This window comes from Episyrphus balteatus, chromosome 2, assembly GCF_945859705.1.
Source record: "Episyrphus balteatus chromosome 2, idEpiBalt1.1, whole genome shotgun sequence".
NCBI classification, from domain to species: domain Eukaryota; kingdom Metazoa; phylum Arthropoda; class Insecta; order Diptera; family Syrphidae; genus Episyrphus; species Episyrphus balteatus.
Window position 1 is genome coordinate 40,761,669 of NC_079135.1, and position 142,774 is coordinate 40,904,442.

The following is a 142,774-nucleotide window of genomic DNA, read 5'->3' on the forward strand; positions in this document are numbered from 1 at the left end:
ATTTGTGTAAAAACTACGAAATTCAGAAAAAAAAGTTTTCATTAGTTTATTTTATTTTATTTTTGGATTTTAGGAAAGTGCCTAAAAATTAATATTAGATAGTTTTTTGCCTGAATTTTTGCATTTTTATATAAAAATAAATTATTTAAACTTTTTTTTACTCCCTAAATATCAAAATAACTAAGTAAATAATGACTTTATTGAATTTTAAAAAAATACGTGTTTTATTAAAGATAAAGGCCATTACTTATTAATTTTTAAATTTACGACCTTGGGTTACAAAAGGTTAATGCAAATAAAAAAAAAAACAAAACTGGGTTTCCCAGCAAAAAAGTATGATTCAGTTTTTTTGTTATTCTTAGGAACTTTAATATTTATTAGATTGAAGTCTTTAGTATTTGACTAAAAACTACTAGATCATTAACTAATATTATAATTATTGCAAAATAATATTGCAAAATTTTATACAAAATCAATTAAAAAACATCAACAATTTTTTTTTTCAAAATTTCATCTTTAAAACTTAATTTCTCAAAAACTATTTGATGAAACAACTTAAGTCAAAAAATAAAATAAAGAATAGATTACTAACTTTAATATAGCACAGGATTGTAAGTGCATTTTCAGATTTTTTATATTTTTTTTTCTCCCGGCTAATCCAGGGGTAAGTGGGTAAGCACTTAAGTGGTTTTTACTGTAACAAGAAAATGAAAATTTTTCCTTCCGAATAACTTTTTGGTCATTTGGTACCTATTTGATGTGGGAAATGTGCCTAAATATTTTTGGCCAGGTTTTAGACCACTGTGGGTCGTTAAAATTTTCTGCTTGTTAGTCAGTCGTATGATACTTCACTTTATTTCTAACTGTTATTGCTGTTTTTTTGCCAATCCATCCCTTGTGCCCCCCCCAGAAAAAAATCCTGGATCCGCCCCTGTGGACTTTCAACTCAATATTGGAGAATTTATTAGCGACCAAAGTTTTAAGTATACCTACAAACCAGCGGATTTCTGCATGGTTTTTTACCAAGATGATTGAGTGGGATCCACTTAATTTAAGATGAAAATCTTCTGATTATCATAAAAATAAGAAGATTTTCATCTTAAATTAAGTCGATTTCCGGTTAATTAAAGGCGCAAAACATGTTGTCAAAAAAAACGTACAGAATCCGCTTGTTTTTAGTCGTCTTTTTATCCGTATAAGAACACAAACATTAAATTAATTACAATACTAGATCAAATAATAAAGTATTAACAAAAAAAATTGAATTTTTCGCCTCTATATATAACAAAAATATGTATATTAAACTCAAAGCTTTATAATCGAAGTCGTTTTTAAAAGCTCCGCGAGCTTAGGCCCCAGGAAATAAGGCCCCAATAAAAAAATGAAATAAGACCCCAAACAAATACTAACAAAAAAACAACAACGAAATTTCTCAAATTTTGGGATGTGGTTTTATTTTCTTATTCCTTTTTTCTTTTAGTTTTTTGGGCATAGTTTCGTTATGAAATAAGGACCCCATGAAATAAGACCCCAACACCAATTTTGGGGCTTATTTTCATTTTATTTTAAAAATAATTTAGGGCCTAAATTCATTTTTCATAATTAAAATGAAAATCCTAAACTTAATAAATTTATTGTCTTTCAAAAAAACTTTTGTGAAATTCCACTTATCAAGGATCCAAAATTGGAAATACTCCGTGCTGCAAACCATTAGGGCAGAGTAGCTGAAAAAATCACATGTTTTTCAGTTTTTACGCCTTTCAAATTTTAAATATTTATGTACTATATAATTAATCATCACATTTGATCTTGTCGAAAAAGGTTTTAAATATCCTTTTACTGGTAGAAGATGTTTAATCAAGTAAATAATGGTTAGCGACTCTGTCTTTGAATATTAGGTACTTGTACTTGTGTAAAGTATAATCGAAACCGTTAACGCCGTTTTTGAGAAAATGGCAATACCTTGAAAAATTTGTAAGAGACGTACACGTTCTAGCCGCGGCACAAAATAATAAAAATTAAAAAGCTTTCACAGTTCTATACAAATTATCTGTACCAAATTTGAAAAAATTCTTCCAGCCGTTTAGACTGTGAAAATTGAATACATGGACGCACAGATTTAAAAAAAAAACAACTTCTTCATCATGAAAATGGTGTTTTGCAATAAAATCTTTTATCAAAAAAAAAGTTCGAAAATATAACCAAACTACCCCAAAATTTCTCTCGCAAAAAAATGACATGCAAACATCTATTTTAATTAATAGTCCGGTCAAATTAGACTAAAATAACAAACAAAATTTCTTGGAGTTGTACCTTCAATAAAAAACAGCATTACATTTGTATTTGTAAAAATAAGAAAAAAGAAGAATAAAAAAACGTTTGCAAATCATTAAACATTAGCCCCGTTCCATTGGAGGTGGTAGTTTACTCATGAGTTGATCTAGTACTATAATTACCACATGATCTTCTACTTCTACCACTGATCTTCTATTTATTTTTTTTTTTTATAATGAGCGCGCACTAAAGGGGTTTTGGGTACCCTTAATATACATGTGTTTATAATGAATTATGACTCCCATCCCATCCTGAAGGGCCCAACCCAGCGATGCCAGATTGAGGGATTTTTTCCTGTTTTTTTTTCGTAATTTTTGATTAGGGAAAAATGGAAAATCAACCCAGAACAGTCAGCTCAAAATATATCACGTTTAAATACCAAGACAAATACTGGTCTATTCGAATATTAGTCCAACGACATCGAACCAGAGTTTAGTAACGAGATGGTGCCATTAAAGCTCTTCATGTTGCAATCAGATAATATGTCAGAAAAATCTGAGATTGTGCATGCAGAGAAGTTAGAAGTTAATATAGGCACCGTTACAAATTTATTCATAATGAATTACCCCAAATAAAAACATAACTTCGAAAACAGCCAAAATGACGTTTTTTGGCATTTTCTAACGGTAATATTTCAAAAACGATTCAAGTTCAACACATCCAACACTACTAGGAAAGTATATTTTGATTCTTGTGGCAAAAACTTTGTTGACCAGTGTTATCAATTAAAAAAAAAACTAAACCACCCACACGCGTTTTGAACGCGTTTCAAACGCGTTTAGGACGCGTTTTGGATGCGTTTTGGACACGTTTCGGACGCGTTTCAGATGTGTTTTCCCAGCAAACGCAGAACTACAGAAAAAACCGGTGAAATATGTACGTAAAAGAAGTACTTCTTTTCCACTGAAAAAAGATAGGAGCTCGGGAAAAAAATCAGTTGTATACTTTTTGTATATAAGAATACGTGAAGCAGCTATCTCTTTCTTGCATGCAAGATGAAATAAATTTCCTATCCATTAATAGTACAGACAAATGTACTTCAAAAGTGCATCAGCGAAGCACTTCTGGAAATGGTCCTGATGTACATTTTCCAGTACTTTTTTACCTACAGAAAAAGCACTGAAACTTGTACTTTTAAAGTACTTATTTGGAGCACTTTCATGGGTTTATATCCGTACTGCTAAAATCCATATTTTAATTTCATCTGAAAATAAAAAAATCTTCAAAACAAACAAACAATTCTTTTAAACTATTATTTAATATTTTATTGGAAAAACACAAAATAGTTTTTTTTTTTTTGAAAACAAAATACACTTAAAAAAAAGATCCTTGGGCACGCGACTGTGGCCTGGCCAGTTGAAAAAAATGAAAAAGAAAAAAATACTCTGCGTCTGCAGTCTGCACTTTGGTGGTAGTTTTTGTATCTTGTTTTGATTTTTTTTTTCTAAATGCTCAAGGCTGAAGCTGCTGTAAACTCAGTCAATGATGTCTGGAATTGATCGCCACTAAAAGACAGAAAAATCAACAACTTTATAATTTATCAATTTTATAATCAGCATACCTTTATTTTCCAAATCAATTGGTGGTTGTTTTTGTATCATTTTTGTATTACTTTTTTTTCTAAATGCACAAGGCTGAGCTGTGCATTTTGATGGTGGAAATAAATTTTTGTGGCGTGCCGAAGAATTTGTGTGGTAGATATTGTTTAGAGAAAATAGTTTTCACAAATAACAAATAGCGTTTCGGACGCGTTTCAGATGTGTTTTGCAAGCGTTTCGGACGCGTTTCAGACGCGTTTTGGACGCGTTTTGGACGCGTTTCAGACGCGTTTTGGACGCGTTTCGGACGCGTTTCAGACGCGTTTTGGACGCGTTTTGGGCGCTTTTTGGGCGCGTTTCAGACGCGTTTCATACGCGTTTTGGACGCGTTTTGGACGCGTTTCAGACGCGTTTTGGATGCGTTTCGGACCCGTTTCAGACGCGTTTTGGACGCGTTTCAGACGCAATTTGGACGCGTTTCGGACCCGTTTCAGACGCGTTTTGGACGCGTTTCAGACGCAATTTGGACGCGTTTCAGACGCGTTTTGGACGCGTTTCAGTTGCGTTTTGGACGCGTTTCAGATGCGTTTTGGGCGCGTTTCAGATGCGTTTTGGACGCGTTTCAGACGCGTTTTGGACGCGTTTCAGACGTGTTTCAGACGCGTTTCAAACGCGTTTTGTACGCGTTTCAGACGCGTTTTGGACGCGTTTCAGATGCGTTTCAGACGCGTTTTGGACGCGTTTCAGACGCGTTTTAGACGCGTTTCGGACGAGATTAACACGCGTTTCAGATGCGTTTTGGCGTTTCAGACGCGTTTTGGACGCGTTTCAGTCGCGTTTCAAACGCGTTTCGTACGCGTTTCAGACGCGTTTTGGACGCGTTTCAGATGCGTTTCAGACGCGTTTTGGACGCGTTTCAGACGCGTTTTAGACGCGTTTCGGACGAGATTAACACGCGTTTCAGATGCGTTTTGGCGTTTCAGACGCGTTTTGGACGCGTTTCAGTCGCGTTTTGGACACGTTTCAGATGCGTTTCAGACGCGTTTTGGACGCGTTTCAGACGCATTTTGGACGCGTTTCAGACGCGTTTTGGACGCGTTTCAGACGCGTTTTGGACGCGTTTCAGACGCGTTTTGGACGCGTTTCAGACGCGTTTTGAACGTGTTTCAGATGCGTTTCAGACGCGTTTTGGACGCGTTTCGGACGCGTTTCAGAAGCGTTTTGGATGCGTTTCGGACTCGTTTCAGACACGTTTTGGACGCGTTTATGACGCGTTTTGGACGCGTTTCAGACGCGTTTTGGACGCGTTTCAGACGCGTTTTGGACGCGTTTCAGACGCGTTTTGGGCGCGTTTCGGACGCGATTCACACGCGTTTTTTACGCGTTTCGGACGCGTTTTAGACGCGTTTTGGACGCGTTTCAGACGCGTTTTGGACGCGTTTCAGATGTGTTTCAGACGCGTTTTGGACGCGTTTCAGACGCGTTTTAGACGCGTTTCGGACGCGATTAACACGCGTTTTAGATGCGTTTTGGCGTTTCAGACGCGTTTTGGACGCGTTTCAGTCGCGTTTTGGACACGTTTCAGATGCGTTTTGGACGCGTTTCGGACGCGATTCACACGCGTTTTGGACACGTTTTGGGCGCGTTTCAGATGCGTTTTGGACGCGTTTCAGACGCGTTTTGGACGCGTTTCAGACGCGTTTTGGACGCGTTTCGGACGCGTTTCAGACGCGTTTTGGATGCGTATTAGATGCGTTTCAGACGCGTTTTGGACGCGTTTCGGACGCGTTTCAGAAGCGTTTTGGATGCGTTTCGGACTCGTTTCAGACACGTTTTGGACGCGTTTATGACGCGTTTTGGACGCGTTTCAGACGCGTTTTGGACGCGTTTCAGATGCGTTTTGGCGTTTCAGACGCGTTTTGGACGCGTTTCAGTCGCGTTTTGGACACGTTTCAGATGCGTTTCAGACGCGTTTTGGACGCGTTTCAGACGCATTTTGGACGCGTTTCGGACGCGTTTTAGACGCGTTTTGGACGCGTTTCAGACGCGTTTTGGACGCGTTTCAGATGCGTTTCAGACGCGTTTTGGACGCGTTTCAGACGCGTTTTAGACGCGTTTCGGACGCGATTAACACGCGTTTCAGATGCGTTTTGGCGTTTCAGACGCGTTTTGGACGCGTTTCAGTCGCGTTTTGGACACGTTTCAGAGACGTTTTGGACGCGTTTCGGACGCGTTTCAGATGCGTTTTGGACGCGTTTCGGACGCGATTCACATGCGTTTTGGACACGTTTTGGGCGCGTTTCAGATGCGTTTTGGACGCTTTTCGGACGCGATTCACACGCGTTTTGGACACGTTTTGGGCGCGTTTCAGATGCGTTTTGGACGCGTTTCAGACGCGTTTTGGACGCGTTTCAGACGCGTTTTGGACGCGTTTTTGACGCGTTTCAGACGCGTTTTGGACGCGTTTCGGACGCGTTTCAGACGCGTTTTGGATGCGTATTAGATGCGTTTCAGACGCGTTTTGGACGCGTTTCGGACGCGTTTCAGAAGCGTTTTGGATGCGTTTTGGACTCGTTTCAGACGCGTTTTGGACGCGTTTCAGAGACGTTTTGGACGCGTTTCGGACGCGTTTCAGATGCGTTTTGGACGCGTTTCGGACGCGATTCACACGCGTTTTGGACACGTTTTGGGCGCGTTTCAGATGCGTTTTGGACGCGTTTCAGACGCGTTTTGGATGCGTTTCAGACGCGTTTTGGACGCGTTTCGGACGCGTTTCAGACGCGTTTTGGACGCGTATTAGATGCGTTTCAGACGCGTTTTGGACGCGTTTCGGACGCGTTTTGGACGCGTTTCAGAGACGTTTTGGACGCGTTTCGGACGCGTTTCAGATGCGTTTTGGACGCGTATTAGATGCGTTTCAGACGCGTTTTGGACGCGTTTCGGACGCGATTCGGACGCGTTTTAGACGCGTTTTGGACGCGTTTCAGGCGCGTTTTGGACGCGTTTCAGAGACGTTTTGGACGCGTTTCGGACGCGTTTCAGATGCGTTTTGGACGCGTTTCGGACGCGATTCACACGCGTTTTGGACACGTTTTGGGCGCGTTTCAGATGCGTTTTGGACGCGTTTCAGACGCGTTTTGGACGCGTTTCAGACGCGTTTTGGACGCGTTTCGGACGCGTTTCAGACGCGTTTTGGACGCGTATTAGATGCGTTTCAGACGCGTTTTGGACGCGTTTCGGACGCGTTTCAGAAGCGTTTTGGATGCGTTTCGGACTCGTTTCAGACACGTTTTGGACGCGTTTATGACGCGTTTTGGACGCGTTTCAGACGCGTTTTGTACGCGTTTCAGACGCGTTTTGGACGCGTTTCAGATGCGTTTCAGACGCGTTTTGGACGCGTTTCAGACGCGTTTTAGACGCGTTTCGGACGCGATTCAGAAGCGTTTTGGATGCGTTTCGGACTCGTTTCAGACACGTTTTGGACGCGTTTATGACGCGTTTTGGACGCGTTTCAGACGCGTTTTGGACGCGTTTCAGACGCGTTTTGGACGCGTTTCAGACGCGTTTTGAACGTGTTTCAGATGCGTTTTGGACGCGTTTCAGATGCGTTTTGGAAGCGTTTCAGATGCGTTTTGGACGCGTTTCAGACGCGTTTTTGGCTCGTTTCAGGCTTGTTTTAGGCGCGTTTCAGATGCGTTTTGGACGCGTTTAGACGCGTTTCAAACGCGTTTCGGACGCGTTTCAGAAGCGTTTCAGACTAGTGATGGATAGTTCCGGAGCCATATAGTTCCTGGAACTAGTTCCTCAATCGGAACTAGTTCCACTAGTTCCCCAAAATTTATTTAAACAGTTCCATCGTTCAGACACAGCCACACACAAAAGAAAGAAAGAAGAAGAGGAACAAGAAACAAAACGAATGCGAATATATCTCTGTCTCTGTTTGAAATACACAATACACACACGCATGTCATAGAATTCTCATCCAAAGCCAACACACATGGATGCGAACGAGTTGAGCGCCAAAAATTCAAAACCAAAACCACAACTACTTTCTTATGAATCATGCTCACGGACATGGAACTACATTAATAGTTCCAGTTCCAGGATCAGGAAAAAATATTCAAATTCATACTATTTCTTATTTTGATGCATTTTATTAAAAAAAAAACTTAAATTCTAGATAGTTCCGCGGAACTAGTTCCAGGAACTAGTAGGTGGATTAAGTTTGTGTCAACCGACATACGTTTTTCTGGCCGCTTTAAAAGGTAGATTAAGTTTGTTTCAACTGACATAAGTTTTTCTGGCCGCTTTAAACGGCCATCAGGAAAAAATATTCAATATCATACTATTTCTTTTTTTGATGCATTTTCCTGAAAAAAAAAACTAAAATTCTAGATAGTTCCGCGGAACTAGTTCCAGGAACTTGTTCCGACCGAAAAAAGAACCGTTCCATGTTCGTTCCGGCTTTGGAACTGTTTTGCGGATCTCTGTTTTGTGTAATTTGCCTTGTCTATAATAATAATAAAATCAAAATTGAAACTTTTCGTATGATTTCTCTTTCCAGTTTTATAATGAAACCGTAATGCCGACTTATAACGAGTCGATTTTCGCCGTGCGGCGAAGCTTTTTGGCGTCAGTCGAGTCGTGTGAACGTAAGCCGCACGCGACTAAAGTGACAATCCCCATACTAGAGTCCTAGTCGACTTAAGCCGTGAGACATATCATGTGGTTAAAATCGACTCGTGAAAAGTCGGGATAGGTATACCTACTTATACCTTTTGAATCTAATATATTTTCTAATAACTTATCGTTAATAAAAATTATCTGTGAACCATCAAGTTGCTTAAATTTTTTTGTTGAGATATCACTACAATATTTATTATAGTTATTTCAAAACTTTTAGTTTACATTTATAAAATGACATGATAGGACACCAGATTATATCCGATTAGTCTCTAGTAAGTTACCTGCACAAATTTCTAACCTAACTTAAAAATAGCTTATGATATCGAAAAAGCATAGGAAAAGGGCCCAAGAATTATTTTGCCTAGAGGCCCATGACATGGTTAATCCGGCACTGGGGGTGGTTACATTAATTCCCAGCGAGCTGAAAATTGGTAGGATTGTTGGAAACACCATCATAAATTAAATCTAAAAAGTCATCGATCCGAGGCCTGGAAAAATATTCCCCTTAGACCAGAATATTTTTAAGAAAGTTGGCCACTTAGGTTTCCATAGATTTATGTTATACCACAGGTGTTTAAAATTTTTCATAAAATACTTTTTTTACATTTTGCATCAAAAAACAGATTTCAAAATTTTTTTTACGAAAATGTGCAATAGCTATGCAGTTTTTAAAGCATTCATGTACTCATACAATATTATTGTAGAAAATGATAAAAAAAAGAAATAAATAAAATTCATTCATTCGTGGTTGTATTGAACAAAAAAACATAAGATGATAAAATTTAAAATACACTGAACGAAAAAAAGCCAATATTTTATGAACTGGTTGCGATAGAACTTTTTTCTATCTGTTTTTAGAACAGTCATAAGTGTAGCTATCAGCCGTTTTAGGGTTGTCTATTCTCTATTGCACACCCTGTATATATTCAGACATATTTTAAACAAAAATTCCCAGGGAAATGGTTTCGCGGGAAGGGCAGCAATCGGAAAAATGGCGAAAATTTCCATTTTTTTTTGCTTTCCCATATTCTTAACCATTAAAGAACGAAATTCAAGCTAAAAAAATAATGAAATTTCAGGAACTTTTCAGTTAGGAGTTTATTTTACAGAATAGGCCTGATTATGACGATTACAACTGAACTTCAACTTTTTGAATCGTTATACCTAAGAAACGGTGGGTCTTAGGAAAAAAAGTGTCATGACACTTTTTATATATAATAATCTGGTCTACAATTCTTGCATTGAAAATTTTTTGATAAGACTTACCGTTTTGCTTTAAATCGTGAAAAACCAGTTTTTGTGACCTTTGACCCCCCGTAAATTTTTTTCCAGGCCTCGGATCGATGAGGACTTTTTAGATTTAATTTATGATGGTGTTTCCAACAATCCTACCAATTTTCAGCTTGCTGGGAATTAATGTAACCTCGGATGTCTAAATTGACCCAAGTTTTGCTTTTATATTCCATAGGGTAAACGACAAACGTCCCAAACGTAACCTGAATATGCACCGAATGCCTCCCGAACATTCCCCGAACCAATGCCGTCTTTACCATAAGGGCACACGGGGCCCGTGCCCAGGGCCCCCTTTCTCAGGGGGGCCCCGAAGGAACGAAAATTTCTCTCACACATTTATTCTCAAAACATTTTTGTCGGGTAGACCATCTACCAAAAAAGTTTTAGTTTTTATATGGCAACCAAACAATCAAATAAAGTTTTTTCTACACCTATACGGAAAATATGTGTTTTCAAAATGAAAACAAATTATGTGGCGTTGTATGCGGACAAAATTTTAAATCTAAACGACCAAACCCAAATTCAATTTTCCAAAAAATAAGACAATAATATTTTCAAAAAAACAAGAAAAATATCTTTTTTTTCCACTGCAGGTAGGTAAGATTTATTTATTAATAAAAACAACGAATTCTCTTCCATTATCTTTTTCCTTAAATAATAATTTCGTTTGAAGTTTACAAAACTGTCAAAGTTTACAAAAAAACATCAATACTTTTTCCGTTGGAAAACGTTTAAGAAAAAACTATTGCCGGCTCGTCGACGCACGGTACATCAATGTTTTGGTTCAATGGAAAACGCCATGGTATTTTTCTTAATTTAAGTGCGGCTTATTTGCAGCATTACATGTTTTTTTTTTTAAAGCAAAATTGTTATCCGCCCCCTGCCAATAATAAAGACACTAGGTACTTTATATGGAACGATATATTGGCACCCCTTTTTCACCAACCATTGCTTTTAAGCCAACCATTGTACTTATTTTACTTTCCAAAAGGGCCCCAAATTCTTGTGTGCCCAAGGGCCCCAGGATAGTTAAAGACGGCCCTGCCCCGAACGTGACCCAAATGGGTCTCGAACGTGTCCCGAATGTGTCTTGAACGTGTCCCGAATGTGTCCCAAACGTGTCCCGGGCGTGTCCCGAACGTGACCCGAACGTGTCCCGAATGTGTCCCGAACGTGTCCCAAACGTGTCCCAAACGTGACCCGAACTTGTCCCGAACGTGTCCCCTGTCATTTAAAAATCAACCTTAGCTTATGGCACATGATCTTAGAGCATTTTTCGATGCTACATCTCCATGAGACTGAAACCAAAGCAATCGGACTTCTCTGCAAAAAATTTTTACCAACAAAACACTTTATATCTTGTAAATAAGAATCGAATGGTTTTTTGAAAAAAAAAAAAAATATATCATATTTGTTATCTATTCTATTGATGCCCTTTCAAGCCATAGGTAGGTCTCATTCGTATCGATGCTGGGTTTTTTTGGCATTCTCCTTTGTGAACTAAAATTCTTTGTTTTGCAGAATTAATTTCCCATACAAATTGTTACAGCTCATTTCAACCGATAGAAAGTTTTAAGGTTTATATGGGTTTTAGACGTTTGCATGAATACCTCTAATAGTAATACAATATAATTTTTTGATAAAAAATTTTCAAATTTATAAAAAATATTGTTTATAAGTTTATTTTAAAAAAGGAGAACCAACCTAAAAATAATTGATTTAAATGAGTTTTTAAACCATTTGAATTTCAGTTTTTAAGTTATGTAATATAAAGTGCCCCGGGAACGCTTTTTAAGTATATTATTAAAGGGAATAGAATATAAATGAAAATTTTTCTTACTCTACAAATATATTGCTAAATACGTACATATCTATTATTTTAATCAGTAAACGAGAAAAAAAACTTTGTATTAGTTTTGTTTTGATTTAAAACAAATTCAAATCTAACATGTTAAGAAAAAATTACCAAAATTAGTCATAATTGGAATGGAAAAAAAATTGGAACAAAAGAGAATGCCCGACGCACGTTTGTCGATTTTAAAGAAGCTATCCTAGTTTGCCGTTAACGAGGTAGATAAGTGTAATTTTGTAAACATGTATAAGTCTTTAAAGAAATGTGAAACAATTATTCTAACCGCAATGGAGTGACTTTTGAAAATAAATAGACACTCTGGCGTATACGTACTTTTTTTTAAATTAATTAAAATAAAGTAAGTTTAACATGTAAATGAAATCATCAGTTAGATCTGTCGTACCCTTACTAAGACGCCCTATTTTGGTCGATGTTTACCGACACTATATAAAACTCACAGCATGAATATACTGTGAATTTTAATATTCTAAGGGAATTTGATCAAATTCAGACACTTCTTAGAAAATGTATGCCCGTGGTCGGGCTGATATAACTGATGAGCCCACTGTCGTGCCTGGGCGAAACGCTTTATAAATTTGGATGTAAATGCAACTAAATAAAAATAAATTCACGAACTTTAGTGTACAGTACACTAAACCAAATTAATGTAGTAGCTTGCTTGGAAACTGGCCATTAGTGATGCAAATGAAAAAAAAAACATTTCACAAATCATCACAGTTTAAATTGTCGCATTTGCATGCTAAGTAAAGATAAATCAACAATTTAGTGCTAATACGAATTCAACATTATATTTGTATGAATGAATGTAATAGATAAATCTACTAAATTTAAAGAATCTCAGATTCACAAAAAAAAAACGTCTATAAGTTTTAACTTATAGACGTGCAGATATGTGTATATCTATAAATCTATCAGCCTTACGCAAATGAATTACGTTAATATTGCTTAAAAACCGATTGCACATACGTACTACCTACATTCATCAACCGATTCTCTGCCAATACAAAACAAAAAAAAACTAATTCTTTTAAAAGTTCAATGCCATTTGGCAAACATTAACTTTTGACATTGATCTTGCTCAATAGTTGTTTAGTGATCTAGTTGCGCTAATGAATGGTAAAATTAAAAGAATAAGAGAAGAAAAAATAAACAAATTTAGAAATTTATTCGTTAGTCATTGAATATACACAACCTTCAATTTTCCTTCGAAAACAAACGTGTATTCGACATGGTCTGGCTTGGCTTTGGATGAGAGGGGATCTTAACTTAAATCTTAAAATAGGAACGCTCGAACGACGCAATTGGCTTAATGTCATATAATAAATTTGGATTATCCTTAACATAGTTTAGATGCTTTATCATCAAATAAGCTTGCAAGTAAAATCATCTCAATATAGATTCTTCTGATGATTCTATTGCTGCAACATCGATAAATACCTTTGGTTTTTGTTACACCTTGATTACATAGTTGAAACATGTATAGGTTCATTCAATGCCGAGTTTCTAAGAGATGATTCAATTCATTTCTATACAGATGGTTCTAAAACCAATGACGGAGTGGGTGGCGGGGTTTACTCCGATAGACTTAATGTTAGTCTCTCCTTCCGTCTCCCTAATCACTGCAGCGTGTTCCAAGCGGAAATAATGGCGATTAAAGAAGTACTGACTTGGCTCAAAGAAAACGTGATATCTACATCGGATATCCGCATCTTCTCTGATAGCCAGGCCGCCCTTAAATCGTTAGCTTCGGTTTCCACAAACTCCGTTACTGCCCGCGACTGTCGATCATCTCTCATGGAGATGTCAGAACAGTTTAACATTCACCTTTTCTGGGTGCCGGGTCACAGAGATATTCTGGGAAACTGTGAAGCAGACGAACTCGCCAGAAATGGAACTCTAATACCAATTTTACCCAATAAGGCAAATATTGGTATACCAATCGCAACGTGCAAACTCATGCTGAAGCAAGAAGCTATAGAGGCAACAAACATACGATGGTCAAACATTATAACTTGCCAAACGACCAAGCAGATCTGGCCTAGGCTAGATCCAAAACGTTCAAAAAATTTGTTGTCTCTAAGCAGATTGCATATCAGCTCTGTAATAGGTGTCTTAACAGGACACTGTCTCATAGGTAGACACGCCATAAGACTTGGCGTAATCTCTAACGACTTCTGTAGAAGTTGCCTTGATGAGGAAGAAGAAGAAACAATCCAACATCTTCTCTGCTCATGTCCTGCCCTTTCCAGTAGACGTAAAAAATACCTGGAAAAATATTTCTTAGAAGATACCAGTGAGCTAATCAATACTGACATCTTCAACCTTCACCGCTTTATTAAAAGCTCCAACTGGTTTAATTAGTGAGGAATTTCCTCACAAAATCATGGTATCACAACGGACCAATAAATGGTCTAAGTGTGTCAGTTGTTTTCCTGACAGCCATTTCTACCTAACCTAACCTATAGGTGCATACTTATCGACTTCTGAAACATTGCGAGATAGGTAGGTACTTTTTATTTGAATTGATTCCTTTCACTGAGAGACAGTTTTATTTGTAGGAATTTAGGTCAGTACAGTAGTGATGGGTATATATAGCCTCCAACTTAGATTGAAGTTTATTGAAAACGTCAGTTTTTAAATTTTATTCTTTTTGATTGGGTTTGCTTCGAGAATAGAATACAATCTGAAATCGAATTATAAAAATGCGACCATTTTTTTTTCTAATAAGTTTCTTTAAAAAAATAACAAAAACAAATTAAAGAATAAAAATGTATATTGATTATTCATTGTATACCTCTATCTCATCTCATATCATTACATTTTTCAACATTATTAAAAAAGATATCAGAAAGCTTTTAATTCGAATCAATAAATCAAACAAGTTTTTGCAATCTTGTTTTAAGTACAAGTAGTATCCAGTGGAGAATTTTGCCCTACAGAAGGTTAATTCTTTCCAATGGATCTGAAAAAAAGAGAATAATATAACAGATCTCGATAACAGAACAGAAAAATTAACTTTAAGATCATAAAATTATTAATTTAAAACTAAAACAAAACTTGGCATGATGGTTTAATTTTTAACGAAAATCAAGAATTAAAAGTGTTCATAGTTCATGTCAATTTCTATCACTGCAATATGGTTTTGTGCAATTATAAAAATATTTTGTGGTGTTCGAACGATGAACTTTTCCGAAAAAAATTAAAATGCCTATAGTAGATGCAACACATTTGTATGTAGAATCCTTGAATAGAATATTTTATTTAAATAAATTTATAAATAAAGGTTCCAATAAAAAATATTATAAAAAAATAAATATTTCCACCAAAAATTTTCGAAAAATTTAGTATTATTAAATACAAAAATAATCATTCCTGGTTATTGGGTGGTAGTCCTCATCATCACGTTTTTCTATATCTCGACTTCTCGACTATGTGTTGCTTGCAAAAAAAAAAATTAACTTGGTAGGTACTTGAAGGTCAAAGGAATATATCATATAGGTAGCTACAATTGTTGGCACTCTTAAGGGAATGTCAACTTTGATCCACAATTATATTTGTATTTTTAGGAGTAGTTAATTATTTTGTGTATCAGAGTATAAATAAAATAAATGTTTATTATTCAATTACATTAAACATTTATTTAAAAAAGCTTGCATACTCAAAACTGCAATTATTGGCAATCTTAAGCAGAGAAAACGTGATGTACCTATAATTCAATGTTTTATTATTTTATTACTAAAAAAACTTTAATTTACTTTAGATTAGGAATATAGAATGAAATAACTAATTTCGTTGTTGTTGATCCTGTAAGTTTGCATGCTTACTTACTTTTCTAATGCAAAAAAAAAACATTGCATGTCAACATAGTTAAAGTGGATTGCCATGGCAATGAAATTAGTTAAAAATATTAAATAACTAATGAAATAGTTATAATTATGATAGAACAATAATAATTGTAAAAATGGATCGAACAATAATTTCAAAATTCATCGATATTAGTAATTAAAAATACGGGTTTCTATTTAAAAAAAACTAACTTCAGGATATTATTTAATTTGTTACTAATAAACAAGTAAGGAACAAAAAATCTTAAAGCGAACGATGAAGAACAAACTAGTAGGAACAATGAATTAGAATTAAAAAAAAGTTTGAAAACACAAAATATTAGTTGTAAAAAGTACAAACTTCAGCCCTTTTTATCAGAGGCGGCGGAAGGGGTGTGCGGAGTGTGCCCCCGCACACGGCCCCGCGCTTAGAGGGGCCCCGCGGTCGCTAAATGAAAATGTCTCAGAAATAATAAATCCGAAAAACCATGTCTCTTCTCTCTATTCAAAACAATCAAATAATTGAAATTGGCTTGTTTCCACTCGATTTCCATAATTCCATCGAGATGAGTCGAAGCATACATTGGCCACTTTTTGCAAAAGTAGGAAAGAAAAAATAAATTAAACAATTTAAGATTATTGTTTGTTTTTTTTTCTCAAGTGAAGCAGATAATTAGTTTGCCAAGCAACTTGGATTATCTAAAATTTTGCTTTTAAAATTCCCAATTAAATTTAAAATACAAAATCTCAGTGATAAAAACAGTTTTTTTTCTTTTTTCTATTTTTCAATTTTGTATAAGTATTTAAAATTGTATGAAATAAGTTTTTGTAAAGGTTAAGAATGGGTAAACTTTACTTCCCTTAAAAAAAATTCTTTGCTCGCTTACGCTCGCAATTTATATACCTAAACTGATTTTTTTTACACTTTCTAGCAATTTAAACACTTTGTTACTTAGGACTTAAGAACATTTCTGTTTTCCGCCGCCAATTTAATGATTAAAAAGGACCATTTTGTTCAGTGGAATTTTTGAATTTTCGCTGTTCGAAATTCCGTATTCGAACACATTTTGCGGATTCATTGATGTTTCAAAATACGGACGGATTTACAATCCACCAAACTTTAAAAACCCGTTTTAAATCAAAAATTTTGCTCAAACAAACACGCGAATAATTTATCAGTTTTTTCGTAAAAAAAAATCAAATGATTGATAAGTATCTAACAGAGGTAAGCAAACATCAACAAAAACAATTTCAATTTTTTATATATCTTCCTTGTATTTGGCAGGGGGAGCCCCTTGGTTTTTTTCGGTCTCTTCTTCTTCAACTCAAAAGCAAAATTGAATCACCAATTAAAAGAAGCAATAAGTCCTCAATATTCCTAAAATTACATTTTGATGTAAATCTTGTCTCTATACAAAAGAAAGAAAAAAAAAACGATTTTCTAATAGAAATCATATACATATATAAGTGATTTAAAAAAAACAATAGTTTAAAGAAAGAAACAAATCCCGGCCTTATTTCCTTCTTCCTACTGATAAATTTTATTTTTTTTATTTTAATATAGCAATGGCACTCAGCTATATTATAGGTTGTTTGAAAAGTGTAAATTTTCAAATTTTAAGACTAACGTGAGACTAGCCTAACCACATTCTTAGAACTATAAAAGAAGTTGTGCAGTTATTTGCGTTTTGCCAACAATAAGATGAGATGGATTTATTCCCCTTTTCCAATTGGTAATTGATGCTTTTATATTCTAAAAAAGAAACCGAGAAACTGACGAAAACAAGAATTTCTACATTAAAATAAAAAGCTATATTATATTGTACCAATTTTAGAAAAGTACAATTTAATCAAAAAAGCAATCAAGTGTTAGTTTTTATTTTGATGAAGAAAGTTTGATTTTTATTTGAATTGTCAAATTTGGAATGTAGATTAAAAATTTCTGCAAAATTTCATATCAATTTTACTTAAAACAGTTTTTTTCCGAAAAATGTTTATAGCGATTTCTAACGATTTTGATTTTTTCTAAAAACGCTCCCTAATAAAAGAAATCAAATTGCTGAAATTCATTCTAGATGTTGTTTTTTGTTTGATTTGAAGAAAGAATTATTTTTTTTTTTTTTGATATGTACGTTTTAGAACATTTAACAAAAAATCTTATTTATATAAAAAGTTTTAAAAATTAAAGCAATCTGAAACTTAAGAAAAAGTTCGAGAGAATCGTGCATTTTGTTTTTCATCTACAGCCCTGTTCCATTGGAAGTGGTAGTCTTCTAATAGTAGATGTTTTGGTTAATCTAGTTCTATCATCTACTGTCTTGGAAATCGCTAGTAAACTACTAGTAGTACTTTGCCACCTCCCAAAGGAACAGGGCTTACATTGAAATGAAACGTTTTGTCTTAAGTTTGTTGTTAGAGTTTTGAACTTGAACTTGGACGGAAGATTTGATATTTTTTTTTAAAATAATAGTCCAAATTCATTTTCTCAGGGGCCCCGAAAATGTACTCTAGCACACGCCTCATTTTGGTCTAGCGCCGCCTCTGCTTTTTATATATTATCAAGCTGCAATATGTCATACAGAAACCAAATTATAAGTGAAGCTTTCTAAAATTAAATGAAATAATTAAAAAAAAAATATATCTATTTACTTTAAAAATGATAAGTTGTAATTAACTATTAACATACAATTTTAAAATTATGTCAGTCGGACAGATGGCAATGCCAAGCTTTAACGATTTGTATTAAACTTATACTGTAACTGCATATTTTATACAGGGTGATTCAAGAGCAATGTGCCAAAAAGCTAGAGCGTGTAGGTTGGGTCGAGACAAGAAAAAAATCGTATTCGTTTAGCGGAGAGGGGCAATTTAAAAAAAAACATTGACTTAGGCCGTGTGTGAATTGCGTTAAATATGCTGTGCTTTTTTGGCATTTCTATCCGTATCCGCAGTTGCCGTTTAAATGCATTACAAAAACAACACGCAGCTGCCGATAGGAATAGAAACTAAACCAAGCTGCGGATAGAATTTTGACAAGTGGTGTAAGTTTACGTTTTCCTTTCTCTTCGTGCGTGCATATAAATTTTTGTTCAGTGTTGATTTTTTGGAAATCCTACTACGGATAGAAAACAAAACAAAACCATCTGCAAAAAAAAATGTAACTCAAATTTAACCAGGTCCCAGAGCCCAATAAATTTTTAACCGCTGAAAATTTTTTATTCACCTCAATAGTGTCAAACATTTAACACGGATTTAACTATTTAACGCAATTCACACACGGCCTTAATTTTGAAAAAGAATTATTAAAAATCAACAACGTGCTATACCTATACCTTTTTGTAAAGCCAAAACCCTAGGCTTTTACAAAAATTTCAAACAAAGCCATTTTATGGCACAGTTTTTGAAAAATTAATTTTTAAAATCAAAATTTTGAAAAAAAAAAAAATCAATAAATCAAAATTATCTATCTAAGTATCTATTATAACTGCTATTTACTCTGCATCATTAACTCAAGAATCACGTTTTTTGAGTTATCACTGTTTTCAAGTAAATGAGTGATATAATAGCTGTGTTTTTTTGTTTATCTATATAGATTTTGTGCAAAAAAACCATGGTATAAGAAGAGAAGGTATGATCATTAGAAAAAACTCAGTATCGAGAACTGTCAAATGAAAGAAAAAAAGATGGCTACTTAAGGTTTTGACAGCCCAGCCCATTGAAATTGTTGTTGTAAACAAATTTGTCTTGGAAATTGTTGTTGCTTTTGACTTTGCCAAATGCCAAACGTCAAAACACTATTACCCCATTTTGTAAGATGGCGGCTCTAATGATCATACCTTGTCTTTTTATACCATGCAAAAAAACGACATCGAGATTTTTGAAATCCATGCAAACATTTGGCACCACTGTACATATACTTTGGCAGCTGTCTGTCAAAAATGTTGCTTTTGTTTTTTTTTTATTTTAACTCCGAAGTGGGAAGGCCATTACATCCATGTTGGATGCAAACAAAAATTTTCATATGGCCATGGCATCCATGTTGGATTCAAAAAAATTGTTTTTTCACAAAAAACCAAAAATTATCTGTATATTCTTAGCTACATTTTAAGACCATGACCATTAACATTAGTTGCGTCGTTCTTGTGTTATAAGCGTTTGAAGGTAGCCATATTGAATTTTTTTTCGATTTTTTAAAAATCAAATGTGAAAACTTTTTTATTTTTATTTCTAATTTTTCGAAAAAACTTTGGTAATTTTATATACATATCTGTTCAACAATATTATCAGGATCCATTTAAGACTTTTATCTGAAAAGTGCATTGCGTATATCTCGAGATATTAACATTTCAATGCAACCATGTCAAACACATTTTTGATTATTTTTTTCTATGAGAGTTTTTTTCAAACCTCGTTTTTTCCGCTTTTTTTTTTTGTTAATATTTTCAGATATTTCTGTATGAACACAACAATTAAACTACCTTGGCACTACTGTTTATATCGAGAGAAAGTAAAATCTGGATAATTATCTGGATTTTTCAAAAATCTATACAGATAAAGTTTTTGTTGTTTTTAACACGTAAATTGTTTCGATTTCAAAAATCTCGATGTCGTTTTTTTGCACAAAATCTATATAGATAAACAAAAAAACACACCTAATATTGATTCTTTATTTAATTTTTGAAAATTCGTGTGCCTGTGTTTAATTCTTTGAACCTGCGAACTAAAAACTTCTTTTGTATACATATTTTTGGGAATTGGGTACTTTCTTGTCTTTTTTCGCATTAAACAATTTCTTAAACTCGTGAAATATTTAATTTCTGTTTTGGAGGGGTTGTTTGATTGGCAAGTTATTTCACAAATTACAAATTGTCTTTATTTAGATGCAAAAGTCTATAAATAAACCGAAATCTTTATATTTTGGTTATACATATTCTACCCATAATCTCGTAAAGGCCCTAACTACATTTTTCATACTGAGTTATAGAGGGAAACACTAAGGGCCATTTTGCTCAATTGGAAGCAAACTCTCGAGTTTACATACTTGAGAGTTGATAACTCGAGAGTTGAAACGCAAGTTGTAATGGCGCAAATTTTAAACGATTTAGTAAAATGCTTAAGCCGATTTTAGTAATTTACTAAGTTAAAAATCAGTCTGCTTTTGACTTAGTAAATTACTAAAATGGCTTTCTCAACTCTCCAGTTGAAGATCTAAAGTTGACCAACTTCAAATTTGAAAAATATCCCTGAAATATTTATGAAATATGGAATAAAAACTGTCATTTATTTAAATTAAAATTTGAATCTAATGTCGTTTTCGATTGGTTTCACTCAAGGATTAACTCATTCTGAAATCCAATAAAACAGTTTGAATCGTTTCCACTCAATTCTGAAAGTTTGTATCGGTGTTAGTGAATAATCAAATAAAAAAAATTAATTTTGTACGAGAAAATTTTGTTTGACATTTATTTTCTATGTATAAGTAATTTTGAGTCGATTCTGATTTGAAATCGAGAAGAGAATTTTACTTCTGAGAAGCGTTTAAGCTGTCATGTTTTTGTGAATAAAACGCTTTCAGAAGGCTTCTGAATGCTTCCGGACGCTTCCGGACGGCCAATCGAAAACGACATAACTATTATTCTATTTTGTGTTTAATTTGTTAAATTGTGAAAAAAAATATCAAACCATTATGACAAAACTAAAGAAGAGCACAAAATTTTTCTCGTAAAATTTCTAGTTTCCTCAGCCAACTTCTACTTTTTCCAAGAGTTGAGAAATCTGAAGTTTATCAACTCTCGAGTTGAGAATCAAAAGCTGAAAACGTCAACTTGAAGTGAATAAAACTGAATTCGGAAGTTGAAAATAAAATTATTCAAATTATGTTTAACTTCGAGTGAAATAAATGGTCCTAGCCTAAATCCAATACCGCAATTTGCATATAAAAATGAAAAAAATTGAAAAAAATTGAAAAAATATTTGGAATTTTTTGACTCATCTAAAGACCTAGGCTAAAATAATAAGAATAAATCCGAACTTGCAAAAAAATCTAAATCGAAAATATTTTAGTTAGGGCCTTTACGAGATTATGGGCAGTATTCCAAAACCCAAAATTTGTTGTGGGCTCTTAATTTAGTTCCGTGACTTCTTTCTTCAACCAAAAAATTTATTAAACAGTTTTTTTTTTTGTATTCAAGATTTTATTTAAGGAATATCGTAAAAGATTATGAACCTAACTAAAAAAAACACTTGGCTTTTATTTTATCAAACATACACAAAAAGTAAAAATTTACAAATAAGAACCCGCGTGCATTTCTACGAGAATGTTGATTTTTTTTTAGTTAACTTATCTTATTTACAAAACAAGTTTAAAATTAACATTCTGGCTAACATGTTTATTTTATGAGTCTACTAAATTCAGTGCGCTACTAATACTTCCAAAAGTTGGGATTCTGTTCGAGTCTTCTCTGGAAGTTTGTGTACCAAGTTTGCAAAGTTGACAACGGTACCAATGCAGTGGCGTCTCCAACCATATTCGGAATCTGTTGTGGGGTAATGCAAAAGCTTGATGCATAGTTGAAAAAGCTTTCCAACATTTTCTGTCCAAACAGCAGGGTGTTGTTGGCATTTGTCTAAATTGGAAAAAATACGAATAATATATAAATAAGATCACCAGTGTTAATAGATTCACTTACAATTGCAGGAGTAAGTTGACACACTGCAATATCCGGTTCCACGGATATTCCAATTTGTGCTATATGCGATATGGCTTGGCTGCCAAAGACCATTGTATTTTGTTCAATTTCATGGCCCTTTTTTAATTGTGAGATCTTGAAAATTGCTGACGGCTTACTGTTGGATATATGACCTAAATACTGCCAAGTTGGTGCCGAACTGGCGTCAGGCCAGCTAAAGTAGACAGCTGCAGATGTACCATCGGGAAGTGGAGCCGAACCGGTTAGGAAAATAACAATGTAATTGACTTTATCGACTTCAGGAACATTGATCAACAATTTGTTTTCATCGACCCTAACAAAATCAGTCTGAGGCTAGAGAAATGCAGAAATTGTTATTTGAGGGCGGACTCGGTTCAGATAGAGCAATGATAATTTACCAGTCTTCCGGATATGATTAAACCAAACATGATGATTATAATTTGTGGAATTTAAACAATGCTTAATAAGTAACTAAAATATGAGAAGTTTAGAGAAATAAACAAATAATTTTTCAAATCATCCAGAACAATCCAAAATTTTATGATTCTCGGCTTTTTTTTTTTTTTTTTGCTATTTATGGCGATGGCGACGGTTTGACAGGTGATGGTTGACAGATTTTTGACAAGCGCGAGAAGAATATTAAGGTTTAAACGCATGATAATATATTTATGCATGAAACACATTTGAGCAGCAGTAGCGGCCGTTGCGTTGGGAGTGGTTTTTTACTCAAAAATAAAATACGGACTAGTTGTAAAACGTTGGTTCAGCCTCAGTTCACGTTTTCAACTACAACTTTTCGGATAAGTTGTGTTTTAACTTTGGCGCAAGCATATACAGAGGTATATTAACTCCACAGTACACATAATAAGGTAATATATTCCGAACGTTGTCAAAATTTGTTTGTCACAAATGGGCACCAATCTGTCAGGTCGGCCTTTAATTTTTATATTTCAATCGCAGTAAACAGGAAATTTGTTTTTGTTTTAATTTTTAAAATGTCATTTGAAAAAATTATAAATTAAAAAATAACAAATTTTCTTCGTATTTCTTCGCGGAAAATGGTGAATAATTGTTAAAAAATTAGTTGTGTGCGTGGTTTTTCGACTTTTGTACGTTTTTCATCGGTAATTTAAACAATTAAGAATAACTGTAGCTGACGTTGGTCGCCAAATTGTCATGTTTTGACAATTTGGCGACCAATTTCAGTTTGGAAGATATTACCTTTTTATGTGTATTAACTCTAACTCCTCGTATCAGAATTAAATCAGGGGTCGAGATATGGCACACGATTACGATCATACGTTAAAGTTTTGACTATTTCTGTCAATGGAAAATCTGAAATTTTTACACAAAAATCTCAAAAGTCAATAGAAAACGACATAAGAAAAAGAGAATTCAAAATTTAAAAACGGTAGTTGTTGTAAGGCCATCAGGGTTAAAGCCTTAACTACAATAGCTGCGTTCCTTTGGAAATATTTATCTACTTTTTAGTACTTAAAACTACTTTGATCTACTTTGCTATACTGAAAAAGTAGTTAAAAGCAGCTTTAAGTACTAAAAAGTAGATAAATATTTCCAAAGGAACGCAGCTAATGACCTAAAAAGTGAAAAATGGGAAATTAACAAAAAGTTTTTTTTATTTCTCTAGCGCTATTTGTTTTTCGAAAAAAGTACAAAAATTGTTTTTAAACCAAAAAATAAGCTTTTTGCATCATTAGGTGTGTTTTTTTGTTTATCTATATAGATTTTGTGCAAAAAAACGACATCGAGATTTTTGAAAACAAAACAATTTACGTGTTAAAAACAACAAAAACTTTATCTGTATAGATTTTTGAAAAATCCAGATAATTATCCAGATTTTACTTTCTCTCGATAGAAAACAGTACTGCCAAGGTGCATTACACTTATTAAATGTCAGATTCCATTAAACGACAGCTGCAGGTGACAGATATATGACAAAAAAATATAATATTTAAAATTGAATTCAATTAGGAATAACAAACAACACAAATCAATGTAAGTAGGTACAAGCATATATTTGGAAAAAGATAAAAATTGTACCATAAACTTTGTTTTTTAAATTTAATTTAATTATTTTAGGATTCACGTATTTGCAAGAGTGCGATATCTTCCACAAAACCAAAGAAAAAACCTGAAAAGCAGATGGAAAGTATATCAATTTATTCTTACAATGAGATAGCATATTTATCTTTTTTCTAGGAATTATTTCACAAAAGAAGAATTCTGTGTACTGTGCGCTTGTTTCTTATACATGTCGGTACCTTCAAACCTTACAGCCAAATGTAATGTAAATGCTCTCGGAATGCCAGCTCGTTTGCGAAAACATCTATTCTTTGACGATAAACATGGTTAAATGATAACAAAGCTCTTGTTAATCAATCGCCTCATTATGCCCACCACAAAAACTTATAACTTTTTAAAAAGATACACGTCATGTCTGTGCGCTGCGAAGAAAAGCAAATACAAACATACCTCCCGAAAAATATTCCTTCAGGAAATACTTTTCATCCCAAACAGCAGACAGCAACAAGCAAGACAATCCTAACATTGCATTGCAGCTCATTCAATACCCAAATCCTTCAACTCCCTAAAATCTCCCTCACTTTATGTAAATGGTATCAGAACCAAGACCCGTTGATGAGAAAAGCCATCTTAGAAGAAGATCACTTCACTGCCTGTGCAAATGATGGTGTCGACATGTGCATGTAAAGTGAAGTGTAGAAACAATGGCATCTTGAAAGTTGATGTATAAGAAATATTTTAAAGAACGTTATGGTAATTGTTTGAGGGCATCATTTAGGTCCCCAATTGGTTACAGGTAATTTTTTTATTTATTCTCCTTTATTGGTTCGATATATTCCTTATTCCTTCTTCAGATGTACTCTGCCTGCATTGATGTCGTCCTGTTTCTGTACGAAATGTCTTCTACAAATGGCTCTAAGGCCTCCATCGAGATCCCGAGAAAATGATATCTGCATGAATTTTCTTCGCAATTACTTTCCCCTCCTTAACAGCTAGGAAGGAATTAAGGCAATACACATGGATTCCCAACCCAACTCAACCAACCCTACAACTGGACATAATGGGTCTGAACACCCCCGAGCACAACCTATACAGCCGACTTTTTAGATTAAGTTAATCCATGTATTATATTTTATAACTTTGTTCATTATTTAACGTTAGGCTCCCTTTGTGCCAACAAAATTTTGTAACTATCAATGTATCTTAGAAATAAGTTATTTTAAGTCAATTGTAAATAGCAAGTTCAATAAACCAAAATTGAATTCCAATACACATGGATAAACAAAAAAACATATTTGCAAGCTAGCATTCTTGATCCAGCTGTGGGAGTCCTTACAAAGGCGGGAGATTTTGTTTTATATTTTCTTCCCCGAAACGTAATCCGTTTTGCTTTTTCTCATTAAGATTTATTTGACCAGTTTCCAATCCGATATGAAAATTAAATAAACAAATTTGTGCGCGCGTCACTGCATAATCTCAGAACTGTTTCTTTTTTGTTTGTTTTGTTGCTTGCTAGGTATACAACAAAAGTCTCATAACCAACTCCAAGTTGAAGCAGAACTCAAATATTCACTCTGGCGAGTGAATACAAGATTTTACGAATTTCTGCAATAGGTTAAAGTTTATTTAATATTTTGTGTTCTTCTAAAGAGAGCTGGAAAACTTTCAATAAAACTAGATACGAAAGTGTTTTGTTGAAAATGACTCAATTAATATCTGATTAATATGTTTGAAATATAATTCTAGTTTCGCTAGTTAATTCCTTATGTTTGGTTCATTTTAAGAGATGAAAAAAACTGCTTTGCTGATAAACGTGGTTAACGCAGAAAGGGGATGATATGCCTTCCTACTACTTTAAATCTGGAAAGAAATCTACGCCCTTAGATGAAGCTAATGCCGAGGAAAAATCAACAAGAAAGAAGAAGAAAAGCGACACGGAGCAGAATAAAATTGTAACCACATCACAATCCCAGTCACAGTCACATCAACCACCACAACCACTGCTCCTACCAAAGTCTCAATCACCTCCCGCCGTCCAGTTTATGAAACTAAAAGCTAATGCTAATTTTTTTTTATCATTCGCCACAATTAAGATAGAAAATCATTTCATGTGATCACTAAGTAATTTAAGTTTTTATTCTTTTTAGGGATTATAAGTTTGGGTGTAAGGCTTGATTGAAAAAAATTACTGTTAAAACATAATAAGTAAATTGAGTCTATATGAGAGATGATTCAATAGATTAAGTACAATTGAACAAATTTTACTTTATATTCCAACTGTTGTTAAACAAATTCGTTTCACTTTGCATAAATATTTAATATACAATCAAAAAGTTAAAACAATATTGGTTCAATTAAAAACAAAACAAAATTAATAAATTTTATCTCATTCAACTCATTGTGCCACATGCGTATAGATCCTCTAGACAAGAGTTCTTCATTATGCAAATTATGATTAGCCTGGTTATTAATCACAGCATTCCTGAAAGTTTAAATAATAAAAAAAAACATTTTAAACCATTCGAAAATACAAAAAGTTCGCGACTTAGATACCTGAATTGATTTGACTTCGATTCTCCAGATTGTCGATTTCAATAGTAGCTTTTTTATCCAATTAAACATAATGCAGCAAAGCAGAAGTAGATGGATTAATAGACATAAACCTCCATCTTATCTTAAATAAACGTCTTGATGACTGGAAAATGTTTTTGTTTATACAGGGCCAGGGAGCTGTTGTGGGATGAAGTAGGCTTAAAGAACGAGTGGCTTGGTTCTGGAAAGAATCAACAAGTTTTGGATGTTAAATATTACGTATTTAGATAGTTGGTATACAAAAAAGTAACAAAAATCCACTTTGGCACTCATTCACCTTGTGAAAACAATAAAAAGGAGCGCTTTGCATTTTAACCAATATGATTTTTGAGCTTACTGAACATAATTCACCTTAAGATTCCATAACTTAATTGTCCAATCAATGGACGATGTAAGGAACAAATCACCAAAATCTGGTGTAGATTGATTTAGATGAGTTGATATTCCCGTCACTGGACGCAAAATGCTTCTCATAGACTTCAGACACACCCGAACGTATTCCATGTCGATAAGCTTTTAGAAACAACAATTTGTTTTAAGCAAATGGTAAATCACAACAAACTCTTACCAGAATAAACATTGCCATTGCTAGATTGTTAATCTCATTCGATGAAAAGAACATGCAAGTGATAGCAATTGGCTTCGATTGCCGTTGCTGCAATTCCAGTGTATCTTGCGGCATCGACAACATATCCAAACTCCAAGAGCAAAGCTTGCCATCGGATGAGATCGATATCACATTGTGTGTGCCAACCATTTGCAAACAGTACACTGGGTTCGTATCTTGTGGTGTCCTCTGGATGGGGGTGCGCTTTTGCACTCGATTATCCCAAAGCACAATCTGACCGGAAAACGTTCCACCGAGTATAAGATTTCATTGAATTGAATTTAGTAAAGCATGTTGACATAACGGCACTCTGACAATGGAATACATCTTCGGGTGCTTGTTTTTTATATTTTGTGTTCCAGACCATTACAACACCACAACACCATCTGGTTCATTGGGACTCTCCTAGGGAAGTTATTTAATGGGTTTTAGGTAGAATCGTACGATACAATACAAATGCAAACCTCATTTTTGTGATATGAAGCAACAACCAGTTCAGGAAAATGTGTTGACCAATCCATTGAAGTGATGCATCGATTCTTAGACTATGGGTCTTCGTAGAAAGCTCGATTCAACGACAACCTAGCATTTGTCCTCCCATCGTTTGACTCTTCATTATCACCACCTCCAATGTAGTCTGTGTAGATGTCGACATTCTCAGATAGAGCCCTTCTTTTTTGTGTTCAAGTGGTGTTATGGCTGATGCAACTTCCTTTACAATGGGCAAACCATGTGGTAGAATTCCTGGTGGTAGTTTGGAATGGAACCTAACACAGCTAGAGGAACATGACAATCGACAAACCAGGAACAATTCTACGAATTTTTTTGTTTGTTTCTTTCTCTTTGTTTTATTAAATTTTAATTTTTAAAATAAAAAAGCAAAAGCAAACTTTTTGACAGACAGCTGTCTAATTAATGTTCAGTGCTGCCAAAGAGTTGCACGGATTTAAAAAATCTCGATGTCGTTTTTTTGCACAAAATCTATATAGATAAACAAAAAAACACACCTATTATTTCAAATTTTGCGGTTTGAAAAACTATCACAAAATGAGTTTGAAAATGTTCACTTTTTGCAAAACGTGGCCGTTGTAGTTATACCTTAAACCCTTGGATTTCCTTATAACGTGGCACGAATCCGAAATTTAAAACAGTAGTTGTAAAGCTAACAAAGTAAAGAACCAGCTGTAGTCGGAATCTCGAAAGATTTATCAAAGAAATAGCTTGTAACAAGAATTTGTTACAGAAGCTAAACCAAAGTCCAAAATACTTTTCTAAAATTTTTTTAAATATATTTTCAAAAATATAAATTTCGTTAATACAATAATACAACCCTTTTTTGCCTTCTTGAGATTTAGTTAATCACTCATCTGGCGCAGTATCACTGGATTTTGTAATTTCTGATTTTGCGTCTTTTTTTTCTGCAATTTTGAGTTCACCAAATATTTCTGTGAGAAAACTAATATATTCAACCTCATGTTGGTGCTTATTTCCAGTTGATGCAACTGCCGATGGGCATCTACCGACGTAACTGTAAAAATAAAATTCATTTTTTATTCAGGCATAAATAACTTCTATAAATCAATAAACGGGGTTCCACACTGTCATAGACGGAAATAATGGTTTTCTTAAAGCCTTAAGCCTGGTACGCTGCTCGCGCTAAATTTTAGCTCCCATACAAATTATCGATAAATTTTAGCTGAGCTAAAATGGATCCCATACAAATTATCGATAACTTGTATGGGAACTTTTTATCTCGGCTAAAATTTAGCGCGAGCAGCGTACCAGGCTTTAACTACAATGATAAAAAAGTGGAAAATTTACAAAGTAAAAATTTTGCATTTCTTTCTAGAGCTAATTGTTCTAGGAAAAAAACAACATTAATTGTTTTTTAAACCAAAAAACAAGCTTTTTGCATCATTATTTTTAATTTTGTGGTCGGAAAAACTGTCTCAAAATGGGTTTGAAAATGTTCACTTTTTGACTTTTTGCAAAAAGTGGCCGTTGTAGTTATACCTTAAAGATAAAAGTTTGCTGGAACAATGCTTAAATATGTTTACAACTGACCGTAAAAATGTCATTTGTCGTGCTGCTAACAGTAATACGAAAAACATAAAAATAATTTGTACGGTTTCGTAGCACTAGTTTTTTGTTTAAGAATTTTCACTACACTTCGGCAGCTTATAATTTCATTCAATCCATTAATTTTGAAATCAATTTGGCACTTTTATGGCCATATAATTCACAAGTTTAGAAAATACATCTGGATGTAAAATTGTCAAATGTCAAAAATTAATCCAAATCCAAAATAGTTATCCCGATTTTAACTATGCAAATAGTTTAAAAAAATAGTTAAAAATGACTATTTTTTTCTCTGTGTGATAGTGAATATCATGGATATGGATTTATTTTTGACATTTCAATTTCTTTACATCCAGATGTATTTTTTAAACTAGTGAATAATATGGCCATTTACTTTCTCATCAAATCTTCAATAATTCCCTATTTGAAATTCGCTTGGAATCTAGCTTTCAAATGGTGTTGTGCCACGTCACTTTAAATACACAAAACACAACCATTAAGTCAGCTATTACATGAAGCCTCAAGAGGCGCGACTATTTTTAAACACAATGAGTGCAAAAGAGAAAAAAGATGAAAGAAAAAATTATCCGACCGGAGAGTCGTGGGTCGTGAGTCCGAGACTCTTTTTTGACGTTTCTTTTTCTACTTTTTCTTTTTTCAACATTCCCTCTCATTGCTTTTGCTTCTTGGTGCAATACAACAACAACAAATTTTAAATCAAAAGAGAAATGTCAAATTTGAGTCCTGGAATCAAGGGGCATCGTGTAATAGTACGCGCCTCACAGAATGATTATCAAAAGAAAATTAGAAAAAAGAGTCAAGCCTTTTGAGGCTTCATGTAATAGCTGACTAAGTGACATTAAACTTGCAAGCAAGTTATCTGGCAAATAGCAAACCACCACGTCATATCCTAAATATGCAAATCAAAATATACTCCCTAAAACTCACCCATCTAACCGCCTACTTAATTTAAATTTCCACTGAACACACTCATTGCGTGTCATCAAAAGAACTAAAAAAACATCTCGATTTGTGAAAATTTCGTGTCACCAGGAAAAAAAAAACCAAAAAAACCATCTCGAATTGTGAAAATTTTTATAAACTTAATAGTTTTTTGCAACAATGCAAATCTCTACAGTTTATCTATCAACTTTAACACTTGCATTAACAACAATTGTTACCGGAAATGCATTTAATAAAAAGAAACAATTCTATCCATCGGTTGTGTACATCACAAAGTCAAACACTTCCATGGCTGTAATTTATGTTCAATTTTTTGTAATGGTTTTTGTTTTTGGCAAATTACTAAGAAAAATATTCCTCGGTACTTTAAGATCTACAGAATTTGAACATTTGTTGGAAAGATTTTGGTATGCTTTGACAGAAACGTGCTTAGCTTTCACTGTCTTTCGGGATGATTTCAATCCACGATTTGTTGCACTTTTTACCGTGTTGTTATTTCTTAAATCCTTTCATTGGCTAGCCGAGGAACGAGTTGATTTTATGGAACGTAGTCCGGTCTTAGGGTGGCTCTTCCATGCTCGTGTTTTGAGTTTGTTAGTTGTCCTAGGATTCATGGACTATTGGCTTCTCTTGCATGCTTATAATTCCACGATAATTCGTGGACCAACTGTCCAACTTGTGTTTGGATTTGAATATGGCATATTACTGACTGTAATAGCAAGCATAGGCATCAAGTATTTGTTGCACGCTGCTGAGATGCAAACAGAAAATCCATGGGAAAACAAAGCTGTCTTCCTTTTGTATACCGAACTCATAATTGGTCTCATTAAGGTTCTCCTTTACGTTCTATTCGTCGTAATCATGGCCAAGATTTATGCCTTGCCAATGTTTGTGTTCCGGCCAATGTTCTTTACGATTAGAAGCTTTAAGAAAGCTCTTAGCGATGTAATTATGTCGAGAAGAGCTATTCGTAACATGAACACTCTCTATCCAGATGCAACTCCTGAGGAATTGCGACTATCGGATAATATTTGTATTATCTGCAGGGAAGACATGGTTGCCAATTCGAAGAAGTTGCCTTGTGGGCATATTTTCCATACCAGTTGTCTGCGTTCGTGGTTCCAACGTCAGCAGACATGTCCAACTTGTCGACTTAACATTCTTCATACTACCACTGAGAATCCGCCTGCTCCAAGGGAAGAAGGAGCAGCTCTTCCTAACGCACAACCAATCGATCCGGCAGGAAGAAATCGATATGATGAAACAAATCAAAATGCAGGTGGTTTCGCCAATGTTTTTAGAGGCCCAATGCAAATTCCACAATCTCCTCTTGTTGTGCCCAGTCCAATACCTTTTTTGGCACACTTTTCGGTGCCACCTCCAACAATGCCACCAAATTTAAGTATTTTATCTGATGAAGAGTTGCGAGCAATGGAAGGTAATGAGAGACGTAATATTGAAGAGCGTTTGAAAGTTTTGGGAAATATAAAATTACTTCTCGATGCATCAACTGTTTTAATGAATCAATATACTTTGGTAACTGCATATAATAGTACAACAGAGAGAGAAAAAGTTGTAGATCCAAATGCTGCTGCAACAACATCAACTGATAATAATCCAGCTCCGTCTACTACTACTAATATTGAATCAAAACCACCTTTGGAAAGTGAAAAGGATATTGTTATACCGGAAACAAGTATAAGTGATGTTAAAATTGAAGATATTGGTGGAGAAGATGATTTAAATGATGCCAATAAGAATGAAGAAGATGTTGATGATACTGATTCATCGGGTTTGAGTGAATTGCGAAAGAGGAGATTGAAGTATTTGCATGGAACAACAACAACAACACAAAATTTGTAAACTAACTATATTATATTTTAAATTCATTTAAAACAATTTATAATGAAATAAAACTAAATAAAATAATAAAAAAAAAAAAAACAATTTCCAACTCATGTGATGTGAATGAAGAGAAGAAGTTTTTTTGGATGATTATACTTGTATTTGGTTCGAAATTGATTTTAAATAAAATACATTTGAAGAAGCAATATTGGTATTTTTTTTTTTTTTTTGCTAAAGTTATTTACTAAATATTTTTAGGGACCAAAAGATTTCTTAACTTGTTCACTCTTAAATGAAACTTATTTTCATTGAAAGTTAGGGTGGAATCGGCTAAGTTGATAGTTGATTGTCACCTTTTTGATTGTCACTTTTGACAATCAACTATTCTTTGGTCTGAGTAAAGTGATCACCAAAACCCTACAAGTGCAGAGATTTCGATGAGTATTCGACTCATACGGGGAAGAACGAGGTTCGATCCCTACCGGTGCCCAATTTTTTTTTTTTTATTTCTTAATAAATATAATCTTCTTCTTCCTTTTTCTTGGCGCTGTTATGATCTCGATGTCGAGGGGATCATAACCTTCCCACGTTACTGCTTCACACTAGTGATCCGCCTGTGGGGTTCGCCGTTCTTAATAAATATAATATGTGCCCTTTATTATGAAAGTGGACTTAAGTCACTCCTAAAAATGGCATCAAATTAAGCCTAAAATATATTGTTATTTAAGGGGTAAAGTTTATTTGAAAGCGAAATTGCAGTAAATAAACTTCTTTATTGCTCCTCTAGTGATTTCGTAAAAGAAATATAATTAAATCGTTATAAGAAAATTATTATGCAAGTTTTTCTTCAAACAATGCAAAAAGTGACTTAGTCCACTTTCATAATCATGGGCACATATATTTTATATTTTTTCTTCACAAGATACCATATTTTATTCAACGAACTAAAATGTTTGCATTATTTTTTAATATAATGAAGTTCGCCGTTGAAGATGCAATAAAAATATAAAGTGAAAGTGACACATAAATAGTTGTCACCCACAATCCATAAAAAAAAAGTGATCGTCACTTTGATAATCACCTTACGTGGAGCAAAAGTACTTACTGTGATGATCAACAATCACCTTAGCCGATTCCACCGATTCCGATTAGTAATTGAATCGTCAGTTTTAAGAACGGAATAAGTCCACTTTTTTCGAAATTGACTTTTTGATGCAAATGTTATCTTTAGGCGTAGACAAATCTTCTAAAATGAACAAAAAACAACAAAATATTTTGGGTGTCGAAGTTACAGGGCTTGAAAAATTGAAAAACAGAATAAATCCAGGATTGCTACTGATTATGTCTTAACTAAGACGTTCATGGGTTTTAATTGAATAAAACGTTGAATGGGTTATAAGAGAAGATAAAACCGCGGAGTGCTATTGAATGGGAGGGTCGAAATTGAATATAGGGGTACAAGTTTTTGTTTTTTTTCAATAATACATAATATCTCGTAAACAAAGCATAATTTTGATAAATTGATTTTAAAACTTGTGGTAGAGAATCAAATTTAATATCGGAAAAATGTTTTTTTGAAAATTGAAAAAAAAATTCCATACCAAAACAGTACAAAAAAAATCAAGAAAACCGATTTTTTGAGTTTTTTTTGCCTTTTTAACGGTATTTTTTCCGGATTGAGATAGTCATATGCAAATAAAAACAGAAGATTAAATTTCCTTCAAAATGCTGGGTTAAAAAAATTTTTTCCTTGAAAGTTAACCTACCGAACGCGCATTTTTACCTCTATTGAACTGCAGATAAATTATTCAACCGTATCGTGAGTTTCGTGTGAATAAGATTCCACTCGGAACAAGCGATGTAGTTTACAACTCTTTTCCAGTTAAATTTTGTTGAAGAACAGGAAAATAGTTAAGCGAAAACTGTAAATTGCCTTCGGGGGTAAACTCACGATAGCTATTAAAATTTCGGGTGAACAAAAATATTTCGGTGGAAAAATTTCCACGTTTGATAGCCAATAATTGAGCAGGAAATAGGAAATGAATAACGCTCGATGGAATCAAATAAAGTGCTGTCACTGCTCGAATGTGTAGAGTTAACTCCATTATAATTGTGACGTCAGAAAAATATTTGTCAAACTTTTTTCCGAAATTTGTCATATATGTGTTACAATAACTACCAGCCCTAATCTCCTATTCGATTCACGTGAATCATAAGATTTTCAGCCCTATTCTGCTATTCGATTCACGTGAATCTAAAGATTTCATTTCTTTATTACGCCATATTGGCTTTGAAAAACCTCTATCTTTCAAAAGCAAATTGTTGTATTCACCTGTTTTAGAAATTCTAAGGCAAAAAATGTTGCTAAAATTGAATTTTAACACCCATTTAAACGCTTCTTATTTTAGACTTTCACGTGAATCGAATAGCAGAATAGGGCCGTTTGTTCCTTTATCACGTCAAAGTGGCTTTGAAAAACCTCTCACTTTCAAAAGCAAAGTCCATTTTAGAGATTAGCTTAACCCTTAGCACACCTCTTTTTTATAACGTGATAGGCACACGGGTGCGAATTTGGTTTATACTTTTTCATGTCGCTAGAACTTTTTTCGGTCACAATATTTTATAGAGAATCAAATATGAAATTGATGTAGAATATTCCGAGGCATTCGAATATTGTATTCACAATTCCGAAAAAAATATTTTCACCCTTTTAAAGAGCCGTTTTTGTGACCACTTTTTTGAAAAATCGTAATTTTTGTATTTTTGTCCTGCCAAATTCGCACCCGTGTGCCGACAGAGGGTTAATAATCTTAATTTTAACCCCCATTTAAACGCTTCTTATTTTTGACTTTAACGTGAATCGAATAGCGGAATAGGGCCGTATATATTTTTTATTGAGAATTTGTTTTCTTATGCTTTTCAAGATACATTAAAGTGCTAAAAATTTTCATAGGCGGTTACGGGAGCAAAAAGTAAGCAATCGTTTGTCTATTAATAGACGACTTTTGTCGATAGTCGATCATTGAAAATAAATTTTAGTATTGTGAATTTCTGTGAATAGAAATAGTCGATCAGCTAAAAGGTATTTTGGCATTGTGAATCTCTCTTGTGAACGATATTTTTTGTTTAATCGTTCGATCTTTTTCGTTTACACTTTTGCTTTCGACTAAAATCCAAATCATAATTCACATTAGCAAATATCTTCGTGTATCAAGCGATATTTTTTCGAAAATGACTTTTTATGTGAAACTATGAAATGAGGCAAGCGCTAAGTTTTGGTCCGCGTTTCGCTGTCCTACCATGTATGCAAATGAAACTTGAGAGAAAATAAAAAATGTTTTTTTTTTTCGTTTCCTGAACAAGTTTAGAAATGTCACTTAACATATGGCCCTTATTGCGAGTGTCATTTGTCTATCGATAGACGACTTTTTGTCGATCATCAAACATGACTTTTGGTATTGTGAATCTCTGTCGATAGACGACTTTTGTCGAAAATCTATCACCGAAAATGAATTTTCGTGACGTGAAATTCTATTGTGAACGAAATTTTTCGTTTTATCGTTCAATCTTTTTTGGCTACAATTTTGCTATCGAAAAAAATTAGTTCATACTTACAATTTTGGTTGTGGTAATAAACAACAACATTGGTTGAAAAATGAATCCACAAGTATCACCAAAAAGCTTCAACGAAGGGGAATCTAGTACATTTTTCAAAAAAAAACCCGTAGGTAAACTTTTGCTGTCACTTTCGATTCCATAGAGGAAGGAATACCTAGAGACGCGACTTCGGTTGGTTTTTCTCTTCCACCCTACAAGCTGCAATGAGAGGAAAAACTCCACAGTGCTTATATGTGGTAGTTTTCCCGTGCATTTTAAATGGCACCAACACATTCAACTGTGGAGTTGAGCTCAAAACAATTAAAAACAATTTAAGTGCTCAGTAGGAAATAAATTCATAAAAAAATAATAAAATAAATTCAAAACACGAACCTTTTTTTTTTATTTCTGTACATATTTATTGAAAGGTGGGTGTCTGGAGTGAGCTATTTGAGCTATTCAAGTTCATGTACAAACCAAAATCATGTTTAAATTCAAAATTTGTGAGGACATCTACTGTTGAAAGGAAGGTATTAAACGAATTGTACTTTTCACACGTATTCAAAGATAGGAAAACAAGAGAAAAATAAGAGAGATTATCTGAAATTAAATTTGCGGGTGTTTTAGGTAAGGGGGGTACGATTCGGCTCTCTAGGTATTCCTTCCTCTATGTTCGATTCAAGGAAGGCCATTCTAACTTTCTTCTATTTAGAGAAGCATCCCCAGACCATCACAGCTTCAGTTTTGTGGATGTCCAAAATATGTTTTCTCTTTTTTTCGAGCAAGAATCATCCGTTCTCGAACATGCAGCTTAAACTTTAATTCTCGGAGAACATACACAACATTGTTACATGTCTTAAAATCAAATAAAATTCACTTGAGTCCAAAAGAATAACTGACTACTTTTGGAAAATCCGGCTTCAGCATCAGCTTGAGTACTTTAAGTCCAGCTTTAACGGGATTTTTTTCACTGACTAAATTTGACGAAACTTGACAAAGATCGTTTTTAAAATCCACCGAAGTTTTTAACCAATAGCCTTCATTCCTGCTGGTAGTCCCGGTCTTACGACGAACTATTCACTGCGTATCGTGGATCGTTTGATGCATTTTTTGGTCTTCTCACATAATCTCGACGACCCAAGAGGATCCCGTTTTTGAAATATTACCGTTAGAAAATGCAATACTTCGGATTTTATTCTTTTATATAAGGAAAATTGTTTGAGCATATTTAGTAACGGTTTCTATAAGGACTATTTACCATCTTTCAAGACCTTAAATCTAAATCTTTCCAATATCTTTTTTACTGCCTGAGATTACTTTAGTTGTTTGGCATATTATATCTACCATCGACATTTTATATCGTCATTATTTCCTTTATGATATATGAAGCCAAACCTACTTAGTTCATTTTAAGATATCTCGGGCAATAAAAAAGATTGAAAAGATTTAAACAGTTAATGAAAGATAGAAAACAGTTCTTATAGAAACCATTACTAAATATGCTCAAACAATTTTCCTTAAATAAAAGAATAAGCTCCAAAGTACTCAAAAAAACGTTTTTTTGCATTTTCTAACGGTAATATTTCAAAAACGGGAGTTGATTGTTTTTTTCTGACTTCGGATTCGAGTTCAGCATACCGAAAACCTTCGGAAAAATATATTTTTGTTTTGGCAACAAAACCCTTGTAAACCATTGTTATTATTATTATTTGTACATTTGTATTGTATCATTTGAAGAAGCAAAACTGACGACTATTTCTATACAAAGTTTTAGCTTTTAAAATTCGGTTTAACCCTAAAAAGCTAACCTTATTTTGTAGTACGTTTAAGCTAACCATTCGTCGAAACGACGAAGTGATTTTTAACCGCGCTGTTAAGAAAAAGTTATTAACTAATTTCTGTGAAGTTAAATAATTCATGTTAAGTAATTATTTATTTCACAGAAAAAACAAAAAAAGCTCCTTTTTCCGAAAAATCAGAAAAAATAAAATTGGTGTTCGTCAAATCGACGAAGGTTAGCTTTCTAGGGTTAAAGATAAATTAGTTTTTAATATTTTATTCAAACCGATTTTTAAGAGCTAAAAATTTGTTAATAAACAAAATTATATTGTTCAAATTATCAAGCTCATTATTAAATTACTTTTATGCCTTTTTTCGGAAACAGACTTAAAGGCAGTTTCAGATCAACTATATATTGGCACGCCCACTTATCAATCTACCAACTTAAAGAACTAAGAATGACTTCAATGAAAACCAAAACCAACACATTGAACAAAAAAAAAAAATAGTACTTTTACACAATTTGACCACATTTTGACTGAATTCGTTCTCTCCAAACAAACATTCAATTGTATTGATTTTATTTTTATTCATTTTGGTGCAAGTGTAGAATTGTTGGTATCATAATATACTCATTTTTCTAATTAATTTTATTTCAAAAGAAATAAAAAACTAAATGGTATAATATAGAAGGTAAGTGCTTTTTTGTTAATTTCTAATAATAAATAACAATCATTACATTAAAAAAAAATCAATATCGCTCTTTATCACGTTTTAGTTGTGTGTGTATTTGATTACAAATCAAGGCGCTACTCTCTTGTTTAACATTGTTTTTTCTTTTTTTATATATCTCTCTCGTCAATTAGATCGCCAGTTCTTAATTTTTTTTTTCATGTCTAATTTACGAGTAAGTATATTTTTATATTTAAGAATAAAGGTATAGTATTTTATTTTTCGATTGGATTTCTTACAATACTAGCACAAAGAAGCTATATAAACGATAGTATCAATTTTAGTTCTTTTCTTTCTTAAAAAAAAAAAAAAAAATAAGTTTGCGAATTGTTATAGGTGTTTTTTTTTTGTTTTTTTTTTTATTGGTCTAAAATTAATGAAAACAAAATAATCTTTTGACTTTATCAAAAATATCTTCGTAATACGTACAATTAACAACTCTTTTAGAGCATTTCATTTTTTCTTCTTTACATTTAACTCTATTGTTACATAAATCTTAAATATAGATTTTAAAAAATAAAACGCTTATGCAAACACAACTCAATAAGGTATACTCTTTTTTATTTGTTTTTCATCAAAAGATCGATATTAAAATATGTATTTATGTAATATGTATCTACGTCTTATTTAAAAAAAAAAAACTTTCAATCGATTCTTTGTGAACTTGTTGGAAAGTAAGAAAAGATAACAATCTAACCTCAATTGAAATAATAAATTAATAAATAGTTAAAATATATGTAGGTCATACTTGAAATATAATCAAATAAAAAAAAAAAAAAATATGGTCACATCATACACTATATAAATTGTGAGTCTGCGCTTACTAACACCACCACTTCCACTATATTTTTTAGTTCTCAGCTAATGGTGTAATGATCTATAGTGCCATAGCATCAGCTAACATGGCGTTCAGTTCGCGGATGTGCATTGCCTTTGATCCAGTAGCAGTAGAGGCTCCAGTGGGGCGGCCTACATAGCTGTTGTATGTGATGTCATCCGTATAGTTTAGTTATTGGGGATTGTCGTAAAGTCATGAGAAGGAGAAAAAACAGATATTTGTTTTAAATTTGTATTTGGTATAAAATATTCAAGAAAATTGTTTATGAATATGAATTAATTGTGAAAAGTGAAACCAGTATATGATTTTGGATTACTAAATTTTAAAATAGCCAAGAATTCAGAACTATTAATAAAAAAAAATGGAATTCTGGTCTAATTTCTTAAATATACAAAAAACATAATAGGGTGTTTCTTATGTTTAAGGCTTTGAACTTGAGTTCATTATCTGTTTCGATATTGCCTTTTTGATCTCCTTATGATATATAAACAAGACATTTATGAACAAATTATTATGGTTTACAATGATGCACAGATTCAAAATATGACTTAACAACAAATGCATTTTTAAACAGATGTAACGTATATCTACATTACTTTGGACGATCGAAAACTTTTTTTTTATTAAAAACACATTTAATTATCATGTTTTATTTAATGGTCGTGACTGAATGACTGATTTGTTAATTCTTTTGTATTTAATTTGTTTTAATTAAATAGTTAGGTAACTACTTAAGTTTTATTTTCATATCATTAATCTGCAGCGTAATGCTTGAAGTTAATTTTTGATATAATGTACCTATACAATATTTGGAAAGTTTTCATAATCTTTTTTATGATCCAAAGGTGTGTCTTTGAAAAAAATAATTATATATACATATACCTAAAATAATTCCATTTCCATAATATTCAGATTTAGTACCCCATAGCGCGATGATTAATGTAATGCAATATGACGTAAGAGTTCTGGGTTATATTCCCAGCCTCCAGCACTAAAAAATTCAGGGGTATTATTCAAGAGTATTATTGTCATGAAAAAGTGCATCTTTGCAAACTTGCAATGTTTATATACATAGAGCACATTAGATTTTTGTCAAAAAAAAAAAAAATATGTACATACATATGTAGCTCATCTGAATACATATATACAAAATTTACGTACTGACATTTAATTGAGCTCCACCGGAACGAAACGGCAAAAATGTTTGTATGGAATTTCAAACGAGATGTTATGACCTGCCTGATTGTATTGGATTACATGTGGGTGTGGGCTGAAAATTTAGAAGAGAAAGTATTTCCCCTCTAGTTTTCGAGGCAAAAATTCGAATTCTTGAACAATACATGACACGAGAAATAAATAATAAATGAGGAATAAATCTTATTGTAAGATTTCTTCGAAGACTATTCTGTCGTTGGTAAAATATGTTTTATTACATAAATTGTAGGTATAATATATCTTGTATTGCAACATGCACAATCTCCTTACATTTTGTTATTTTAATATAAAATCCGGCCACAAGAGCAGGCTTTGCATTTTTATAACGTCTTATTTATTAGCTCTTGGTAGTCGGACAGATGTTGTGGAGTAATCTTTTGACTTTTAAGTGAAAACCACAAGAATTAAAAATCGGTTCAGTTTTTCTTTGACCAAATAGAACCAATTTAAGGTAAAAACTGATGAAATTCAATTTTATCTCACTATCTCAGATGGAGAAACAAAAGAACACATACACTGCCGGTCATCTGAATACGTCCACATTTTAGTTCATCTTATTTTTAGCCTGGCTTGGTATTTATTGCAATGGTACATATTTTTTACATACGTAACGAGAGAACATCTTTATGCGCTTAGCTTAGGAGAAAAAAAAATTATCTTGGGACCTACCGTTCTTCTCACACGGTAGCTAGACAAAATGTATTCATAAAAACAAGTATATTTTTTGACTCATCTGAATAGACTCAAAAGCAAAAATGTTAATAAATGATGAGTTGCATGGGTCAGTTGGACTCAAAATTGTGTCTGTCAATAAATCTGATTGTCTATAACCTATAAGGACGAAAACGGCTCGAAAAAAATCATTAGGCGCGGGAAAAATGGCGAAAATAAAAGAAGTCTTTGAATTAGGCCGAAATCAACGATGCATTGGGACAAAAATTAACAAAAGCTAAAATTTAGTATGCAGTTATTCGCGCAATATCCAAGAGTATAGAAACAACATTTACAATCGAAGTTGCTTAGCCACAACATTGGCCGATAGATGTGCAATGATCTGAACAGCATGACTTCGCGCTAAAAATTAAGCTGAAAACCGGTATGAAATGCAGTTTAACGACGGCAAAACGGGTTGTCAGAAGTGGTAAACATTTGAGAAGAACAAATCTTCGCAAAAACTACCACTTTACAAACCACGAAAAGAAACTCGCCTCTAATAGTAAAAAAAACTGTGTTAGAAATTGCAGATCGAAAGTTTTGTAGAAAAAAATAGCTTGCACTTAATGACACTCCCTTCACAGTTATGCAGACAACTTAAAATAATCCTTCTCTCTACGAAGTTCATACAAATAGGAATTTAGACCTCAGGGTTAACTTAATTCATTTTTTTCCTTTGTAAAATCACCGGTTGGAAATTCGACTTTCACGACATGTTTTTTTTTTATTATTGGAGGCGAGTTTCTTTTCGTGGTTTGTAAAGTGGTAGTTTTTGTGAAGATTTGTTCTTCTCAAATGTTTACCACTTCTGACAACCCGTTTTGCCGTCGTTAAACTGCATTTCATACCGGTTTTCAGCTTAATTTTTAGCGCGAAGTCATGCTGTTCAGATCATTGCACATCTATCGGCCAATGTTGTGGCTAAGCAACTTCGATTGTAAATGTTGTTTCTATACTCTTGGATATTGCGCGAATAACTGCATACTAAATTTTAGCTTTTGTTAATTTTTGTCCCAATGCATCGTTGATTTCGGCCTAATTCAAAGACTTCTTTTATTTTCGCCATTTTTCCCGCGCCTAATGATTTTTTTCGAGCCGTTTTCGTCCTTATAGGTTATAGACAATCAGATTTATTGACAGACACAATTTTGAGTCCAACTGACCCATGCAACTCATCATTTATTAACATTTTTGCTTTTGAGTCTATTCAGATGAGTCAAAAAATATACTTGTTTTTATGAATATATTTTGTCTAGCTACCGTGTGAGAAGAACGGTAGGTCCCAAGATAATTTTTTTTCTCCTAAGCTAAGCGCATAAAGATGTTCTCTCGTTACGTATGTAAAAAATATGTACCATTGCAATAAATACCAAGCCAGGCTAAAAATAAGATGAACTAAAATGTGGACGTATTCAGATGACCGGCAGTGTAGTTAGTATCGAAGAAGCGATTAGACCTACTTTGGACGAAAAGTTCTGTCCAACTGAACAAAAATTGAATTTCAACTTTTATCATAAGGGTGTTATGTCGAATTCCTTTCAATTTTTAGAATCACCTCAAAAAAATCGAATTTTTGGTGTTAAAAAGGAACATGAAAACAAACCGAATTCTTTTTGCGATTGTGTGTGTGTCATTTGACAAAAGTTTTTACACGAACGTCAAGCTGAAATCAAAACAATCTCTGTAAAATAAAACCAAATGTCGAATTCCTTTCAATTTTTTGAATCGCCTCAAAAAAATCGAATTTTTGGTGTTAAAAAGGAACATGAAAACAGACCGAATTCTTTTTGCGATTGTATGTGTGTCATTTGACAACAATTTTACACGAACGTCAAGCTGAAACCAAAACAATTTCTGCAAAATAAAACCGTATGCTGTGGTTTTACAAAGAAAAAAATTTCTGATGACAATAACGAGAAGAAAAGTCACAGTAATTTGACTTTTTCACAAGAACTATGCCAGGAAAAAATATATTTTGATAGCACATTGTTTGTTTTTTATTCATTTCCTATTTGCCGCAATAAAAATACGATATTCAATGAAAATTTACTCTTTATTTGAAGTTGATGTTCGCTTCGAGATCGCCGAAAATTCGATTTTTGCATTGAAAGGAATTCGACATTAGTCAACTGTTGTTTTCTTTCAAAATGCATTTTACCTCTTCACAATAAAGAATTGCTTTTGTTTTGTTTTGTTTTTTTTTTTTTTAAGACTAAAGTAGCAACACTGATAATTCATACATTTTGTAATTGTGATTAGTTGTGTATCGCCTACAAAAGAAACACCCTGTCTTTCTTGGCGTATTTTTATTTTGTTAAATTAAAATATACTATAAACGATCATGCAAAATCACGATGGAATAAGCATGCATACATACATTGAAATTTAATTAAAAGAAAAATTATGAAAGAATACAGGAATTCAAAATCAATAAGAAAAATAAATCAAACCCACAAAGATTACCACTTCTCTGGTATTCACAAACAACACAAAGAGCCCACAGTATTCCTTCATGATCAATTAGGAAACACAACTTATTAGTAAATTCATGATGTGAAACACAGAAGGGTAACGATGCTTACAGAGACCTGACTCTTAGAAAATCAAGTTTTCCCTAATATGTTTAATGAACAATAAAAAAAAGAATATACTTGAATTCTGCAAGATTTCTCTGATTGATTAACCTAATATACAAATATATAAAACATATATATGACTTTTCCGAAAAACAAAAACTGTACACAAAAAAACAAACAAATAAACAGTTAAATGAAAACAAATATATTGGTCAAAGAAAACATCTTTTCGTTTTCATGACGAGCATATAGGCAACATATGAAATCATATCATTTCTGAAGTATTCTCTTTAATCGCCAAAAAATCTCTTCTGATTTTACAAATGTGGACTGTTTAAATAAAAACTGTTGAGCCGGTAAACTGGCAAAAAACGAAAAATTGTCGTTATTTTAGCAGATGAGTTAAGTGTTGGTTTTACATATTATGTATACCATTCACCTATTCAAAATGGACAGAGAAGGCAGGGTCTAATCTTCATTTCCAATAGTTCCAACAACTACAATTAATAACAACATGGATACATTTTACGTATGTCCTTAAACATTATAGAAATGTTCTTAATCGAAAGTGTGATTCTTTGCTTAATATTTTTGCAATCAACCAAAGTAGATTGGCTAGTACGGTTTTTTTTTCGTAACATTTTCAGCAGGAATTATAACAAACCCTGTTAAAGAGATCTGTAGTCAAAAGTGAGTGAAACCCTATTATCAACAAATTTTTGCCGGCTAGTAAAAATTCTAGAAATATCAAGTAAAGTCGGTAATATAGAACACCTGGAGGCCTATTTGGTTATGTGAGCAAATGAAATGAATAAATAGTTTTCACATTGCACATTATTCGATTCATTTGGTCTGAAAACCGATTCACGCTCTATGAAGAAACATAACATGTTGCATTTTCGATACCTTTATACCCATTTGACATACAACGGTACCGACTATCTAGTTTTCCTATTTGTTTTTGATTTTTAGGTGTGAAAGTGTCCAGTGCCATTTACGCTATTTTCGAACTTTCAAATATAAGTTGATTTTTGGGACTACATCATGTTTTTAAATAATATTAAATATTTAAAAGGCAAAATACTGATTTTATAGCAGCTGAAATTTTAAGATACTTCAATTCAAGTTAACACTATTCAACGTGTTGCACCTATCTGGAGCTCGTTTTTATATATTCCTGCGGTTCTTATATGCATATCACCCTACGTTGCGTAGAAATCAAATATTTAGGGAACAAGCGTGAAAAGTTGGTACATTGATCGATGTCAAAATCGAAAATAAAGACCAGCGACATTCATCATAACCAATTCTAATTCCACCTCTAACTCACAGCTTCTATTTATCAATGAAAACGGTATTTTATGCGGACCTTTCTAAAATATAAATATAAATAATATACGAAAACGCTTTGGAAAAAAGTATTAAAAATTTACAAAAAAAAAGTTGATTAAATTCGGTACAACTTGAAGTCAAAAAAGTGGATTCAATTTCAGTATCCTAGGAAGAAGCTTGCCAATATGCCATTCCCAACATCAATTGCAAAATCTATTGTACTATTCAGTGAATACAGTTCACTTGTCAAATAATTCAAAAATAGTTTGCTGCATATAATCCATATCTCGTGAAAATATTAAGCTGCTCAATTGAATGAATAAACCAAAACCAAAATCAAATAACGGACAATAAAGATAAAGATCAAAAAGGGGGACAAAACTGAACAATCCATTTATATAGCAAAAAACAGTGAAAACAACAAAAATGCAAAACAATGTATGGATTTACAAAAACAGTGAAAACTCCCTCGAGTTATTCAAACGGACTTATGCAAAGGTAATAAAATCAATAAAATTCTATGTAACAAAAAGAACACTTTAGAGATCATAGATTCCGATTTTAGCTAAGCCACTAAGTTAAATCACGACTTTTATATTTTTTGAAATGGAAGAAACGTCTAAAAGCTAAAAAATTAAAATGAATAACTTTGTTAGTTTCAAACTTTGGAGATTTTTTTATGGAAATCATTGTCACGTTTTGGGTAAGATGGACAAAACAACTTTTTTTCTTTAAAAATTCATCAATTTCAAATGAGTACCAAACACCCATAATGTGTAAACGATATCCATATTTTTTTCAAATAAATATTTAAATGCATTTTACAATCGAATGAAAAAATGTACGATTAAAACTACCACAATAAGTTGAAAAATGAAAATTTTTAAAATCTAAAAAAGTTTGAAATGAAAGAAACTAAAAAAACAAAAAAAAAAGAGTAACGTAAGGGGGTTAAATGCGTTAATAAGAATTTGTTTTTTTTTTTTTGTTTAAAGAAGCCAAATGAAATACGCAAGTGTTATCGTATTGTCATTTGCAATTATTTCTAAAAAAATTAACATCCAATTTTAAATCGAAAATTGTTGCGATTTGTATTCTCCCGTCCCTCACCTAATTTTTCTTCCAATTTTTGTGTTACGGTTCTTTGCAGCATTTCCATCTGAGGGTCTATTAAAATCTTTGCGTGAATCAAATTTCAGATCGAAGTGTTTGGCACTATATGAATCATCGGTGTTTTGTGTAGATGATTGGTTTGGGACGAACATTCGACTCAACCATGTTCCACTGTTAGCACTAGGGTTATTATGATTGCTAGAGGTGGTTATGGATGGGGAAACATCTTGGCCATTTGGGCTGGAACACAATAATTTTCAAGTAACATGTCATAGTGGGCTCACAAACAAATTAAAACATATTTTTTTTTTTTTTTTGGTTGGAAAAACAACACATTTTGAGTTCTGTTTTTTTTTATGTTGACTTATTTAGTATATACTTTCAGCAATAAAACTAGAAATTGTTATCAAATCGTCACTCACAAATTAATTAGGTTTAAACAAAAAATGATAGAAAATATTCCTGGTATAAAAAAAAGCCATGCTACCAATGATTGTGCAGCAGTTATTAATTATTGCATACTAACAAAAGAGGAAAAATGGAGGAAAATACGCCAGAAGATATAGCAATAAAAAATTTAAAAAAAGGAAATCAAATATATTCTAATTTAAATGTTAACATGGCGGCGGCGTAGAAGATTTGACAGTTTTCCGAAATTTAATACAATAAATCTACTTTGTTTAGCATTGTTTCTTTTTCAAAATTACGGGATTGTAAAGTAGAAATGAAAGTATTTGAAATTACCTGATGTCCCGACAGGAGTTGAGTGCTGTCAAGAAGCGAGGTTGCACATAGGTCCATGCACCTTGGTTTTTGTGTTCTTCTTGGGCCCAAACAAGCTCAGCGTCTTTGTACTTAGCTGCTTCTTCCTTAACTAAATCGAATGGGAAGGGAGAAATCTGCAAAAGACATAATATTATAGTGAATACATTTTGTTGAGAGAAAAGACAAACACAAACAAACCTGTTCAACTCTAACGATAGCAATTTCGTTTTCAAGCTTCTGATCAGCTCGTGCTTTGGTCAGATCGTAGTATACTCTGCCAGAACAGAACACCACTTTCTTAACACCAGATGGGTTCTGACCAGCTGGGCCATTATCGGGAATAATTCGTTGGAACTCGGTTCCCTTGCTCATTTCGTCGAAAGAGCTCCTAGCTTCTGGGTGTCGCAACAATGATTTAGGGGTCATGAGAATCAATGGTTTGCGGAAAGGCAAAGCAATTTGTCTTCTTAGAATATGGAAATAATTTGCTGGGGTTGTGCAATTTGCGACGATCCAGTTCATGTCGTGAAGTTGCCTAATGGCAAATTCATCAGATTCAGGTGGGAAGTAGTCTGCATCATCCGAAGACATTTGGAGGAAACGTTCCAATCTAGCCGACGAATGTTCAGGTCCCATACCTTCCATACCATGAGGAAGCAACATTACCAATCCAGATTGACGAACCCATTTAGCTTGTCCGCTTGAGATAAATTGATCGATAATACATTGAGCGGTGTTGTTGAAATCACCGAACTGGGCTTCCCACAGAACAAGAGCATTTGGATTGGTCATTGAATAACCATGTTCGAATCCAAGGACAGCGTATTCGGAAAGTGAGCTGTTTGATACTGAGTAAGGAGCTTGATCGGGATACATGTGGCACAATGAATTGTAGGTGGCCTTATCGACTGTCTGATGGTGAAGAACGTGATGACGATGGGAGAATGTACCACGCTCAACGTCTTGACCAGAGAGACGGACATGAATTCCTTCCTTGAGGAGGGAGCCGAAAGCCATAGCTTCTCCGAGAGCCCAGTCAACAGTGCGTTTGTCTACCATGTCTTTGCGAGCAGCCAATACTCTCATCAAACCTCTGCAACCAAATCAATGATTAGTACTGTTATGAGCTTAATACAAATTTTCTGCGGATACTTACTTATGGATCAAAAATTCGGCTGCATTTGGAGGAGGACTTGAAAAACGGTTTCCAATGTGAACAAGAGTTTCCTCTTTAACACCAGTTGGGATCAATTTAAGAGGGTCCTTGCCCTCAAAGAATCCAGACCATGGAGAATCAATCCAATCTTTGTACTGAAATATAACAGTTATATTTAATACACAAGATTAATTAAGTTCAATGTTTATAATTTATTTACCTTGATATGGGTTTCCTTTTTGGCCAATTCAAAAGCTTCTTCGCAAATCTTTTCGTATTTGTCATGAACCGATTTTACTTCTTCTGATGTACAAGTTCCTTCAGCAATCAATTTATCAGCATACAAGTCCAAACCTAGAAAGATTACATGAATCATATTATATCCCTGTACAACTTTAAATCATCAACAACTTACAATTCTTATGATTACGAATCTTTTGGTACATCAAAGGTTGAGTAAACATAGGTTCATCAATTTCATTGTGTCCATTGCGACGATAGCCAACGAGATCAATAACACAATCTTTGTGGAATGTTGCACGCCATTCGGCAGCAACTTTGCAAACATGCATCACAGCTTCTGGGTCATCAGCATTCACATGGAAAATTGGAGCGTTAACAACACGAGCAACATCTGTGCAGTAAGGTGATGAACGCGAGAAACGAGGATCAGTGGTGAAGCCAATTTGATTGTTGGCAACAACATGAATAGTTCCGTGTGTTGTGTAGTCTGGCAAGTCAGACAAGTGCATGGTTTCATAGACAACACCTTGGCCACAGAATGCAGCATCACCGTGAATTAGAATGGACATAACCTTCTTGCCCTCGCTATCACCTCGGTAGAATTGTTCTGCACGAGTTTTTCCTTGAACAACTGGATCAACAGCTTCCAAATGGGATGGGTTAGCAACGACAGCCAAGCGAATATTTTTGTTTGTAACACGGTTCAAACGTTCAATATAGGTACCCAAATGGTATTTTACATCACCGGAACCCTAAAAAAATCAGGAATACTTTTTGTAGTGTGATTTCTAACATTTGCATGTGATTATAATCTTACGTCATCTGCAGCTTCGAGACCAGCGAACTGCGTAAATATTTGATGCAAAGGTTTGCGGCACACATTGGCCAATGTATTCAATCGACCTCTATGAGGCATACCCATAATGACAGATTCAACGCCAAGTTCAGTCGACACGTCGATGATTTCCTTCAATGCAGGGATCATCATTTCACAACCTTCAAGTCCAAAACGTTTTTCAGAAGAATATTTTTTGGCCAAAAACGCTTCAAAACTATAAAATGTAAATAAATACGAAATCATTAAGTTAAGGTGAGTTTAGAAAAAGGTTTAGTTTTTTTTTTATATTTACCCAGTAGCACGTGTAAGACGAGCAAGAATCAAACGTTTTTGTTCGGGAGAGAAGCTTAACACACCAGGGCTCTCAAACCTCTTTCGGATCCAGTTACATTGTTCCAATGAGTTGATGAACATGAATTCAACACCAATTTTGTTACAGTAGACATTTTCAAGTCTGTTCAAAATTTCCCTATAAATCAAATAAAAATACATTTGTGTTAAGAAAAATTGAAAAAGAAACAAAATTTCAGAAAAAAGAAACTTACTTAAGCGATAAAGCTGTTTCATCACCACCAATAAATGTTGTGCTAGGAAGTTTGAATTTCCTGTCCATGTCATTTTGACCTTAATTGTATCAATAAATAAATTTAAATTAATATCTATGTTTTCTTAGAAGAAAAAAAGTGAAACCACAAAATAAAAACATTGAGCTTTGAAATTCGGAGGACGGTTCATGCGAGGTCGAAAATTTATTTTATTTTAAGACAAAATTAACTGAACACTATTTTTATACATACATAAATATGCATTTTTTTATATTTATATATGTCGCATAAAATACATTTACATCCAAAGAAATCAAGAAATAATAAAAAAAAAAAATGAAAGAAATAAAAATGTTTTACAAAGAAGTTTGCGAAGCTTTAAAACCAAATGAATAATACACAAATCACCTTAAAAATTTATTTGATTAATCTGAGTAATAATATTATTTTAAATTGTAGATAGTATACCCTCTATGGTTCTAAAGTAAAAGCATCTAACTACAAGTTTGACAAAAGTAAGACCTTACCAAAGAAAAGGCTATTCAAATATCTAAAAGATTTACAAATTGTAATAAATGAAATACGTAGATGGCTTTGGTATATCAAAGATAAGCTCTAAGTTTGCCTGATAAACTGTATCTTTACTGTCATCATTTACAGAAGTATTTTTTATTTGTATGCTTACAAGTTGCGGTGTTGATTTAATAATGGTGGCTTAATTTGGGTTTAACTAACAGGAACATGTATTGGCCAAGCAAAAACAAAATTGGAAAATAAAATAAAAAGACATGTTTCATATGTTGATGAATATTATGAATGTCTTGAAAGGAGAAAAGTAAACTTAAAAATTACTTCTCATTACATTAGATAGAGTATCTAATTTGGGAAACCACAAGTTCAGGTTATAAATAACCAATGGAATGTTACACTTTTGTCGTCTGATAACGATTTTTTTTTATTTGCATTTGCTTAAATCAATTTGAATAAATAAAATTTGAAGAGGCACTATAAAACTCATTTAGCAACAAATTTTTTTTTGTTCGTTTTTTTTTTATCTAAGAAATCTAAAAATAGCAACAATATTGAATGTTTTTAAAATAAATATCTCAATGTTTGTTTTTTTTTTTTCTATTGTTTAAAAGCCAGTATTACGTTTTAATAATTTGGTTTGATGTATTTTTAAAAATTATAAATTCAGAAACAAATTCTTTACCATCAATAAGTACATTTAGTTTGAAATTGGTAGTCTAATTTTTAGGGAAAAATTGTGTCGATGCACATACAGTACTGGACAAAATAAAGTTCGCACTATTCAAACATTTACATTTATGCTGTTCGCGTTCTTTAGTAGTGACTAAGAAAGTCTATTACTACCCTTATATGCTGCTGTCGAAATAATGAAAAAAAAAAAAAATGCTTGAAACGAGAAAAAAAATAATTTAAGTTCTTAATAGTCCATTTTAGACAAAAAAGAGCACTCAATGATATATTCATTGGAGCTGAGAAGTTAGCCATAAGACGGTTTATTTTTTTCAATTATCATATTTTACTGAAAGACTTTAGCCCAAAAAAAATACGCAGTGACAAAAATTTCATTTTAAGTGAGAAAACTAAAGCTTAAAAATAAAAATTATAGTTTATCGAAAAGGAAAATCATTAAAGAGCATTTAATAAATCAAACTGCATTAAAATAAATTCATAAGAAGTTTAAAACATTGAGTATAACTCAATATGGTCGAGGGAGAAAACGAAAAACAAATTAATTTAATGATCGTCGAATTATCAAAGAAGTTTAGAAAAATCCGATTATTACGAGTCTCAAAGTAGTAGAGAATATAAGATTAAACATTTGTAAAAGACTTGAAGGAGGATGCTTAGAAAGCAGTTTCACATACCGACGACGCGCGAAAGTCCAATAAAATCAAACATCTCGAATTTCCAAAAAATATGTAGATTTGGAAAACGGTAAAGGAAACAGCTCAATATAACTGGTATTTAAGAATAACTTGTTTTTCAAAAGGAAAAAGGTAGTTAAAACAACACGTTAAATTCTATGAGATCGGTCTTAGGCTCAAGGCATGTTCTATCAGATATTATATTAAGTTCGTGTACACTCCGCGAAATAATTATAAGGACAAATTTATTTGATTCGTCTTAAGATATGTAAAGGATATTATTTTTTATTTCTTTTATGAATAAGGAGATATGTATATGGGGGATTGTTTCCCACCATTTGTTTTAATTTAATTCATTAGAATACAATAATACAGTTATTTTTTCCGGGTCTGGAGCGAAATAATTATAGGGACACATCTGATTTTTGCACTAAAAGTGAGGTTTAGCGAGATCAAATGTAAACAAAAGTATGCAAAACAGTTAGAAAATGAATTTAAACCCATTATGACCATTTCATAAGTAAAATTTTTCGGTTATTTTAAAATAAGGCGTGAAAAATCCTTGATCCAGGCAGAAATGGGCAAAATCGAGGCCTAGCATGAATAGGGCTTGTGTAAATGGGAAAAACTGGAGGATTAGAAACGTCCGATTTTGTAATTGATAATTTAATTTACAAAGGTGACATGTATGTTTAACTAAAACGATCAGGGAGGAAGCCTTTGGTCGAAGAGAGAGCCAAAAGTGACAAAAAATTAAGTATTTTTCGTAAGAATTTGACAGTAAGAGAAATTTTCGAGAAAATGAAATTGGAAGTGAGAGTATGTTGAGTGCACTAAATAATGGAGGTGGACTAAGCCCATTCCTGTGAAGGTAAATGGTGAAAAACGGCGCTCTTACCGAGACATAAACTTGCCCGCCTTCGCCTCGGCAAAAAGCATAGGTTCTGGGATGAAAAATGGAAAAACCGTTAGGTACACCATCTAGGCTATCCAAATTAAACTTTCTCTCATTGATGAACTTAAAAGTTTTTCCATTTTTCATCCCAGAACCTATGCTTTTTGCCGAGGCGAAGGCGGGCAAGTTTATGTCTCGGTAAGAGCGCCGTTTTTCACCATTTACCTTCACAGGAATGGGTTTAGTCCACCTCCATTATTTAGTGCACTCAACATACTCTCACTTCCAATTTCATTTTCTCGAAAATTTCTCTTACTGTCAAATTCTTACGAAAAATACTTAATTTTTTGTCACTTTTGGCTCTCTCTTCGACCAAAGGCTTCCTCCCTGATCGTTTTAGTTAAACATACATGTCACCTTTGTAAATTAAATTATCAATTACACAATCGGACGTTTCTAATCCTCCAGTTTTTCCCATTTACACAAGCCCTATTCATGCTAGGCCTCGATTTTGCCCATTTCTGCCTGGATCAAGGATTTTTCACGCCTTATTTTAAAATAACCGAAAAATTTTACTTATGAAATGGTCATAATGGGTTTAAATTCATTTTCTAACTGTTTTGCATACTTTTGTTTACATTTGATCTCGCTAAACCTCACTTTTAGTGCAAAAATCAGATGTGTCCCTATAATTATTTCGCTCCAGACCCGGAAAAAATAACTGTATTATTGTATTCTAATGAATTAAATTAAAACAAATGGTGGGAAACAATCCCCCATATACATATCTCCTTATTCATAAAAGAAATAAAAAATAATATAATTTACATATCTTAAGACGAATCAAATAAATTTGTCCTTATAATTATTTCGCGGAGTGTATCTGATTCACAAAAAAGTAATTTGTTCAAACAATTAACCGCATTACTTTAACCTTAAAGAAACAATCTAAAACTGAAAAAAAAAAAATCCGTTGGAAAAAATCATACATCATATACAAATATTTGGATTTTATAGTTAAATATTCTATGCAACTTCTAGGGGTACAAATCTACGATAAATCATATATATTATTACGGTTGTCGAACACCCTTTACCGGGACTTACACCGAACAGATTTTAATAAATTATATCTTAAAAAAAGGCGAATTTCTGCCGCCAGAATCTGGCAAAATATAAATATTTAAATGTTTATAATTTTTAAGAAATCTTAATTTGTTTAAAAAATAATATTCCAGCCAAAATGAATTTTAAAATGACTTTTTACCACTTTCCAATGAATTTGGAAATGTTTGACATGGCGTGTTCCTGTTCATATTAGGGGTGTTCGTATATCATTAGTTCGTATCATCAGGGGCGTTCATTAGGCGAGTAAATTCTCCGATTTGCTTAAAAATTCTGATGGTTAACATTTTAAGCATTATTATACAAACAAATTGCAGATAAGTTTGGACAAAAATATGAAACCTGTCAAATTTTAGAAGTGGGGATGAAATCCTCTCAGAGAAAGAAAAAATTGTGCAAAAGTACGCAAACTCTTTTTGGACAAAATTATCATTTATTAAAAGAAAAAAAGAAGGCACTAGCTTTTGAAAGATTTCAGACTTTTGTCCGAAGAAATTTTTGGGCAGAAATTTGCAAGAAGAGGGGCTCTCTTTTTTGTAAAAAAAAACTACACAGTTTCAGTCTAATCAAACAGGAATTGGGTTAAAAAAGTTGAAAAAAGGAGAATTATTTCTGTTTTAGGCAGTACCTAAACAGCCCTGTTACATGTAACATTAGTTATACATTTTTATTTCATTTTTGGCACACAAATTGAAAATGCCAACTTTTGAGATTCTGGGTAGTCAACCTCCGTAAAAAAAAGATCACTCAAAAGTTTTATTTTGTATTTAAGTGCCTTATATCATGTTTTCACTAAAATCCAAATAAGATATTTTCGTAAACTATTTCATTTTGAATGTCAAATGGTTAATGGTAAATTGCTAATCCTCATCGAGGTAAAATGGATCGAAAGATTAATTTGAAATTAAAGGCCCCAACCCATAGAATCCGTTCCACCCGTTGTGTCAATTAATCCGTTGAAATTGAAGGATGGGACAGAAAGGGGTGACCCAAAGAAAACGTTGCATGACGGATTGCTTTTTGACAGCTCACTTTAAATTCCAAGGTGTGTTCGATATTTTCTCGATGAATGTGCACTAAGGAAGTTCTGATGCAAGAAATTGTTAACTATTATCGTTGTTCTTTTTTTTTTAATAAAATACGCTACTAGACTTTATGTATGTACTTGCTCTTCAGTTAAAAACAATTTTTAATAACAGATTATCATTTGTACATATGACTTTGGCATAGTAAAATTGAACTCTACAACAGAATTTTAGTATTTAATTGATATAATTTATTAGATATATCATTAAATGTTACTTTTATTACATTTTCTTCACAAATAAACAACTAAAGTTCACAATTCATAAAATCAGAAAAGAAAAGAACACAGTTCTTAGTTCTGAAATTCCCCGGTGTGCACTCCGAAACAGAAAATTGAACTGATCTATTGTTGACAACCAATGTCAAAGGATACGACAGATGAAAAAGTAGAAAGTTGGGCTATTTCTTCCGTCGAATTCGTCAAATACAAATAATTGATTTATTTTATTCATTTATCACATAATACGATATTTTGATAGGAATAATTATATTCCACATAGTGTAGTTCCGATAACCAATGAAAGATACAAAATATTTTGCTTATTTTTTACTTTGGTGTACTTAGCGTAGTTCCTTCAACATCAAGTGCGGTCCTACCTTTATTTTAATTATTCTTTCAGATCATTGAACACTTCTACATAAGATGTTTCCAAAATGATTGGAAAGTGGAAGTGTTCATCGCTTTTGACAGGATCTTTGGAATAAGTTCAGTGGGGAACTTCCAACGATTGTCAGTATAAGAAAATAGTCAAAAGAAAACAGAAAAAAAAGAAAAAAAAAATGTACAGCTATAGCTGGGATGGTGATGGTGAAGACATAAACAAACAAAAGGAGGCGCGAATTGTGATAGAGTTTTGTGAATTTAGTTCGTGTTTTCCAAAATAAATATGTAAAATTAATTAATTTTTTTTAATTAATCGGAAATAAAAACTTTAAATTTGAAAACAATAGTTTTTGTGGTTAAATGATTTCGAACACACAGTGTTTGTTGTAAGTGTGTGTGACAATATGTTTTTTGTTTACATTTTCCCTGCCGAGATATGTCAAATTAGAAAAGGAAAAGACAAAGATAGTTTTTGGAATTTCCCTTTATGAAAAAAAAACACCGCCAGAAACAAAACAATAACAAACGTTTAATGGCGTTTTTAATTGGCAACCCGGAATTGTTCTTCGATTCAGAATCCCAATTGAACAGTTTTTTTTTATTCCGAAGAATCTGAAGTTTAACATGTGCCACATATATGTGTAATCGCACCAAACTTCATTTGTTTTTGTGCTGCAAACATTTTGTACTGCTAACATTTAAATCTATGAATGTGTGAGTGATTCTGCTTCTGATTCTGTTTTTAAAACCAGAAGAGAAATTCTGTTTTTTTCAGAATCAGAACTGTCAGTTTTGATTTTTGGTTTTTTGTGAAATTTTTTGAATCCAAAATGGATGCCATGCTATGGTTTTTGTTTTTTTTTTTTGTGAAAAAATTTGTTTGCATCCATCATGGATGTAATGGCCTTCCACTGCGGAGTTAATATTAAAAAAACAAAAGCAACTTTTCTGACAGACAGCTGCCAAAGTTTATGTACAGTCGTGCCAAATATTTGCATGGATTTCAAAAATCAACATAGATAAACAAAAAAACACACCTATGGTTTTTTTTCAAGATTTTTTGTAAGTAGGTACATATATGTATGAACATATTCCGTAGGAACATTTCATCTTCCATTTGCCAGGAAAAGTCTGGGAAGTGTACCTTTGTATGTACATATATAGTATATACATAATGTACATAAGAAAAAGGCCGTAATATTTGAAGGCTCCAGGGGAAAAACAGCACAAGTCCATTCCAAGTCATTTCAAGAAAAATGCATTTTTAAATTTTGTTCTCCATACAACTTAGTACTTAAAGCACACAATTTATTTATTTTTTCAGCAAGGCTTAAATTTGTTTTATAAAAGTAAGGATGCCATCAGATAGTGGTCAGTAAATACTACAAAGACCTCATCATTCGTTTATTTTTGACAAAAAGTGGACATGTGCCGTTTTTCCCCTGGACCCTTCATTTGCTCTTTGCGTGCTATAGGGGCGTAAGTGTTGCACCCCTATTACGATTGTCAACTATCAATTCTTTGCCCCTGGGTAAAAAGGACTTACATAAATGATAGTTTACCAGAAAATCCGATTGAAGTTGAAAATCGATGAATTTTTGAGCATTGATCCTCTTATTTTTATAAGAAAGAGTTACTCTAAATTTATGTTTTTGATTCTCTTTTCATCAAAACCCGAAAGTGCAATTTTGTGACTTAACCTCTTTGTAGTCGGAAGCAAAGAATTTATAGTTGTTAAAAAAAAATCGATCTCTTATTTGCTTTGAAAAAAATTTGAAAACGAAGAATGATGCTAACCGTGAAATGTAACTGAAAAGATCCATTAAAAAAATGACCAGTTTTCCCCCATTTCGATTTTAAAACATCAAATTTCAGTATTTATCAACTATCAATTGATAGTTGACAATCGTAATAGGGGTGTTAGGTCCGTTAAGGTACTTCCTAGGCTAAAATATGATAAGTGGCTATTAAAAATGAAAAACAATTAAATCACGTAGGTAGATGCGAATTTTAAAATTTCCACTTTTGAATAGCGACATAAAATTTAATGGAGTGTGAATTAAATGGGTCTAAGATAATTTTTGGAAAAGCCCAATACAACAGCAAAGAAAAATCGTCAAAGGAAAAATTGTCGGATGTAAGAATCAGACAGAAACCTTACGTTCAACAATTTTTTTATTGACGATTTAAGGTGGTGAATGCATGATTCAACATCGGTTCAAGTTCTTCAAATTGACCATAGAGGAAGGAATACCTAGAGACGCGACTTCGGTTGGTTTTTCTCTTCCACCCTACAAGCTGCAATGAGAGGAAAAACTCCACAGTGCTTATATGTGGTAGTTTTCCCGTGCATTTTAAATGGCACCAACACATTCAACTGTGGAGTTGAGCTCAAAACAATTAAAAACAATTTAAGTGCTCAGTAGGAAATAAATTTATAAAAAAATAATATAATAAATTCAAAACACGAACCTTTTTTTTTTATTTCTGTACATATTTATTGAAAGGTGGGTGTCTGGAGTGAGCTATTTGAGCTATTCAAGTTCATGTACAAACCAAAATCATGTTTAAATTCAAAATTTGTGAGGACATCTACTGGTGAAATCAACATTATAGCTTTCACACGTATTCACAGATAGGAAAACAAGAGAAAAATAAGAGAGATTATCTGAAATTAAATTTGCGGGTGTTTTAGGTAAGGGGGGTACGAGTCGGCTCTCTAGGTATTCCTTCCTCTATGAAATTGACCAAGTTTGAGATATTAGTTGCGGCAACCTGTTTGAAATAGAGTTAATTATAAAATGTATGTACAACTTAGGGAACCTAGAATTGCTAAATTTAATGTGCCATATTCATAGCTGTTTAACTTAAACTGGGGCTAATCCAATGTATTTTAAATGGGATAAACACGAGTTTTTTAGTAATTCTCGACTTTTTAAAAAACACACTCTGCATTTACATTTGTACCTACCTACCTATACTTTCTTTTTATTTAAGCATGCGAGAAGTCTCGCACGGGTAAGCTAGTATTATTAAATTGGGTTAGTTGCTATTCTAAGTACCTACAAGTTAATAAAATTAATATATTAATTTCTGAAAGCCATGCACAGACGAATCATTTCATTTCTACAAATGGATACAACACAGGCCGTATGATTGATAAATTATTATCATATTGGATCAGCTCTTACTTACCAAAACTGAAATTAGCATAAATAGCCCGCGTTGTTGAGTTTTCTGGCAATTCAGCGATATTTATTTCAAGAGGATCGAGGTGAGCAATGTTATGTCCTCGAATCTATATTATGTTTTACAGACAATTAAATGAATTACAAAAGCAGAAATTTAATTTGGAAGAAATAAAATATAAATAAATGTATTAATCTTAAGATAGCGCTATAATAGGATGTTTAATTTTTTTTTTTGTATTAATAACATTTAGAGGTTTTTTATTTGCATGTTTTTTTTTTTATTTTTATATTTATTAATTTTGTACCTAAACAACACATATTTGTTTACAATTTATAAAAGTTATCATATAGAGAGGAATGAGCGATAGTTACACTACATGCTCTAGAAAACGTGAATTTTATTACATAACAACATATAACGAAATAAGATAATGTGAGGGGAAAGAGAGAGAATGAGATTAATGTTAGGAAGAGGTTACAAAATGTTTGTGTATGACGACTGACTGGCTAGCCAATTAGGATGTTTGTATTTATATGCTGAGTGTTAATGACAAAATGCTGAAGATTAGCAGTTTTTTTTGTGACATTTTTACCTTTATAAAGACAAAATTTTAATTTCTTTTTTTGTTTTGACTCCGAATTTCAAATTTTTGTTTGATTTTTTTTTATTACAAAAAAAAGCAAATTTTATATTTTGAATAAAAAAAATTGCATTTGTTTTTGAAATATTTATACTCTTAGGAAATTACCAGTCATGAACCAATTATGTTGCCTTAGGACGTTTTCGTTAGCACGACGCCTTACACCATCCTTACTAACTGATATTTCTTGATTTAGGATTCCCAGTGGGTCCAGATCCGAGGCCAAATGCCCACGAGACTAGTAATTTATTCAATTTTAATATTATTTTATTGTTCTTAATTATATTTTCGGATATAAAAATGTCAAATAAGTATTTAAGTGGAGTTTTAAATAAGAATACGTCAAAAATAAAAAAAAAATAACTTAGAACCATGATTTACGTAACGCACTTTTTGAGAAAGGTTCCTGAAAAAGAATTTTGGTTTTCATAAAGAACCATTACTTGAAAAAGAAAGGACTTTCAAAACACATAATTTTTTTTACAAGACAATAAAAACGCTGTTTTTCATTCTCTTAAAAGTGTAATCAGTTAAGAACTGAAATATTTAAATAGGGGACACAACAAAAGAATACGTTATAAATAGTATTTGATATAGTTTTAATATAAATATAATAGTTAAACATTTAAGAAATCTGTGCATCATAGGAGAATTTTGTAAATACAAAAGCTAAACACATTGCAAAATAGAAGTAAGGAATAAGCGTACTCAACTTAAAGCAAAATGTATGAAGAGAAAGCATCGCGAGCTGAAAGAAATATAAGTGGCTAATGAAAACCAAGACTTTCAGGGACTGCAGCTGGCAAACATATGTATTTCAATTGTGAGAGAAGAGAGACTCATTCACAGGTGTCACGTTATTTTGAGGAACTTCGGATCTAGATGACTCACCATTCTCATCAGCGATGATTAGATGAGTAATTGGTGAAATAAAATTAAAATGAGATGCAATCAAAAGAAAATGTATTAAAAATATGGAGTTGGAGATTAATTGATCCAAAGAAAATGTATTAAAAATATGGAGCTGGGTTAATTGATTTTGAAGCTTTCAATCAATAGAAATTCTAGAAATCTAATTTAGGTAACACCCTAAGGTAAATTTGTGTGGATGATGATGGACATGCATGAGCAATCATGAAAAGGTTAACGTATTAATCACCGAAGAGTTTCAAATTACACCAGTGAAGTGTTTTGAGCCCTTTGCTCTTTATGGCAGTCCTCGACTTACGCAAACTAAAAAAATATCAGTTTTACTTTGTTTATCAAAAAACGAGACACCACATCTTCGAAACGAGCAATTGGCTGGTGTAGCATCTGGTGGATATCAGGGAGGGATACCCTATTTTTGAAGCTTCAGAAAGAAGATTTTTAAAATTATAAAAAATAGAAAGAGAATCGGACATGGAACTTCACTCTGGACATAGCAGAATTGAGATAACGTGAATTAATCGATTCAAAAGTTAATTTTTAATCAAATGAAGAAGAAATTTTTCGATAGCAAATGCACGCAGCGTCAATATTTTAATCGATTGTGTATACCACGGTTCTAAGTTTAAAACTTTCACTGATTCCACTTTATATTTACTAAATAACTTCCACACAAAAGGACTTATAGGAAGGCCTTATCGCGATATATAGTGTTTGAAATATCGTGTATAAATACATAGCATAAATTTAATTTAAAAAAAAAGTTTGGCAACTCAAATAATTTAGGTGTATTGTTGTTTTTTTTATATTATTGGGCAAGTTCAGAAACGTTAGGGACTAAATATTTAGGTAGTTTCTCGTTCTCTGATTGGTCAACTGTCAAAAAAAATCCTTCCAATTTAGGTAATTTTATTGGAACGCTGACTGGAAAGTTAGGCAAGAAAATTCTCCCTAAAAATTTAGGAAAGTTTTTTTTGTCAACATGACAGCTGATTGTTTTTAATTATAGAATTATGTTAGCAAAATTAAATCTATTTATGTGAAAAACGAGTAAAAAGTGCATTATCGGTTATAATTAATAATATTAATTTATTAAAGTTAAGTGAAATTTGGTTTCTGCCCCATGCGATCTGTAAAATTATTCAATAATTTTCGAAGTTTGACAATAACATCAGATCCAAAAAAATTTAGTCAATTTATTTAAATCTTCGTTCAGAAGATGACGTTACCTAAATATCTAGTCCCTAATATTTCCTGAACGTGCCCATTTTATGTTCACTTGTCATTTCATGTTTAAATACAAAAAATAATAAATGATTTTTATGATACATGGAATTGTGAGAGTAATTATGTTGAATAGTGCAAAACAAACTGGAGGGTATAATTTTTTGTTGGAATTTTTAATTATTTGCAACTATGTATAATCTGTTATAATAGTATTTTCTTGATTGCATTATAATTCTTACCTGATAACTTCTTATGATAGCCTGAACAGCCAAATGGTCATCAATCATTTTAGCATCTGGACGACCACCTTCTAACGATGATTGAATCGCAGATAGTGGAAGGGTATTCCTTTCCATTGGAGCATGATTGGGTGGTGCGGAATAGGTGTTATTCCTGAAATAAGCATCCCAGGACTAGAAGACAACACATAATTTTTGTAAAATTTTCATAAATTTATCGAATATATTATCTTACGATGTGAACTGATGCTGGATCACGCAGCCATGCATTATACATATCTTCTACATAGCTGGATGTTGTGCCATTCAAAAACGGTTCAGAAGCTGCTGAAGAACTGTATAATCTTACTGATGCAGCTGATGCAGCCGGTAGGATATCTTTCACGATCTGAGAAGAATATGTATATTGCATTTAAAAATTTTGATTTGAGGAACTAGAAAATAATTAATACTCACTTTGCTTTTGTTTGATCCACGTAGAAGCCATGCTGCAAAATGTTGATTTCCAGCTGGCGCTATGGCCAAACTAAACGCTGAACTTGCTCTATGCATTCTTTATTTTCTGAAAATAAAAAAAAAAAAAAACATTGAAAAAAGAACGAATAGAAACAAAGATCTAAATCAAGTTGAGGAGTGTTTTTTCAAAACTCCATAAGTGCTTTTTTCAAATTTTTCAGGAGAAGGTTTTTTCTGTCCCATTTGAATACAAAGCCGAATTTTCAAAAAGTAGAAATGAGGGGTTGTTCTTTCTTGAATAGCTAATCGATAGGCTTATTTGCTATTTCAATATTTGGAAAGATTCGTCCTTTTTGCTATCCTTTAAAAAACTATTTCTCTAACTTAGGAACTTTTGTCGAAATACACTTTTTTTCAACACAATTTCTTTCCTCGAAAATGGTGTTAGCATTATATGTTATCAATTTTGGAAGGAAGGGTTGAAAACAAAATAAACAAACATGCTAATAAAACCTGCACATTTGAAAATACCGGTCGACAATTTACATAAAGAACTGTTAGATATTTTTCGAATTAGAGTAACTTACTTTTGAGTAGTTTACCAACTTTATTACTATTTATGACTATTTTACGACTATTACCTCACAAATCATATTTCAGGACATAATAGTTATTTAATAGAAAGTAAATCATTATCTTTTTTTAACTTAATTATTTTCAATAACGTTAATAATTCTAATTGAAAAAATAATCATTATCTTTTTTTAACTTAATTATTTTCAATAACGTTAATAATTCTATATTTTGAATAACCGTAATTTTATTAACCTACACTCAAGATAAACAATAATTGTAAACTGTACCTTAGGTTAACTGTTATTAAATCAACCAATTGATGAACAAAAGCGGTGTTTACAAGTTTACTTTGATCAAAAAATAGTTTATTTACTGTTATCTATTAAAGAAATTATTTGCAATATAAAATGTTGGTGTGATAAAAGGCCAATTGTGCAGTGGTAAACTGTTATAATTAATTGGTTATTCATGAAGAAGTGCATATTTCTATTGATTAGCCCGATCAAACAAGGAATTGTCAATTTAATTTCTCAGTTAAATAAAGTATGAATTTTTTATAATAAAATTATTACGCATACGCCATAGTGTACCATCAAGTTAAATCTTGTTCATTTAATGCAGTTTTCTTTATTTGTGTCTTTAATCAAATTATTGAAACCAATAAACATTCTTTGAATTGAGTTGTTCTTAAAGATTCTTGAATAATAAATCACATAAGAAATCCTAGTTAAAAAGTTATCCAAATGTTTGTTGCTGGGGCCCCGCAACATAACTCGATTCTATTTTTGGATTTTTACAATGTTAAAAATACCTCAATACAGAACGTTGTTTATATCGATATATGGAAATGTAAATTCATCAATGAACATAAGGTAACACTGAAACACATATTAGGCAAATGTGATACACATCATAAAATTGTCTTTTTATTCAAAATAGCGCCTAAACGACCTTTGATCTAGACTAAAAGAAAATAATAATATATTCGATATAAAAAATTCATAAAACGAAACAAATATAAATAAAAACAGGTTATCCAATATATAATATAATTTTAATAATTTTTTATTATTTTTGTTATTTTTTTCTTCGTTAAAAACAGGTTATTCATTCGGCAAATGTTTTGTTTTTGTTTGATTTACTTAATTTTTTTTGTTTTTAATTTGGCAAATTCTTGCAATTTATTACTTTTAATTTGTTTTGTTTAAGCATATTGATACAAGAAAGAAATGATGAATAGCAATGCAAAAAAAAACTTTCTATTTTGTTTATTTATTTTTGAAAAAATCAAGTTTAAAAAATCGAAGTTAAACTTTTGGACTTAAGTCCAAAAGGGCAATGTTTCAAAATTAGATTTATTTTGGTTGTCGACCTGATATTTTCAGATATGTATCTATCTGTTGCTATATAACAGAAAATAATAGAATACAAAATGTTCAACTAACAGAAACTGTATTTAACATTTTCTATTTCTTACCAATACAATTTGCAATAATACTATTATATCCGGTTATGATTAAAGTAGAATCTGATATAAGTTATCAATCACTAAGGCTAACAACATTAAAAAATTGTGAAATTGCGGCAACGTAATGGTTGAATGGAAGGGTTATTTCTGAACAATATGAAGGCAACATGCATTGTACTTTTAATTCAATTTTGATATTTAGTATAAATTTGAGCGGCAAGCTAATATTATGTATAAACAGAATGTGAAAACTTGTTTACTGTTTTATGAACTAATTCATATATTCGAAAAAAAAATATCAAGCCATGTGACTACTGCAATTTAGGTTCAAAGAAGTTCAAGACGGCTGGCTGTAGACTGAGCTAGCTAAAGGAGGCAATTGAATGTTGCCTTGACGCCTGCAAGTCTATGATGCCGTCATAAATAAAGTCAGATTACTGTAATTATTATAATGCTGGTCTCGGTCTGTTTACTAAGATGTATACGTTATGAGTTGTGATCAATAGCAAATATTTGTTTCTTTCAATTACATTAACCTTCTTTTTTTTATTAAATTTAATTTAATAAGAGCATGTTTAAATAATATTTTGGTTATCATAAATTAGAAGTATGTATATTTGCTTGACAAATAAGCGTTTTCTAGACACAAGTTACAAAATTCAACTGTTTATAAGTTATGTTGACTCTGTTTATTATTGAGGTATATTTAAATTGTTTTTTTTTGCCTTTGTATCAATGCCAAGACAAAAGACCTTGTTGGCACGTGATTTAGTCGAAACGGTTTTTAAGTTTGCACATATGGATACATTTCGTTCGTCAATAATTTATTATTGAAATTCTTCAAAAAAAAAACTAATAAAACAACAGATAAATTCTATATTGATATACATTCAGGAAACTGCGTATTCATGCTAATATACACCTGATTAAATAATATGTACGTAAGTTTAAGGAAAAAAGCTTTTCTTTTCGTATAAACAGAGGCATGTACATTATGTGGTTTTCAGGAGTAGAAAAAACCACACAAACGGTTGATTGACATTATCTTATTGGATAAGAATTAAACCACTCCCCTCAGCAACAAACCAACTAACCAAGCAAAAAAAAAAACAAAAAAAAGATAAATATTAATAAATAATAATTAAACTTTCAACCCCAAATTTGATTGTGACATTCATGTTGTCTTTAATTATATAAATATTAATTTAATGAGGTTGTTAAGTTTGCAAAAGCTTTTCTAAATGAAAATGAAGTCAGATTTGAATGCAACTTAAAAAAACAAATCCAATTCTTCAGATGGTAGACAAAATTGCATCACATTTGCCATTTGTTTTGGCTGTATATTCATAAATTAAAGTTTTTAAAACACAAACATTTTTATCAACATGAAAAAAACACTTAATTGAATAAAACAATATCGGTAAAAATAAACAAATAAAATCATATAGCAACAGGTGGTTTTAACTGTTCAAAGTTAAAGTCTGCCATTTTTTGATCGGCATTTTACAATTTGTCACTTTTTAAGCGGATAATGGGCAGGTTGAATTTATGTAATTTCATTTTAAGTTGACAGGAATTTTAGTCATGAAAAATCTTCCTAACTCATTTTACTCCTGTAACTAAATTTATGTTCGGAAAATGAAGGAAGACTAAAAATCTATTACACGCTAAATACGCGTGTAGTACTCCCTGGCTCAATAGTGTGGCTGAAGACTGCAAGAATGCTTGTGTGCTATTAGTTACTAGGCCTTGCTCCTCCATGCAGTGTCTTGCCTCAAATTCATACATAAATATTTAATTAAAATAGTTAAAAATTTTGTTCATCTTTGAAAATGAAATCTTTTCATTTGAGAAAACCAAATTTTTCATTTTTAATTACAGTTTGTTGTTTGGTAAAATACCTTTTTTTGTTTGTCCCTTTGTTCAATTACACTTGCGTTATAAATTTTAAGAGAAGTTGCCCAAGAAGCATTTAATTTTATTTACACAAGTAAATAAATTTTGTTTTGCGCACATGTTTGTGGTTGTTTGCACTGCGTGCGTGCGTTAATTCACAATAAGTATTGTCTGTCAATGTGCCATGTGTGTCGAAATTTGCTCAGACACGTTAATCAAATAACAAGTTGAATAAACGACTGCGAGAAATCATAAATGATACTTGTGCCGATGCATTTCCATATTAGGCCATGAAATGTTTACATAGATGTCTGGTTAAATAAACCCTAACTTCGAGGTTTATTGACACATTCGTTTAAGCTGGAGCATTATTTGAAATAATAGGCAAGTTCAAGAAGGAGATTTGTGAGATATCAGATATTTTTTTAATATCAGATATTCTTCTCAGAACTCTGTATTTTTTTCTTTTGGAAATTTTTAAGACAAAAATCTATCCATGAACATCGTAACTTTTTTGCTCAAATGTCACTTAAAACACCAAAAAAATATATAACTTAACAAAATGATTGATTTTAAAATTCAATGATGATTGCATTTACAAGTAAAAAATCTGAAAAGAAATCACAATCACATGGGGAAAAAAAAAAGATCGAGCTACATAATATCCAATGTATTCGACAAAAAGAGCAAACAAATGTCATTGCAAATGATTTAATAAATTTGCTGATTTTATTTTACGAAGTAGCAACAGCAAGTCTATAAGCGAACACCGTTTATAAAAAAAACAGGCGCTCTGAAGTGAGGTAAAAAAAGGCATAACAATTTGATTGGTTCTATTAGATTAAGACAATTGGATTTCGTTTTTAATGGGGGTGATTTCTGAGTGCAAATGAAATTAACCCAAGAACTCTATTATTTGCTTATTTTCAGTGAGCGAAATCTTTTTGTGATATAAGAACAGATGAACTTCAAAGCCACGGGGAAAAATTAAATAAAAAAGTTTGTTAAAAAAGGTGATGAATGGTATCAAGCTTTTGCAGCATAATTCAGATACATGCAAGTGTCTTGAGACGAACTACGTAAACTAACTCAATTTTTAGCTTGTTCTCTTCTCTTAAACCCGTTTGCTGAATCGAAACTTAAGCATTTAAGTTCTAAATAAATCCTTATGTGACAGTTTACGCAGAGGAAAAAGTAGGGAATAAGAGTTTATGTTCAACATAAATTATTTAAGTTTCGATTCAGCAAATGGCCCTTAGTTGATTAAGCTGATTAAGATTCATTCATCTACCTTAGTCTGCATCGTTCTTAACAACATCCGCCAAGTATCTTTAGATGAAGTACCTTATAGAAACATGCTACAACTATTAAGGTATATAGTCCGGAAAAGTAAAAAAGAAACGAATTCAACTTCGCATTTCTCTTGCATTTGTGACGACCAACAAATCAAAATACAAATTTGTAATCTAAATATAGAAAAAGAATTTAGAAAACGAAGGTAATTTTACGTGGCATGTCAACGTGTCGTCAATTTATCCGCTGTGTTCCCTCCTGAAACTGAGAACGAAACGATTAATGTCGAATATCGGAATTGCTCTGAATGAAACTTATTCAGCAAATAGTTTTAGAGAAAGTAGTCCAGAAATGCTGTTCGAACAATTTTGATTTTGATAAAGCAAATAATTGCTTGATGTTACGTGAATTAGTTTCATCCCAATGTCCACATTTTATTATTATTTTATATTATTGAATGGAAATCATTTTATCTTAGTAAAAGCTCAATGTTATTCAGCTATTAAGTAAACACAATACTTATTGATTGAGGCAGCAAGCGGAGGAAAGGAGAGGCTGCCGCAATTAAATGGAATTTTACAATTTAGACTTCTGCCAACATAAACGTTTTCTTACTTGTATACATATTACATTTTTTTTATGCAAAATTTCAACCACTTTTTATAATATTCTAGAATAAATAAGCAAATCCTAATAAGATTGGGCTTTTTTAAAAGTTTGCACCACCCTTGCGATAATTAAGTCGTTTACTTAATAAGACTTTAGGTGAATTAATTGAGGTAATAAGATTTATGTACATCCAGCTAAATCGGTGTTATCCTATTACTGTGCATCTATTCAATAATCCAATAAAGCTTGCTTATCCATAGACTTTTATAAGGCCGGTACCGAAATATATAACCTAAACCTAAAAAAAAAACATACTCAAAAAAAACAGTCAAGTATCAAGGCATACTCAGTTTATTTGAGAGCATACTTCCACCTTACAACTAAAATGCCAAGGGTTATGACAAATCGCATAACAGCCATGCTGGGTGAGGTGAACGAATTATTTTGCAGGGATGACAAAATTAGTCTTTTTTTCCAGATACATAGAAGGTATGTGTACGCATAAATTTCTCCCGTCAACGGCCTTGAAATTGATAAAAAGTTGACAGGTATTGATTTAAAGTTCCTGTCTTTTTTATATGATTTTCCTTTGTGAACTTTTTCCGGCCTTAAACTAACACTGAATTCAATTTGTCAGGTGGTCACACAACAAAAAGTATGCATTTGACGGAAACCTAAGCATTGGAATTAACCCTTCAGGTACATCAGCATTAGAAGACATTTTCACTTTTTCCGGAATTATCGATCTAGGTATATCATTCATATGCTGCCTGACTGAAGAATTCAATTCGTCATTGTCTACGTTAATTGACCTGTCATTACTTCAGCCGAACTAACTGCGACATTGGTAATCGCCAAATTTAATGCAAAACAAATCTGTACCTATGTATATCTCCTTAACTCTGTTCATTTTTTGCAAAACACGTAAATCTCAAAAATATATCACAATTACCTATAAACTGTTCAAAGGTAAAAGAGCAGATATATTCTTAGAATAAACTTTCTTCAGTCAAATTAAATGCCAAAATAAATAAGTTCAAAAAAGCACAAAAAAAAGAAGAGAAAAAGCCAACAAACAAAATACAAATTACGAGAATCACAAGCAAAAGTCACAAGCAAACCATTATTAACTCAAACTAAATTTGCACATACAAAAAAAAAATCATGTCCGTTCGGCAAGTATCAACTGAACAATCAATAAAAAACGAAACGACACTAAATTATTGATTATAAATGCAGACTTTTTGGCCTTGGCCTTGAAAATAATGTTTGCTGGAAAACTAACTACATAGTCATGAATTTTCTTTTTTTATAATGAAAAATTGAATACATAATGGACAAGATTAATAAACTTTTCCCTTTATACCAGACCATAGTTCAAAAGTTATGTAAAAAAAAGAAATTAAGAGAACAAAAAAAATAAACTTAAAATACAACCAAAAAGTATTTTTGAATCTCAATCTCGTGAGAACACAAATAAACTTATTTTTTTTGCGATTCAAAAAAGATTCCTTCGAGCAAATCACTTTTTGATTACATAATAACTAAAAATTTCATTTTTTCAGTACAGTTGTTCCACACAAAAAATAAAATAATTAAGAAACCAAAAAAAAACACTTGTACTTGTCTCATGAACTTCAATTATTCAACAATTTAATGAAATTACATATTTCTTTTTTTTTTTTGTTAATCAATGAGAACAAAAATTAACACTAGTTTCCTAAAGAAGGGAAGGGCTTCTCCAAGGCAAGAAAAATCGAGACAAATTCAGTTCAATTTGGGTCACGAGTTTTTTACTTCTAAACGATTTTGTTTTTCTTTTGTTAAATTTTAAAACTTTTATTTCAACGAGATAACTACTAACCAGGTGATTTCAGTGATTGGTTTTTTTAAATATTTTTTTGTTGCAACCGAATAGATTTATTTAGTGAATTTCCAGATGCACGGCAGTCAGAAGTGCATAAGAAAATTTATTTAACGCGACGACGAGAGCTTTTTCGATTCCCCTTCTGGTCGAGGGAAACGTTCTGTAATGACTGAGAACCAAAAAAAAGTTCTGTGTTCGTTTGGTGGTGGTTCAGTGAGTAGCAGCGCAGAGCTTTGAATCACTGGATTTCAATCGAATTGGATTGAAGATGGTGGTAGTGGCGTATTGAAGGGGGGTGCTCAGGGGACTCAAACCCCCTCAAGCGTACAAGTTAAAGTAATTATTTAAGTAATTTCGTCATAATGTACATGATTAACTGTAACTTTTTCGTAAATCTTAGAGATTTAGATGGAGGTCCGATACTCGAGTGTTGGGGTACCTTTTATCAGATTTTTGTATCTATCGACCGTTTTTTGAGTATAATAAATTGTTGGGAATTCTTTACATTAAATTATGTATTCAAAAAAAAAACCTTTGTTAATTAAGTTGTCTTAAAAAAATAACCATAAGATTTATCCAATGCGTGATATTTACTTAAAAATAACATAGCATAAAAAAAGTAACCAACTCGGTTAAATTTAGGTTAAATGTTTTTGGCAGATGGTTTTATTTTGTTTTTTTTTTTTTTTTATTAAAGAGGAGTATCATGGCAAAAAGAGGCAGAGAAAAATATTAAACAATAAGGCATACAGCTGAAAATTATTTTATTCACCTCAATAGTGTCAAACATTTAATAGAGGTAAAATATTTAACCCAATTCACACACGGCCTTTAAATTTGCTGGTATCTAAACCTGAACCTCAAATTGTAACAGAAAATTAATTTAACTAACAATCATTCATAAATCTATTTAAAAAATTAAATGTTGATTAAGTATAAGTAGTTTAAATTTGAATTTGGTAATAACCACAAATTTATCTTATATTTAAGTTTGAATTATTGTAACAAGAATTGTAATACATATTTAAAAAAAATCGAATTTAAAAATCTTTTAATTTTTCTTAAAGTCTGAACTATATCAAAACACAAAGTGAAAAGAGTACAAAAATGTTTAAAATGTTTAAATATTTAAAATTTTTAAATATCACATTAATATAAATTTGTTTTTGTAATTTTTTACTTGTTATACTTTTTGAATAAACCTATTAAAAACAACGCTCTAGACAATAATCAACAAAATAATTAAATGACAGATTACAGAAGCATGATAATAAAAAAAAATCAGGATGAATTTAAGTGGCATTTTATACAAACAGAAAGATCTTAAGTCATCCTAAAAAAAACTTTATTTCTTTTTGCTCCAAAAACTACATTAAATTTCAAATCGAAATAAAGTTTTTTTTAGGACGGCTTTACTTTCTGTTTGTGTAAAATCTTTAGACTTTTAAGAACTCTGAAAAAATAGATATTTCAATGCGAAAGAAGGAGATGGTAGCAGAAGTAGAAGTTTACTGAGAGCAGTAAGATGTTACTAAAGCAGTGCTGGAGATCGTAGGAAAAATTCCCTTTTGTGGGAATATTGACATCAAAAGAGAAAATGGGAAACCCGCCTGGTTTAGTGGGAATTTCTTTTTAAACTGAAAAAATTATAATTTTCACAATGTTTTAATAAGTTTTTGAAAAATAAAAGTGTAAACATATAATTCTTATGTAATTGCTTTAAAAAAGGTCTCCTTTTAAGAATAATTTACTTCATTAACTCGAATTTTTAAATCCTAATTTGGCACTAAACGTAACAGAATAAATTGTAAAAACTTAACAACTCCTATGGCAATTTTTTGAATGTGCCATTTTTGACCCCCTCTAACTTCCACACCAAAAAAGCCAGTAATTAAAAACTCGCTTCATTTGTTGAGCTGGTCAAAACCAAACTGCTCACAAATTTAAGCTTTGTACGATGAGTAGTTTCTGAGATAAAAGTCTTAAAAAATCGCGAAAATCGTAATTGACTCACTGACAGATCATCAAAATTATGAAGTACTTCCCGCTATCGTAGAAACTTGAAATTTTACACTGTGAAATCTCATCATGTGGAAGGAAAAAATCGAAAATTTGAGACTTTCAATTCAGGGGACGTGGTAAACGCCCATTTTCATCGAATTTTCATCAATTTTATTATAGAGCAGAATCTTGAAATTTCGGAGAATGGTAGAGTTGGTAGTTTATACAAAGGAAAAAATTTACAATTTGAGAATTTTAGCCAGAGGACGTGGCAAGCGCCCATTTTCACTGAATTTTCATCAAATTTAATAGAACTTCTGTATATGGTAGATCCTTGAAATTTGGTAGAATGGTAGAGTTGAAAGTTTAATTAAATTTTCATCAAATATTATAGAGCACTTCTGATTATCGTAGAATCTTGAAATTTGGGAGAATGGCAGAATTGGTAGTTTACACAAAGGAAAAAATTAATAATTTGAGAGAGATTAATAATTTCAAGAGAATAATTGACAGGGGCGTGGTAATCGCACATTTCCGCTGAATTTTCATCAAATATAGAGATTTTAAATTCTACAGCAATACCTTGCAAAAATTAGTGAAATCACTACAAAAACATTACTGTTAAAAAAAAGAGCCAAGTGCTCCTATGTTGAAATTATGCTGGCACAAAAAGTACTGAGATGTAAAAGTTTACCAAGTTCTAAAGTTTGGTTTCAAATTTGTATCAATTAAATTTTTATTATTAACTTGGCAATTTTTGAAATAACTTTAAAAATCGGTAATTTAAAGAAAAATTTTCAAGAGAACAATCAAAATTTTGTTGATACAAATTTGACACCAAACTTTAGAACTTGGTATGCTTTTACATTTCAGTATTTTTTGCGTCAGGAGAACTTGGCTCTTTTTTTAACAGTAATGTTTTCGTAGTGATTTTATTTACTTAAAAGGTCTACAAAAAATTAAAAGAGCAACAAAAAATAATTGAAAAATTTTACACGTCAGCCCCCTTCAAATTTTTTTTCTGAATACGCCACTGACATGGTGACAATGGTGGAAATGACTATAGCCGTGTTGTATAGTGAAGAAGAAAAGGAGGCAACTACTGTACATTATCTACATACGTAATCAACTTTTTATTATTTTTTTTCGGGCAATGAGAAGAGAATTTCTTATTTTCTAGAATCAAATCTTATCTTGTTGTTATGACGGCGAGTAGAGGAGGTGTGCAAACAAATAAATTATTTGCGCAATTCAATGACATTTTCTCTTATAGACCAAAAAGCGGAAGGACAAATATTTTTTTCTTTTTCTGATTTGATTATGAAAGACATAAAGTTCTTATAGAAAAAAAGGGAACGTAGTTGTTTTATTTTGGTGTCAGGTAGAGAAGGAGGGAGGTTATACAAAAAATTTAATAAACGAGCCCCCATCAAAGTACTTGAGATTAGAGGAACCCAAAGAACTTTACCAAACAAATTCATACTCAATGAGCACATGTATAATAGCAAGCTCTTGTTTGGTTCATTCTCTCCTGAGAAGCTTTGCTAACTCTGAATTGTTATGATTTGACAGAAGTTATCGAGGGTGATTCACACGCCCTCGATATTGAGCAGGATATTGTCGCTCGCAACGTGTTTCTGGTTGTGGCAAATATTCTATTCACTTGCAAACAAGACGACACACAGTCACTGAACTTGTTAACATAACAAATCCTCGAAATCACTTTTATTTTCGAGATTAACTTTCACCCGAAAGAGTTTAGAGAGGCTAGGCAATATCATCATCATCATAAAATTTTGGTGACGTGAAGACAAAAAATAAAGATTTATCAAATTAAAAATTAAAAATAAAAATATTTTTATCTAATAAATGTTATCATTTACATTTTTTTTGGAATAATTAATAAAATTATTTTGTATGTTACCTTTTTTTCTCCTTATTTTTTAGGTGTCCTCGGGATTATGAGATAATTTTTTTCTTTTGTTTATTTGATCGAAATAATGATTCACTTGGTATTAACTTGAAGACGAAGATTTTGGTTGAATGATAGTTGATTAAGAAATTTAAATTAATTAAACAAAATATATGGGTCGATCCCGATCGGAAATTGTAAAAAATATTATAGTTCTTGAGCCGAAAAGCAAAACCCACTTGATTTTTCGAGTGAATGAAGACAGTGAACGTAAAAATTAAATTTTTTTTTGTGATAAATGAATTTTTTTTTTTTGGTTTGTCAGGTTGGTAAATGTTATGAAGTTGGATAGAGTTGAAATGAAAAGTAAAATGGTTGTTGTCTAGGATTGGAATATATGCTCTTTAGAGCATGCAATGAAACGATGAAATTTGTATGATAAAAATGTTGATTGTGAATTATATTAAGAAAATATAGGGTGATTCAAAATGCATTGGCCTTTAGAAATGGAAAAAGTACAAAAGTGAATATTTTCCAAATTATATTCATGCCTATTATAGAAGACGCAGTGACTCAGTCCCCGGGAATCTACTCGATCCGCAACCGAATCAAATTTCAATCTGTGAACTCCCCGGGATGAACTGTATTATCCATCCACGAAAACACACTAAACTGCTTACCGACATATGTCATTGTTGACACTTACATAGCCAAATGTCTTTCTATCACTTCCGCACCGGCGGCTTCGGTAATACGAAATGTTGTGAAAGTGACTCTCACTCCCGCCGCAGTGCATCTGCGTCTTCGGTAATAGGCATGATTTTGTTAGTTTGCATTTTTTTTCCGACTTATAAAAACTTACAAACCTTTTGCAATGTTTTGATTTTCGTTTTATTTTGGTCATAAACAAAAAAACGGAGAAAACAAAATATTTTTACTTATGTAGGTATCTACTTGTAAATATTGACGAATGTTTAAGGCTTTTATGTACTTTGAAATTTTTGTATTTTGTCAACATTAAAATCGTGTTTCGACTAGAACATAAATAATGATATAATTTCGGAAATTCACCAAAAAGTCTTTTCATTGCAAATTATTTCATTTCGTTTGACAGCTCATTTTTGCTTTTTTTTTTATCCCACTCGCCATGTCATAAATTTAGAGCTGAACCATGTTTTCCATGTTGCCATGGCGACATTGGGACATGGTGACATGGCGACATGGCGAAATTGCGACATGGCAGCATAGCGACATGGCGACATAGCGACATTGCGACATGGCGTCATAGTGACATGGTGACATAGCGACATGGCGACACATAGCGAAATGGCGCAATATAGTGACATGGCGATATAGCCATAAACAAAAAATACCAAGACTGGAAAATTTCGTACGTCTTTCCCCCCAAAACCCTTTTGTGTACAGTGCTGTCTGTGAATATATGTGAAAGCCACCACGTTGGTAAATGACGTTAACACGCACACATTTATAGATTCACGACATTCACCACACATCCAACACGAACACAACGATAGGTTCACGACATTCACCACACCTCCCAGCTTGTAGGCAAACGTCAGTTGACCGCCGAGTTTCCAGTCTTGGTATTTTTTGTTTATGGATATAGCGAGATGATGACATATCGACATGGCGACATAGCGACACGGCAATTGACCCTTAATTAAGCCTTTCTTTCATTGTTAAAGTGGGGTATAGGATTTTCAAATGCACCACATGTGGCATTCCCAAATCTTAACTTCAATATTATTTTAGCCGCATTTTAAATAACAAACAAAAATTGTCGAAGCTGTAAAAATGAAATGATTAATTTTTCATTAAATTGAGATCGAGAATGTTTAGCAATATTGGGACAGTGACGGTGTAGATTTTTTTTTGTTTTAATGCAAAGAATTTTGCTTTCGCTATGATTTTTATTTATTTGTATTCCTTTTTTTTTTGTGCGGTGTTTATTTGTAGAAATTTGAATTTTATTGTAGCTATTGTAAAGAGCCCTTGCTAAGGCCCAGAGCTATATTCCCATTTGTCCTCCCGTTATTTCGGCCCTGGCCATGTCAGTCATACAAAATCAACAAGATTTAAAAAACTACACAACCTATCAACCGTTTTTAAGGTTTTATTACTTTCTTATGAGGTGTTATAAGAAATATTTGATGAAAGGATTTGTATCTACTTTTGAACCACTGTATACATGAGTTTCCCACATTCTTCTTATTTGAGTAGGAAGTGTCAACATTTTGATGGAATAGCGAGCAGAGTCTCCAAAAAAATGGCTAATTGAAGCTCTTTAAAGCTAAATTGATATTACGTGTGAAATTGACGCAACCCGCAAGTTCAATAAACAATATTAATGTTTTATTTATATAAAAATAATACTATGTTTGGAATCTTGATAGAAGCAAAAACTAACTAATACTCTAAAAGGAAAACTATGAGTTGTTACCCGCGCAATGCTTTGGCATTACACTGACTCCATTATCAAACTCAGCAGGGGACAGGTTTCCTATAAGACACAACGACGTAATCCCCCTCAATTATAATAGGAGTGCTTCTCTATGATATCTTGCAACTAGTATTTTCAATAACCAGAACCTATATGAATGAAAGTTACAGAGAAGAAAGTTTTTCTCATCATCTCAAATACTCACAAAAATTTCGATTTCATTTGAAACCAAGTCCTCTCAGAGGTTACAACATTATTTTATTTTTGTCTTTGTTTTCAAGTTCAAGTGGATAAAGTGTTTTGTTTTTTCTAATTTAATATGCGTACCTATTTACTTGCTTTTATAATTGGATTCGTTTTAAACGCAGCTCAAGCTCAAAATTCTAAGGTTGGTTAGTTAAAATTTCAAAGTTATCAAAGTTACCATCGAAAAATGTGACTTGAGGTTTAAAATTAACACTTAATTGCAACAGACCAAAAATTACTCAACTATGCCTTAATTTTAAATTTGCCTTTTTTCCAGAAAACCAAATGCTTAAACCCTCCAAGAACGGCCAAAAGGGTTGAATTATATATAAAAGAATGTCAAGAAGACGTCAAGAATAAATTGATAAAAGGTAATTCCAAAAGTCCTATAAACACCTAAAAATAAGGACCCACAAATAAAATGATAACACCCTTCTACTTTCAGAAGCTTATCAAATTTTGAAAGACGAAGGCAACGATGATGAAAAATTAATTGAAGATGACTATGGTGATGAGAGTTTTGATCCACATTCATATGACTATCCTGATAACCATCACGATAGACTTATGCGAGCCAAAAGAAGAAGCTATAGCCACATTTACCATCCGACATTGGTTCCATATGAAGACAAACGTATTGCTGGGGTATGTATGCATTATAAGTATTCTTTTTTTTTTAAAAAGTGCAATGTCATTTTTGTTTGGCCAAAACAATAACTTTTGATCGTACCGTGTGAATGCAATATAATTAACCCTATTCTTGCAATTTTATTGGCGTCTTCGTCTTGGTCTCGGTCGTGGGCTGCGATTTTGGTTATACACTGTGAGAAAATAAAATTGAAATTTTTAATGGGGACTTTTAATAAAATGGAGAGTGAATAAATTTGGCTTATAAGAGAAGTTAGTGGCTTAGTTGCAAAGTGTGGACAAAAGTGAAAATATTTTTTTTCTCGCTAGCGCAATTTGTTTGGAAAAAAAGTATTCAAATGGTTTTTTAGACCAAAAATAAGCTTTCTGCAGAATTTTTGTAATTTTTTCATTTCGAGAAATCATCAAAAATCCAGTTTTAAATTTTTCACTTTTGTACTTTTTCACTTTTTAGGTCAATGTAATTAAGGCTTAATTAACATACGAAAAAGAGAATCCATTGAAAAATAGTAGTAGGGGTACCCCAAAATAGTGTTTTAGGTCCTATTATTAACACGTAATATACCTCAAATTAATAGAAAACACAATCGCAGCTATATTTTGTTGAAGACACCGCTAAAAAACATAACTTAACCTCAAGGAAAATAAATTGCTAGATAAATTGGTAAAACCTGCATTAAGTTGTAATTGGCAAGAGGAGGAGTCTTTTAATGCGGTAAAAATTCTTACACTTTATTGAGCACGCGTGTTCTAGAATTAATATAAGCTTTTTGATATTTGAATACCTACTTACGGAAAAAACATAGGAACATTTTGGGTACTGACTGCTTTTTGAGGTCAGTTACGGGTGTTATCCAGATTTTCGATTCACCTGTTGCTAACTAGCAACTTGCTTTAAAATTACTCTTGATCACGATGGTACTATATTTATAAACAATCGTTTTGATCTTGGATTTGGTTATCTTGAATTTTTTTTTCTGGAACAAATATTGTAGTTGTGTAGTGTGCACCTACATCTTGGAATTGTTCTCCAAAACATGTAACTAGTTCTGTACCCTTCCAAGTGTTAATTTTGTATGGTCTTTCCTTTTGCAAGTTAAAAAGATTCTTATCTAGAAATATAAATGTAAATCTCATAAATGATAGAATGATTAATGTTTCCAAAATATTAATAGACAACATAAAGTAATGAGCAAACTATAACTACAACACGGAAACTAAGAGAAGAAAACGAAAAATGCATATGAATATAATAAAACAGGGTGGTTTCAGCTAAGTTCGATGGAATTTGCAACTGAAAAGAGTTTTCTTTTTCCACAATTTTTATAAACTTAAAAGGTAATAAAATAGTTTCAAAGGATCGATAAGTTAAATCGAATTTTAAAAGTGAATAATTTTTAAATACAAAAAGTTACACATACACCGTGGTGACTCACTTTAAAAATATTATTTTTTAAGATAAAGGTGTCGAATGGAAAACTAGAAAGCATCAAATATTTAAACACATCACAAATTTTTAGGAAGACTACTACCTTTTGTGGTTAACAGATAGGAGAAAGCAAGAAATTGAATAAATGCGTCGTTATATATGAAAGTGGTATAAGTCCATGTAGAAAAAAACCATTAAGATGACTTTTAAACTAACCGCAATTAAATGCGCCCAACAATTCCTGGTTTTTTTAAGTCCTGTGTTTGAGAAGAAATCATGTGGTGACTTTCCCCATTTTCTTCTGCATTCATCTGCAAATAAGTCGAAGTAAGACCACCTAATTTACCTAATTTTTCAAATGATTGAAAAGTGGAGGCAAAGTTTTTTTAAGTGAGGGGAGGAACAAACGGTCTTAAAAATCCAATAATTTTGTCTTTAAAAAAATTGTATATGTATTTCTTGATCAAACTTTGAAGAACAACTTATTTGTACCAACTACAGATATAACCAGAATTATATATCGTTGTAAATACAATTTATTGTGTCGAGCTTTAATATCCAAAACGCACTGTTCGAGCCGATTTCAATGAAAATTTAAATACAGAAACTTTAATTATCCGTAATATTAACATTTGGCAAAATAAAAACTAAAACTTGGAACATTCCACCTATTAGTTCAATTCTCAAAACTCTAGGTTCAAGCTTCAGTTAATAAATAAATAAGAACTTATAAATTAATAAGAACTTATAAAATAATTTGCGACTTTCTTGCAACTCAATAACTTTGGACACAAATACAACGCAACAAAAGTCCATCTTTTATAACTAGTTTCAGCCAATTACCATGATCTTTTTATTTATCTAACAAATTATCACATCCCGTTTCTTTTTAGATGAGTTTCTTGTTCGTGCCAATGCTAATAGTTATATCAGTGCCAAGAAGTAGAAGAATTAAGATGTTTGAAATAAAAGTGATCAATCAAAGCTATGCTTAAAAACAATATTCTTGTTACTTTTCCATCAGTGTAATTTTTGTTCCTACCAAACAAAAAAAAAAAACATGTAATTGTTCAATGTTAAATGTCTATGCAGAAAGTCATGGCCCTTATCCATAATGTGCATGTTAACGAATTTATATAAGAATGTTTATTTTTGTTAAAATTTCCCATAAATGATCTCTCAACAAGCATCTCTTTTAGCACAAGTGAAGAGTCAATTAAAAACAATACAAAACTAAATAAATCTTCTTTTACAGTGCCTGCTGCATTGCGTGTATGCAAAAAACAATGCTATCGACCAAATGGGATGGCCAACACTAGATGGCCTTGTAGACTTCTATTCGGAGGGTGTCAACGAACATGGATTTTTTATGGCAACTCTGCGAGCTGTTAACCAGTGTTTAAATGTTGTTACTGTTAAATATCATGTTAATCGACGAAAATTACCCGAAAAGGGCCAAAGTTGTGACTTGGCGTTTGATGTTTTCGACTGTATTTCGGATCAAATCACTGGCTATTGTTTGGACCACTTCCGGCAAGCATGATAATATAATAATGATATGGGAATATTTTTTCCCATAAAGGTTTTATGTGTTTTTTATGAATGAAAAACAAAGCACAGTTACCAACAATGCTTTATAATTTTGTATGTTAATACAGTAAAATAAGGAGAAAAAAGGGGTAAATCTCGGAATGAATGTTAGTAGAATTTTTTTTTGCTCAATATCTTCCTTTTGCCATTCTATAACATATCTCAAAAGTCTAGAAAAATCTCATGTCCGCTTGTCGCGATTTCAAGGTCAAATCGCGAAATGGAGATTTTCAAAATTAGCACAAATAGGCTATGGTATTATATACACATATGATACATGATTTCAAGGAATTTTTTAATGCTGATTCCAAAAAATCTAAAATCAAGACAATCTGACGTCTCTGGAAAAAGTTATACCTGTTTTTCATCTGTCAACTCATATTATTATAACAGTTGCAAACTTACTGCCGAAAAACCCTTAAAAGTTATGGTAGATGAACCAAATTTTGCATGAAGATTTTAGAATCCATCATTATTAAAAATCAAAACAATCCATTAGAAAAAATATATATACCTACGAAATAATGGTATTTTTTTATGGAGGGGCAAGTTTTAGGATATGCACTAAAGAAGATTCTTGTTCATCTTAGGAATAAGTGCTAATAGGCTAATTTTTTCATTTTAATCTTTGTTTGGATATTCTTTAACTACCCTCAAAAATCTAAGAAAATCTCATGTCCGCAAGTCCTAATTTTCTTGGTTGAAAGATAAGGTGCAGATTTGAAAAAATTGAAAAACTACTCTTCAGATATTTGTGTCAGATCAACATGAATAAGGTACATTACTTTTCAGGGATGGTCATATTGATTTATTTGTGGGTTTTGTTGGAATCAGGGTTAAAAAATTACTTGAAATGATATGGGTTATGTTGGTGTACATATAAGAATCTAAAGTTTTCTTATTATTTTTTTTTAATCTGCACCTAACTTAGTTTAACCTGGAAAATTAGAACTTGCGGACATGAGATTTTTTTAGATTTTTGACATAAGTTATAGAATATCCAAACAAAGATAGAAACAAAAAAATTAGCCTATTAGCACTAATTCCAAGATTGTACCAGAATGTTTTTAGTGCACATCCCAAAATTTCCCCTTTTCTCAAAAAATACCATTTTGTCATAGATATAAATGTTTTTTTGCATTGCATTGTTTTGATTCTTAATGATAATGGATATGAAAACCCTCATGCAAAATATGATTCCGCTACCATTACTTTTAAGGGTTTTTCGGTAGTAAGTTAGCAACTGTTATAATAATATGGGTTGAAAGATGAAAAACAGGTATAACTTTTTTCAGAGACGTCAGATTGCCTTGATTTTAGATTTTTTGGAATCAGAATTAAAAAATACCTTGGAATCATGTATCATATGTGTATATAATACCATAGCCTATTTTTGCTAATTTTGAAAATCTCCATTTCGCGATTTGACCTTGAAATCGCGACAAGCGGACATGAGATTTTTCTAGACTTTTGAGATATGTTATAGAATGGCAAAAGGAAGATATTGAGCAAAAAAAATTTCTACTAACATTCATTCCGAGGTTAAACCCTTATTTGACTGGATTATGTTCACAAACTAATTTTAATAAATTGTGATGATTGTATTCATTTATATTTTCATTGATAAAAGTTTACTTTTAAAAATTTTCAAGCTTTGGTTTTCAGTGATATTTAGTGAGGTTGGGATATTTAAGAAATCTTAAACAGGACTTTGTAACATACAATTGATAAGGAACTTACATCTTGGAAGGAGTAAAGATAACCAAACTAAATCTTGGTTTATGAAAAAGTTGTCAGACCTGATCGGAGCATTAGACTATAAAGAGATATCATTTGGGTGTGGCTTTTGGCCAGGAAGTTCAACATAAATCAAACACTCACACTACATCTCTGCAAAAAAAACCCAAAACGTCATACATAGTCTTCAATGTTCAAAGTCGCCATTCACCGTCAGTCAGAATTTTTGCTATGAATAATGACAAAACTTTTTGTTTCATTTCACCGACCAACTAATGATCACATTTAAAGAACTTTTACAGACACTTTTTGACTTCACTCATTAACGACTAATGTGCATTATAATGAAAATTATTATAAACATATTTCCGTTATATTAATCTATTTTGAAAATACTCTAATATTTCCAAGTTTGAAATATTATTAACAATTCTTAAGAAAGATTCTTATCTAGAAATCTAATAGCAAATCTCATATAAATGATAGAATGATTAATGTTTCCAAAATATTAATAGACAGTAATAAGTTAACTAAAACTACAACACGGAAACTTAGAGAAGAAAACAAAATATTCATATGAATACCTATAGTAAAACAGGGTGGTTTCAGCTAAGCTCGATATAATTTGCAGATTTTTCTTTTTTTATGATTTTGGCACAGCATGTTTAAAATTTTCAATAACTATTGCTTTTCATAGACTTAATAGGTCATAAAATAGTTTTAAAAGATCGATAAGTTAAATCGAATTTTAAAGTGAATAATTACACATACACCATAGTAACCCACTTCAAAAATATTATTTTTTAAAATAAAGGTGTAAAATGGAAAATTAAAAAGCATCAAATATTTAAACACATTACAAATATTTAATTAGAATAACTACAACCTTTTGTGGTAAACAGATAGGAGAAAGTAAGAAATTAAAGAAATGAGTCGTTTTATATGAAAGTGGTATAAGTCCATGTAAAAAAAACCATTAAGTTGACTTTTAAACTAACCGCAATTAAAGGCTATCTCTTTTCCAAATAACATATTGCAGTCAGTGGATGGGTACTTACTCAATTTTTATATTTGAACATACAAATCAGTTAAATTTTTGTTTTTGATAAAATAAATGGATTATTAAATAATATTTTATGAAAAGAATGCAAAATGTGACTTATACCACTATTAAATAAAGAAGAAACATGCCAACGCGTTTATGAACCAATTGAGTGATGAAAAACTATTTAGCTAGTTAATTTTGATCACCATATTTCAATTTATAATGCGAATAATTTGTATTATTTATTTACTATTTATCGGTGTGCTGAAATATTTGCTTTTGTATTCACAATCATTTAAGATCTTACTCTTTAAAAACGAAAGAGAATTTTCGAAAACATGGACTTTTTAAAAATATATTATCAAGTGGGACACTGTGGCGTATGCGTGATTTTTTTTTTGTTAAAACTTAAATGATTTAAAAATAAAATTTGAACTAATTAACAGCACCTTTGTAAATAATTTTCTGACACAACATCTGAATTGAAAAAAAGTAGGTTGAATTGATTAAAAAGGATATAAATCATAAATTCTTGGATCACTACAAATTTCTTGCTTTAATTTAGATAGAGAGAAGCAAAAACACGACCAATTATGTTTTGGAAATTTAGCGATTCTGTGTTTCCTTTTTTACGGTAGCTTTAAAGTAATATACAAAAAAAAATTAAATGGAAAAAATTTAATAGTGACATTTTTTTCATAGAACGGTAAGGGTGGTCACTGGGGGCTTAAAACCCAAAGAGGATTTTACGTTTAAGGGAATAGTATTTTCAAATAAACTAAGGAAATGTGGGTCATAGAGAAAAATTTGTTAAGGTAAAATTGAAAATAAAATTTTCCCTAGTTTCAATGAATTTAATAGGCGCTTCCAGCGAGATCAAGCTGTCTGCAATCTTACAACCCAATTCGTTGGAGATCAAATTCAACTAAGAGAAATTCCGCCTATTAGACCGGGCGGCCACTGCAGAAACGCTCAACTCATCGAGCTAAAGAAAATTTCAAATGGGAAGTGAAAGAGGGCTATTAGTAGTTACGAAAACCACAGGTCTTCCCGTTCGCATTATGGCACGATTGGTGTGGTAGGTAAAGTGCATTGTGCATCTCATAGAGTTAAAAGACAATATTGGTGTCAAATTAAAGGTGATATTGTCAGCTATCAAAATTCAGAGGTCTTCCGAGTAAAAGTCTGACAGTTTTGTGATACAGCCCGTTTTAAGGTTAGAAGCGATGAAAGTGAGTTTTTTCATAAAGTCTTGTTTTTTGGTATTTTGGTCGATAGACCTCTGGTTTTCAAAAAAAGACATTATTTAATTATTCGTAGTTTTGCATATACTTTGGGTCATTGTTAATAATCTATCAATCTTTTTCCAAAACATCGTTTTATATTTAAATGCTAAAAACTCTTATTTTTATTTTATATTGAAAAAACTCCTTAACTCATCGACCAAAATACCAAAAAACAAGACTTTATAAAAAAAAATCACTTTCATCGCTTCTAACCTTAAAACGGGCTGTATCACAAAACTGTCAGAATTTCACTCGGAAGACCTCTGAAGAAGTAACGGCTTTAGTACATGCAGAAAAATAATGGACCTACCGAGAAGTTTTTTTTTTTGGTTAAAAAAAATGTGTTAAAAATAACGTAGTCTTGGTTCAAAACTACGTATTTATTTTAACCGATCAACTTGTTTATATTGATCAAGAAACTCGGTTTGTTTGAGATTTTAGTAAAAATTTAACCGAGAAAGTGGGTTAGTTTGCAGGTGCTATATTAACAATCTTCTCTGTTAATTTTACACTAGTTTTACGTTATTTTTAACCGATCTTTTTTCTGCGTGTAGTTCAAAATTCCTATAATTCAGGGAGGTGAATTAAAAGGATCAGTCAACTCTGCCCACATTCTCGCCCGAGATTAAAATGCAATCTGCCACCTCATTAATTTTTAATTAAAACTCTGACTGAGGACTCTCTTTTGTATAGTCCTTCCAAAATATGATTCCTCTGTAACGTAGGCTTGATGGAGGTAAGTAAAATGATGTGACACCATAAAGCAAGCAGGTGAGCGAAAAATTTAATTGTATTATCATTTAAAATGTCCAAAATGAAATAGAATTGTACCATTTTGACAGTTAAGTCAAAATTTATATTCAAGCTTTAACACTTATAATGCTTTAAGCTCTTATTTTGATATAATATACTCGTATCATTGCCATAATAAATCTATAGAATTACTCATAATTTGTCTAGATAGGAATGTGGAGAAGATGGTTCCTTATTGCCCTTTTATTGTTGATGTTTTCATCTACATATAAAACATGGGATCACCTCGTTTATTTTCCATATATTTCCTACATAGTGTTGCTGTCATCTTTATTGTCATGCTTCTTTAACCAAAAGTGTTATTCTTAAACTTCCGACTTCCTGCTTTTTGCGCATCCCGCCATTTTTAACTTTTAATCCAAATGTTAAAGTAAATGAGTTAAAATATTGTTTATTTTAGTTAAACAAAAAAACAAACTCTATCGGTCATTAAACAATCTATGAATCATTAAACGTCCCTAACATTTAAATTTATAAATTGAGATGTTGTTCCAAGAAGACATTAAAATTGATCAAACTGTACTGTATATAGTTGTATCTACCTTTTTATTCGTATAGTAAGTTTATTCTTATATTGGGATGCATGAATGCTCACAACACATGAAATGAGTGAGAAAAACCACTTCCCGTAAATTGGTTGTATACTATCTGGGTATTTACGATTATAATTGGCAAGCTTCTGTTCTATAAGAAAAACTCTTTTGTACGTGAAAACGTATGAGAACTTAAGATAATTGAAATCTAACAGCGAAGATAGAAAGAGAAGGGCCATCACCTCAACTTCTTCAAAAGATTCACAAAAGGTGCTAAGAGTGGCAGTGGGTGGTCAAGTGAAACAATATTTAAGAAAAATCTCCCGCTTTTCACGAAACAGTCAGTGTCTATTGTTGTTTATTGTTGGTTCGTTTTGGCGGTTCTCTAAATTTTTGGAATTTATCGGTTCAAAAATAATTTTTATAATCAGGACTTGGATAAATCGTTATTGAAATGTTGAATCTGAAATTAAATTCAGGACTCAAAGGAAGAATAGTGCAACTTACTTTCGTGCATGTGTTAATTCTTCATAGTGCTTTATGTGAAATTGAATATAATAATGTGAATCCAGATGGATCTTTTTCCTATCGGTAATTAATTTACTATATCGTCGGTCTCATAAGAAAACCTCGTAACTCCCAAAATCAAAATTTTGCAGGAGAGACGAAAGAGTAAACAAACAACAGAGTAGTTGGGAAGAAACGCGCTGTGCAAAATTTGAATTTTTGTCTATTTAGATTTTTCGGAATGACCCCAAATTTTCTGGGTTGCTCCGCTGACATATTTTCTAAAGAATGGCATTCAAAAGTCATTTTTGAAAAAAAAATGGAGTTACGAGGTTTTCTTATGAGACCGACGATATCCAGTTTTTATAATCAGAGGAGTGCAAACTGTCAAAAGGACTTTAAGTGATCATTTTTTTTAAGTTTTGTGTGTTATGAACCAAAAAAATATTCAGCTAAATTATAGTTTTACCTTATGAAAAAATTCAAAGAATTTTTCTTCACTCACCTGGGATATCTTTAAAGATAACACCTTCTCAAACATCCTTAACCTTATCAAAAGTTACAATTTTACTGTGCATATGCAATGTGCATACATTAAAAAATGTCCCCTCAACAGACCCGTGAGCATTTTCTCACATTCTATTCTGTAATTATTTTTAAATATGTATTCTTGATTCTGTCACGGAATGTTTCTTATATCTTCTAGCTTTTAGAAGTAAAATACTATAAAAAATCACAAAACATGCAATAGCACAAAATTAACTTACTTTTAATTGACTGCTGCTGTAGTTATTGAGTGTTTTTTGAGATGTAATCATAAAAACTAAAATTCTTGGGATAAAGAAAAACACTTCATCTTATTTTACAGCTGAATATGCAATGCATTTTATTTTAGATAAGATGGCAGTTGTATTTACTTTAATTTTGTACGTCAAAAAGCACTTGACTGGAAAAAAAGGAATAGAATTTAATACATAAACATTACTTTTACAATGTGTTCTACCTAAATAACTGTTCAAATTCAAAATAGTGACAAAAAACTTGCGTCATTAAATCTCAGATATTAAAGAACAATTTTGTTTCCTCAGTCGATATCTTAAAAACTGTAGGTTTTCGGTCTTTCAGCATTTTTGGATTTATGAAAGATCAATTTTTCAAAAACGATAGATTGCATTTTTTTAATTCTTGGTTTTTTAGGCTAATTTATAGGCTAATTAACTAATAAAATCTACAAAATGGCAATCCAACTTTGTCACTAAGGGCCAATTTTTCAATAGTCAGTTAAATAGTCAGTTAGTACTTATTCCTAAGGATAGAGAAAAAATCAATTTTTCAACAGGCAGATATAGCTTATTCCTAAGAATAAATCTATCTTCTTCTTTCAGAGACGAATAAAATTATTCTAAGGAATAAGCTCAATAAAAATATTGTGTCAGTTGTCAAAGCTGTTTTGAAAGAATTTTGAAAAAAATACAGTGGAAAACAAGAAAACAAAAACAATCATGAATAAAAATGACGTTTAATTTTAAATATTTTTGAATTTGACAATTTTTTTTTGTTATTCTGTAGAATTAATTATTCTTGATTGAAAAATTCAATGTTTTTATCTGATTGTTTATGAGTCTAATAACTTTATTCTTCGAACAGTTAACTGACTGGTTATTAGAAGATTGAAAAATTGGCTCTAAATATAAAATATATTAAAAAAAAAATATATATATATACCTACTAGGGTGTCCGTTATTTCCCAAAGTGATGTTTTCGGGGGTGACACCCCCCAGATCGAAAGTTTAGGGCCTAAATACGGGGAATTTAGCAAAAACAAATTTTTTGGAGGTCATTAACCCGTGCCTCTAAGGTCATACTTTCCCCATACAAATTTGTATGGGAAATTTTTAACTCATACATAAAATTTTTTTTCTCTCGAGTTAAATCATCTATTTTTAAAATGTTTGTTGTTTCTGGTTGGAAAATAGTTCCTTTAAAAGATTACATTCAAAATTTCCCGTTAAAAATTTTTTTTATATTTTATTTCGGTTTTTGAAATTATGAGCTGTTTTCGTAGTTTTTGCTTTCACCTATCACATAATTTCAAATGCAGTTTTATTGGTTTTTAATTCTTTTCAAATATTGCATTCAAAAATTTGTGTATAAATCAAAAATTTTAATTTTTTTAAATTTTTTTTTGAAATTTTCGCAGTTTTTATACGTTTAAATTTATTTTTTTCGAGCTACAAAAGATATGTTTACAATATTTTTATTGAATTTTTTTAAAAAATTATTCACCTAAAAAATGACATCAAAAAAGTTGCAAACAAGAAAGGGTAAAGTATTTAATAATATTTATTTAATATAAAAAACTGCAAAAATTTCAAAAATAAATTTAAAAAAATTAAAATTTTTGATTTATACACAAATTTTTGAATGCAATATTTGAAAAGAAATAAAAACCAATAAAACTGCATTTAAAATTATGTGATAGGTGAAAGCAAAAACTACGAAAACAGCTAATAATTTCAAAAACCGAAATAAAATATAAAAAAAATTTTTAACGGGAAATTTTGAATGTAATCTTTTAACTACTATTTTCCAACCAGAAACAACAAACATTTTAAAAATAGATGATTTAACTCGAGAGAAAAAAAATTTTATGTATGAGTTAAAAATTTCCCATACAAATTTGTATGGGGAAAGTATGACCTTAGAGGCACGGGTTAATGACCTCCACAAAATTTGTTTTTGCTAAATTCCCCGTATTTAGGCCCTAAACTTTCGATCTGGGGGGTGTCACCCCCGAAAAAATCACTTTGGGAAATAACGGACACCCTAATACCTACCCACTTTTTTATACAAAAAAATAAATTTTTTATAAACGACTCCAACGATTTTTAAAGTTTTTGCTTTTCAAAAATATATTTTAATTAAATAAATCAAGTTGCTTATAGTGGAGTTACTAAAGCAAATTGTTAGGGAACCCGGCCGAACAGCTCTGATTTGGATGATCTTTTTTTTCTAAGGTCGGTAATTAAAAATACTTTAAAGTCTATAGGTTAAAAATTGCCGATGTTGCCGTATTGTTTTTTTTTTTAATTGAAATTTTTTTTTAACAAAACCATTTTTTTTGCTTAAATTTCATAAAATAAATGATACCAAAAGATTCTCTAGGTTGGGTAATTTAAGGAAACAAAATACATTGGAGTAAAAGATAATCTTCCATCGTCTAAGCGATAAGTGCAATTTTCTCAAAAACTGACTTCAAACACAAAAAAAATATTTTGAACACAACGGCAACACCTACAATATTTGCATACACGTTTTTAAAAAGCCAGTATCCCATTTCTATCTGTAAAATTTAAATCCACTAAATTTAATCAAGAGTTTTTGAAAGAATGGTTCTCAACCCAAAATTTTGGAAAAAAAAAGTTATTAAAATATTGTAAATGGCTTTTCTTCAAACTTTTTCGTAGTAAAATATGATTTTGAATGAATAAAAAATATCTTTATATTTAAATGTTGAACTTAAAAATAAAATAAGTTAAATTTTTTTTTTCAAAACTGCTATTAAAAAAAATTCTTCGAAAATTAAATACTTTTTAATTTTTTTCATAAACTGTAATAGGTACATATTGACATTTTATAATTTCAAATCATAATAAATGTGACCAAAAAAATTTGAAAAATAAACGCATATATTACACAAAAGTTTTAAAAAGGACATGTTAAAATTTTTTTAATAATTTTTTTTCGAAAATCTGAGTTAAATTACCGTTTTTCCAAAAACCCTTTCTTCAATTTACTGAATTTTGATTTTACAAATATGAATAACCTTCTACCTTTAAAAAAAAAATGTATATTTAAATATTGTAGGTGTTTCCGTTGTCTTCAAATATTTTTTTTTTTTTGTTTGAAGTCAATTTTTGAGAAATTTGCATTTATCGCCTAAATGATGGAAGATTGTCCTTCACTCCCATATAGTTGTTTTCCTTTAATTGCCTAGACAATCTTTTGACATTAGTAAATTTATGAAATTTAAGCAAAATTTTTGAAAACAAAATTTTTTGTTCACAAAAACCTTCAATTAAATTTAAAAAATTAAAACGGCAACATTGCCAATTTTTAATTTATAGACATTAAAGTATTTTTAATTACCGACCTTTGAAAAAAAAATCATCAAAATCAGAGCTGTTCGGCGGGGTCCCTAATATATCCATTTTTTTAACTTTAGTTACTCCACTATTAGTGGTTTTGGGCTCAAATTTATTTAAGAAGCTGTTTTGTTCTTCTTTTAAGAAAAGTTTTATGTAAGAAGTTTTAACTAAATTAAGAAACTCTTATTGTAAGTACGTGTGGGTACGTGCAACCCGGTCATTTTTTTTAATTTATTTGTTGGAGCTCTTTTAAGGAAAAATTAGCGTTTCCTTGTAAGATTTTGAAAAGTCCATTTAACTATATGCCTCTAAGTTCTAAGACCAAAGGTATTTTTAATGAAAAATGTACGGAAATAATTTTATTAGAAGGAATATAGAAAGAAAGGAACAAATTTTTTTGATACCTTGTTAATACAGATTTAAGAATAATTAGATTAAGATCGCTTATATTTAGCTAAACTAAATTAAAATAAAATTAAATTACAGGGAAATGTAAATAAGATGATTTTATTTAACATATATCCCACCTGTAGAGTTCAATTACGAGAAAAACTGGAATGAAAAAAAATTATTTCGGGTGTGACAATATTAAAGAGCAAAAAAATTGTTAAAAAGTTATAATTTGGATTATTTGTTCTGCCACATCACTACCAATTTTGAAATACTTAAACTTAAAAAAAAAATTTCAAACTTCTTTTTCATAATCACGATTTAATTTTTTTGTATGTATTTGGATTTATTTGTAGTGATACAATAAATTGATAGGATAAAATAAAAATTCCTTCTGTACATTAAATTTTTCGTATAAACTATATAGGTACCTATACCTACAGAACAGAAATATGTATGATTATAAAACAAAGGAAACTGTTGGAATTACATATCATTTCATAGTTGTATTACATTACAAAAATATTCTTTTATTTCTTATTTTTATTTTGCACAGACATTCCAACGATGACATTGGAAGTTACTATCACAGCGTGGCTGGGAATCCAGACAACAGCATTCGAGGTCGTTATGGTTCGAGGAACCCATCTAATGGACGGGTAGAAGAAACGGTCTATACAGCCGGACCACGTGGGTAAGAAACTTAAACAATATAAAAAACTGTAGATTGAGTACGTGCAAGTACAAAACAAAAAATAATTTATGAAGAAGACTTGATATTGTGTTTTGTTTTATGTTGTTTTCTGTATGAAACAAGTCGATCATTTTTATTCTAGAGCAATCCAATTATTTTTGTGAAAAGAAGCAAAACCAAATTTGCAGTGTTCGCCTATAGTAAACAATGGTACACAAAAAGATATAAACAAAAAAATACGCAAGCTCTGAGATGAGATATCGTACAGATCTGTAGCACTTAGTATTTAAAAATCTTAGATCTTACAAAGGGTGATTTCTATAAAACCAGACCTAAGAATATGCAGTCAAAGGTAAATGTAGGTGGTTTAATATTTGAACGCAATTTGCGATCAATGTAGTGTGTCTCCGGTATCTTTATTTCAACAGATTATAGACTTGCAAAAATGTTTACCTTTAAATTACTGAAATCAGAAGGTACTTGTGGAAGGTAATACCAACATAATTGCAAAAATAAGAAATGTAAATTGAAAACAATTTTAATCACAACAAAATTATAGCCTATTTGATTCTCATTTATTATTCTTCGGAATTCTTGTGTTTTAAAGTTATATTTAGCAGTTAAAATTGATACCTCACTGACTTGGCAACAAAAATTAATTTTGATTCTTGTTCCTAAATGAATTTCAAGGTAGAAACTTAAATTTGGATAAATATATATACTTAGTAAACTTAGTTTGCTAAAAAAAATCAATGATTGGGAATAAGAGAATTGACTTTTGGGTCGATCATGATGCGAGCAATTTTCTTGACAAATAAAACACCGATAAAAAATTATGTTGGCCCTTGTTTATACAGGGTGATTCATTAGTAATTTGCCAAAAAGCTAGAGCGTGTAGGTTTGGTTGAGACAAGAAAAAAATCGTATAGGAGGGGGGGTCTATTTTATTTAAATTAAAAGATTTACCAAAAACAAACAATTTGTCCATCCTCTTAAGTGTGCATGTGCACTGTACGTACATTGTACAGTACACAATAAGGACCAACTTATGTATCGTTCTGGAATAATTGTTTTTGTTTCTTTATGTTATTTTCTGTATTTTGAAAAGTAAAATTTTTGTAAGGCTTCCTCTCAAAAGGTTTTTGAAAAAACCATACAAATCAGCACCTTTTGAAAAACATACTTTTTTTCAGAAATTAGTTTTTTCATTCATATAAAGAATTGATTCAACCAATCATACTGCCAACAATACACGTTTTACTCATTTTTATCGACTTTCAAAAAGGAGTATTTTTTAAATACTCTGTATTATGTTTGTTACCTCATAACTTGGACGGAGTGGACCAATTTTGATAATTCTTTTTGTATTGGAAAGCTGGTGGCTGCAATGTGATCCCATTTCAATTTCGTTCAGCTATGGCGATAGGAACTATGAGAAAAACCATAAAACGCAGTTTTGATCCATGAAAGTCGGTTTTGTTTTTTGACAAAAATGATTATTTTGTAACGACTCATGGCTTTCATCAAAAGATCGTTAAAGTCAGTAATTTTTAAAATAACAAATAAATCTGTGACAAAAATGCGTTACTTGTCTGTTTTCAAACAGTGCCGATTTTTTTATATTTTTCAACGCCTTTTTGAATAGATGCTTTAAGTCGTAACATTTTCACTTACTTTATTAAACGGAATCAACAAGAAATAAAAATAAACACATGTGCTTTGAACTCCGGAATAAACTTTGTCATTAATAACCATTTTTATCAAAAAAAAAACAAAAAATCAAAACCGACTTCCATGGTTCAAAATTGGGTTTAATGGTGGTTTTTCTCATAGTTTCTATAGCCAGAACTGAACGAAATTGAAATGGGACTACACTGCAGGCCCCATCAGCTTTCCAATACAAAGAATTATCAAAATTGGTTCACTCAGTCCAAAGTTATAAGGTAACAAACATAAAAAAAAAATACAGACGAGTTGAATCCTTTTTGGTAAAAAACAATTGAATTGTTCATTTCAAAAACCACTTAAGTCACACAGTTATAAATTTGCAGGAGTCTATAAAAACTATTTCGTTCAAAAATAAAGTGAGATTTAAGGATTTTTTAACCTGCATTTAGTATGGCTGCAAAATTTCGGTACTGTATTCAGCTCAAAAAAAATAATTAAAATTCAAAAGCGTTTTTATATTTGTTTTTGTGTTCTTATGTGTAGCTAAAGAATTGATCAAGAAACATCAGTTCGGAATTTTTTCCAATTTGTAAGATGAACGAGCAAAATTTTTCACCGAAGTTTTTTTTATAATAAAAACCTTTAAGATAGTTAGAACTAAATATATACCTACTGCCAGGGCTACAGACGTAGAATTTGAAAAAAAGGACATTCAAGAAGATTTCAAGAAAAACCAAAAACCCAGCTTAAACAGCTTACCGTATACAGCCTATTTTTATACATTTCGATTTTGTTGTATTTTAAAGAACCCTTTTTTTCACATTTCTTTCCAAATAGACACAAATAGACTCAGGTTTTGGAAACTTTTTGTTTTTTTTTTAGTGGAGTGGTTAATTTATCTTTCATTTTTTTTAAGCTTTCGTGCAAATGGGCCACAAATTCACCGAAAAATGGATCTGTCACAGGTTCCCAGAGGACCAATAGGAAACGCTGATGATCCACTTGCTGACCCCTACGATGATCCAACTTATAGTTTCAGCTTCAAAACGCCTGATTATAACCGGGATGAAGATGCTGATAGCAGCGGTACAATAAGAGGTGAATTAATTACTAAGATAAAAAAATATTGATAAAGTTGTGTTTTAAAAATAAAGTATTGAAACATGCTGAAAATTATAATTTTGTAAATTTGAAAACTTTTGTTTCCAAAAAGTTTTCAATTTCGGTTTGTTTTAAAATTGAATTTTTTAAAAGTTTTAAAAACTTAACTATTTATCTTTTTATCAATTTCAATAACAATGTATAAAATAAAAAATCCAAAATTGTATTCTTTCTCCAGGTCTTTATTCATATTTTGATGATATTGGCGAAAGACACACTGTTCGTTATGCAGCTGGTGCCGGAACTGGTTTCAAAGTTTTAAATAGTGTGCCAGATAGTCAAACTTCTGTTGCATATACTGCCCCACTATACAAACCAAGTAACCCAGCTGCAAGAGGAAGAGTGGCAGTCCAAAGAGGTTCTAAGGGAATGTACAAATTCATTGCTGCTGCTCCTGATCATCGAAGATCAGAAGTAAGTGGTCCAGATGGTATTGTTAGAGGATCATATTCCTACCTCGATGACAAAGGCACTCAAAGAACTGTTGAATACGAAGCTGGTGCTGGGATAGGTTACAGAATAATAAAAAATAGTATTGGTCGAGGAGCTCATGTAAACACTTTGATTCCAAACTTGCGTGGAAGTGATGATGTTTCTCCAAAGGAATACTTGCAAACTTCTAGTTCTGGTAGACTTAAACCAAAGGATGATGATAAACCTAAACCCGATAGTAATGATAGAAATTCTAGTCGCGGAGCTGTGACATCAAAGAATCCAAAAACCAGTGGCAAAAAAACAAGTAAAGATGAAGACTCATCAGAAGATGATGATTTTTCAAATAAAAAATCCAATCAAATAATGCAAGACCAAAAACGCCGCGGAAACAAGTCCAACAATCGTTTTGATGAGAATTTTGAAGATGACTTAAGTTCATTGCCACCAGTTATAACAAGTAATCGTCGAATATTGGAAATTGGTCGTGAAAAAGATTGGAGTCAACATGGTAGAGATTCAACTATTATTAAAAATGTTGGAAAATGGTATATAGGACTACCTCCAGGACAAAGTGTAAGAGCACATGTACAGAATATTGATATTTTGCCAATAGGAGGACGTACACTATCGCCATCAGAAGCACTGCGGAGGGATGAGCTTTCCGAACTGTCAGATATTTAGGTATTGCATTTAAGTATTTATGATATAAGTTTAAAATTTGTATATAATATTTTGAAAGAAGAATATATTTTTTTGGAATTGTGTACAATGTCGCTGTTATTGTTAAAGTTTTTTTTATTTCAGCAAAATAGTCGTTTTTGAGAAAAATAAGTCTTTCAAAATAACCAAGTAGGTACTTTGTCAATAAAGAAGTGCGAGTTCATTTTTTGTGTCCTTAGATATTATGGATGAAATTTCAGTTGTTGATTGACGGCTTTCTAATATTTCTGACCAAGAGATAAGAGAATTTTAAGAGTAAAATAAACAATGGCTATGCTGCTTTATCAATATTAGAGAAGATAATATATTATTATAATTTTAAACAGCAAAGCAAAGGAGAACATGCATTTCAGAACCCGAAACTTTGCTTTCTACCAATGATGACCTTTAAGAATTTCTTGAAAACAAATGAATGTTTGCATTTGTATGCATTTTTAAAAGTTCGAAAAACTTTTGTTGAATTGATATGCTGATGGCTTATTTTACTTACTTACTTACTTACTTAAGTTAGCTTATTTTACTATGTATTTTAAAATAGTTCAACTACATTATTCAAATCACGTTTTAGAGTACTTTTTTAAATATGTAGGTAAACGCTACACTGAAAACTTCTCCTCACCCAACAAAATCATGTACTTCACAAGATGTATGTATACCATGTTGACAATGAATTAAAATCATTTATGTGCTCCAGTTTCTCTAGTAAATAACGATATTTTTTTTAAAAGGATTTGTAACTTCACAATAAATAATTTGCATATACACATTTTGACGATGATCATTATGCTAAGTACATAATAATAAGAAAAAATATAAACAAATTATGCAATATTTTGAAATGGGTTCGATGGCGTCTTAGTATGAAATTTGTATTCAAAACCAAGTTCCATATACGTTTCATTCAAAATCCAATATTATGATTGTATAGAGTACAAACCTTATTATCTTGTAATACAAACTGTTGGCTTAAGCAAATGTTCATGCGTAATTTTATAAGCATAATATTAAAATTCCAAGTTATGAGTCAAGTTTATGGAACTATAGACAATTGTACTATTCTTGACTTTGAAGTAACAGCAGAACCTTCACTTATAGTTCATAATAAAATGAACTGAATATGTATAGTAAACTCAAAGCTTTGAACTTGAATTATATATTAATTTTTAATATGAATTGCCTATTTTTTTTTTTTAAGCAATCATAAAATGGCTCAGATTTGCGCCAAATCTTAGAATAAAACTCAACCCTTATGTAGATATTTTTGATTTGAACTTTATGTTCTTTGAGAAGATAAAAGGTGCAGGTGATATGAAAAGTTCTAATTGATTCTTGAAACCTTCTTAAATCGGGATTTAATTCCTATTGAATATTTTTTTACTCCTTATTTTTTAAGAAAAACAAAGATATTTTTTATATTTTAAGGAGTAAAGTAGTATCAAAGAAAAAAAAAACAGTATCTATTTAAGAAACATGTATCAAATAAAAAAAGGATTTAAGAATGCTTTAATTAGAAGATAAAAGAAGAATAAAGTACGAATTTAAGAGTTTGGGATTGAATTAACTAGTTTCCGTAAGCGGATTAGCTTACCTCAAGTCATCATCTCAATGATTATATTATTAAAATATTTTTTTTTCTTAAGAGCTTCTCACTTTTATAACATCAAAACAATTTGATTGATTTATTTGGTATAGCCTGAAAGTATTTTGACGAAAATTATGGCCAAAGCTTCTTCACCTAAGATTGTCAGATCATGTTTTGTTTATTTATTTAAAAAAAATTAACACCCGCAGCTATGTACAAAAAAAACTCCGACAAGAAGTTGGTCTTAAGCGTAGGTATTAATTGCTACTTCTCAAGAGTGGTGTTAAAGAATCTCAAGTTCTCTATACCTAGAACCATGATCCGTTTTAATTTATTCATGTATGATGATTTTTTATCTTTAGCACGACAGTTTATTCTCGTATGCCTAGGCACTTGATCTCGGCTCATAATTTTTTATCTGATGAACTCTATTAACTGTACATAAAAATTATACAAAAAAAAAACCAAGTCAAGTAATTGCAAATTCTCATTTCTCTTCATACCTATACACATATCTACATACTTGCAAAAAGTGGACAAGCTGAGAAGCGGTAATGCGCCATGTCAACTCTGAATTAAGTTACACGGCAGCGATATGACGGCAGCGGCGTCACACCACTAACCTGCTTTAACTCATCATCATCCTCATCATTATAATGTGTATGCCTTCAGCATGATGAGAAAAGAACAAAACGAATGAATTTTGTATCTATAATTGGAGGTTATAGTCCTATAATTTTCTATAAGAATAAAATGAAGACCATCAAGGTCTTTCAGGGATCACATCAGGTACGATTGAGTTGGCTGTGACGTGCAAGCAGATTTCCCCTTCATGAATAAAGTGTGTTAATCTACCACACTATTCAAGGTATTGTTTTTTATGGACAGATTTTTTTTTGTTTTATTTATTCCTTTTTTTTTTTAATTCGCAGTGATGGAAGGTATTGATGTATGAGAAGAAATTAATAATTTTATTGTAGTCGATTGACGCATAATTAAAGTAGGTATACGAGAGTATTTTTTTCTACGAGCGTTACATACCTTATTTGAGAGATGGTTGATTAAAAAAATCAATCACTTCCTGAATACGTCAGATTCCAAATAAATAATACAAAAAAATTTTTGTTGTTTCAAGATTAATAACATTTTATATTAGGATAACTTAAAATATGACGAAGAGTAAATGTACTGGAAGTAAGGAGGGATAATAATATAATATTTAATCCTTGTTAAAGAAAAATGTCAGAAAGGCTAAAAACTCTTACTAACTTGTTCTTTAAGTAATTTTGTCTTACTTTACCATTTTTTTCCTTTTTTTATCTAAAAGCAAATAAGGCGATTAATTTTCGGTAGATTCATTGTTAACTTAAAACATAAAAATTTGAAGATCAAATTTATTTGTCTACTTATTTGGGCTACAACTTATGGCTTAAATTAACCGTTATGTTTTTCTTTTTTTTGAGATTTCGTACTGATTTAAAAATCCCAAAGAGATATCTCATTACCATTTACCAGACCAAAAAAGAACACAAAGAAAAAAAATGTCAACTAAATTGCGTTAATTTTTATGTTTTCAAGTTCGCATCTCAGCTCTTTCATTTACATACATGTCATGTAAAAATGCTACCATTCGTTAAGATTCCTAACTGAAACTTCATCCTCTCACACGGTCATGTTACTCGTTACAGTTTATATTTACATATAAGCTCATTACTCCAGGATCTTAGTTGACAGAATCAAGTGTGTGAGGTATCACACAAGTGATCTCAAGATGTTTAACACATCACAAACAATTAGACACACGCAAACACATAACCCAAACTATAATACTCTGTCCTACGTTTATAATCTGCAAATCATGAATTCTGTTCTTTTTATTTTTTTGTTGTTGTTGTCTGATTGTTAAGCCTTTTGCTTTAGAACTTTATAAAGATATGAAGTTGAAGTATCATCAAAAAATGAAAAAAAAAAATTAAACCAAAAGAAGAAACATGGTGAAAAAAATATATCTCTCAGGTGTACACTGACTGAGTGAATAATCAAGCAATCGAACGCTATAAACTGACCACAGCGACAACCAATGCCACAGTCCATTATACGTAGTTGACAAGTTGGTATCAACCGACGTAACAGCGAGTGGCCATCATTGCAGTGCTCAGGAATATTTCAAGCAAAAGAAGTATACCGATCTTGAGGACTACAACTGTGTGTGATATATATAATTTCAAGTGAATCAAAAAGTGTGTTTTATCATCAAAAAGAGAAAAAAACAAAAGATGAATTTAATTTTTGTAAGTGTTCCTTCTATATTAAATTCATTATCCTTTTTCATAAAACCAAAAGACAAAAGAAAAGTTCTTAAAAGTGATTAATTTTATGTTCTTCGTCACTCATAAAAATATTCTTGGAAAATCCATTGATTTATCTTGAAGATAATATATTAGTACCTTATGTGATGATTGAAAAATATTTCATCAAACCATTTAGGGTGAGACGAAGGACAAACACGCGCGCCCAGCAAGCATACTGAATAATAATTCGACACAAACCAAAAAATATCGCAATTTTTTGCTATTAGCAAAACCTAATCTTAGTTGTACTTTATGAATTTAAATTGATTGAGACGGCTGAATGATGGAATTTTTGATATAAAAAGAATGCCGAAATCTGTGGGCATGATGTCTAAATGGACATGATGATAGAAAAATTGATTTTGATTATTGCCCATAAATCTTCATCAGCATAAATTGAAAGATAGTTCATAGAATTTTAACTTAGAAGTTAAATTATCGTGACTGAGATGTAATTTTTCTTTTTTCTTCATTTATGAGTCCATTGTTGGACTTTTTTGCGAGTGCATAATCTGCCTTTATGATGGCTACTTGTTTTTAAGGACATAAATACATAATGGTGCATTTCTTTTATTTTTGTCAGTTTACAATAAAAACTCCGCAATTAGAAACTTCTATTTCGTTGCAAAAAATTCAATTGGAATTTTTGTGTTGTAAATATAAAATAAAAGTATTTTGCAATATTTAACCAATAACATGCATAAGATTATAATTTCCATGTGTCATTTTTGGTAAAATTTAGTTTTATTTTCGTTCTAATGAAAAAGAAGTGGGAGCCGTGCAGAGATGATTTTATTTTTTTTTGTTATACAAATTATTTTCAATTTTGATCACTGGTGAAATATGATCAAGGGTTATTATCCAAACTAAAAGTTTAAAATTTTTTTTTTTGAATATTTTGTTCTTAATTTATGTTAAGTTTTGAAAACATCTTTTCTATAATAAAAATCATGAAATCGAAATACATACTCGCTTAGCAGAAATTCAAAAATGAAAAAAGGTTCAATGAAAGGTGCCGTTCAAAATGATTTTCTCGAAAAATTTTATCTTAAGATTGGCCTTGTCTAAAAAATAAAAAAAAAATTAGAGCCTTTTTTACAAATGAAAGAGTAACTGAATTATGTTATATCAGAGCCGGAGATATCCATTCCAAGTGATAATATTGAAAAAAACATTATTGACTTTCAGAATGCCAGAGAAACTTTTTTGCTAAAATATGAAAAAAAAATCCTTCACCCATTCAAGTAGTGAAAATGTGTACTCACAGACTGACGGAAGTGATGACAAAAGTCACTTTTAGGATTTCTCCATCTTTGTATTGTCAATTTTAATTAATTAATTTAAAATTACAGACATTTCTTTGTTTTTGTTGGTCTTGTTATTTAGGCTGTAGTGTTTAAGCCATTCAGAATATTTGCTCTAGATTTATCTAAACAGTATTTAACATAATTATGAACGTCGTATAAAAAAAACTCCGTTTAAAAAAGTACTGCAAAAGTACATTAATGTTAATTTTTTTAGAAATTATTCAAAAAACTTAATTTAAAAAAAAGAAATTGTTGCCTTTGATTTTTCAAAATCATTTTTCTTTATCTAAAATTTTGTTTTTCAAAATTAGTTTTTTACTCCTTCAAGGAAACGTAGTGATTTTGCATAATCAATTTCATTTTACAGTAAGAATGACCACCAAAACTTATTTTTGTTTGCGTAAAATTATCGCACAGAATCGCTCCTGAAACATCCATTAATATATGTTAATTGAATTGTTATTTTTTTTGAGAAAACTTTAAAGACTTTTTTCTCTAAACAAAACCTTTTTAGTTTGGTTGCTTGATAGCTCAAAATCTTATAATCCGATAAAGCTGAAACTTACACCGTTTCTTCTTTATAGTCACAATTGCTAGATGGATTCATTTACTTATTTTTCAATCATAATTTTTTTTTAAATTTTTAAATGGTGGAAAAATAACATATTTTTCTGAAAAACTAGCACCAAATTTTGAATTTTATATTTTTTTTAATTTTTTAATAACATCGACTAAAAACAAGTATAGTAAAAGTTATATTTGTGTCTTAACGGTTTTGAATTAAGCATCACAAATGATAGCCGATTCTCCACCTGTGTATATGATTTCTCAGCTTATAAAGGTATAAATAAAACATCAAATAGGATTGTTGCTTATACGTTTGTGCAAATTTTAATTATCTGCCATCCTCTCATTTCCCTTCCAATCACATATTATACAATGAAATTCGACAAACGGGGTTTCTACTGTATCATTTCACTTTGATGTTACAGTTTGAACGGAATGTGCTTTAACCGACTTTTTTTTGTATCTAAAACAATTTAAGGGCTCTTTGATAATTTCTTTCAAAACCCGTTTAAATGTTATTTTATCTTATCACATTTCATTCTTCTTTACAAAACGAGATGAATGTCAGGTTGAATGTCATCTTAACCTAGTTTGGGTATATCAAACAAAGTAATTTTAATTTCATACTTGAATGCAAATGAGCACACACCGACACAAATGTGCTTTGTGCCTACACACATTTTACTCGAAATTGATTTTTATTAAGAAAAGCAAACCACTTCACCTGTTCTGACTCCGAATGGACGTGAAAGAATTGATTATAAAGTTCAACGACATCATAAGAATGACAGTGTGAATGGTGTCGGATTTAGTATAAGACAAAGGAAACGCCGTTTTTAAGACCGTTTTTCATTGGGGCTCTAGTTTGAGGTTATGACATATTTTATTTGTTTTATGTAATGTGTATGTAATGTTTCTTGTGCAAACTAAAATCTAAATTGCATGGACATCTTGTAGGTAATAATTTAAAATAAATAATTAAAAAAAAAAACGAATTAAAACCACGTATTATTAAATGTTTTTTAAACATGATGATGGAATCTATCCCAAAACACGGCATCAGCATAAAAAGTTGTGTAATTTTTAAAGTTAAATTAAAGCAGATTTCAAATGTATTTTTTATTTTATTCATTTTAATATTACTGAAATGTCTTTGGTGTCTCACAATATTATTTTCTAAGACCATTCAAACATGAAAATATAAATTTTTCATTCTTTTGAATTTTAAGGAAAAACTTACATTTTATTTGAATCATAGTCAAAAAAGGACCAGGGCCCCTGTTCTGTAACTTTATCACTGGCGATAAACGTTTTTCAACGTCTCTAAAATTCATTCTTTCAAATTCAGAATTTATGAATTAATAAATTATGATCTGGAACAAAATTTCTTTTATTTTGATGAGATTTAATGGATTTAAAAGTCATTCAAATATTTTATCGCCAGTGATAAAAGTTACAGAACATGGGCACAGGCCCTATTAAGAATTGTATCGCCTCAAAAAATTCTCCCTAGGTAATCCAGCCGTTGCGTATGAATACCACTTAATAAAATCTTGAGATTCTCTCAACGATCAATGGTTCAAGTTCAGATACATTTTTTTTCATCTGTTCTTTGTTCTCGAGATTCATGTTGAGTAAGTTAGTTAGACACATTGTTGAGAAGTCGTGTGTATTGTGCTACTTTCTTCGGAGTAGTGTTGTGATATACATAGCATGTCTGATTTGCCTCAGTTTTTTTTTATTATTTTGTTTCTTCGCTTAAAAAAAGATCGATAGCAAGATTTAAAATGTATAAAATAAAATGCACGACTGTGTCGCATGTACCTTTTCTCTTTTGATATATAATAGTGGCGAAATATTGAAAGCTTATACTTTTGATTGAGTTTTGAAAATTAAAAAACACTGAAACAATTGGTGCAAGTTCGCATTTTTTAATTTTTTTTTAATAAATAAACTTAAAAAAAATTAAAAACATGAACAAAATTAAATTTTTCGAATGGGCAATGCTGTATAAAACCTATTTCTAAAAAATTTTGTATTGCAAAATAAAAAAATTCCCATTGAAAAACAAATATTTATTGCAACTCAAAAATATTTGCATCGAAAAAAAAATTTTATTCCAACTGAAAAATATTTGTTTTAAAAAAAAAAAGTATTTATTGCAACTAAAAATATTTTGCATTAAAAAAATTGTATTGCAAATGAAAAAAATTTGCATTGAAAATAAAATTTTTATTGCAAATAATAATATTTTGCATTAAAAAAAAATTCAATGCAAAATGTGTCGAATTCTTCGAATTTCTTACAATTTTGAATATTTGACCATATATTAGCTATTTCAATCATAAAATTGAACCTTATATATGGTCAAATACTCAAAATTGTAAGAAATTCGCAAATATTAAAAAAAAATATTGAATGCACACACTTTGCATTGATTTTTTTTTTTTTTTCAATGCAGAAAAATTTGTATTTGCAATAAAATTTTTTTTTTTGAATGCAAAATATTTTTATTTGCAATAAAAATTTTATTTTCAATGCAAATATTTTTCATTTGCAATACAATTTGTTTTTTAATGCAAAATATTTTCAGTCGCAGTAAATTTTTTTTTCAATGCAAATATTTTTTTTTTATTTGCAAAAAATATTTTTTTCAATTTCAAATGCATTTTTTTTAATTGACGGATGTCTTGGCGAGAAGCACTTGCATTTCTGTTATGGTTTAAACATCAAAGAGCAAATGAAAATGCTTGAATTTGAGTCTTCTACTTGCATCCGTTATTTTTTTGCCGCCTAAGTTATAATACTATCCCCAAATTTTATATTGAGCTTCTTACTCAAGCTCAATAGTATCTTTTATTTGGTACTTATTTTATCAATGCCAAAGAAAAAGAAGTCATATCTATTATTTAAACCAAATATCTATTTATCTACACAAAATAAATGTGTACATGACTATGTTATAATTTTATTTACTTTATTCTGTAATAACGGTGTATTTTTGTTTTTCAGGTAACGCTTTTGGCAACAAAGCTTTTACTAAGTTCTGCTTATCCAGCTGACGGCCTTGTCGAGTAAGTAACTCATGTATACTTTTGTTTAAGAAATCAGCTTTTTAACATTTTCTTTGCTTTTTTCTCCTACTGCATGCCTGCAAAACTTCAACATAGAATTACATTCTCTCTTCAAAAAACACATTTTATATACCTACTCTTAGTTTGAATGGCTACACTCACTTCAAGTCAATATTTAACCGTTCATTTTACAAAATTAGCCTAAATAATGATCTTAGGAAGTTGTATATTATTATTTCTAAAATGGACCACAATAGTTACTTACAGTTCTTTAAACTTATTTTAAAGATTATAAACACTACCCAGCAATATAAACGTAGATTTAATTGAAAAATGTACATAAAATCTATTTTTAAAACCTCAACATAATTAAATAAATTAAAGAATTACTTCATAACATTTCAATTTTGTTACACTTGAACTATGTTAATTTTACTCCCATAACTGTGTATATAAAAATGTTAATCCCCCAAAGACTTACATAAATATACACGTATATAATACAAAAATATATATAAAATGAAAACATACAAACCATTTGATTTCAGAATTGAAAAACAAAGGCTGGTTAAATTTCCAGAAGAAACTTTTCGATTTGAAGATGATAACGAACAAAAATCGTCCGAAGCCAAACGAATTTTAGAAGAAATCAATAAAATCAATGTTGCATTGGGCTATGTCAAGAAACAAGAACAAAGTCCCTCACCATCTCTCCTCGATTCAAATCAATTCCTCTTCCCAAAACCTGCATATCATCCATTTCATTCGCAATCTATAAATAGTGGCATTCTTCAGCCATCAATTCGAAATTTGAACTATTTCAGAAATTCCTATCCTCCTAATCTAAGCTCCAAATCCATTAAATCTCCTGATTCTAAGCTTTACTTCTATAATTATCGACACCCCGATGATTTGGAAACTGATTTCCAAAAACCAGTTAAACAATTTATAGTTCCAACACAAAATGATAACAATCTTCGTGAATTTAAACTTATCGACTATAAAGTTGTGGGAGATTACCAAGAAACTCCTAGAAATACACAAGAAAAACGTTTGGAACCCAAACTGCGCTTGTATTTTGTTCCGCGTCAGCTGAACGTTAACGAAAAATCAATGGACTATCATAAGAACGAAAAATTGATTAAAATTGAAAAATTGCCAACTATTCGACCATTTTCGAAGTTATCAGCAGAAAAACAAAAGCTTAACACAAAACCTCAAGTTTCCATTGGTCAAAAATTTATTACTTCACCTTCAACAACGACAACAACAACTCAGGCACCACCAACTGAGTCATTGAAAACACACTTCGGCGGATTTTTCAAACGTCCTAGTTCAGTGAACGCACAAAATGTAGAAGTTAAGCCAGTCTTACAATCTGTTCCGCTAGAGTTGCCACAATATTCACAACAACAAGTGAGACCCGATGCAGTTACAATTGATAACTATGATTCAGACTCATCGGAAGAAGGTGATTACCCCCAAGATAACGAAAAACACATTTTCGCCGGACTACGCAAGCCTGATATGGCCGAAGTACAGAAAGAGGCTCTCAAAGAAAGTGGAATCATAATACAGCGACTTAAGGTTCGAAAAGGCGGTATAGCTATTGCTGGCCCGGGTGGTGTTGCTACTGCCGGTAGTGGGGGAACTGCTATTGTTGGTCCCGGTGGATATGCTCTAACTCATCCTAGAAGTCTTACAATTGCTGGTCCTGGTGCCAAAATTATCGCCGTTCCAGAATCTACTGACTTAAAAGACGCCCTCCAACGAACAAACTCTGGCAGAAGTTTTACTGATGAGGGCCAATTAGTGGCTACCGGTCCGATTGTCTATTATTCACCAGATGATAATAGCCAAATTCTATAATAAATATAATTTTAGTTTTAAATAAAATAAAACAATTAAATTTAGTACAATTCTCAGAGTAGGCGTATTTTTAAGTAGGACTTAATTATTAGTTGAAATGTGCTTAAGCCTTTTAAGAATATTATATTTTAAAATATACACAAATTAAAAGAAAACATAATAACTTGTATTTTTCTTCATTAATAACACACGCTATTACCATAACCTAAGCATACAAATTTTATTAACATCTTTCTTTTAACAAAGAATACCAAATAAATCGGTGCTTTATTAACAAACTTAAATTATCTAGATGGCAGCCTTCAAGCTTTAACTCTTGGCCTCAAATGCCCTACTTCTTTCCGTCAACTGCATATTACAACCCGCCTTCTATCAGCAACAATAATGTACAGCTTTTTAGTAAAAAATACAGAACAATGACAGCGCTCGATGTTGTACAACCTAATTCCTGGGACGCTAATTCGGGTTTATTTCTGAATCCGTATCCATATTCCTACTTTTACAGCTCAAACGTTATGCCTTCGTTATCTAATCAAAACCTTAAACAAAAAACACTAAAGCAAACAGAGAAACCAAGTAAGAAATTCCCTGAGCCAACTACAAAGCCACCAAGCACCAGTAATAAGCTGACAAGCAAGTCTTCTAATGGCCTGAAAAATGACGGCCGTTTGATAGCAGCTGTTCAAAAAGTCAATCCTACGTTTGAGATTGAAAATATTGTCCCAATTCCAGGAACACCGTACTATCAAATTGCATCTGTAGAAAAGTTTCCTTTGAAAAAATCGAAGCCTAAAGCAAGCGATAGCGAATATTTTGGAGATATCAAAGTAGAAGCTACTGGTAAGACATCAGCTGGAAATAGTGTGCCAGATATATCATTTGGCTCCTATTTCCTTCCGTACAATTCGAATGTTCAGAGCTCTGACAGGAAAACAGCTTCTCTCATATTGCAACCAAGTTCGAAAGCTATAGTTGGTAATGGAGGAACAGCAATATCGGCACCAATATCAAGAGCTGTTTTAAAGAAAGGAGTACCAACGAATGTATTTTTCAATCCTGAATCAGTGGCTATAGCTGGAGCTGGTGGACGGGCGCATGCCCAGGCAGATTTGATATTGGATATTATTGAGTAACGATAGTTCGAATATTCGAACTCTTGATTTTTCCTATAATATTTTATAAGCTTCTTCACCAAATGTATAATTTAACTTACGCTTAAGCTATTTCTTTTGTCATATTCTATGTAAATAAAGGCTTTCTTTACAATTCTTAAATTTATTCTATTTCAAAATTCTGGTAAAAAAGTTTGTATTTCTGCTGGTTCTTCAATCTTTTTTTTCTATCGCCAAACTATAATAAATATTTGAACTGAAACAGCCTTTGGAAATGAATGAAACAAAAAATCTATAATCGTAGCAAAAGATTGGGAAGATTAAACAGCAATGGTGATGTTGTGTCATTTCCGTATTACGGAGGACTCAAAGGCCATTCGCTCAATGTTAGCAAAGATGGAAAATTCAACACCATGGTTGTTCTGAATCCCAAATATGCCGAAGGTCGAGGCAGTTCGGATACTTTTTTCAACAAAATTCAAAATTCTGCTGCTCGTTTGGTGGCAATCCAAGAGAAGGCTAAACAAAAGGGAAGTTTTAGCGAAGAGGACAACAAATCATATGCAGATAGTCTATTTGAATTAGGTCTTGCAGCACAGAGTCTGGCTCAGTTGCAACAAAATGGAGAAATAAAAGATTTTAGCAAACTTCTTCAAGGCAGTAATACACAATTTAGGCCTCAACCTGTTAATGATAGTCCCTTGGCACAAGTAGGGGATTTACCTGTTCAGAATGGAGATAATATGATGGTGTCTGTTACACAGGATGAACCCTATGACGATTCTGGAGAAAGTGTTTTAGTGAACGCTCCGAAAAAAGATGCATCTGTTGCTGAGGCAAAACCAGTTGGTAAGTCTTATAGACAAAACTGAGGAATCTCTTACCTATTTTCAGAAAAGTGATTACGTTTTTTTTTACTTTTTTTCAGTTCTTTTTCCTTGGTTTTGAAATTTCTTCTCATGTTTTCTAAGTAGGATTTTAACACTTTTTTCTATTTTTAAGGTCTCTCAATTGTTGGCGAAGGAGGTGTAGCTTCATCAAAACCAAATGCAGTTGCAATTTCTGGTCGTGAAGGTCTAGCAGTTTCGGCACCAAAAGCAACAGCAATAGCTGGTGTATCACCTGAGGAAGCTGCAGCATTCAGTGTTAATGTCCCGACTAGAAATGATATTATCATTAAAGCTTTTCAAAAAGCAAATGCACCACGTTCTACCTCAGGGGGTATTAAATTACTAGAGGAAAAAAACATTGCGAAACGATCAGGAATCGAAGGTCAAAAACCTAACACTGAAAATGAAGCTGGTTTAAATATTTTACTTGTTGAACCCAGATTTATGGATAGAATTAACTTCCAAGACAAACAACAAATGTCCAAGATCCAAGCTGACATTGAACCAAAAAGCTTAAATGTTCAACCAGTAGCAGCAGATTTTAACGAAAGCAAATATCTTAGTAATATGGCATATAGAAATTATTTATTGTCATCATTTTATAACTCATAATAATCTATACCAATGTAAATCTTATTAAAATTATAAAACTAATAATAATAACTTTGAAATCGATTATTTCAAAAACTATTGGTTATATTTTATTGATTTAAATATTAGAATCAAATGTACAATTTTTCCTTTCGGAAATGGTATCATTTATTACTGTAAGTGTTGGCGTTATTTTTTCATAATTTTTTTTTTTATTTTGATAATAATTTTTTTTTAGAAAAATGCCCCTTCCACCTAAACGGGGAGAGATAGACCCCCCCTTCCAAAGAACAAAAATGATTGTATTGAGCTCCTCTACAAAAACCCGTTATCAAATCCTGGCGCCCAAGTTATCCTACTACGTGCCGAAACAACATGTTTGTTCTATACCTAGAAGTTCGAATTTCTGTATCTGGGTTGAAATCGAAAAATTTTTTTTTCTAAGCCAATTTTGAAGTGATTTTTGATATATTGATATTTTTTAAATAGCATGTTGTTTCGAAAACATATATTTTAAATTGATACCGAAGTTGGGCAAATGACAAAAAAAATTGAATTTTTGAACTTTGACATCTTATAAATTTTTAGTGGTTTAACCGAGTTACATATTTTATACATTGTTAAAAAGGTATATTTATCTTCTATCAGAAACTGTAAAAAAATCGAAAATGGGTAAAAAATTGTCGAAGCTAGAATTTTTTCAATGGGTGAAGGTCCAAAAAACCGTTTTTTGCCCGTAACTCCAGATTTTGGGGGTGTTAGGGGATTTTCAAATACCGTTTCGTATTCAGTGCGACTAGCTCTACAAAACCTGATAGGTATCCGCCCGCGTATATTTTAAAACCTCATTTTTGTAACACCGTGTAATCTATACCAATGTAAATCTTATTAAAATTATAAAACTAATCAATTAATTAATAAAATATTGTATGACAAGTAATTTAATTCGTTTCCTAGTATTAAAAATCTTGATTTTCGTTGTCAAACACTTGACATGATTTTATGCTGGTTAATTTAGCAGTTTAACTTTTTTTAAACCAAAACCATAGTCAACCGAGTTAAAATCTTTGGAAAAGTATGTAAATCATATAATAAAACGGCAAACACTTATTTTGTGGTACAAAATACGCGGCCCACAATAACCGAAGGGGCATAAATTATATACCGAACGATAGGAAATTTTATCTAGATGTGCAGAATGTATACTTTGTTTATTTTTTTTTTACCGAAATAGATTAAAACAATAAATTAAAATGGAGGAAAAAAACAAAAACAAATGTGCTGAACCACGCCCTCTCCCTTCTGGAAGTGGAAACTTCTAAAAGCAAAGACGAGAACCTTCGAAGACATTCTCGAATTTCGAATAAAATTAAGTGTTGCATATTCTTAGTAGTAAATAAAGTGATTTATATAGTGTGCTTATTTGAGCATAAATAAAAGTTACAATTGGCACTCGAATTTTGAGTGCGGGGTCGGCTAGTGTGTATAAATACGATTGTAATAGGTTATTTAAATGAAATTGTTAACTTTTGATTTGAGGAATATAGAAAGTTAATTTAAATTTTAATACTTTACAAATAAAAATTGAAATTCTTAGTATTAGTACCATATAAATACTTGTAGCTGTAGCTGTACTTTTGTGGTACTAAGACGAAACCTAACATGTCAGATAAGGCGAAGTACTTGAAAATAAAAAACTCTAATATTCTAATCAATTTGTATCATTAAAGCAAATCTTGCAGATATAAAATTCTATAATTTCCAAAAATAATTTATTTTAAGGTATAAAATTCACTACCTACACAGGTATCTACACAAATTCTTTCAAATCTATTTTTTTAATTTAATTAATAAGGTGCTTTTTGTTAGAGTTCGAGTTTTTTTAATAAACTTTGTTTAAGGTTGTAATTCTTCTTTAATCTTTATTTTCAAGATGAATATATCGTCATGCTAGATACTATTTAAGCCTTTGGGTGTCATGGCCATAATTTGTCGGTGACACCTCATGTTAAGCACTAAAAAGTTTGGCAGTCAAGGGTTTAATACTTGTCCCACCACAGTCATAAAACCTTCGGTTTCAATGAAAGCCCTTAAAATTTCAAGCTGCCTTCAAATTGGGTAATGAAAATTATTATTTCTAACAATTTTTGAAAAAAATTTAGAGCTGTGAGACGTAGCTACGATAGAGCGTTTAATCACTTAAAATTGATGACTCGTGAAACCATAACCTTATACGTCTTCATAACAGTTTTCACTTTTAACTAAGGCTAAAAAAAAATAATAAAAAAACGTTATTTGGTAAAAATGATAAATTTATTTATTTTCAATATATGTACATTGCATTTAAAAAAGTTTTTTAGAATAATAAAATTTGCACTCAATCCTTCTTATAGGTTTCTATAGGTGTAAGGAAGGGTACAACGATGTGTGGAAATTTTCAAAAAAATATCACCCTCACCTGACGTATACAATGTAGCACTTTCTTCCTTCAAGAATTTCGTTTACTTTCAAAATTAGATTGAAATCTTGAAATAGATGAAAGACTTTATAATTTATATTAATTCGTTTGTTATCATTTTAACATACTTTAACAATCGATTTTTTAACTCATTTGAATTCATTTAAACTGTGTCTATTCTAAGATACAACAAAATGTAAAAGAATGATGTAATATGCTTAAAACCTACATTATTCAGTCAAAAGGTGGAGGGGACAAAGTACCTTCAAGTATGTAGAGAAAATATAGACACATACGTACAGTATATGTTATATGAATAATGTTATAAGAATAAGGCGTTTAAAAAATATCAAAAAAGAATTTTTGATACTAAGTTGAAAGTGGGATTACATTTCTACATTAGTTACAAATCAACATAATATGGACCCGGCTTAAGATTCAAAGATAAAACATACAGTAAGTATATTTTTTTAAATAAAATATTTGATCCGAAATTTTGCGAAATTATCAAGATGTTGGAATGCACCCGTCAAAAAAAAAGTAGTGCAGAGAACAACCACCTTTTAATATTACGAAATCACAAAATTAGGCCAACATTTTTTTCATAAGATGTAGTTGCGACAGTATCACAACAAAATTGCATAGTTTATCAGGTTTTCGCACCCATGCTAATCGAACTCCATTTATGCTGTAGCTTCCCAAAAGGATTTGTTGGTACGTCGTATGTTGAGAAATATGTCTTCAATTTTAGATGCTGAGATGAAAGAATTGATTTGATTGCCTTCTTAATTAATAAGGGCTGTTTATTTATGATACTACCGTATGAACAACAAAAATTAAGTGTACATGATTAATGATCATTGAGAAGTTGTTATAAAGAACTCAGAAACCGGGTCGTGCATCAGATCTGGTAGTTCTGATATTCGGCATAGTTGTTAACCTAGGGGAAAGGTTTTTGGACTCGAGCGTCCAACGCAACTTGGTCGAAAATTCAAAAACTGTAAAAAACCACCCGAAATTTTCAGTGTCGGTTGATGTAGGTAATCTCTAATTTTTTGCAAAAACGATGTTTCACGGCTTCCAAACTTTTTTCTATTAACTCGAATTAAAAATCATTTCTGTGTGTCTCTGAATTTCTTGTTTTGTCTTCAAAAATAACATCAAATAACTCGATACCATTTTATTAAAAAAAGAGAGGTTTTCCTGTTTTCAGAGACGGCCTATTCCTTTGAGTTCTTAGAGTCAGTATTAAATTCCTTGAAAGTATTTAATTATTTACTTAACCGAAATAATTTATATTGTAATTACAAGAATTCAAATTATATTTATAAAACACTTTTTCTTTTTTTTATTGTATTTTTGTTAATTTTGTCTTTTGGTTTGACCTTTAGAAGGGCGACTTGTGGACGTAAGATTTTTCTAGACTTTTTAGGTAAGTTTAAGAATGCTAAAACGAAGATTTTGAGCAAACAAATTATATTTGCATTTTTTATTAAAAAAAATATTGAGAAAGCTTTAAGAGAAAAACATAAATCTTTTGATACCAAAACAACGTCAGCAAACAATAGTAAAGTAATTTAACTTCGTAGTTGGTGTACCTAAAAGAAAAATTGTTTATGAATTTTATTTTTACGTTTTGCTTTTAAATTTTAATAACTTATAACTAGTGCATGAGAAAGACAATTCCAACGATACTTCATTTCTTCTCTTTTACGTTAAGGGGAAACAATTCCAAAAATGAGAGAAAATGGCCAGAAACAAATCACAAAAAAAAAACTCTATTTTTTTTTATAAGGAGGGGCTAAAAAGGAGATATCGATGAACATTAGTTTTGAATTTCTGAGTTTTGAAAAGCAATGGGAAATCAGAAGCTGGTAACGCCTTCTATATTCGTGTAGTACGGCAGAAGAAAGAATCTCTGTTTCTCAACTAATTTTAAAATAAAAATTGTATTTATTAAATTATATGAAAACGTTCGCATTTGAGTACTACACCAAAGCAAAAATTACAATTTTCTTCTTCTTCCTTCTAATAATATGTATATCAATCTCCAGTATGGCTTCACGCACATTCATATATGTCAAAATATCCGCATGCATACAATATTTTATTTATAAAATTTAACAGATTCAATGTACGAACATTTGGCACAAAAAAAAAAAAAAAAAAAAACAATTTTCTTTTGTTTCATTTATCCAAAAACTATTCAGGTTTTATTTAGCTCCAAGATTGTTTATTTTAAGTATTTAGGCAGGCTTCAACTGTGAACAGAACCTATTATCAACAAAAATTATCAGGGTAAAAAAAAGCTCCTCAGGGTGTACCTAAAGTTTAAAGTGAAGTTTAAAAATACTCACAATCCCACACGACAGTGGATTTTTCAAGAAGGAACCTAAATAACCAGTAGATTATTAGGAATTGATGAATTTTTGCTTATATCTTAAGTAATACTTGTGAATATACCCACCAAATTTTAACTTGTAAAAATGATACCCCAATCAGATATAATTTTTGTCTAATTACACTGGTCAACAAGGTTTTTGCCACAAGAACCAAAATATACTCTTCTAGTAGTTTTTGGGGTGCTGAATCCGATTTTGAAGTCAGAAAAATTTTATTGGCCTTCGTTTTTGAAATATTACCGTTAGAAAATGTCAAAAAACGTAATTTTAGCTGTTTTCGAGGTTTTGTTTTTATGTGGAGTAATTCATTATGAATAAATTTGTAACGGTGCCTATAAGAGCTAGTTTTATTCCTTCAAAAAATGTTTAAATCTCTCCGATATCTCTTTTCTTGCCCGAGATATTTAAAATTTAAGTAGCGGTCTTTGAATCAGAAACAACACTGGCCAACCAAATTAAACTTTTTTTGCCACAAGAATCAAAATATACTTTTCTGAAGGTTTTTGGGTTGCTGAACTCGAATCCACAATCGGAAAAATTCTATTAGCCTTTGTTCTTGAAATATTACCGTTATAAAATGCAAAAAAAGAGTTTTCTTATAACGGTTATATTTAAAGAACGCAAGCTAATAGAATTTTTCCGATTGCGGATTTGAGTTCAGCAACTCAAAAACCTTCAGAAAAGTATATTTTGGTTCTTGTGGCAAAAATTCTGTGACAAGTAACTTAAACTTTAGATTAAATTTAGTTTTTCTTTGGCTTATTAACTGAAACTTAAGATATCTCGAGCAATAACAGAGATATTGGGAAAATTTAAACAGTTTTTGAAAGAAGAATATCTGTTTTTATACGTTTTTTAGCATTTTATAACGGTAATATTTCAAAAACGGAGGCCAATCAAATTTTTCTGACTTCTGATTCGGATTCAGCACCTCAAAAACTACTAGAAAAGTATATTTTGGTTCTTGTGGCAAAAAAAGTCAAATTTTGTTGACCAGTGTTATAAATAACTTGCAGTAGATTTCTAAAAATAAAGATTTTCTCAATTTTTTTTGTATAAATGGCGCCTTAAGGTTAAAAAGAAGAATAAATATATGTACAAATGTAACATTGAGATACAAAGATTATACGTATCTTATAATAAAAATCTTTTATTACAAAATTAATTTAATAACTAACATATGTATGACCCCAACTAACAACTAGCTAGAGATTTTTATTTATTGTAAACATTTTCATAAAATTTATAATGCTTTTAATTTATGTCCATATACGTATGTACCAAGTTTAATCTTGAAACACATAAAATTTATTTTTAAAAGATCGCAAACGCGATGCACTAGTTCAACCACCGCAACAAAAAACTACTGAACGAGCATAAAAACAAGTTGAAAGATGGTCAAAAACAAAAAAAAAATAAAGTATAAAATAAAACCTGCCCTTAATAGTGCAAGCATCTTTTATATAAATAGACACAAAAAGGAATCAAACCTAGGAATACTAGTAATTCCTCTTCTATGTATAAAAACTTATTCTGATGCACCTGGAATGCTATTGGACAAGATGCGTCGTCTTCTTCATCGTCGTCGTCGTTGTTATCATCATCATAGCAACTTCTTTCTCATCTTCATGGCCATAACGAGTTTGCATTCTGCAAGAAAGAAGATACAAAAAACTATTTGCACTGCATCTTTGCGTGACATTATACCAAATATAACTTCAAGACAATCTTATAAAAGGGCTTCGGACTTTGCTCCTTGTATCATTTTCCCTTAAGATCTAGTGGTGCACGCAGTTCTAAATAATAATTCTAGTTAAGAACACAAAACATCATATTGTTCTATTAAGAAACATTAACTTAGGAATCATTTTAAAGGTAAGATTTTTTGTACAGTTTATTTATTTATTTTTTTCTCAAAGTGAATATTAATTCAAAGTCTTTGAAACATTTGTTTCATTTAACTTTTATTAAATCGTGATTATACCTAAAAAGAAGATCGGTTTAATTCTTATTTCCAACACAAAGTGTTCTTCTTTATTAATTTTTTTTTTTATTTTTGCAAGAAAATTGATTCAAAGCAAAGATCTTGACCTCGACAATGCACAAGATACAAGAACCCATCCTAAGAAACCTGTTCATTGCATCTGCCACTTGGATGCATCTATTCCAAGAGAATTAAAGATATACACAATAAATAGGTACCCCCAAGCGTTTTATTTGACCGGTTTTGCATTTAGATCTTTGTTCTGCATCTGGACGCGAGTATTTTATTGATTTTTCGCGAATAAAAGTTATTTTTAAGTCAAGATTTCTTCTGTGCTTTTATATCCAATTTAAAGTATTTTTTTTTTTTCGTTTTAGATGTTTTTAATTGCCTTTGTGGGTTATCTGGCGATTACAAGTGCCCTGCCAGCACCTCAGTTATTAGCTCCTGCTGCAACCTTGACAGCGATTCCAGCACCACATCAAATTTTAATACTTACCCCTCAAGCTCAAGTTCAACTTGAGCCATCGCTCAAATTCCCAGTTCAGAACTTAGCTCGCATCGAAAGCCCAATTGAACAAACATTACTCTATGTACCAAGTGAGAATATTATCAGTGCGTATCCTAAAGTAGAAGGCGTCCAACAGGGCAAACAATTGAAACAATTGGAGACTTCAAACATCACCAATGTTGTTAACCAATTCGTTACTGCTGGTCAAACTGTACAAGCCGAATTACAAGCACTGCAACAACAATTGTCACAGGGACTTGAAAATATCATCCAACCTGGCCAGAAGATCGAAGGTAGTCCTGTCGGTGCGGAAGTTCTCAAATCAGGTGTTCAACTTTTAGAAATTCCACGTCAAGAATCTGGTCGTTTCTATAGCGTTCCAGCACCACAGTTCTACAGCAATTTCGAAGCTATCCACGCACCATTGAGCCCACTATTCGCCGTTCAACCAATTTCGGCAATTCGTGCTAGAAGTGTTGTGCATCCCGAAGATAAAGTTGCCCCAAGTGCCCCAGCCCAGGAAAATGTAGAGAATTTGGCAAAAATAGCTGAAGGTGTTGTCCAACAACAGGCTCAAGCTAATGGTAGCAAAAAAAAATATTAAATAGATGTGAGCAAATAAAGTTTTTATTCATGTTTTTAGAAAATCAAGCAAGAAATACTGAGACCGCAAGCTTGCCAGTGGAACAAGTACAACAAGCAGACAATTTCGATGATAAAAGCCTGAAGGTCCAAAAAGAGAACGAACAAGCTCCAGCTAACTCACAATTTGGCAAATTTTTGGGTTCCATTGAGAAACGAATTGACTCACCTGAAATTCCAGCATCTGATGGTAAGTATACTAAACCCATCAACTCTCAATGTAAAGTACCTAATTTCTTTTTTTCTTTTTATAAACTTTAATTTCATTGAAAGCTAATGTTGCTGAACTAAAACAATTAGATAATCAAGGTATTAGCATTGCCGAAGCAATTCCAGCTGGATTAGCTATTAGTGGTGAAGGTGGATTAGCACAGGCAAAACCAATTGCATCGGCTATTAGTGGAAAAGATGGTATTTCATATTCTGCTCCATCAGGAACAGCTATTTCTGGAAAAAGTGATATTGAAAAGAGCCCCTCACAAACCCTCTAGATGACCATCGATTTAACATCTTAATAGCTCTTGCGTCTTAAAACACAAAAAAACATTAACACACATTTCCACGAAATCATGACTAACATATATGATCAGTTACCACTGATCATCAACATTTATCACCATCAACATAAAAATAAAAAAAATAAAACATTCATGTCAACAAAAGTAAAAAGTAGAAAAAAGCATTTTTCATTTTTTTTTTACCTGAGTAAGTATTAATCAACTGGGATAGCTTTTGAAAGTTTTGGAACCGTTATCCTGGTAAAGTAAACTTTTTTTTCGTTTTCGGTAGTTGTCAGTCAGGGTCTTTGAGATGCATTAAGCCCTCAAAAATGATTCAGAAAAGTTGTCGTTGCAAGTTATTTCTTTGAAATTAAAAACAGTTGTAGATTTTGATAACAGAAAAAAGGAAAAGATGAAATTAAAAAAACATCAAAAGAAAGGTCTCTCCACGGAGAAAAAAAGGCACCTTAAAATAAGATGATGCGCCTATTAAATTTCACCACCTTAAAATAAGGTGATATCCGCTTAAAATAAGGTGATTCCACTTAAACTCAGTTAAATTTAATGTGAACTTCATCTTATTTTAATGTGAATTTTCATCCCAAAAACCGTCAAAAAATAAAAATTTATAAATTATAGTCACACTTAAGCTTTAGTTGCAATTTATCATACTCATTTCCAATAGTGAGATAGCATGATGGTAAGGCACTCGCCTAGTGACCCAACAGTTGTAGGTTCGATCCTCAGTGGCTGCCACAAAATGTTTCCACATAAAAATAAGATGGTCTCCGATTTAATTAAGGTGGAGATCATCTTATTTGCGCATTTAAGAAATTAATGTGATTTGTCACCTTGATTTAAGGTGGAAGTCATCTTAGCAAAAAAAACATGCAGAAACCCGCTTAATTTAAGGTGGGATCCGCTTAATTCGATGTGGTCTTTTTTCTCCGTTCTTAAGCTCTATTTATACTTTATATTTTCGACAAAAATCTAAGGGGTACTTCTTGCCAAAAAAAAAATACAATAAAAAAAAATCTCGAAATCCATGAAGTGCGACATAAAAAAAAAAAAATGAAACCCGAGAATTTCTTTGAAATCTCAGTTATATCCGTTGGAATCTGTTGGGGGAGGAGGAGGGGGGGGGGTGAAACTATGCACAGAATTAATTAAATTTATTGACAAAATTCTTCAAAATTCAACTTTTTCTATAAGTGTAAGAAACTACCTACTTCCTACTTAAAACTTAAAGGGTTCAAGATTGTTTTGAAATAGAAAACGTGTTAATAGATTTAACTTTTTACATGTTTTTGAACACATTGTATAACATATTCAGTCTCCTATTTGTTATTCCTATGGAAATCTTTCAAACAAATTTCGTTTTGATTTGAAGAAAAGACAACAAGAACGTACGAGTATAAATAAAAATAAATGCTCCGCAATACATCCCATCCAACTACGCCCATGGATTTTCGTGAGCGTATATTATAGCTTTCACTTGTCCACTACTAAAAAATAAATGCAATTTCTTCACATTACCGTCCATTCATAATAGTCTGTCATTAAACGTATGTGCGAAAAGTGGTGCGAATTAGATACTCTATTGTGCCGGAGCATAGTGTTTATTTAAATTATTTAGGTTCAACAATATATTACTTGTTCATTGACGTAAATTAACATATTTTAAAAATTAAATAATATAACAATTTGATCAATGATGGTTAATAAAATAAATTTAAACCGTTTACCAACTTCGCGTTCAATTATTTTTTCATTTATTTGTTTCTCGTTCTGTAGCAGTGTCGTGGGTTCAGTAATAAATAGAAATATTTTTGTAGCACTTGACAATTCATCTGAAATAACAATAAATAATACCAATCTACTGTCCAAAGAAATTTCAAATAGTTCGTTGGATAATTTACTTAAAATATACGGTGAAGGAATCGAATCAAAATTTCCTCCTATTTTGGAAATGTTTGTACAAAGGATACAATCATTTTTCTCTGTTTATCAACAACCACTGTTGGCTATAAATTATACAAGTTTAACATCAATTCCAACAACAACTTTGAGAACAACAACAACAACTAAAAAATCTAATAAAAAAGTAATAAAAAACTCCAATTCAACTGTAGCAGATTTGAATGAAGACCCGGATTATAATGAATTGATATCTGTTGGTGAAGAGAATGAATTCATAAGTGTGGGAGATTCAGGTGAAAATGATGTATTTATAGATACATCGGCTATTACAGAGGCGACACAGAGCAAATCTTGATCTAACAACATTATGCATAAAAAATTAATCTTAATTTCTTGATTTAATATTTATTTAATAACTTTCTTGTGACAAAATAAAACAGAAAAATATGGTAAAAGTGTTATTACTGTGTTTAAAATTCAAAACAACCACTTTAATAGTTCAAAAAGTTTATTATAGCCTAAAAAAGCTCTTTTTACAAAAATAGTTGGTGTTTTTGGAAGAAATCGAAAGAGCTGATGTACGAACCCTTTTTAGAGATTTATTTCTCATAGAAGTTATGGTATTTGAAAACATTTTATAAGAAGGACAAACAAAAAAGAAAAGAATGTTTTTTTTTCTCAGCCGAATAAATGCATAGATTCTGAGCTGTAAAAAAGAAAAAAAAATTGTTAAATAAGATCCAAGCAATTATGTAAAATTTTATTTGGAATTTTTTTCATAGTCACTTTCATCGTTGGTAGTACTGAATATAATATTTGGTTATTTTGAGATATTGTGAAACCATCCGAAAGGGTGAATACAAGAGTTTTTCTTTGTTGCACTCGCTTTGTTTATATTCATAATATAGGTAATGCAACATTTTTATTCATATGATAGGTACATAATTTCAAGGTATTTTTTAACGCAAAATCTAATAAAATCAAAACCAAAATGACTCGACAATCTTGTAAAAAGTTATTGAACTCTTTATGAATTGTCTTTGACATAGACGGGAAGAGTCAGAATATTACCATTATTTCTTTGAAAGCAAGTGGATGAAATTTTGTATGAACGTTTTATATACCTACTTTTGAAAAAAAAAAAAATTACGAAAACAAAATTGGTTGTCTGTAAATTCGGTTTACGAAAGATAATATTACGTGTTATAACGTCAACAATATTTTTTAATTGCACAAAAGCTAAAAATTTAGACCAAACAAAAATTTTTTTTTTAAGTAGGTAAACAAGTGGTCAGTACTTTTGATCGGACCTATTTGAAGTCAGTTTGGCCCGAACTCCATCAATATTTTAATTGCAAAAAAACATCAAATTCGCAATAAAATTCGGTTTTTTAATGTTTTTTTTTTGCAATTTACTCAAAATTTTGAGGGTAAAGGTACGGGCAAAACTGATTCTATTGAGATTCCGCGCGTCAAAATACATAAAGATACGTAGGTACGCGTACGCCATAGAACTGACCCCTTTTTTTAAACAGAAAAAAAAAATTAAAGTTAAAAAAAATATTGGGCTGTTTTGGCCCTCCTCCTCCGATGCAAAAGACATACATTTTCAACGGAGGTAGAGTCATCACTTCAGGGTGTTAATCCATTGAAAATACGTATAGCTGTCTTTAGGTGGATATGGTGTCACATGACCTTGCCTTTAGGATGAAATTGCAATTTATACCACATGAGTCACACTTTTTCGTGCATGATAAAATTTGGAAGTGTGAATTGGGATGCATTTTTGACATGGCTAAATAAATTTGTACTTGCTCTAAGCATTGATTTCGTGTAGCTCGGCTAAAATTGTTCGATAATTTGTATGGGAGCTAAAATTAAGCACGATCTGCGTACCAAGCTTTAATGAAGTAACATATATTATGTTATACATGTAAAAACAATTAAATACCTATTCGTTGTTTCATTTCCCAATTTCAAACTATTGGGTTTTCATGCAATTCATCGATAACGTTCTCGCTTTCTCTTTTATCTATCGATAACTTGATCAAATTATGTTGTTAGTTCAGATCAGAGATCCAAATGAGTATGTTCGAAAAAAAAGTGATGACAAATTTTAAAACAACTACGAATCTTTTATTTATTCCATTTTTTTATCTAACATTAAGTTTTATTTGATTTTTCTGTTTTTTCTGAATTTTCTTTAATTTTTTTCTTATATGTTTTTCTTCATTTCCTTATCTTGTCAAATTAAATTTGAATAAAAATAAATGAAACTTTTGTGTACCAACTGCGACTCTCTTTTAATTTAAAAAAAAACCCCTCGAACACTATGAACATTTCCTTTCCAGTTCGAGTAAATTCGAGTACCTAAATTCGATCACATTGATCATGAACATGTTCACGATCATTTTACCCGATTTTACGATTATTTTACGATTTTAACAGAAAAATTATCGTTTGCACTCGTTTGAAATGTAAGATTACTTACGAGTCATCATATTCGTAAACAGGAAAGCTCGAACATATTTGAGTTGTGTTGATTGTTTTTGTTCGAGATCGTTTTTTTCGAGTAAGTACTCGATGTTCGTAAACAATACTCGACTCGTTTGGTTATCTGTGCCTACGTTCTATAACTCAGTCGAGAACTTCTCGCATCGAAAAATTTTGAAACAAAAATTCCAAACGTTTCTCTATTTGGAAAAATAACCTGTGTCTGTATCTCGATGTGAGAAGCAGCCCTGTAAGTTTTTTATTCCATTGGAATATATTGGAAACTGTCAAAAAAAGGGAAAATATTTTTACCTTTGGCCATAAAAGGTCATATGGACATAGTTTTACATTAAATATCCCAAGGCTCGGTAGTCCGAAGGAAGAGCATTCGGTCGGCGAGTGGAGGGTACCGAGTTCAAGTCACGTTTAGGACATGAAAATTTTTCATTTTTTTTCTTTAATATTCTTTTTTTTATTTTGAAAATTTAAGTGACACAAAAATAAATTAACGTGAACACATTTTCAGTAGTAACATCTCACATTTAATGCAAGATTATCAATTTTTTTTTCAAATATCTTACTTTCTCGCATCCTTTTTGCTTGTGAGAAATTTTGGCAGTTCCATCGAGAAATTTTCTCGATTATTTTCTTACAGACACAGTTTTATTCAAATTTTTCCAGTCTGTCAAGCATTTTCATTCAGAAATGTTTCAAGGCGAGAAAAATTTTGTTTATAGAAACAAACGAATGTGAGAAAATGATTTTTGTGTCGATTCACATTATTTTTGTTTCGATTTGCGTGTTTCATGCGAGAAATTTCTCGATGCGAGAGTTACAGAACGTAGGCACTAGTTCAGATTCAGCTCCGTTCAAATACTTTTCTATCCGAACCCTATACTACTAATTATGGTGTAACAACCCCATTAAATTATTGATAAGGTAGTTCAAAAACATCTGTCAAAATAAAAAAAATATATATTTTTCATTTTCCTTAAACTTCTTTTCTATTTTTTCAAGAATAAAAAAATATTCATTAAAACAAACCAAATTTAAATAAAAAATATTAAATAATGTCAGAAACTGAAGTGACTGCTACCGAAAAGGAAACCACAAATGATAAAGACACTTCCAAAGGCAATAAACATACAAAATATACCAAATCAACAATTCAAGAACTGCAAAAATATGTTTTTTAACAATTCCTTTCTTCCATTCTTTGTTTTTAGTTTGTATTTTGTTAAATGCAACTGGCAATGTACCAATAATGAAGAAACGCAAATGGATGGTTGATCCAAACAAAACAGTCAGCTCAATAATGCAATTCTTTCATAAACATCTTAAAATGGATCCACAAGAACAACTTGTAATTACTTCAACATTGTTGGAATGCTTGTTATTTTATTTAAACTTTTATTTTATAGTTCCTTTATGTCAATCAAACATTTGCTCCCTCTCCTGACCAATTCATCAAGAATCTCTACGAGTGTCATGGCACAAATGGAAAACTTGTCCTCTATTACTGCAAGAATCAAGCTTGGGGCTAAACATCATCATCATCAAATGACACAATAAATAAAAAACCAAAAAATATATATATTTTAAGTCATATTTCGAAGAATATAACAATTTCATGTTTATTTCTATAACTGTATTATACTATTTGAATAGACATATATAGCCATGATGTTATAGAGTTTAATTGTCGCCCCGAAGTGATTCCAAATGATCTGCGGCTTCTTTGGAAATCCTGTGATACTTGGCAATGGCTGGGCGGTAGTAGTAGGCTTTGTAATCGTTACGTTCAGACATTTTAGCACGAACTGCCTTTTCCAATGCCCTGAAATGATAAAAGAATAAATTAACTCGGTCTTGGTAATCAATAGGGTTGTAAAAGAATGCGATCTTTTGTGAATGCAGTCTATGAAATTCACATACACAATTCAAAAAAAGATTGCATTCATTGACTTATACTTGAGACTTAGGGCGGAATTTATAGTCGTCACTCAAGTTGAGTAATATCTTAAGCATTCGCCCAAGCGAATTCTTATTCATAGTCATCAATGGAGTCGAATTATTTATCAAGTGAGCGTCTGAGGAGGCTTTTTACTTGAGGAAACGCTTAAGTTTTTTTATCAGTCAGTTGAAATTAAAACGCAAGTGTCATTGCGAGCGTTTGTTTTTTGTATTTAACAATTAAAATTTGTACTAATAAAATTAATTAATCGCGAATATTTGTTTGAGTTTTACGAGTTTGACGACAAATTCGACAAGTATGTTGGCGAACTATTAAAAAAATGTTTGTTCTTGATGACAGTTAATTCAAATCAGTCAAATTTTCGAGTTTGGGAAAAAATTTCCTTCAAGACAAGATTTTTCTTTACTCAAGTCACAGCCCTATTTTTAATTTCCTTGAGCGATTGCTTGAAATATTTCCCAACTTACTGGAGTTGAGAAATATCTTAACTCGAGTAACGACTATGAATTCCGCTCTTACGGCGATATTATTAGCTGCGTTCCTTTGGAAATATTTATTTACTGCTTAGTACTTAAAGCTGCTTTGAACTACTTTTTCAGTATAGCAAAGGTAGTTTTAAGTACTAAGCAGTAGATAAATATTTCCAAAGGAACGCAGCTATACACTAGTTTAAAAAATACATCTGAATGTAAAATTATCAAATGTCAAAAATAAATCCAAATTCAAAATAGTTATCCCGATTTTAACTATGACAATAGTTAAAAATAACTATTTTTGTCCCTGTGTGATAGTCAATCAATTGAAATTGACTGCATTCAAATGATTGCAGTCTTTTGGGTATTCATGCACTCTTTGCAATCTTTCCATTCCTTGGCAGTCTTTTGCCTTCCTTGGCAGTCTTTGCATTCTTTTGCAGTGCTTTTGAATTCTTTTGCATTCTTTTGAATTCTTTAGCAGTCTTTTTGCATTCTTTTTTAATACAAAAGACTGCAAGAGAATTCAAAAGACTGCAAAAGAATTCAAAAGAATGCAAAAAGACTGCAAAAGAATGCAAAGACTGCCAAGGAATGGAAAGATTGCAAAAAGAATGCAAAGACTGCAATCATTTGAATGCAGTTAATTCATTGGTAAAGAAAAAAGATTGCAATACTTTTACGGAATTGCAAAAATTGAAGTCTAAGTCTCAAATGTAAGTCAATGAATACATTCTTTTGATTGAAGTCATTAAAGATTGCAATCTTTTACAACTCTGGTAATCAATAACCTGATTCTTACCTAATTTGAGCTTTTTCATTCTCTTCATAAAGATGATGGCACATCTTCTCGTATTCTTGTTGGGGCGATGGGAAGATGTATCGCGCAATGAAACGTGTAATTGGATTCTGAAAGAGGAAATACAAAATCAAAGCAGTTCCAGTTTCTTACTTTTACAAACCTTTTGAGTTTCATAATATTTTGGAGTATAACCTTCTGGGATTTCAGTTAGAGTAGCTGGACCAACAAAAATATTAGCATACAATATAACGGCTGTCATTGGAATCAAACCGAGCATAACATAAAAATGAAGCATATCCTTGAATTTGTGCCATTGGAATCTAGATGGTGTGATTTCGAATTTATGTCCACTCATTTGTCTCAATTGGTTTTGGATAGCTACAAAGCAAGCAAGATTGTTTTGGTTATGAATGGAGCATGTTGCGTAACGGTGGAATGGAATACTTTACCATATTTAGCTACGGGAGAGTTGAGGATGCCACGATATTGGGAAAAGGCTCCAGCGGAACGAACGAGGCTGCTAAACACGACCATTTTTTTATAATGGATTATTTATTTTAACTCTGGGGTGCAAATAAAAAATCACCAAAAAAAGTTCGGATTATCGCGAGACTAGAATTTTTTTGGTGACAGTTTTGAAGTTTTTTGATGGGAGATCGGTAATGTAGTTTTGTGTCAAAATTGACAGATTTCAGTACTGCCAAGTTTACTTTTTTATGATTATGTTGGATGATTTACACGGTAAGACTTATTATATGGTCTGAACAACTTAAGACATTGGCTCAAAAAAAAAAAATGAAAAAGTGGGTATTCACTATCCGATGCAACAACTGGTCTAATATCATTGTAAAAGTAATAGTAACCCAGTTGCATTTTATAAAATTTGTATTTTTAAAATAAAACTTGACCCCAAGTTACAATTTGGCAAGGTCCATAATTGTTCGATTCGGAAAACTATTGTTTGTATAGATTTAGTTCAAGGCTTGATTACACAATTCAACCATATTGGAAAGGGGAGGGAGGTCTTATCAAGATTTTCTAAAATGTAAAATAAAAGCCTTGTAAATTTAATTAATATAAAATTGTTTTAACCGTTCTACGGAAGCCTTATATTTTCAAGTGACAAAAGGTCTCTATAAGACCTGTTCCAAGTAGTTCTTGTAAATATGTAATTTTTGTGTCTAGTACGCAGATCGAGATAAATTTTAGCTCTCATACAAAGTTCTAATATTTCTCCTTTTTTTCAAAAATAATTTACAAAACTACTCAGTTCGAGGGCACTCAAACTGGTATAAAAAAAAAACTTGAAAAAAGTAGAAATATTTCTGTAGTAGAAGTGCAGTACCCAAACAGACCTATAAAAATAAATATTCTAGCAGCACTGCATTCAATCATTCATCACACCAGACTTGATCCATCATACTCATGTCACACAGAAAAGTAGTTCCGTGTAAATCCAACCTTTCGTTAAGTCGTTACCGTGGTTTTTTTCTTGTGTTTTTGTTCGTTGTATATTGAAGTTGAAGGCGTTCATTCTATCAACAAAATATAAAAAAAGAAAAAAGAAAAACAACAGTAAAAATATGTACGTGGTCCGCAGATAAAAAGTTTTACTTTCGTATATGCATTTTTAATTGCCAAAAACGCAGTTATTTTATATTTAAAATATACATCATTCTTATCATTCAACATAAAACAACATTATTTTGTATAAATTACGAAAACTTTGGTGAAAAACAAGGTGTGTAGCTCTCCTAGAAAAATGTTCAGTCTTAAAAAAAAAAAAACAACAAAATTGCTAGTTTCGTGATAAGAAAAAAAAACATGTTTTATGTTTTATCAAAAAATTTATAACTTATATTTTAAATAAGTATACTAAAATTGTTATTAAATCATTAAACAAATAAAACTACAAAAATTTAACTTTTCACAAAATCCCTTCAAGTCTTTATTATGCCCTAATGCGTCTTTTCCATTTAACCTTTGTGTTTTGTCTTGTTTTGTCTGCTTCAAATAAAATAAAAATGACGTCAATCGCAAATGCATTTATCTACAAAAGTTTGTTGTTTTTGTTTTGTCTGTTCAACAAATCAAATAAATTAATATAAATGCGAGAGCAAAAGTGTTAATAATTTTCTCCTCTATTATTTACTTTTATTTTTTCAGTTAAAACGTAACATTAATTCAGTAAGAAAAAAAAAATTTCTAAGCGCGCATGAAAGCCAAATAGCTAAAATGAATTCAAGCAGAACGGCTGCCTTGGGGTCAGCATCAAAATTGCCAGGTAAGTTTAATGAGATGTAATTTAATTTCCTTTGTTTCAATAAAAATATAATAGGCCAGAGCTAGCCAAAACAAAACACACTCCTTTCTTTGAAGTTGAAACTTAAACGAAATCGAATGTGAATTAATGGGGGCAATGTGTATTGTCAGTCAAAGGTGTTAGGAATTTTTAGTTATGTAAAAACTAAAGTAAAATATAATAAGTTGAAAAATGAAAAAAAGTTTGCGTAAATAGGAGCTACTGAATTTATTGTATAGATATAAATATGTATGCTTTTGTTAAAGATTGTTATTCTTTGATAGATAAGTTTCATGTTTTTTTTTGTTAATGAAAACGACCTCGAATAAACCAACGAAAAAAAAACCTTCACGATATTTCATGTTATGCTCCAACAAACAACTGCGACACATCTAAAATAGAAATAGCTTTGGTTCTTACTGGCTGAACAGAATGGAAATTCGCTTGTGGCAAAGAAAAACGCCGTGGTAAAAGATGTCAAATAAAATCGCTCAAAATGTATATGTGGCGCACTAAAATGTCAATTGCCTTGAAAAAAAAATAATATTAACTGAGCAACCACATTAGAAACGTCAAAAGTCATTGCGCTTGTAGCTTGAAGTAAAAGTCGACTCGACTTGTACCACAGCGAATTTCCTTGCCACAGCCACAGCTACGTATTCTGGCACCAATATACTAATTTCATACTTTTTAACTTTGACAGCGACACAAGACACAAGCCACAGACACACATTCTGGTCTACCAGTTAAACAGAATAATTTTTTTTATATAGAAAATGATTTTTTTAATGAATTGGTAAAGAAATTAAAATAAATGCGGTTATTAACCGCAGATTGTGGTTTGTAGGATAGAGATGTAAATACAAAATGAAAAAAGTATCCATAGGTTCATAATTTGAAAAAAAAAAAAAAATAAAAATAATTTGATAAGAAAACCCCACAATCTCCATTCAGGTGGAGATTTGAATGGATATGTCGGAAGTCTATTAAGGAGTAGCTTCTTGACATCAAGGGAGCATTTTTGATAACAGCTTACTATTCGCTGTACACAAAGCTCTTCTAAGGAAAAGAGTACCTATCACTGTAGTGAGATGGATCAATGAAATGCTGAGCAGAAGAACAGCTGAGGTAAGGGCAGGTCTTAATGTACAAAATATCATCACAACAAGAGGCGGACCTCAGAAGAAAACTTTCTTGACTTTCCAAGAGATGCCGTGATCCCAAACTATGTATAACTTTGTGAAAAACTACAATATACATGATTGGGTATGTGAATCTATCAACTACTCATTTAAAGAAAATACCATCAAATGGTACACAGACGGGTCGAGAACAGGTACAGGGGCAGGCGTCTTTGGGCCTAGTACCAAACTCTCCGTACCTATGGGTCAATCCCCAAGTATCTTTCAAGCTGAGATAAATCGTCGGCCTCATAAGGAAACCTCGTAACTCCCAAAATCAAAATTTTACAGGAGAGACAAAAGAATAGAGAAACAACAGAGTAGTTGGAGAGTAAAGTGCTTTACAAAATTTTAATTTAAGTCTATTTAGAGTTTTCGGAATGACTTCAAATTTTCTGGGTAGCTCCGCTGACATATTTTCTAAAAAATGGCACTCAAAAGTCATTTTCGAAAAAAGGTGGAGTTACGAGGTTTCCTTATGAGACCGACGAAATGCCATTGTAAAATGTGCAGAAATAAACCTCGAATTAAATCACCGAAACAAAAATATTGCCATTATGTCTGATAATCAAGCGGCCCTAAAAGCACTTAAATCCAACGAAATCAACTCCAAGCTAGTATTGGAGTGTATAGGCAAACTTACATGAACTTGGCAAAATGTACAAAGTCACTATCCAAAAAATTCAAACTAGAAGTGAAAGAGGACTATAAGTAGTTGCGAAAACCACAGGTCTTCCCGTCCACATCCTGGCACGATTGGCGTGGTAAAGTGTGTTACCTTAGAGCTAAAAGCCAATATTGATGTCCGGGAAGTTAAGAGTTACAATTTGAAACAACAAAAAGACGATCGGGTTGGTCCCAGTGAAATAGTTATAAAACCTTCAAAGACGAAAAACTCATCTCTATGACCTTGATTGAAAAATTAAATTTTATTTTAAAAAGCTATTTCATATGTTTCCACAAGATCTGATATGGATTTCCTTCTCTAAGACAGCGAGCCTTTTTTTTAAGTTTTCGTGCGTTTGATTAAAGTAAAGCCCTTAACGACAATAGTCTTCCCAATACTGTACAGAAAATAAAACATATGAGTACAAATGACGGTGGTTGAGATGAAGATTCTTTTCTATAAAATCCTTTCTGCCATAAGTATCTTGTGAACGTCTGAAGCCTTTCGTCAACAATCTTAAAGGTGCTTATCAGTGTGGCTTTAGACAAGGCACGTCCACCCTAGACCAAATATTCACATAACAAGAGATCTTGAAAAAAAAAACCGAAACAACAAATCGATACAAATCATCTATTCATCGATTTCAAGGCCGCGTATGGCAGTATCTAAGGGGACGACCTGTATAGAGACATGTCTAGTATTGTCATCCCTGCAAGATGACGATGTAGAATGCACGCTGTTTCGTCCGGGTCGGCAAAGATCTCACCGATACCTTTGACAAAGCGAAAGGGATCTCAATTAACTTGGCGTGCGAAATTGGAAGCAGCTGGATAAAGATAGAGCTGGCTGGAGAAGTTTGTTTGTTGAAGCCCAAATCCACAAAGGATTGCAGTGCCTCCCTAAGCCTAGTACATACTTCTCCGATTTTTTTCTTCACGAATTTTGGCAGGATCATTCAAGGTAGAGTAAAATAAATGTGTGGATTAATTTCACGACTTACTTCACAAGTACGTAATAGGCTTCACTTTCTGAGTAAAAAATTGTCATTATGTGCTGACGAAGTGGTCTGTTCAGATTGCAGTTTTTACGTTAAAAATTGTACCTATTCAAAAGTACAAAAGTATCATTGAGACACAAAAAGATTACAGAATTTTGTTTTGTCATGTGGGATTAATTTTCGCAACTTTGCTCTCAAGATAAAAAAAATCACATTTCGTCGGTGAAACCAGAAAAGTGTGTAACTCCATTTTAGCAAATTTTATAGGAGAGCAAAAAACAAAATCGTTTTGAAGGCATTTGTATGAGTTCTCATTTTCTTATTTGCTAATACAATAAAAACTATGAACTTTAAGGGGATTCTGAGTTTAAGGAACGGTAGATATTAGGTTGGTCTAACAGATGGCATTCAAATCTAATTTTCAGAAAATTTGGAGTTACACACTTTTCTGGTTTCACCGACGATTTGTGTCATACTTCACATTTAGTTTTGTTATCTTTATAAAATCAACAAGATTTAATCAGAAGCTGACACATGATGTTGGTATCAGATTATCAAATAAACAATGATAAATTCTTTAGTTCATTAAAATTAAGTGTACATTTGAATAATAGAGAACTAGAATTATATCTTCATAACAATAAAAAAAAATTTCATAGATGACAATGCTTTGAATCTTGATAATAATTTGCACTAGATCAACGCATTAATGAATACTTCTGTTGTTTTACGAAAAAATTTATTTAGACTATATCATAATTTCTTCACCGATTTATAACCACTCGTATAACTGGTTCCAAGAAGTTAGTCAAATTTATCGGACAACAACCTTTATGGGAGTAATTCATAGCTATTGACGAATATCAACAAACAAACAAATATTGGCGCGTCGCTTGGCACCAATTTTGTTTAAAGTTGCCAAGGAGTTCACCTCAGAATACATAACAACTTATAGTACGACACCTTATTTCAAAATTCATAGGAAATTTAAGTAAATCTCAGCTACTTTTGGTTACCCAAAAAGATGGAATCAAAACTTCTTACTCAAAAAACGAAGTGTATCATATACAAAATTCTTATTCTGCCAACGCTATGTTACAGCGCCCACTGTCGTTTGATAAGTGTAAACAATTTTAAAATAATTTTCAGTCCCACGCATGAGGAGGAGGAATGGATAACAAAATCAAACCGCGAACTCTATGAGCTGTATATTAAAGCCAATGAAGTTTGTATGACAGGTATCCTGATTTATTGAAAGTCGCCATACATAAAGTAAAGGTGTTTTGTTGATAGGAAGCTCAATAACCTCCATTCCCAATCACTTGTTTAAAATATAATTTTAATAGTAAGACGAAAAAGCAAAATAAGCATTTAGATTTAAGAGCCAGACATACGCTGCTTTTGTCTGCTTCTTTGTCATGATCTACAATGAGACCACAACTCCTACTCCACTTCTACTCTTTTCCTTCAACATAAGAATTCATGTTGATAAGAAGCTCAATACTCTTAACCCTCCATTCCCCACTACTTGTTTGAAATAGAAATTTAATAGTAAGACGAAAAATCAAAGTAAGAATTTAGATTTAAGAGCCAGACATACGCTGCTTTTGTCTGCTTCTCTGTCATGATCTACAATGGGACCACAACTCCCACTCCACTTCTACTCTTTTTCTTCAACATAAGAATTCATGCGGCACAAAAAGAGCGGCATCCCTCTCGGTTTGGAATAGTTCGTCGTCTATTGCCTAATAAATTGGGGCACTTGCTTTCCCCAAAAGCTCAATTGATGATTTTAGTTTAAGCTTAGCTGTAGGGCAAAATTTATAATAACTAAGATAAAATTATAAAATTATGTATACAAAATATTTTCCAGGACCACCGATAAACCCACTCGTTGAAAACTCCGATGAACCACTTCCAAGTCTATCAGACTTGCATGATTTTGAACCTAAGTTAGAGTTCGATGATACTGAACTTTTAACACAATCTCCTATACCTAGTAAGTTCAATATTCCATACGACGCCGAAGACACATATGATACATTTTCTAAAAATGTTTGGTTATTTTCAGAAGATGTCATGGTGGATGACTTTGTTTTAACTGGTAAATACACAAAAACCCAAATAAATTTGTATGTTGTTAAATTAATGATGTTTTTTTTATAGCTGGAGAAGAACCAGAAGAAGTTGAAATAGAGAATCCTCTGGAGGACAATGATTTTGAAGATCAACTGAAAGAGGTTTGTACTAAAACAAATTCCAATTTGCATCTTGATTTATGTTTTTTTTTTGTTTTTCCAGCAATCAGAAAGTTTTACCACAAACAGAACAAAATGTGATTTCCTTGGTACAGACAAACAAGGTCAACATATATTTGGCATTTATGCATCACGTTTTCCCGAAAAGAATCAAATGGAGAAATTTATTCGGTATTCATTATCTTGATTCATTTTGTTTCTCTAATAAACTAATGTGAGATTTTATTGTTTTCAAAGGGAACTTATAAAGGAAATTGAACCATATGTCGAAAATGATTACATCCTAGTATACTTCCATCAAGGACTAAAGGATGAGAATAAACCTTCAGCGCAATTTCTATGGAATTCCTATAAAGAACTCGATAGAAATTTTAGGAAAAATCTCAAAAATCTTTACGTCGTTCATCCGACTTGGTTTATTCGAGTTATATGGAATTTCTTCCGCCCATTTATAAGTGATAAATTTCGCAGAAAGCTTGTATATATTTCTACGCTGGACGAGTTACGACAAGCATTAGGTCTAACCAAGCTTAAATTACCCGATAACATTTGTGAGTTTGATGATAAACTTTATTCAAATCGTCGTGCTGCACCTACAAGTGTGACAGATGGTTCTATGAACAAAACAGCACAATTTGGTGTTCCATTAAAGTTTATCACACAAAATAGCCCGTGCTTAAATTCTATCCCACCGATTGTTCGCAAATGTGTTGATTCACTTTCGATGACAGGTGTTATTGATACTGAAGGAATTTTTAGAAGATCTGGCAATTATACCGAGATCAATGACCTCAAGGTGAGAGTTAATCGTGGTGAGGAGGTCGATTTGAAAGATGTTAATGTACACGTAATAGCTGGGTTACTTAAATCATTTCTGAGAGATCTCAGTGAGCCATTGTTAACGTATGAACTCTATGAAGACATCACTAGTTTCTTAGGTATGTTTTTATTCTTATTTAAAGATAAGAAAAGTTTTGACTTTTTATTTATTTAATAGATTGGCCAAAAGAGGAACGATCAAGAAACGTAACGCAACTTATCAGAGAAAAGCTGCCCGAGGAGAATTATGAACTCTTTAAATATTTAGTAGAGTTTTTGGTTAAGGTAAGTAATTTCTATTACCGACTGGTTTCCACATCAATTATTTTATTCTATGAAAAATCGGTTATTAATTCTCGTTATCTATTTATAAACCCTTAGGTAATGGACTGCGAGGATCTTAACAAGATGACTTCTTCCAATCTGGCAATCGTTTTTGGGCCCAATCTAATCTGGTCAAGACATGCACAAATGTCATTAGAAGAAATAAATCCAATCAATGCATTCGTAGACTTTGTGTTACAAAATCACAAAGATATCTATTTGGTCGACATTAATAAAAAAGCGTCACCAATAGATTAACCTAGGCTTTTATAATTACTTTACAATTATTATGCGTTCTTTTCCTCGTATTTTTATTATTCTATCCTTAATTCTCATAATTTATATTAATCTTTTTTTGTTGTCTCTTTATTTTTTTAATTAACTACCAAAGAGAAATATTTTTTAAAGTTTGCACACTTCAATTTTGGGAATTACAATTTTTCAAAAAAATTAACTTTCCTTTTTTTTTGTTTTTTGTTTGGGTTATAGAAAATAGAATATTCAAAAAATCAATCTGCACACAAATTTTTCTCTCAAATATACCACTGAAATCTCATAAATTATACTAGGTAGAGATTCATGAACAAAAAAACATGTAAAATGAAAAAAAAAAAACTAATAACAAAGAAAATATTCCTTTTCATAAATATCACACTCCGCACATGTTCATAAAAAAAATACTTCTGCTCAACATGTGAGGTGAAACTTCTTCCTCTTTTTATTTACAAACTGAACTGTTAACAAATTACCGATTTTTTTTAGAAACTTAATAAATATATATATTTTAATAAACTTTAACACATGCTGGAAGAGCACAATGTTTTACTAAAATTTTTAAACAAAAAAACAACGTGGTTACAATCCAAAAGTAATGTTTTTTTTTCCATAGTATGTTTGTTTTTTACATAAATATACGATTGTATTGAAAAAAATATTTCCTAAAAAACATTATTAAACTTAAAGTAAGAAATAACATGTAAAATAATATTCAAAATAAAATATTTGTTATTAAAAGAATTAATGAGTTTTATTATGAAAAAAAAAAAACTGCAATTTTCATCTGAAATTTGTTGTAAACCATCATCTTGGATACAAATCAATCCCTATGCATGTAATAGGGGTCCCGGACACGTATTGTCAAGAACAAAACATTGAGAGTTGATAGGCACTTACTTAAATATTCATTGAAAATAACAGACATTTTTGTAAATTGAATCGTTTATTTTCAAAATATGATAAGTCAATTTAGAATTTTTTTTTGTATAACCCACAAAAAGGATGATTTTATTTGTTGTTGTGAATTAAAATCTTGATAAATAGATACTTTGATATATAACGAAAATATTGGACTTATTCTTTATTTCTTAATGAGCTTTAGGGTAACAAAATATGGATACTTTTCCCTTGAGCTTACAAGCTTTTAGCTAAAGGAGAATGCCAACAAAAAAACCAGCACCGATTAAAATGAGACCCAGTATATGGCTCGAAAGGGCATCAATGTAGATATCATATATGAAAATTTTTTCTCATAAAACCATCCCCGGAAATTGTTATGATTCTTAATTTCAAATTACAGTAGAATTCGGTTACAACGACCACTCACGGGTGGCTATTACGAACGAAAAAAAATTGTAACGAATTCAGTTGTATATATGTATGTAGTTTGCCCTATCCTGGGTTTCACGTGGAAATTTTTCTGTCCGAAATATTTTTGTTCGCAATCGTGAGATTCACCCGAATGGAACTTACATTTTCCTCCGAACTAGTTTCCTGTTCGCCACAAAATTTAAGTGAGAAAAGAGATGTCGACTACCTAAGATAATTACCTAATATAAGAGTTCAAAATACGGAGTTTTCCGAACGTGAAAAACTTTTCGCCCGGAACTCACAATAAAGGAAAAGTGAAATTTAATTTCTCGGGTGGAATTTTGTTCACATGAAACTCACGATCCATGAGATCCAGCATTGAAAAATACCCTAAGACGATGTGCCATAATCTTATATTATTTTTCAAATATCGCTGTTTACTTTTTATAAAAAAAATCTTTTTTGTATTTCTTTTTCTTTTGATGTTCTTTATTTTAATTAATTGAAAAAGAAACATATTTCCGTCTTATTTTTATTAAAATACAAATTGGGAAAATAATTTATGTACTTGCAAGGTTTCCACCCTTTTAAATTGTAATATTTTTAAGCTTGCGATTAAGATCTTCGAATTTCAAAATTTTCCTTATGAAGAAGTCACCGTATCTGTGCGAAACTTTAGTATCAGCAATATGAATCATGTCGTTATCAATATAGAAATCGAGCTGGAAAAAAGAAATCACATTAATTCTAATAAGAAAATAACAAAAAGAGTAATAAAAACTTACTTCAGATCCAGATTGGAATTGTCCTTCCAGACCACTTGAACCCTTTGTCCAGACCAAATTCCTCATCTTGTGCTTAAAGCACAATAAACGAATAAGCAGGGTCTTGATTTCATCATCGGTCTTAGCATCAATAAATGAAGCTAATTTTTCCAATGGTAAGGTGGTGTACAATTTCAAATAAGACCTTGTAGTTGGAACGTCCTTTTGCTGACGCACTTCATCCATAAACACCTGCAATTGATGTTCCATTGGATCCTTGACATAATCCTCCATGGGTGCATCTGCAGATGGTGGGCATGGGCTGACAAATCGGGGACATGCAAAAATGAAGAACATTTTGAATGCTTCCAAGTCACCACATTGCATCTTGTACATATTGTCTTGGTAGTTCTTTTCCCTCAAGACTTGTTGAATCGACTCATCGATGCATTGTGGATGCAGAACCAAGCAAATGGCCAAAAGATGGTACATTTGTTCGGCTTGCTTGTTAATTTGATCATTCTGATACGAGCGAGTGCTGTACAACTGCTTGGTGCGTTGGATGTACAAGAGAATGTCCGAGAAAGTACGGATAGCATCGGCATAACGACGCATCATCATGTAAGCGAATCCCACATAGTAGGATGTGGATATTTGACATGCTGGGATGTGGGAATATTGCGATTTCTTGTGAATCTCAATTGGTTCAAGTACTTTGATGGCTTGGTAATAGTCACCGAGCAGAGAGTGGACACGAAGAAGTCCGACCAGCGAGAAGTAACCCAACATCTTGTAGAAGGAATGTTCTCCAAATTGTCCAGCAACAGTTTGGGGATCATTTCCCTGAGAGATTGCTAGCAATTGCTTCTTGATGTTGGAGATGTCTACAAGGGAATGCAATACATTCAAGATGCAGAGAATGCTCCAAACATTGTTGTGCTGGATGTTGAGCTGTTGAATTTCTTCTTGGCTCTTGTCTGTTAGACGTGCTCTGTAAAAGAAAAGAAAACATTAAAAGATAATTCTTAAAGTGTCTTCTGAGGGTCGATGCTCGTTCTGTGAAGCTGTGAAGTGATAAAAAATAATATCATTTAAAGAGAGTGTTAGTACACTCTAAATGATAAAAACTTTAATTTTTCAGTAAAATATTATTATTATATAGGTATCTTTAACAGCTTATATGATAAATGTTCTCGTAATTTATAAACTCGTCTGAGCCTAGTGAACATTGAGATTGTATTTTTTTTTTCAATTGTTTTTTTTTTTTTTTTTTTCTTTATTATTTTTTAATGAAATACCAATAAAGGAGAATGGACAAATTTGTTTCGAACGTGGACGCTGCGCGGCCAGAATGATTTTGTGCAGAAGTTTTTTTTTTCAATGTGACGTACATAACAAATGTATGAAATACATTTTTGCATTTAACACTTTTTATAGATTTTCTCATCTTGGGAACTTTAAAGTTCATTTTAAATGGAAAATGCTGATGATCTGTCGTTTTCCCTGAACCTGAAGAACCTAATCTGGAATATACGACCAATAGAAACCAAAACATAACCTTTTTAAAACAATACTTTTGAAAGTTTTTTGTTCAACTTCTTGTTAGATTGAAACATTTGAAAACTCTCGAAAAAAAACTCGACACTGTTGGTTTAAGAAGCTAATACTATAGTTTTTTTGTTCGGATATTCAAGATTGATGCCCTCAGGCTTAGGGAAAATGACAGAATATCATTTTTAAGATTAAAATGAAAATATACCTAATTAAATTTTTACTTTAAACATTGTACGATGCATTAATAATACTAATATTGCAATATCTGACATTCTTAATGCAATACAGCAAAACGTCCATAGTAAAAGTTTTACCTAAGATATATTTTTTTCATTTGATACGAATTTCATTAATGGCCGCGAAACCTCCAAAATGTCCATCCTGCTTATAAAGAATAAATGCAATTGGTATTTGGATATACTAAGGTACCTATAATAAATAAAAAACTAGATTGCTTCCTTTCAAAAAAATTAAATGCATTCAAATCATGGTGAAAGAGTTTTTTAAAAGTTGGTCATTTAATCCTAGTACAGGTAAAATAGGCGTTTAAAAAAATAAAATATTGTTTCACTCATGAAACAAGGATAAAAAAGTCCATAATAAAAGTTGGGTGGAAGGGTGTTTTTTCGCGGACAAGAGGGAAGCGGTAAAGCTCAAAAATATGGTGAACAAAATTGTTTGTGAAATATCATCATATGACACATGTTTTTAAGGTATTTTTTTTTTTGCTGAATCTAATGAAATAAAAATAAAGTCAATACGATTGCTCTAAGAACTTATTCCCAAGGGTGCTAGTTTTTTTACTTCAACAGGTAAAATATAACCGAAGCCCATGTGAAAAACATGCTACACTGATGAAATTCGGGATCAAGGTTTTAAATAAAGCAGGGACAAAGGATTCAAAAAGTTCTTAAAAATATTTTTGGTGAAAGGGTTTTTTTTTTATGGGTTGAGTTATGTGTGAGAAAGGTATCATAACAGCTGACTTATATTTTATTAATTTTTAAAACTTGGTTAAAAAGTTTTGGTTGGTATAAGAATAAAGGATCTATAAAGTTTACAAAATTATCTTGAGTGAAAGGGTGTTTTTTTTTAGGAAATGATGAAATTCGGAATTAGTACCATAAAAACTGGGAAAAAATTGCTACACCAATGAAAATTAGTAAAAACGTTTTATTTATAACTGGAACCAAGAACCCAAAAAGTCTATACAAATATTTCAGGTGAAAGGGCGTTTTTTTTTTTGCAACCAGTTACAGATTTTGCTGTCTCTTCGAAAAAACACCCTCTCATTTAAAATAAAAAATCTGTCAAATCACATACAAATTTAAAACTTTTCCGTTTTTAAAGAGACTTTAAATTTAATGGAGTGCGAAAAAACTGGGCCTTAGTACTTCTTAGTAAATTCTCTCTAAATGATTTTAAACATTGAGTTTTAGAACCGTATACACCATGGTCAAAGGAGAGATCCTGAGAATCTCGTCAAAAAAGCAATATCATACAATGTTCCAACACGAAGTAAAAAGAAGGGTAGGCCTAAAAACTCTTGGTACACGCAAATGCAAAAACACCAGCAATAAGTTGGCTTCAGAAATATAAAAATACAAAACCGGGAAGCTTGTCGCCGATTTCTGAGTTCAACCCGGCGATCCCCACAGGCAGATCACTAGTGTGAAGCAGATACGTGGGATAGCTATGATCCTGGACATCGAGATCATAACAAGAAAAGGAAGAAGAGTTTGCGAATCACATAAGGGGTGTCTGTAAAATGATTAAATGAAGAAAAAAAACCTGTGAAAATTTAAATGATACTATTTTTATCACTTCACAGCTTCACAGAATGAGAATTGAACCTCTGGGCGAGTTTAATTACCTGTATTGAGCAAAATTTTGGAATTGATAAACAAATTCATCAACCAATTCCCAAAGCCAAATGTCGGGCAATTCAAGTAACACTGGACTTGGCGATGAGATGATTAGATTGAAGAAATCGCAGTAATTAAAGAATGAATTAATACGCTGCTCCAATTTTGGTCCACCTGGAATGCGGGCGTGGATGTGGCGATAATACAATTCTTTGTACAAAATCAAGAACACTTTATCGTGTTCAACCAATGAGGAAACTTCTTGCTCATCGGGCCATGCACTCTTATCGAAATGGTGATCACTGATCTGGGGGAAGGTGTTCTCATACATGTTCTGGATGTCAAAGATGACTCCCTCCTTGATGGCCTGGCAAAAGTTAATCAAGAAATACTTGACATTTTCCGGCATTTGTTTGGAATAGTAATTGCGTTCGTATTCCATATCCAATTGTGGATCACCGGTATGACCGTAATCATCATAGAGATCCTAAATTAAATAATTTATTTTAATTAAATTTTATTCAATAAAAAATGTATGTAGTTTGCTTTTTGTTAAACACTGAGCAAGCACTGAAGTTTGGTTATGTTTCACTTCACTACTTTAAAATGCTTTATTTTAATGAATTATTATACTTTTTTAGAAATATTTATTAATTTGTTATACCTGATTGCCGTAATCGTCACCACCGTACATGATTTTAGAAATTATTTATAACTTTTTTTAATGAAAATTGTAAAATTTGCCAGCAAGTTGACAGAAACACGCCAGCAGCAGAATAATTCAAGAATTAAAAGAAAGAGGCGCATACATTGATGCAAGAGTGAAATGGTTATATATTTATGAAAAGGTGTGTTTGTTTTGAAGTAGAAGACAAAAATGGAATATAGAGATGAGAAAGTTTGAAAAGTAAATTTTTATCGATTGATTAAAAAAGTAGGAAAAAAATTGAGTGAGCGCACAACTTTGTCAATAATTTGAAAATAGAAAATAAGCATATCTGTGTCGCACAAACTTGCTCTTATGTTAAAATTTCTTTCAAAGAGTTTTTTTTTTTTATTAAAAAAATATGAAGCCTAGTACGCAAATTGAGCTTTATTTTAGCTCCCATACAAATTATCGAAAAATCATCTAAATTTGTTCGATAATTTGTATGGGAGCCAAGTATGCAGCTGAAGCGAAACGAAATTTTCCATACAAAATTTCGTTAGACGTTGAACGAAAATTTTCGTTTAGCTTTTCGTTTTTCAGTACGCAGCTCTAGCCTGGTACACTGCTCGCCAGGGAGCATGGGAAAATTATCTCGGCTAAAATTTAGCGCGAACAGCGTACCAGGCTTCTAGCGAAAAATTAGGTGTGTTTTTTATTACAACCGGTCTTAAAGCCTGGTACGCTGCTCGCGCTAAATTTTAGCCGAGATAAAATTCCCATACAAGTTATCGATAACTTGTATGGGATCCATTTTATCTCGGCTAAAAATTTTCGATAATTTGTATGGGAGCTAAAATTTAGCGCGAGCAGCGTACCAGGCTTAACTTGACAAAAAAAACGCAGTCTGGGCTAAGCAATTTACATGTTAAGCCTGGTACGCTGCTCGCGCTAAATTTTAGCTCCCATACAAATTATCGAAAATTTTTAGCCGAGATAAAATGGATCCCATACAAGTTATCGATAACTTGTATAGGAATTTTATCTCAGCTAAAATTTAGCGCGAGCAGCGTACCAGGCTTTAAATACAACAACACCTTAGCCCCTTGGGCTTAGTTGTTTAGCCCGGATATTTCTCTGGGCTTAACTTTTTGAAGAGTTTTAAATCTGTGCTACCAAACTAATTTTTTCATAAATTGTTTAGAATTTGTTTAAAACGTGAAAACTGACGTTTGGAAGGACAAAATGTATTAAAATAGTTTTGCTAGCATACATTTTTGTATCTCTTTGTAAAACATACATGCAAAATACAAGAAAATGACGAAAGCGAAAAATATGACAACTCTAAATTTTTGTTGTGTCTGCTGTTTTCGGAACATTCAATATACAGTGCTGCCAAGGTTTCAGGTTAAGCCCCGAGGCGTTTTTTTTGTCCAGTTAAGACCGGTGGTAATAAAAAACACACCTATTGTAGAGTTTTCACTCATTTTTCACTTACTTTTTACTGTCCTGTGCATTTGTCTTGACTCCAAGAGCAGTGTTGACGGTTTTTTCACTTTTAATTCATTTATTTCTTGCGTTAAAAATTATTTTCTGTTGCTTTTTCTTGATTTGGAATTTTGTTTTTTGATTTTGACAGAAAACTCGATGATATTTTTTCGTTAGCATTTTCGTTGTCGTTTTTGGAGACTTGAAAATTTTTCGTTTCGCTTCACCTGCGTACTAGGCCTTAGCTCCCATACAAATGATCGAACAAAATTTTTTTAAATTTTTCGATAATTTGTATGGGAGCTAAAATTTAGCTCGATCTATGTACCAGGCCTTAGGCTAGCACAAAAGTCTAGTAAGCAGATCACGCTAAATTTTAGCTCCCACACAAATTATCGATAACTTGTATGGGAATTTGAGCTATGCTAAAATTTAGCTCGATCTGCGTACCAGGCTTTTAGTACAATTTTTTTTAAAAAGAGTATACAAACTGTTTTTTAGACCAAAAACTAACCTTTCTGCATTATTTTCGTAATTTTTCCATTTTGGGAATTAACAAACAAAATCGTGTCAGGTGTTCCACCCATAAACTTAAGTTCCAGAATTGAATTGATTTAAAAAAATTAACTAAACGAACAAACCTAAGTAAATTCTTGGCATCACTGGCTTTTCCCAGCAACATACCAAAATGACATTTCAATTTTTTTTTTACTACTCAACAGGAACCTAGACAAATAAGTAAATCTATTTCAATTTATTTACTTTAAATAAAACTTTAACCAACTTGAATCCTTAAATTTAAAATAAATTCTTATACAGGCTCTTCATATCAATGGATTATCATCACCACGTTTTCTAAAATCTAATAGATACGCTCGATTTATCTTATACTTTTGCGACCTTTGACACAACCGAAATTATCATACAAAAAAAAATCAAAATACTCAACTTTCTCTCCGAAGAACCCACACACAAATCACACGTAATATGGCAACAAAACGAAAACCAATTCGACCTGTTAACACGAATATGAATTTCAGACCCGGAGGTCCTGATGTATCCAGGTCAGAAGCCAAAGGCACTCGACCTACGGCTGCACCAACAACAATTAAAGAAATCATAGTCACAACAATAATGTATGTTTGCAAAAAGACCATCTTCTTCGATACCAATCTTAAAGTAGCTCTCTATTTGGGAAGTCTTTTTGTAATTTCACTTATTGGAGACTTTATACCTTATCCCAAAACATACTTTTCCCGTTCGGACAATCTATTTAATGTTTACTTTGTTAAAATCGGCTGGGGTTGGACGTTATTATTTAGTTTACCTTTTCTAGTTATGACTTCAATTGTCCTTTGTTGTGGGGATAGGAAAAAGATGCTAACAAATCACTTACCTCGCATTGCAATTGCTACGTTCTTCTGGTTCTTCTGGACAAAGTTGTTTAATGTTATTGAAACATCTTATGGCCGATGCACTGCTAGAGGATTTGATAGCAAGTCTACTTGTTTGCGTGCTGGCCATTTATGGAACGGATTTGATATATCAGGACATGCATTTATTTTAATTC

General features: G+C 31.7%; 15 protein-coding genes and 1 long non-coding RNA gene across 24 annotated transcripts in view; 11 read left to right on the forward strand and 5 right to left on the reverse strand.

The window, feature by feature from the left end:
- Nucleotides 1-21,775: 21,775 nt before the first annotated feature.
- On the reverse strand, nt 21,776-22,840 carry LOC129912713 (protein OPI10 homolog). Its single transcript, XM_055991084.1, has 3 exons — nt 22,657-22,840; nt 22,238-22,591; nt 21,776-22,174 (listed from the first exon to the last, which is right to left on the reverse strand). Exons 1-3 carry the CDS (start codon nt 22,684-22,686, stop codon nt 21,971-21,973), a joined length of 588 nt encoding a protein of 195 aa, XP_055847059.1. The 5' UTR covers nt 22,687-22,840; the 3' UTR covers nt 21,776-21,970.
- A 1,201-nt stretch (nt 22,841-24,041) lies between these two features.
- Nucleotides 24,042-25,451, forward strand: LOC129912718 (uncharacterized). Its single transcript, XR_008771887.1, has 3 exons — nt 24,042-24,274; nt 24,359-25,097; nt 25,156-25,451. It is a non-coding gene; the product is annotated as an uncharacterized LOC129912718 (long non-coding RNA).
- Nucleotides 25,452-26,453: 1,002 nt separating this feature from the next.
- LOC129912715 (cytoplasmic dynein 1 intermediate chain-like) lies at nt 26,454-28,397 on the reverse strand. Of its 3 annotated transcripts, none has more exons than XR_008771885.1 (5): nt 27,965-28,397; nt 27,462-27,905; nt 27,171-27,406; nt 26,855-27,074; nt 26,454-26,783 (listed from the first exon to the last, which is right to left on the reverse strand). XR_008771885.1 is itself a non-coding variant. In XM_055991087.1 (5 exons), the coding sequence occupies exons 2-4, from the start codon at nt 27,648-27,650 to the stop codon at nt 26,916-26,918; spliced, it is 510 nt and encodes a 169-aa protein (XP_055847062.1). In that variant the 5' UTR covers nt 27,651-27,905; nt 27,965-28,397; the 3' UTR covers nt 26,454-26,783; nt 26,855-26,915. The 3 variants fall into 3 exon arrangements, 2 of the variants coding, with proteins under 2 accessions (XP_055847062.1, XP_055847063.1); XM_055991087.1 differs by having other exon boundaries at nt 27,245-27,406; XM_055991088.1 differs by having other exon boundaries at nt 27,231-27,406.
- Nucleotides 28,398-28,787: 390 nt separating this feature from the next.
- LOC129912697 (2-oxoglutarate dehydrogenase complex component E1-like) lies at nt 28,788-73,991 on the reverse strand. Of its 6 annotated transcripts, none has more exons than XM_055991061.1 (15): nt 73,751-73,991; nt 62,117-62,222; nt 61,896-62,048; nt 61,661-61,834; nt 59,376-59,505; nt 49,831-49,909; nt 49,578-49,754; nt 49,265-49,499; nt 48,620-49,199; nt 48,425-48,558; nt 48,205-48,359; nt 47,247-48,141; nt 47,028-47,182; nt 46,281-46,523; nt 38,591-39,472 (listed from the first exon to the last, which is right to left on the reverse strand). In XM_055991061.1, the coding sequence occupies exons 2-15, from the start codon at nt 62,210-62,212 to the stop codon at nt 39,373-39,375; spliced, it is 3,306 nt and encodes a 1,101-aa protein (XP_055847036.1). In that variant the 5' UTR covers nt 62,213-62,222; nt 73,751-73,991; the 3' UTR covers nt 38,591-39,372. The 6 variants fall into 6 exon arrangements, with proteins under 6 accessions (XP_055847038.1, XP_055847036.1, XP_055847037.1 ...); XM_055991062.1 differs by lacking the exons at nt 59,376-59,505; nt 73,751-73,991 and adding exons at nt 58,631-58,733; nt 69,823-70,009; XM_055991059.1 differs by lacking the exon at nt 73,751-73,991 and adding an exon at nt 69,823-70,009.
- Nucleotides 30,562-32,593, forward strand: LOC129912702 (E3 ubiquitin-protein ligase HRD1). Its single transcript, XM_055991070.1, has one exon. It carries the CDS (start codon nt 30,702-30,704, stop codon nt 32,403-32,405), a length of 1,704 nt encoding a protein of 567 aa, XP_055847045.1. The 5' UTR covers nt 30,562-30,701; the 3' UTR covers nt 32,406-32,593.
- Nucleotides 73,992-76,656: 2,665 nt separating the features above from the next.
- On the forward strand, nt 76,657-80,149 carry LOC129909394 (general odorant-binding protein 70; the record flags this gene model as incomplete). Its single annotated transcript, XM_055986480.1, has 3 exons — nt 76,657-76,816; nt 76,891-77,090; nt 79,778-80,149. Coding segments are annotated over 3 exons (648 nt in total), but the record flags the coding sequence as incomplete, so codon positions are not given.
- A 5,580-nt stretch (nt 80,150-85,729) lies between these two features.
- On the forward strand, nt 85,730-95,265 carry LOC129912706 (uncharacterized). The gene is made up of 4 exons (XM_055991076.1): nt 85,730-86,117; nt 91,128-91,265; nt 93,850-94,031; nt 94,273-95,265. The coding sequence occupies exons 1-4, from the start codon at nt 85,981-85,983 to the stop codon at nt 95,208-95,210; spliced, it is 1,395 nt and encodes a 464-aa protein (XP_055847051.1). The 5' UTR covers nt 85,730-85,980; the 3' UTR covers nt 95,211-95,265.
- A 3,670-nt stretch (nt 95,266-98,935) lies between these two features.
- Nucleotides 98,936-106,074, forward strand: LOC129912705 (uncharacterized). The gene is made up of 3 exons (XM_055991075.1): nt 98,936-99,122; nt 104,069-104,130; nt 104,679-106,074. Exons 1-3 carry the CDS (start codon nt 99,108-99,110, stop codon nt 105,997-105,999), a joined length of 1,398 nt encoding a protein of 465 aa, XP_055847050.1. The 5' UTR covers nt 98,936-99,107; the 3' UTR covers nt 106,000-106,074.
- A 341-nt stretch (nt 106,075-106,415) lies between these two features.
- LOC129909395 (uncharacterized) lies at nt 106,416-107,132 on the forward strand. The gene has a single exon (XM_055986481.1). The coding sequence runs from the start codon at nt 106,416-106,418 to the stop codon at nt 107,130-107,132; it is 717 nt and encodes a 238-aa protein (XP_055842456.1).
- Nucleotides 107,133-107,444: 312 nt separating this feature from the next.
- On the forward strand, nt 107,445-108,613 carry LOC129909396 (uncharacterized). The gene is made up of 2 exons (XM_055986482.1): nt 107,445-107,960; nt 108,114-108,613. The coding sequence occupies exons 1-2, from the start codon at nt 107,525-107,527 to the stop codon at nt 108,611-108,613; spliced, it is 936 nt and encodes a 311-aa protein (XP_055842457.1). The 5' UTR covers nt 107,445-107,524.
- Nucleotides 108,614-112,906: 4,293 nt separating this feature from the next.
- Nucleotides 112,907-117,203, forward strand: LOC129909397 (uncharacterized). The gene is made up of 4 exons (XM_055986483.1): nt 112,907-112,924; nt 115,814-116,531; nt 116,591-116,779; nt 116,863-117,203. Exons 1-4 carry the CDS (start codon nt 112,907-112,909, stop codon nt 117,078-117,080), a joined length of 1,143 nt encoding a protein of 380 aa, XP_055842458.1. The 3' UTR covers nt 117,081-117,203.
- A 5,259-nt stretch (nt 117,204-122,462) lies between these two features.
- On the forward strand, nt 122,463-123,187 carry LOC129912717 (autophagy protein 12-like). Its single transcript, XM_055991090.1, has 3 exons — nt 122,463-122,636; nt 122,729-122,865; nt 122,924-123,187. The coding sequence occupies exons 1-3, from the start codon at nt 122,573-122,575 to the stop codon at nt 123,044-123,046; spliced, it is 324 nt and encodes a 107-aa protein (XP_055847065.1). The 5' UTR covers nt 122,463-122,572; the 3' UTR covers nt 123,047-123,187.
- LOC129912714 (NADH dehydrogenase [ubiquinone] 1 beta subcomplex subunit 5, mitochondrial) lies at nt 123,095-125,402 on the reverse strand. Its single transcript, XM_055991086.1, has 4 exons — nt 125,202-125,402; nt 124,913-125,130; nt 124,753-124,859; nt 123,095-123,339 (listed from the first exon to the last, which is right to left on the reverse strand). Exons 1-4 carry the CDS (start codon nt 125,284-125,286, stop codon nt 123,198-123,200), a joined length of 552 nt encoding a protein of 183 aa, XP_055847061.1. The 5' UTR covers nt 125,287-125,402; the 3' UTR covers nt 123,095-123,197.
- Nucleotides 125,403-126,307: 905 nt separating this feature from the next.
- Nucleotides 126,308-134,317, forward strand: LOC129912704 (rho GTPase-activating protein 68F). 2 transcript variants are annotated; one of them, XM_055991074.1, is made up of 9 exons: nt 126,308-126,493; nt 126,919-127,036; nt 131,773-131,898; nt 131,974-132,003; nt 132,066-132,139; nt 132,201-132,328; nt 132,395-133,095; nt 133,155-133,261; nt 133,358-134,317. In XM_055991074.1, the coding sequence occupies exons 2-9, from the start codon at nt 126,988-126,990 to the stop codon at nt 133,556-133,558; spliced, it is 1,416 nt and encodes a 471-aa protein (XP_055847049.1). In that variant the 5' UTR covers nt 126,308-126,493; nt 126,919-126,987; the 3' UTR covers nt 133,559-134,317. The 2 variants fall into 2 exon arrangements, with proteins under 2 accessions (XP_055847049.1, XP_055847047.1); XM_055991072.1 differs by having other exon boundaries at nt 126,310-126,493; nt 131,971-132,003.
- Nucleotides 134,318-135,354: 1,037 nt separating this feature from the next.
- Nucleotides 135,355-139,872, reverse strand: LOC129912703 (eukaryotic translation initiation factor 3 subunit L). The gene is made up of 4 exons (XM_055991071.1): nt 139,735-139,872; nt 139,079-139,557; nt 135,673-136,642; nt 135,355-135,609 (listed from the first exon to the last, which is right to left on the reverse strand). The coding sequence occupies exons 1-4, from the start codon at nt 139,762-139,764 to the stop codon at nt 135,475-135,477; spliced, it is 1,614 nt and encodes a 537-aa protein (XP_055847046.1). The 5' UTR covers nt 139,765-139,872; the 3' UTR covers nt 135,355-135,474.
- Nucleotides 139,873-141,844: 1,972 nt separating this feature from the next.
- LOC129912708 (acyl-coenzyme A diphosphatase FITM2) overlaps nt 141,845-142,774 on the forward strand; it is a 1,745-nt gene continuing 815 nt past the window's right edge. The window contains exons 1-2 of the mRNA XM_055991078.1: nt 141,845-141,942; nt 142,024-142,774. The exon at nt 142,024-142,774 is cut by the window's right edge and continues 815 nt beyond it. Of these exons, the coding sequence (XP_055847053.1) occupies nt 142,192-142,774 (583 nt within the window). The 5' untranslated portion in view covers nt 141,845-141,942; nt 142,024-142,191. The remainder of the gene's footprint in view (nt 141,943-142,023) is intronic.

Bases quoted from the DNA above. Each gene is read 5' to 3' on its own strand.
- LOC129909396 (XM_055986482.1), top strand. From the start codon at position 107,525: ATGGTTGTTCTGAATCCCAAATATGCCGAAGGTCGAGGCAGTTCGGAT. The intron at 107,961-108,113 runs GTAAGTCTTATA...TCTATTTTTAAG, and splicing joins TGCTGAGGCAAAACCAGTTG to GTCTCTCAATTGTTGGCGAA.
- LOC129912715 (XM_055991087.1), bottom strand. From the start codon at position 27,650: ATGGTTGGCACACACAATGTGATATCGATCTCATCCGATGGCAAGCTT. The intron at 27,407-27,461 runs GTAAGAGTTTGT...TGTTTCTAAAAG, and splicing joins CAATGGCAATGTTTATTCTG to CTTATCGACATGGAATACGT. The intron at 27,075-27,244 runs GTGAATTATGTT...GATTCTTTCCAG, and splicing joins TTAAGTTATGGAATCTTAAG to AACCAAGCCACTCGTTCTTT.
- LOC129912702 (XM_055991070.1), top strand. From the start codon at position 30,702: ATGCAAATCTCTACAGTTTATCTATCAACTTTAACACTTGCATTAACA.
- LOC129912704 (XM_055991072.1), top strand. From the start codon at position 126,988: ATGAATTCAAGCAGAACGGCTGCCTTGGGGTCAGCATCAAAATTGCCA. The intron at 131,899-131,970 runs GTAAGTTCAATA...GGTTATTTTCAG, and splicing joins AACACAATCTCCTATACCTA to AAGATGTCATGGTGGATGAC. The intron at 132,004-132,065 runs GTAAATACACAA...TTTTTTTTATAG, and splicing joins GGATGACTTTGTTTTAACTG to CTGGAGAAGAACCAGAAGAA.
- LOC129912703 (XM_055991071.1), bottom strand. From the start codon at position 139,764: ATGTACGGTGGTGACGATTACGGCAATCAG. The intron at 139,558-139,734 runs GTATAACAAATT...TATTTAATTTAG, and splicing joins GTGACGATTACGGCAATCAG to GATCTCTATGATGATTACGG. The intron at 136,643-139,078 runs GTAATTAAACTC...TTTCTTTTACAG, and splicing joins CAAAATTTTGCTCAATACAG to AGCACGTCTAACAGACAAGA.
- LOC129909397 (XM_055986483.1), top strand. The intron at 116,532-116,590 runs GTAGCAAAAAAA...TCATGTTTTTAG, and splicing joins ACAACAGGCTCAAGCTAATG to AAAATCAAGCAAGAAATACT. The intron at 116,780-116,862 runs GTAAGTATACTA...TTTCATTGAAAG, and splicing joins TGAAATTCCAGCATCTGATG to CTAATGTTGCTGAACTAAAA.
- LOC129912713 (XM_055991084.1), bottom strand. From the start codon at position 22,686: ATGTTTGGTTTAATCATATCCGGAAGACTG. The intron at 22,592-22,656 runs GTAAATTATCAT...GCATTTCTCTAG, and splicing joins TAATCATATCCGGAAGACTG to CCTCAGACTGATTTTGTTAG. The intron at 22,175-22,237 runs GTAAGTGAATCT...TTTCCAATTTAG, and splicing joins GTCAACTTACTCCTGCAATT to ACAAATGCCAACAACACCCT.
- LOC129912714 (XM_055991086.1), bottom strand. From the start codon at position 125,286: ATGGTCGTGTTTAGCAGCCTCGTTCGTTCCGCTGGAGCCTTTTCCCAA. The intron at 125,131-125,201 runs GTAAAGTATTCC...CTTGCTTTGTAG, and splicing joins CTCTCCCGTAGCTAAATATG to CTATCCAAAACCAATTGAGA. The intron at 124,860-124,912 runs GTTTGTAAAAGT...TTCCTCTTTCAG, and splicing joins AATATTATGAAACTCAAAAG to AATCCAATTACACGTTTCAT.
- LOC129912717 (XM_055991090.1), top strand. From the start codon at position 122,573: ATGTCAGAAACTGAAGTGACTGCTACCGAAAAGGAAACCACAAATGAT. The intron at 122,637-122,728 runs GCAATAAACATA...CTTTGTTTTTAG, and splicing joins TGATAAAGACACTTCCAAAG to TTTGTATTTTGTTAAATGCA. The intron at 122,866-122,923 runs GTAATTACTTCA...TTTATTTTATAG, and splicing joins TGGATCCACAAGAACAACTT to TTCCTTTATGTCAATCAAAC.
- LOC129912706 (XM_055991076.1), top strand. From the start codon at position 85,981: ATGTTGAATCTGAAATTAAATTCAGGACTCAAAGGAAGAATAGTGCAA. The intron at 86,118-91,127 runs GTAATTAATTTA...TATTTTGCACAG, and splicing joins GATGGATCTTTTTCCTATCG to ACATTCCAACGATGACATTG. The intron at 91,266-93,849 runs GTAAGAAACTTA...ATTTTTTTTAAG, and splicing joins TATACAGCCGGACCACGTGG to CTTTCGTGCAAATGGGCCAC.
- LOC129909395 (XM_055986481.1), top strand. From the start codon at position 106,416: ATGACAGCGCTCGATGTTGTACAACCTAATTCCTGGGACGCTAATTCG.
- LOC129912705 (XM_055991075.1), top strand. The intron at 104,131-104,678 runs GTAAGTAACTCA...ATTTGATTTCAG, and splicing joins CCAGCTGACGGCCTTGTCGA to AATTGAAAAACAAAGGCTGG.
- LOC129912697 (XM_055991061.1), bottom strand. From the start codon at position 62,212: ATGCATAGAGCAAGTTCAGCGTTTAGTTTGGCCATAGCGCCAGCTGGA. The intron at 49,910-59,375 runs GTAATTTCCTAA...GATACAATTAAG, and splicing joins ACATAATTGGTTCATGACTG to GTCAAAATGACATGGACAGG. The intron at 49,200-49,264 runs GTAAGATTATAA...TGATTTTTTTAG, and splicing joins GTCTCGAAGCTGCAGATGAC to GGTTCCGGTGATGTAAAATA.